This window comes from Xenia sp. Carnegie-2017, unplaced genomic scaffold (genome assembly GCF_021976095.1).
Source record: "Xenia sp. Carnegie-2017 unplaced genomic scaffold, XeniaSp_v1 HiC_scaffold_23, whole genome shotgun sequence".
Taxonomy (NCBI): domain Eukaryota; kingdom Metazoa; phylum Cnidaria; class Anthozoa; order Malacalcyonacea; family Xeniidae; genus Xenia; species Xenia sp. Carnegie-2017.
In genome coordinates this window covers 8,969,190-9,110,758 of record NW_025813486.1, presented here as the reverse complement: position 1 = coordinate 9,110,758, position 141,569 = coordinate 8,969,190, and the positions used below count along the sequence as shown (strand labels likewise).

General features: G+C 34.6%; 5 protein-coding genes and 1 long non-coding RNA gene across 9 annotated transcripts; 5 read left to right on the top strand and 1 right to left on the bottom strand.

Annotated features, from left to right (window-relative positions):
- The first annotated feature begins 999 nt into the window (after nt 1-999).
- On the top strand, nt 1,000-4,641 carry LOC124448548 (WD repeat-containing protein 90-like). 2 transcript variants are annotated; one of them, XM_046999525.1, is made up of 6 exons: nt 1,000-1,348; nt 2,345-2,475; nt 3,475-3,648; nt 3,771-3,893; nt 3,968-4,052; nt 4,480-4,641. In XM_046999525.1, the coding sequence occupies exons 1-6, from the start codon at nt 1,195-1,197 to the stop codon at nt 4,626-4,628; spliced, it is 816 nt and encodes a 271-aa protein (XP_046855481.1). In that variant the 5' UTR covers nt 1,000-1,194; the 3' UTR covers nt 4,629-4,641. The 2 variants fall into 2 exon arrangements, with proteins under 2 accessions (XP_046855481.1, XP_046855482.1); XM_046999526.1 differs by lacking the exon at nt 3,968-4,052 and having other exon boundaries at nt 4,480-4,570.
- Nucleotides 4,642-20,251: 15,610 nt separating this feature from the next.
- LOC124449783 lies at nt 20,252-107,037 on the top strand. 3 transcript variants are annotated; one of them, XM_047000687.1, is made up of 28 exons: nt 20,252-20,366; nt 40,940-41,027; nt 45,005-45,702; nt 45,775-46,357; nt 48,432-48,473; nt 49,389-49,490; nt 53,342-53,415; nt 55,956-56,004; nt 62,883-63,559; nt 64,074-64,662; nt 65,867-65,902; nt 68,733-68,834; nt 70,595-70,872; nt 78,898-78,955; nt 81,669-81,946; nt 84,599-84,656; nt 87,590-87,691; nt 94,342-95,039; nt 95,118-95,724; nt 96,719-96,760; nt 98,031-98,308; nt 99,307-99,364; nt 99,957-100,874; nt 101,669-101,788; nt 103,272-103,391; nt 103,686-104,582; nt 104,975-105,252; nt 106,253-107,037. In XM_047000687.1, exons 2-28 carry the CDS (start codon nt 40,952-40,954, stop codon nt 106,547-106,549), a joined length of 8,115 nt encoding a protein of 2,704 aa, XP_046856643.1. In that variant the 5' UTR covers nt 20,252-20,366; nt 40,940-40,951; the 3' UTR covers nt 106,550-107,037. The 3 variants fall into 3 exon arrangements, with proteins under 3 accessions (XP_046856643.1, XP_046856642.1, XP_046856644.1); XM_047000686.1 differs by having other exon boundaries at nt 103,239-103,391; XM_047000688.1 differs by lacking the exon at nt 103,272-103,391.
- LOC124449052 lies at nt 28,190-29,374 on the top strand. The gene is made up of 3 exons (XM_046999994.1): nt 28,190-28,476; nt 28,643-28,897; nt 28,981-29,374. The coding sequence occupies exons 1-3, from the start codon at nt 28,190-28,192 to the stop codon at nt 29,108-29,110; spliced, it is 672 nt and encodes a 223-aa protein (XP_046855950.1). The 3' UTR covers nt 29,111-29,374.
- On the bottom strand, nt 36,347-37,704 carry LOC124449051 (protein ALP1-like). The gene is given in 2 exon segments (XM_046999993.1): nt 36,347-37,059; nt 37,061-37,704. Coding segments are annotated over 2 exon segments (1,308 nt in total). The 3' UTR covers nt 36,347-36,395.
- Nucleotides 107,038-119,746: 12,709 nt separating the features above from the next.
- Nucleotides 119,747-120,597, top strand: LOC124449784. The gene is made up of 2 exons (XR_006949595.1): nt 119,747-119,828; nt 120,255-120,597. It is a non-coding gene; the product is annotated as an uncharacterized LOC124449784 (long non-coding RNA).
- Nucleotides 120,598-131,482: 10,885 nt separating this feature from the next.
- On the top strand, nt 131,483-133,943 carry LOC124449050. Its single transcript, XM_046999992.1, has 4 exons — nt 131,483-131,490; nt 132,739-132,764; nt 132,887-133,009; nt 133,601-133,943. The coding sequence occupies exons 1-4, from the start codon at nt 131,483-131,485 to the stop codon at nt 133,753-133,755; spliced, it is 312 nt and encodes a 103-aa protein (XP_046855948.1). The 3' UTR covers nt 133,756-133,943.
- Nucleotides 133,944-141,569: the final 7,626 nt, after the last annotated feature.

The following is a 141,569-nucleotide window of genomic DNA, read 5'->3' as shown; positions in this document are numbered from 1 at the left end:
CAACTCTACTAGTTAGTGCATTTGAGTTATATAGGTTGAATATATTATCATTGTTATTATTAATGTTATTGGTAAGTTAGAAACAATATTACGGCTTAAAAGATGCAAACTAAAATGGACGTCTTGAAATGCAACTATCCATAAACGCTTAGCTAAATCATGATATTTTGCTATGATCTCAAGGCTTTGAAATAATATAATTTACAGAGTTGTGTTCACCACCAAACTATCATTTTGAGCGTCTCTTTGAACCTGCTCAGGCTCTTCATATGTCACAGATAAAGGCATCTCTCTAAACCTCCTCAGTCTCTTCATATGTCACAGATAAAGAGACCTCTCTGAACCTCCTCAGGCTCTTCATGCGTCACAAATAAAGAGATCTCTTTAAACCTGCTCAGGTTCTTCATACGTCACAAATAAAGAGATCTTTTTTTAACCTGCTCAGGCTCTATATGTCATATAGAGAGACCTCTCTGAACCTCCTCAGGTTCTTCATACGTCACAAATAAAGAGATCTCTTTGAACCTGCACAGGCTCTTTATACGTCACAGATAAAGAGATCTCTCTAAACCTGCTCACGTTTTTCATATGTCACAGATAAAGAGATCTCTTTGAACCTACTCAGGATCTTCATATGTCCCAATAATAACATCTCTTTGAACCTCCTCAAGCTCTTCATATGTCACAGATAAAGATATCTCTTTGAACCTGCTCAGGCTCTTTATACATCACAGATAAAGAGATCTCTTTAAACCAACTCAGGATCTTCATATGTCACAGATAAAGAGATTTCTTTGAACCTGCTCAGGTTCTTCATGTGTCACAGATAAAGATATCTCTTAGAACCTCCTCAAGCTCTTCATATGTCACATATAAAGAGATCTCTTTGAACCAGCTCAGGCTCTTCATATGTCACAAATAAAGATTTCTCTTCGAACCTGCTCAGGCTCTTCATATGTCACAGATAAAGAGATCGTTTGCGTGCTTGTATATGTTATAAATAAAAGCTTTCACTTACACGGGACCAAAACGTAACTCATCTCTAAAAATTTCGTCGATGTTGACTATCAGTTGTTTAAAAATTCTTTTCCTCCATAGCGCTGTAATTGTGTTTCATTCTGTCCAACACCTCCACGTGAACCAACACATAATGTCTTACAAGATGGTGAAGTGATAGCCACAGTACATCCTAACATGGAACCAGTGGAGAAACCATTAAGACCATCACATTGCGTGGCTGGTTTTGATGATGGAACCGTAAGACTCTTTGATCTTGGAAGAGTTGAAATGATTATGAAAATACATCCTCATTCTGGGGGCGTTACTGTTATCAATTTTTCTGCCTGTGGTAAGAACCAGTCGCTGCTTGATACACGCAGAATCTACCTATAGTATGTAGTAATTCATGTGGTATCTACCTATAATATGCAGTGGTATATGTTGTATCTACTTATAGTATACAGTGATATATGTGGTATCTATCTATAGTATACAGTGATTTATGTGGTATCTATCTGTAGTATACAGTGATATGTGGTATCTATCTGTAGTATTCAGTGATATATGTGGTATCTATCTATAGTATACAGTGATATATGTGGTATCTATCTGTAGTATTCAGTGATATATGTGGTATCTATATGTAATATACAGTGATATATGTGATATCTATCTATAGTATACAGTGATATATTTTGTATCTACCTATAGTATACAGTGCTATATGTTGTATCTACCTATAGTATACAGTGCTATATGTGGTATCTACCTATATATGTGATATCTACCTATAGTATACAATGGTATATGTGGTATCCACCTGTATATGTGATATCTATCTATAGTATACAGTGATATAAGTGGTATAGTATACAGTGGTATATGTGGTATCCACCTATAATATACAGTGATATTTCTAGTATCTAACTATAGTATACTGTGATGTATGCGATATCTACCTGTAGAGCACAGTGTTATAAGTGGTTTAGTATACAGTGGTATGTGTGGTATCTACCTTATGGTTGGTTCTTCATCTTCCCCCTGTTGTCCTCTTGTTAAGGATAACTTTGGAGCTTATGAATAACTTGGGATTTTAAGTATAAAATGTTATGGCTGAGGATGACTTGGTGTGGTTAAGAATATTGGAATGTTTGAGGATAAGATGGGTTTGTGGATGTTGACTTGTGTTGTTTTTATAACTTGGGTTTGTTAAGTATAACTTAGGATGGTAGATTATTTGATTATTTGGTTATGAAAATCATCGAGTCTAATTGTAGTTCAACTCTAGTGGTCAAGCTGAACATTGACAATTTTGACGTACCTTAGAAATGAATTTGTTGTATAGGTCGTGTTTTTATGAGTGGTAGTACAGATGGTGTGGTAGCCATAAGTAGTCCTGCTACTGGCCTCACTGTCCGTTTGATTCAAGATCATAAGGGAGCACCAATCACTGATATGGACATTGCTTCACATAAGGTACAATGAAAAATACTCTGCAACAAATAGAACAGAGTAAGAAATAAAAGATTTTCACTGTGTTTGTACGGGCTTATGCAAACGGAAGAGTCCTTTGGGAGAACTTGAGAGCAGATCAGTTCACCTGTTTGAGAGTTCTCATGAGCCTCTCCAAGGTTTGCATAAGCCTGTGCCAACACAAAAACATCTTTTATTTCTTATCTTAAATAGCAATAATGCGAAAGTTTCAGAGAATTGTTTTTATTTTTCCTTTAACATGTATTCATGATTGATATGCAAATTCTCTTTGATTGATTAATTAATTGAGCTCAGATCAGTTCACACAAACTAATGCAAACTCAGCTATGGACCAATCAGTGCAAACGTTTATTTATGTTGTTTTATGAATAAAAAGTCTTAACCTACTTCAAAATATTTTTTAAGCACTTTCGCAATATTTACCAAACTTAACATCTTACTGGTTATTGATGGTGATTATTATATGGCAAGTGTCACTTCCGGCTAAATGATGCGCTTTGATTAGCTCAGAAACATTTTTGCGTGTCCATTATTTTCCCGTAATCGACCGCGGTCCAAAACGCGTAATTTTACTGTCAAATGTAAACAAACTTCTTAAAGCAAACAGCAAAACGCGAAATAAACGAAACAAAAAACCATTTACGAATGTAATGAGAAGGAAAAACACTTGGAAAACTATCTAAACGAAACAATTATGAAACGAGTTTACTTTTTATGGACGAAAACTAGAAAAGTGAAAATCAACCCGTAAAAGCGCAAGGACGAGAAGGCAATCTTCGTTTCAGGTCAAATAATGCCATCTAATAATCTATTTAAGAACCTCGCTTTCTCGGTCTTTACTGAGAAATATCAGACCTCTGTCTTTTTGTACAACCTCGCCCTACGGGATCGGTCTGTACAAAAAAACTTCGGTCCATTATTTCTCTGTAAAGACCTCGCGCTGGTCATTAAGGGCTTTTAATAATCAAAACCTTGTTTTAGAACGATCATCCATCATTCAATTCTCCCAGATTGTGGCTTATTGCGAGCGCTGATCGTAGGGTTAGCGTATGGAAGGCAGATTGGTCGAAGGATTTCTGCGAGCTTGTTGATTGGTTAACTTTTCCCGCTCCAAATATAACACCTGAAGGAATTGCTTTGAAAAAAGACGATGCGGTGAGAACTTGTAGTTTGTTTCTTGTTTTGATTGTAGTTGCTCAAGATAATGAAAGATAAATAAATTATTATGGAAAACTGTTTTAATAAGTTTGAAATAAGCATGTTTTCTCCCTTTGAAGTCTGCGTATTTGCATCTACCGCCAAGTTTGGCAAGATTCTCGCCAACAGAGCCCGATGTTATTGTGTACAGTGGTTATGGTCTGAGAAAACTGATACAATTCTACAGCTTGTCCCAGAGAAAGGTCAGTATTTGTAAGAGGTCTGTGCTTGGAGCAGACAAAATGTCCATCATTGATGGAAATGTGTTCATTGTCAGGTTTTTCGAACTATTTTGTTGACACAATGGGCTTCTTGCTTGGAAATATCGCCTAAGGGTCATTTAATTGCTGTTGGAACCAAAGGTATAAATTAAGAAGTTTTTTACAACGTTCTGCAAAACAACACTGAATGATTTGAAAATCCTTTCTATATCTTGAAAGATAATAGTTTGAAATCGTTAAAGTTTTTTATCTACTCCAACTTATGTCAATTTTTCTCATCTAGTTTTCTTCCATTAGTAAAACTGGATTATCGATGGTTTTCTGAGAAGAAAATTAAGATCACAATTTAGGGTTACGTATCCCACATAGTTTAAGTCTAAAAACGTCCCAAATCGACGTAGCTACGTCGGAAATATGAATCAAAAAGCACTAGGTGAAATTCTCATTAAAAGTTTTTATTTCTTTTCAGCGCTTCTTTTATTTCCTCGAGAATTAATGACACCCAATGCTTTAGTTTACAATCACTTAATTAGGTATTTTTGCTGTCTGTAATTTTCTTTTGTTTTAGATCGACTAGTGAAAGTAATTGATTATGATAAAGGTAGCTTTCAAGATTTCGATATGCATTGTGACTCTATTAGCCATGTGACATTTTCTCCGACCGGAGATAAACTGTTTTCCGTTGGTTTTCGGATGTTGCTTTGTGGAAGGTGTTGATATAGAGACGTCCTTATTACACAATCTTGGCAAAACAATATAAAGTCGAAGGCTGGTGCGCTATAGTGTATGACCCGTCAATTTAAAAACTCGACATTTTATCGGCTTATTGAGAGCAATAGAGAGATATGCGTAAAATATAAAATGTATAATACATTCTTATTTATGAAAGGAAAGTAAAACCAGCAAAATTTTGTTTTGTTTGTTAAAGAGCAAAAGATTCTTGTTGCAAGAAAGAAGCATGGAATTCATGGCTTGAGAGAGACAGCAATATAATAGATGATTTTTGCCAATATAAAAAAGCTTCCATATAAACAATGTTTTTTAAATGAAAGAGAACTATTTCAGTGCAGCCCTTGAAAAATACTTTAATTGCTGGAGGGGTGGGAGGCTAGTGCTAATCTGACTTAGCCCAAGTTGATAACAAGATTTATGATCGAGAACATGGACGCAGAATTGTGATAAGGAAATGAATTTGGTCCTTACTTGGCATATAATGGTAATACCCATCATTACCCAATACGCGAATATAAAACGACGACATTTTTCCATGTTTTTTAACACGTCTTCATTAAGGCTCCGTTTACAATATACCGGATTGCTATCGTAGGATGTTGAATATTCTTTATATTAAAAGGCAGTAAAATTGTTCAGCGTCAGAAACACGATCAAATAGACTAAATCTATCCGCTTAATAAGCTTTTACTCCGAACAGTTACCCCTTCTAAAGCAAATGAAGACGTCGTGATGAGCAAATCCGGTATAGTGCGAACGCAGCCAAAACGTTATTTTTTAAGGAGTGATAAATTTAAATACTCCGGTATACGAACAATGAATTCCTATTAACCTCGTCTACGCTGTTTTAACCTCAGAAGAACTTTTATAACGGTTCTCCTGAACGCCATACTTTCTGTAAATATCAACCCTTTACAAAATTTCCTAGAGGCAGAAAACTGGAGCAGCCGGAGAAAAATGCAAGCAAAGCTCACAAACTCATCTCACATTCGCAAGCTAATTTTATTTTGACCAGGGAACGAACTCGCAAAACAGCTGTAGAATGCATTGAGTTTGACCTTAGTGCCACTGTAGGTGCTCACTCCGATGAAGATTGAGATAGATTCAGTTTAATGTTTTGTCAATCTTTACTGCTGACAAGGTCATTGAATTGTTTAATTAGGCGTAGAAAGTGTGTAATTCAGATAATATATTAATTGATAAGAATGAATGCACGCAACGCACAGAACATGAATGGACCAGAAATTGACTAGAAGCACAAATATCAATGCAGTTAGATATAGTTATAAGACCGTCAACGAGCAGATATAAGCTAAGATCAAGACTTAACTACGGATTTTACAAGAATTATCAAAGTTTGCCAATATCAAATTTTTATACCCTTAAGTGCTAATGACATCGGCCTATACGGAACGTCCATTGTCCCCAATAATCCGTTTCTACAGCAATGGACTTGGGTTTACATTAATGAAGTTTCACTTAACTTCGTTTTTGACCATGATATAGAGTGGTTTTTGTATAAAATATAATAAACTAAAATCTCACTGCATATTTCAACGATATATAAGGGAATACTAAAATTTATATCAGGAAGTATATGGGTATTTTCCATAATCACACTGGTAATTGAATTTTAAATATTAATGCTGACTTCTGGGATACATGTTAGTGGAAAGAATGGATTCAGACGTCAGACCTTTTCTGCCTCGTGGTCGTTAAATTCATTTAGTTTCATGTCGTCTTCATTGAAACGTGCTCTGACAATATTTATTCTGGTAAGTGTGAATTTTAGCTGTTTTCATCGTGTTAAAGGGAAGTATAGCAAAGCTAAAACAATCAATACAACACAACAGCCTATTTTATTTTCGAGATAACTTAAAATGACGCTTGTTCGTTGACAAATTTCTAGAGAATATTTTACCAATTGGATTTTAAACTATTCACCATTTCAAATGCTTTTATTTTAATGTGGAATGGGTGACTTGCGTAACGTTGAACGGGGGAATATTTTGCACTAAAAGTTTCCGCTTATTGACTTGTTTTATCTCCAAAACTCTGGAAAATTAGCTTCAGTTAAATAGTTGAGGGTAAAACGTCGAGCGCCAGGTATCTAAGAACGTAGCTTGATGATTTTCCGATTTTGAAGTAAACCATATCGCTGTCTATTCATGAATAAGAAAACAAAACGGAAAATTTGTCTTTTCACCATTCAATTCTCTATATTTGCCAGATATTTGCTTATTTTAAAACAAAATGGCGGACACCAGGAAATTTTACTTCCTGTGTCCAAACTCTTTCGCAAAATCATGCTTCCGAGAGGAGAATGGTAGCGATTTCGAAATAGAATCGATTTTTCTAGGTTTTGAAAAGAGTTGCGCGATGTCTTCCAATTCATCTGATGATGAATCTGAACGTTCGTCATCTCCCAGCTTTCCTGAATATGAGATATGTATGAGCGAGGTATAAATAATAAAATATTTCAAGTATTGATCTTCTGGTGAGCTTTTCACATTACGATTAAAACACGTCTTTCATTATTTAGAAACTAGACGGTATTCCACCATCGCATGTTGTCAACATTGAAACAAATATGGCGATACGTTGTTTGTGTTATTTACCATCAATGAAAAGTTTCTTGTACAGCTACAAGAGCGATACACTAGGACTTATAAGTGAAGATTTTAAATCTGATGTCAAGAAATTCTTGATATAAAATTTGAAAAGAACTCGAAAAAATATGTGTTGGTTTTACCCTGATACAAAATGGGCCGTCTCTGGGACGGTTCTTTAATAGCTGCAAGTGCAGAACTCTATCGTCGTCTTCGACATAATATTATCAATTTTGTTTTTATTGTTTTTGCCACCGGAGATAATGAGGTCGGCAAGTTACCTAAACCGGTATATTGCATAAACTGTTTTCATGCTCGCACTTCTCAACTTAAGTTCTTCCCAGACGGAAAGAGAATTGCCGTCACTATTTGTTTGGATCCTGATTTTCCCATGACTTGGATCGTTTTGGTGTCGTGTGTATAAACTACCAGACGGTTTGTGGAACGTAGAAGATCTATAAAGACGGACCCGACCAATGGATTGATCTTAAAGTTGAATTTAATGGAGTTGATTGCATTCAGTTAGGTTGTCCTATACTTAATACGGATCTTGAGTTGAATGAGCGTGACGAGCAAGTGATAAAAGAAAGACGTGAAAGTGGGAATGAAAGTGATAATGAAGATTATTTAGATTTGCGGGCGGAGTATCGTACTGATGGCTTTAGTTGTTTGGCTCTATCTCCTGATGCCAGCCGTCTTTTGGCAGGAAGCACTGATGGCGAACTGTTCTATTTTGATGCTGACAGTTTAAAACTACTACAACGCGTTCGTGTTTACGATTATTATTCAGCAGTTAAAAAATGCTGCTACAATCCTGCATTTGGTCATGAGGAACTTGCAATATGTGATCGTTACGGGCTGTTTTGTGTGTGGCGCGTTTTAAATCTTGACAATTCTGAAAATTTCCAACTAGCCCATCGAAAAGGTTGGCTGTTCACCCAAAACATCACAATTACTTCAATTTGCTAATGATATCAGTTATTCTCCTGACGGAAAACTTATTGCTGTTACCATAGCTTGTCCGATTGATTACATTGTTAAGACGTTCATTATTGGCTCGCGTTCTGGTGAAATTTGTTATACGTTGGATTGCGTGGATGAACCTGATCGACAGTGTCCGAAATCTGAGTGTCTGACCTTGTTCTTTGGTAATTTGTGTCAAGTTGCTTCAGTTACAAGTGTTCATCCTCGCGTTTTTTTCTGGAAGTTACCTGTTGTCTACGACTTACAAACATTGTGTTTACTCACAATCAAAGCGTTTATCTCTTATAATAATGTTGAAAACTCAACATACCTTTTGTTTAAAAAGAGTTAAAGTATATTTATTCTTACTGTACTTGAGAATGTCATTTAATAACTATCGTCCGTTGGGGTTCTATCACAGCAGTGATGTTAAAACTGGACTTCTATTGGTTATAACTCGTAAACATGTGCACTTGAATCTATGTTGGCTAATTCATAAGGTGTGAGTGAATTCAAAAACTTCTATTGACAATTGTTTGTAGATCTGAGTATTTTGTGGTAGAATCATTATAACTACCACGTGGTTGCTTTTGAAAACTGGACTTCTTTTGTAAAAATTATGAAAATTTGGATAGATAAATGAAATATTTATTCAAACACGTTTAATTACCTCATCAAATTACGTTAATTTCTACCAAGAGTATATGAAGTAGAAATTTTTAAAATGATATAAAATACATAAAAGTAATTTATAAAACACTCAAATACGTAAACATTTATTAACTAAATATTAAGCGCTTAATAACCGAATGCAGGTCTTTGCAGAGAAATATCGGACCGACGTCTTTTGTATCAGGTCTGGTATTTCTCAGTAAAGTCCGAGAAAGGGAGGTTATTAAAAGATTTATTATACGGCATTACTTAATTTGAAACGAAGCTTGCTTTTTTTCTCATCTTTGCTGTCTTTTTACTGGTCAGCTTTCATTTTTCCAGTTTTCGTCCATAAGAAATAAATCGTTTCAAATTGTATCCTCTGGATGGTTAAACTGTTTTCCATGGGTTTTTCCTTCGAATCACATTCGTAAATGGTTTTATATTTCGTTTAGTTTGCATTATGCTGTTTGCATTACGAAGTTTGTTTACACTTGACTGTAAAAATATGCGATTTAGACCGTGGTCGATTACAATTCGAATATAATGGACCGGCAAAAATGTTTCTAAGCTAATCAAATCGCACCATTTAGCCGGAAGTGACGCTTGGGACAAAATGATAAATATCTATTTATTAAAAGTTAAATATTTTTGATAAACAAAAGCACTAAAACACAAATGAAAGATACTCTTTTACGACTAGACATAGTGTATATAAGATTAATTCATTAACAGAAATGTAATATTCCTTTTCTAATGCTTAATTTTCTTTTTCAATCATTTTGAGCTGCAATTTTTATTTTAAAGGAAGAAAAGGGATATGCTCTCTCAAACGAATGGAAGATGCATAGCTATTGATTATAAACATAGCATGCAAGCGTGCCTGAATTTATCAATTAGGGGTCGCAATTTCAAATGATCTCAAAAATTGATAATTTAAAAACAACACACATCTCCTTTGCGTCTCGGTTTTGGCGATAAAACTACAAGTTTTGCCTTCCTAAAGACAAGTTTGTCAAACTCAAAGCTGTCAGCTCAAAGTAATAAATTTTGAATGACAAACATCCGTACTAATTATAACTTATTAAAACGTTGATTAAAATGCGCAGTTAACGAAGAAGTGAGAGGACAGTATCTTGCAAATGGTTGTAAAAGAAATCCTTTAACTGATAACAGGAAATATAAGAATATTTTCCCTGAATAGCAATGAATTATGAGATGGAATAGACTCTGATCACTTCCTCTGTTCTTCACCCTCGTGGTCGTTGATTAAACTTTAAATTCAGTTGCCTTTGAGCCATTGAGGTTGAATGTCGCCTTCATTGAAACGTGCTATGACAACATTTTTTCAGGTTAGTGTGAATTTTTGTTGTTCAGTTTATCATTCTAAAGAGAAATGGAGAAGCCTAAATAGTCACTAAATAACACCAGCTTATTTTATATTCGAGACACCTTAAAAAAGTCGTTTTGTTTGTCAGAAATTTCTAAAGAAGATATTCAATAGGATTTGTATTTGGCGCTTTAATGTGTATAATGAGTTATTTGCGTTGAATAGTGGAATGTTTTGCACAAAATTTTCCGCTTATTGACTTATTTCAACTTTACAAAGCTGGGAAAATATCTTCAGATGTAATGGTCGAGTGTCGAGGGTAAAAGTCAAGTATCAGGCATGAAAGTTCGTTGCTTAATTGTCCGTTTGTAATTTTCCCTTTTCTGGAGTAAACTAACTTGTCGTAATGTTACATTGTGAACGCTTATGAAATAGACACTGTGTACGTAGAGCAGGCGGTTAGGTATACTAATGTTTATATTCTGCGGTCAAGCGAAATTATGAGCCAGCTTCTACCATAGTCTATAGAAATATGTTTCAATGATGGTATTAACATTATTGGAAAAGCAGAATTATGCAATGTGTTCCAAAGAAAAACAGATTTCGCACAAATGATTATGTATGCATAAAATGAAATCTGCATGAGATGATTTAGCCTTCTCTAGCTATTTGTTCCGCCTGGTTAAAGTTACACATGCTTTTCTATCTTTATTTGCAAGTTATGAAAAATATGTTAACGTTTTTACGGCTGTTATAACTTATTTAATGTTGCTTTATCTTTACAGAGCAGTGACGGAATAAATTTGAGATATAAATCAGTGAATGATAATACTTTTAACTTGTTTTGCTTTAAAACTGTCGAAACCTTTAAACACTATAAAGTCCCAGAAGTGTAGAATTGTCTGGTTTATTAAGCTTTTGTGAATGCTAATTACTTTATTATGCATAATAATTACAGCAACTACATAATTAAAAAAAATGCAAATGTCGATTGTCATTTATTTGAGGTCATTCATTCATCAATTTTAGCTGTTTTTATCATGTTAAAGAGAAGTAGCAAAGCCAAAACAATCAATAAATAACAGTAGCTTATTTTATTTTCAGGATAACTTAAAAACACTGCTTGTTCGTTAGAAATTTCCATAGAATATTTTACCAATGGGATTTTAAGGTATTTGCCATTTCAAACGCTTTATTTTAATGTGTAATGACCAACTTGCGTATCGTTGAACGCAGGAATATTTTGCACTAAAAGTTTGCGCTTATTGACTTCTTTCACTCCACAACACCAGAAAATTAGCTTCAGTTTAATGGTTGAGATTAAAATGTCGAGCGTCAGGTATCTAAGAACGTTGCTTGCTGATTTCCCTAGTTTGAAGTAAACCATATTGCCGTCTTTTCATGAATAAGAAAACAAAACGAAAAATTTGTCTTTTCACCATTCAATTCTCTATATTTGCCAGATATTTGCTGGTTTCAAAACAAAAATTGTGGACACTAGGCAATTATACTTCCTCTGTCCCAACTCTTTCGTATGTTAGGCTATAGGAATATTTTATATAGATGGAATCTATAGAGTCGAGACACACATGAATGCATTACCACTAAAGATGTCATTTTACAAACAATGGAAATGATACAAACAAAATCATGCTTCCTAGACGAGAATGGAGGCAATTTAGAAATATAATCGATTTCTTTAGGTGAGAGAGTTGTGAGATGTCTTCCGATTCCTCTGATGACGAGTCTGATCGTCCCTCAACTCTCAGCTTTCCTGAATATGCGATATGTATGAGCGAGGTATAAACCATAAAATATTTAAAATATTGAACTTCTGGTGAGCTTTTCCCATTAAGACTAAAACATCTCTTTTTTTAATTAAAAATTAGACGGTATTTTGCCATCGCATGTCGTCAACATTGAAACAAATCTGGATATACGTTTTTTGTGTTATTTTTCAACCTTGAAAAGTTTCTTGTACAGTCGCAGGAGCGATGCACTAGGACTTATAAGTTACGATTTTAAATCTGATATGAAGAAATTCATGGATATAAATTTGAAAAGGAGTCGAACAATTATTTTTTGGCCTTTTACCATGCTACAAAATGGGCCGTCTCTAGGGACGGTTCGTTAATCGCTGTAAGTGCAGCACTCAATTACCGTCACAGACAAAATATTATCAATATTGTTTTGATTGTTTTTGCCATCCCAGATAATGAGGTCGGCAAGCTACCTAAACCGGCATATTGCATAAACTGTTTTAATACTCGCGCTTCTCAACTTAAGTTCTTCCCAGATGGAAAGAGAATTGCAGTCACTAACTGTATGGATCTTGAATTTCCCATGACTTGGATCGTTTTTGGTGTCGTGTTTATAAACTACCAGACGGTTTGTGCAACGTAGAAGAATCTTTAAAAGACGAACCCTACCAATGGATTGATCTTAAAGTTGAATTTAGTGGAGTGGATTGCCATCAATTGGGTTGTCATATACTTAATAATGATCTTGAGTTGAATGAGTGTGACGAGCAAGTGTTAAAAGAAAGACGTAAAAGTGGGAATGAAAGTGATGTAGAAGATTATTTACATTTGCGGGCGGAGTATTGTGCTGATGGCTTTAGTTGTTTGACTCTATCTCCTGATGCCAGCAGTCTTTTTGCAAGAAGCACTGATAATGAACTGTTCTATTTTGACGCTGACAGTTTAAAACTACTACAACGTGTTCGTGTTTACGATTATTATTCAGCAGTTAGAAATTGCTGCTACAATCCTGCATTTGGCCGTGGGGAATTTGCAATATGTGATCGTTACGGGCTGTTTTGTGTGTGGCGCGTTTTAAATCTTTCTGACAATTCTGAAAATTTCCAATTTGCCTATAGAAAAAGGTTAGCTGTTCACCCAAAACATAACAACTACTTTGATTTGCTTAATGATATCAGTTATTCTCCTGACGGAAAACTTTATTATTGGCTCGCGTTCTGGTTAAATTTGTTATACGTTGGATTGCGTGGATGAACCTGATCGAGAGTGTCCGAAATTTGAGTGTCTGACCTCGTTCTAATTTCCTAATAAAAACGACTGTTTTCCTTTTATTTTTAAGGTAAATTTACTCATATCACTGAAAGCAAACTTCAGTTTTTCTGCCCTCCATTGCAAAGCTTTTGCAAGAACATCACTTCCTTTCCAATTACAATGAACGTGAAAATCAGACTATTCTCTCCTATTTTTTGGATCAGAAAGTTTACAAAGTGAAACGAGGAAGTTGTCATCCTCTAATTTTGAAGTGATATGTCTTGGTAGCTTAGGGAAATCATCACATAGATCCACTGGGTAAGCACACATTGCTCTAATATTCCTATCATTTTCCTGTCTCTTCGCAGACATTTCAGTTGCAAGTTCCGCAAATGTACGTCGAAATAAAGTTGTTTCAATGTTGTCTGTATGGTGTTCAATGGCACGCGTTGTGCCTATCAGGCATCTTATTTTCGAGTCCATTAAATAGGCTTTCTCACATATTTCTCTAAATCGTAAAAACTCTTGGCATTTGTCAGCATATGTTTTTTTTGCTGTTTGTTATAACGTAAACAAAATCTCGTGAAAGAATAAAAGGTACACGTTCCCTTTTTAAACCAAACTTTACTTTGAAATTTTCCAGAAAATGTCCAAGATCAATATGAACAGGTTGGACAGTTCTCTTGACCATAATGTTATCGCTATGCCTATCACCAACGCCCAAGACATATGTTGCAACACAGTAACCAGCACAAGACATAGTAAATGACTCAACTGCAACGCGAAGCATATCAGGGGATTTATTATGCCTTTTCAACCAATCAAATAAGACTTCTTTCTTGAATGCACCTCGCACAACACCACCCTCTGATCTTTGAATATTTGCTAACGTTATTGCATCAGTTACAACATCAATAGCACCAATCGTATCGCCAGTTGGCAATACAGCATAAGGAGCCATCTCTAAATTCAATCCTTCTCTTTGCCATAGCGTATCCATAATCTTGAACATTTGCAAAGTAAGCATATCTTGGCGAAGATCATCTCCATTTTTAAAAATCAATGTTGTATCGGGGCCCATTTCGAACGTGAAGCTTATATTACGATACCTAAAGGGAGCAACAGATTACGGATTAAAGTTTTCGGCCAAAGGAAACCCTGACCTTTTAGGATTTTCAGATTGGGCTGGAGACATTAATACACGCAAATCAACATCAGGTTGCATTTTTCAAATTGGTAATAGCACAGTCAGCTGGTCAAGCCGAAAACAAAGAACGGTTGCAAAGAGCACAACTGAAGCAGAATATGTAGCAATAAGTTACACCACGCAGGAAGCAATTTGGGTTCAAAGATTACTTATGGACATTGGAATTGGAATGGATGGACCAATTACAATCTTTGAGGATAATCAAGTAGCGATTGAACTTGCAAAGAATGCTAAGTACCACAACCGTACTAAGCATATTGACATTTGTCATCATTTTGTCCGGGAACGAGTTCAGTCGAAAGAAGTCAATATTGTTCACTGCTCAACTGATGAAATGAAAGCCGATATTCTAACGAAAGGATTACCAAAATTTAACTTTGAGAAATTGAGATCTTTGATAGGAGTCACCACAACATGAACAGTATTTAGTTTAACGATTTATAACTTTTCATTATTTTGTTTCGGTTAAGAGTAATCAAGTGTGAGTTTTAACGAGTGATAACTTTCCCGCGTAAAGTTTACTAACAGGTCGTTGATTGGGTGATGATGTAATTTAATTATGTTAATTATTTAGAGGTGATATAAGCAAATTGGCATTGTTGATTTATAGATGTAGAAGCACATATATTTTATTTTTTTGTATATTGTTCATTAAACGTTTCAACATATATCGCTTTCGTTTTCTCGGTTGGTGAATGTTTAATAATTGGCTCCCGTTCTGGTGAAATTTGTTACACGTTGGATTGCGTGAATGAACCTGATCGACAGTGTCCGAAATTTGAGTGTCAGACCTCGTTCTTTAGTACTTTGTGTCAAGTTTCTTCAGTTACAAGTGTTCATCCTCGCGTTTTTTTCTGGAAGTTATCTGTTGTCTACGACTTACAAACATTGTGCTTACTTGTAGTCAAAGCGTTTATCTCTTATAATAATGTTGAAAAACTCAATATACCTATTTGTTTAGAACGAGAGTTGAAATATCTTTATTCTTAATATACTTCATAATGTCAAACAATCTTCTGTTAGACGTTTACATTAGTGATATTGAAAAACTGGAATTCTATTGGTAATATTTCGTAAACTTGTTCACTTACTGACACAATCAGAGAATAAAAATCACAGTTATACATTTAAATATTCTTTTATCATACAATGTTGGTTCAACTTTTATTGTGATTAGCTAAGAGCCTACAAATAATTCTTAATGAATTTCCACCTTCAAGCCCATGAAAATTATCTGTATTTGACGTCATTTTTAACGTGACAACTGACAAAACAAAACTTATTTTGGCGGAATCTTGCTTGATATTGTCTCTTGTTTTTTAAATTATTTTTTCTTGATTTACTAAGACTAACGAAGTAAAAACTTTTGGAAAGTTTTACAAATATCAGTCAAGACTTTTTTCATTGAAAATTTAAGGGAAAAAGACGAAAGCGTACTCAAACATGATTTGATGCTGAAGCACGTAAAAAATGCTTCAGTATTTATAGCATAAAAGCTTCTGCTTTTATAAATATATAACGAAACTTTTTCTGAATTCAGATTTTGCACGATTTCAAGAATCATGAGAAAAATTGTTAATAACGTGCTCAACTCATCAAATAATTGTTAATTATTAAGTGATAAGTATCAGTTTACGTAAAATGGTACACTTTCATTTGCTCAGAAAGATTTTGCAAGCCACTTCTCTCCAGTGATGGATTTTGCACTTCGTTAGCCACGGCAGTGGGAGTGTTGATAAATGAATGTTGAAAAAATTCGCAGAAAACAATTAATTTTAAATGAATAATACACGAAAGATTCATTAGATGAGTTTCCCCGGAAATTATAGCCCTGACAGCTACCGTTGGCATTTATTTCCTTATATAATTGTCAGTGTCACTCTTTTAAGTTTGAAAAGGAACAAAAATTATTGACTTCTTTAAAATGTCTTCATTATATAAATGTCAACGTTATCCTTTTTCAGGATTCATTTTGGGTGTTTTTACCAAGAACCAAAAACTAATGAAAAATCGCAATGATGCATTAGTTTGTCAAAATATTAGAGAATTCAAAAACTAAGCAATACACATACTTTAAGATAATATGCTACTTTTGCAATTACCTTAAGACAGCACGGGATTGAGTCATAAAAGTAATAAGCTAGTAAATGGGAAATGCTTTTATATTACGAAAAAGATTTTGTTATGAAGAAATTATTTAGTAGTTTTTGTTTCTTGTCGTCATCTTCTAATTCTTCTTCCTCTTCCCTCCTTTTTTTCTTCTTTTTCCTCCTCTTTTTCCTTCTCTCCTTCTTTATATTTTTCTTCTTCATATTCTTTCTCTTCTTGTTCCTCTTCTTCTTGCATTTATTTGCTCTCAAGTTCTTTCGAATGTCTCCTCGGCTTACATACATGGGCAAGCACAGTGCACAGTAAGCATCTATTATTTCTTAAATGACAAAATGACAATCCACGTTGCTTTTCCCAAGAAAATATATGCTTAAGTTTTCAACGCTCAAGAAATGCTTTTTCCAATGCCTTTTCAAACAATTATTTTTTTCAAATTTATGAATGTCTTCCACAATTCTTTTCATAGCATGCTCTTTGCTCGCATTTCGATAAATTCATGAATGCCTTCAGTCATTTTTAGCAGCAAAAATAAAAAAGCCTTAAATATATTCAAACACCAAGAACTCATTATACGAAATTATTTTTTAGCACTGGTATAATAAAGAAGGATATATGATGAAGACCTCTTCGTACGCCGAAAAAACTGGATATCTCATGTAGATGAACGATGGTTTTTCATCCAAAGATTTTCTGTATCAAGGAATCGTCGTTGAAATAGTCAGCAAGGATCTGTCCTGTTTACTGTCAAATATAGTCTGTTATATTTGACAGCTAAAGAGAAATGGGAATGGTGCTTCTTCTAACTTCTGCTTTGCTGTAGCCATGGATCTAACGTAGGAGTTGTATTGTCATTAAAATTATTGAATACAGGTCACACCGTATTTCCTCACCTATCGCCCCACAAGAAAGTTTGTTTCCAACACAACACGTTCAAAAGAAAATTTTCAGTCGCAGAAAACAGAAACTTCTTTGGAAGCCTGGAGGCTAAGTAAAAAAGTTTTTTCTTCTACATGATTTCTTACATAGTGCTTTAATATTTAGAAATACTTGGCTTGTTTTCACTTGTTTACTTGATCTACTAAAGGATTATTCTTATATGTTTTGACAGTAACACGCAGAATTAAATCGAAGAAGAAAACACCAACACAATACAAAAATCGTTTTATTGTTTGAGATCGTAAATAATTACCGGGCGGAGTCTTTCTCAAAAAATTGATGTAAGCATGAAGTTCGAGTGCATCGTAATAAATGATTTTAATACTAATTTTTGTGATTCAATAGATTGTTCTGCTTTTAAAAGATTTTGTATTTATGGTGTTTTACAAATACATGAAATATTCTCTGGGTGACTTGTTTCTCCATTATGGCTGCTTGCTTTTCGGAGTCAGTTTTTCCTTCTTTGGTATAATGGGGCTAATGTACATTATACATGTTATAATTTCTAGAAATAATTAATTTCAAATAATGTTAATGTGTTAAAACTTATATAAATGAATATTCTCCCATCCATCCAAGCGTTTAAAAATGAATATTATCCCAACTAATAAAACTTGCATAAATTATTGTTCTCCCAAGTATAAAACTCGTTTAAATTAATGTTCTCCCAACTATCAAAACTTGGATAAGTAAATATGCTCCCAGTTATCAAAACGTCCATAAATGAATGTTTTCCCAACTATCAAAACGTGCATAATTGAATATCCTCCCAATCACCGAAACTTGCTTGAATGAATATCCACTTTTAGTAGTTATAGCAAACTTTAGTTAAAAAATATGTACGTGGGGTGCACAGCTGGAAAGCATCTTTTATGTGTCTTCACCCTTAAAGTGATATCACCTGAATATAGTAACACTTGAAGAAATAAAAAAATTTTAGGATAAGAATTATTTCACCAAGAAGCACTTTAGAAATAGCTTGCACACAAAAATCACATGGAACACATAGGCCTAATATATGGCATATGTTAGTCAAAAAAAATTTCAGGAAATTGGTTTTACCTTCCAAATTATTAGTTAATATAAGCAATTTGTCTTTAAATGCTTTTTTTCATAATTCTTAACAATATGTGGCTTTGATGGTTTTAAAAAAATGGAATTTAAAAATGCAAAGCTCAAAATAATTCGCGATTTTGCTGCCAAGCAAGAAACCCGATGTAGTGTTCATCGCAGAAACATAGCTTACATGATACTTGTAATCTTGAGATATCTGAGTATAACATTGTTAATAAAAACAGAGCTTTTGGACTACATGGTGGTGGTGTATATGTCCATATGTAAAAAAATCTATTCAGTTTACAGCTCTAGACTTATTTAGTTTTACCACGTTTGAGTCTTTCTGGGTTAAAATAATACAAATCAAATAGTTATAAACGAAGTAGTTAATTCACTTACAGCAATGGACATTTTTATATTTTTGGTGTGAAGTCGTTTTGAGTTGTTCTTTTAATAGACTTAACTTTTGCCATCTTACGGATGAATTCTGATTACCAGAAACAGCTTCAAATATACCTAAATGATACAACCAAACATCGGACATGATCTTAACAAATCTTTATATTTTCTACAATAAGAATTCTATATCAGCTTTCTCTCATTTAATTTATCAGGATATAATGTAAAGTTTTCTTATCAAGGCGTGAGATATACCTTTCCCAACATTTAAGCCAATGAGCGCCTATTTCATCTTATTCAACTTAAACAAGAAAATGAAACAAAAGTTCCACAATCTAATGATGTGAATTTTCATGTATAAGACCAACTCTTAACTATGGAGCGGAGGTTTGTTTTAACAAACTCCCAAAATACCGAGGAAACGGTAACAAATTCAAACATGTTAATGAAAACAATAAAAATCATAAGGCCGTATCTTTGCTTTAAAGAACAATAAACTTTTAATGTTTTAAATTAAGTTACACAAAATAATTTGCCACGTATCAACTCAAAGGACGCGACCATTTGACTCTTAACTTTTCAGAACGTTAAGTGATTTGAAAGATCGAATATTCAAAAAGTTTTGAGCCATAAACTACTAAAAGTTTTGTGAGATTAAAAGATAAATAATTATCGTGTGTGCTAACGATCTGTAAATGATATCTTAAATAAAAATTGCTCGTAATCTTTAATTGATAAACTTTTAATAAATATTGGTAACACCCAAGTACTAAAAAATATACGTCATAGATACCCGTAGCACTTTGCAATGCTGTAATTGTACACCAATCAAACCAAGTTACAAACACAAACATATTAACTGCTTACAAAAAAAATCACTGCCATTTATCTAAAGTAAGGCGTGTTTATCATGATGTGCTTAATTGTAATTTACTTTATGTTTATAAAAAGTGGTTTTGCCTTTTAGCAACGTTATTATTTTGGAAATGTAGCTTTTTTTTAAATTTTTATCAATGAACCATTTATACTAAAGTTTTCGACAAGCACAATTTAAACGTTTATGACATATAATTGTGCAATGATATTGTGTTATTTAACCGGCAAGAGCACCACTAGTATAAAAATAAAAGTGAAATATCGAGCTGTAGTTTTTAACCAATCGCTCCCAAAGTACCTTATAAATGGTCTAATGTAATACAATTTACAATTCTAATTTCTATTGATGAATTCGATCCAAACTAAATTCAAGCATATAAAGCAAAACAATGAAAATCATCAGGCCGTATCTTTCCTTTACATAACAATAAACTTTTAATGTTTTAAATTCAGTTGCACAAAATAATTTGCCACGTATCAACTCAACGAACGAAGTCATTTGACGCTTAACTTATCTAAACGTTAAGAGATCTGAAAGATCGAATGTTCAAAGCTTCAACTGTCGACCAGTAAAAGGTTTGTAAGACGAAAGATAGAGAATTATAGTGTGTGTAAACGATGTATAAATGAGGTCTTAAATTAAAGTTGTTCGTCAAATATAATTAATACACTTTTATTAAATATTAGTCTCAACCTAGTACTATGAAATATATATCATAGATACCCGTAACAACTTGTGATCCAGTAGTTGTACACGAGTTAATACAAATACAAACAATTTGTTTACCAAAAAATCACTGTCATCTAAAGGAAAGCCTGTTTATCATGATGTGCTTGCTTGTTAAGGAATTCAAATTGCTTGCTAGCATGGAATTATATTTTTCTTTTTGGTCCGGACGGCATATTTATAAAATATTTATTTTCTAATTATACTTGTGATAGTATGAAATGACATTTATGAATCAGGAAGAAAATTTAGTTTGAAATTGCAAATGGACTCGTGCATGTAATTATTGAATACTTTAGGTATTTATATCGTTTTGGAAGTAGAAAAATTGATCAGGAAGTGTGCTATCTTTGTGATAAACTAGTTTGTAAGTCCACATTTTAAATGCGGCTAAAGACTTTGCTAACCTTTTTAACGTTACAATTGTCTTTCGTCAAGCTTTGGTTGCGAAGGTTCATGTATGCAAATTCATCGCATTATAGTTACAATAAATTTTAAAGCAGATATGAATATTGCAAATTATTAATTCTTTTTAACACTCCCACTTTATGGTCATATCTTAAATTAAACGAGAAAAAGTTGCGAAATCTGACATTGTAAATTTACATACCTTGAGTATGTAGCTGAGGCTTATCACCACGTACTTACTTCCAAAATATCTTAAAAACGGCATAATTTGATAAAATTTATAGTTATTTCTAGTGATCAATTTGTTCCAAACTATATTTAAACCTATGAACAAAAATAATAAAAATCATGAAATCATATCTTGGCTTTACATAACAATCTATTCTTAAGATATTTTAAATTCCGTGGCACACAATAATTTTCCACATATGGATTCGAAGGAAGAATATATGATGCTTAAGTTGCCAGAACTTTAAATCTTTCTAAAAGTTCAAATGTTCAATGCTACACACCGTTAACCAGTAAAAGGTTTGTAAGAAAAAAACAAAGAAATTTCATGCTTCATTACGACGAATAAATGTGACCCACGGAAGCTTGTGGGAAATTTGACAATTCTAAGAAATTTCAGTTAGTCCAATTCATCCAAAACATCACAACTACTTTTATGTGCAGATTTGCATACGTTATTCTCCAGACGGAAAACTTATTGCTGTTACCATAGCTTGTCCAATTGATTACATTGTTAAGATGTTCATTATTGGCTTGCGTTCTGGTGAAATTTGTTATATGTTGGATTGCGTGGATGAACGTACTCGAAAGTGTCCAAAAACCGAGTGTCTGACCTCATTCTTTGGTACTTTGTGTCAAGTTTCTTCAGTTACAAGTTTTCATCCCCGCATTTTTTTCTGGAAGTTACCTGTTGTGTACGATTTAAAAACATTGTGTTTACTTGTAATCAAAGTGTACTCAACATACCTTTTTGTTTAAAACAAGTGTTGAAGCATATTTATTCTTAATGCCCTTCAGAAAGTCCAACAATCTCCTGTTGGGCGTTCTATCACAACAGTGCTACTCAAAACTGCACTTCTTTTGATAACATTTCGTAAATTTGTTTACTTAATAACAAAATCAGAGGATGAAAATCTAAATTATACTATTAAATATTATATTTTCATACAATATTGGTTCAATTTCGATTGTGATTGGCTGAGAGTCTGCAGATTATGTCTTTCCGCTTACAAAACAATGAAAATTTTTTATAGTTGACGTAACTGTAAGCATAAAAAGTAGCGAGAGACTTGCCGAGCGGAAATCGAATACGTGTGATAAAAATTAATGCCCAACATAAAGTTCTGATTAGAGCCATAGAAATAGACCAAAGAAAAAACAAATTGTAAAATTTAAATTTATTGTGACGTTTCGTCTTTACTCAAGACATCTTCAGACAAAATAATAGATAGGACGTTAAGACAAGATATTATATTTACAAAAAGGTGTTAAATTACTACTAACGGAAGCGGTGTCGAATGGATACATGATAAGGAAGTTTGGAGGTGAGATGAAGAGAAATTAAAAGAGGTTAAGTGGAATGGAGGCACTTTTTGTGTTTATTGATTAGAAGGCTTTCATAAGTATAAGTATCGTTGGAAGAGGAAATTATTTTAAAGTCGTCTAAGTTGGGGTGTGTCCAGTTTCGTTAATGTGAGCAAGAATGCTTGATGATGCTGGGTGGGAAACTTGGTTGCCTGTAAGGGGGGATATTCCCAAGTGCTCCGAAAATCTGGTGTGTAGATGACGTGTGGTTTTACCCACTTACGAAGCGTTGCAGCTTCGACACTTGAATAAATAGACTACACCAGACCTCAGAGGTTTAAATTTTACAATTTGTTTTTTCTTTGGTCTATTTCTATGGCTCTAATCAGAACTTTATGTTGGGCTTTAATTTTTATCACGCATAAAAAGTACTTTGGCGGAATCTTCCTTAAGATTTGCAAGCGTTTTCCAAACAATTTTTGCTCGATTTAATGATTAAAATGGCACAACTTTTATAACTACAGCATACAAATATAAAAATGTTAACTACAATCAATGTTTAAAATATCCATGATAATTTTCAAATTACTACCTTGAAAAAGAAAAAGAAAGGAAAAAAAAGTCAGGTGTAAAGACAACTTTCCCAATAACCTAGGTCAATATTTAAAGTGTGTTTGCGAGTTGAGGAAGATCAACTTCCTCGTATCGCAGTAATTGCTGACCTAATCAGTGCGACAGACAGTTTACAACGCATCCACGCTAGCGTGATGCCATATTGCAGCTTTCACTTTTGTACCAGAAGATCAGCTAGCCGTTTATAAGCAATTGCCGTCTCTTTCCCCATACCACCTGATGTTGAAAAGACCAGTAGTGTAAAAGCAGCATATTCAATCTCTCTTACTCGATCATCATATTCCCTTTTCTTAGCCATCTCATGCTAAGAGTCATGCATCTAGAGTGCAGGTAGATTGGTGTTTTGGTAGCTCGACGCGTTTGGGTGAAATACCCTTACATCAAAAAATGCATCTTGCTGTCTAGACAAAAAAACCTTTAGCACGAATGTTTAGTGTCGCTTCTTCTTGTCTATTGGCTGTACGAGGTAATATCACTTCCCCAGACAGAGGTTGTAATTGTGGCTCTTTTTCAACTGTTGAGCAAACTTCTGCCATCCACTGCGCTGTTATATCTTGTGCTTCATTATGTCTCAATATTGGTAAACCACCAAGAGAGCATATCATCGCGTGATTGGTTGCAAAAGCCTTTCCACACATGCAGTGCTGAGGGGTATTTTTCAACTGCCATCCATAACGTAAACTTAATGCATCTCAAAATTCCCCTTTGTTCAAATTAAAGCCTTGATCTTGTAATGGAAGTACACTTAAACATGATGACGATCCTTTCTCGCTCAGTATATCTAGCTTCCTTTGCATTGTTGGCGTAAAACTATCTCTTATTTCCTGGATCATATCATCAACTTTCTTCTTCTTTTGCTCTCGAAAAATCATCTTGATTGACTGTAACTGAGGTTTATGAAGTATCTCTTTCTGTTGGACAATCATTTCTTTCAGGCATTGACTGATCTTTTTGGAAGCAAGATAATCATCATTTGCACTTTTAACTGGGTTGATAATATTTAGACCACCAAATCGTATAGGAAGTGAAAGGAGTGTTCGTTCATCTGGATTGCATTGGTTTCTTCTAGTAAGTAATGGTATAAATGTCTGCGAAATTGCATCTTCCAGAGGTTGAAATAACTTACTGATGCTCTCAACTGTTCGCATTATATAGTGCCACTTTCCCATTATACAATGATAAAACGCCGCAAACGCTGATTGGGGATAACGTTCTGCAATTATTGAAAGACTTTCAATTTTTTCCACAAATACCCCAAACTTTCTTGCCATTTACTCTTGGATGAACAAATTAGAGCCAATTGCTGATCCCAACAATCCATGGCCTTCAGTTGTTATATTAATTTCTGTTCCTCCAAAATGGTTTATCGCTTCTTCCAAGTGTTGTGACTTAACAACAAGATACGTTTTACTCCCTTTGAAAAATAAACCATCATTGGCCCAATGTCAGATATGTTTTGCCACCATCTTCTTAAAGACTTTATTTTCCCACCACATGTAGCATCATCAGCAAAACACACTTGCTTGACTGTTGGTTCTTCTGACCTAAGCCTACGAATCAAAGGTGTAACTGCCATTGCGAGCGGATCCCTTGTGTAATCCCTTCTGCTGACTGAATTTCTCCTCCTAAATGACACTTGATAGGTATTATTTAGTACAGTTGATATTGAGGGACAAATTATTTCAGTGTTATGCAGTGCTGCTTGCCGATTGATAGTGTTAAAAGCATTGGTAGCATCTACTAGTAGTACAGCTTGTGTTTCATCTGATGACATGATCTCATTCATTGCATGGATTGCCGCTTCACACCCTGCTTTATGACCTGCACATAATTGTAAAGGCCCTGCTGCTTTCTGGACATCTTTCCCAACCACTTTAAAAATCGCCTATGCTACAATCCGCCGTGGAACTTCACCAACACCTATCGGACGTATTCCAGGATTCTTATCCAGTGGTATTAACCGACATGCTACAAAAGCTGACAAACCATCGGGACTGACAGATGAAGTGCATAGACGATGGGCAACCCCTGCAAGTGCATTACACGTGTCAACTGATGCCTCTTTCAATGAGGAGCAAAGACCAGCTGCCCCGTGCATGTTGTTTGCGGCTACTTTTGTTGCTTCTCCTTTAATTTGGTCAAAAATTATAGGATCATAACAAATTTCATCAACTTCTGCCTGTTTTATAAATGTTCCCACATTTGGGCAGTACCTTGTGAATATTTTTCTAGCAAAATTTCTCTTGTCATTTTTCCAAATCTTTTCACCTTTCTCATTTTCTCCAACATGAATAAGTGAATCGATATTTAGCAAGCATCCTTTATTTGCATTGGATAGTAATCGGACCGCTTGTTATGTCTTTCCATGAAGCGGGCGATTGAATCCCCTCGCAAACTTTTCCGATTCCGTTTTAATATTGCATTTTGCAACAAGATTTTTCTGTATACATTTTCCTTCAGAAACCAATTTATTAATTTTACCTTTCTCCCAGAGGCTCAACCTGTGTTCAAAACATTGTATATGTTCCTTTGTTTTACTTTTTGCATGTGTTTTTTGTAACAATACGCACTGCACGACTGAACAGGCCTTCAAAGCAACTCTTTCACAAGCTGATTTATTTGCATAAGCAAATGTAGTAAAAACGCGCTCCAATGAAGACGACATTCAAATACAATAAACGACTTTAAAAACTACGGGGATGAAAAGGTCTGAGGTCCGTGTCTATTCTATCCACTAACATGTACCCCAGAAGTCAGCATTAATATTTGTCATAAAAAATGAATTTTGACAACATTTACTAGGGTAAGTTTACTTAAATGGTTTTTATTACGAAAAGAGCAAGGGAAAAGGTCAGGATCGTGACTAAAACACCACACGAGTATATACGAGTACATACGAGTGACATACGAGTACAACGAGTACATACGAGTGACATACGAGTACATACGAGTGACATACGAGTGACATACGACTATATACTGGTCAACAAATGAGAAACAACACAATTTCTTCTATACATTGATATTTGCGTTTACTTTTCCTTGTATTTGTGTGGACTTTGGGGCAAGCATTTGATGGATTTAAATGATGAAAAGGTATTTTACTTTCATACTACATTCATTTGTATGTTTCAGTTGAATTTGTTATAGATATTTAGTCGATGCGATTTGCCAGTATTTGAGCGCTTTTTGACACACTCTCACCTAGGAAATACATATTTATGAAAGCGATTATACGTTCATTTTGACTCTAAAGATGACTTCATTTAGCACGTTTTCAAGGCTTTATTTATACGTTGTATATTTAATCGCTTTCATAAATATGTATTTCCTAGGTGAGAGTGTGTCAAAAAGCGCTAAAATACTGGCAAATCACATCGACTAAATATCTATAACAAATTCAACTGAAACATACAAATGAATGTAGTATGAAAGTAAAATACCTTTTCAGCATTTAAATCCATCAAAAGGTTGCCCCAAAGTCCACACAAATAGAAGGAAAAGTAAATGCAAATATCAATGTATGGAAGAAATTGTGTTGTTTCTCGTATGTCACTCGTATGTACTCGTATGTCAGCCGTATGTACTCGTATGTCACTCGTATGTACTCGTATGTCACTCGTGTGTCACTCGTATGTACTCGTATGTCACTCTTATATACTCGTATGTCACTCGTATGTACTCGTATGTACTCGTGTGGTGTTTTAGTCACGATCAAAAGGTCAGAACTATTTTTGAAACATTTTATAACAACAGCGCAGTGTAGTGTTTAGTACAAATTGTTTGCAATGTAAGTCGCATTTTACTCATATTTATTTGCTTGTATTATAATTTATCTGGGTGTATAGACTAGAAAGTATAAATGTAATAAATGTTTGGCTTCGGCGACTCGCCTAAAATTTAAAGAATTCCGGAAGTGTTAGCTTCTTCCCAAATATTAAATATATTACCACGTACTTTGGGATCGTGACCATTGAGTTCTATAAGACCTGGAGGGGAAACGTCAACAAAATTACTATTAATTATCAGCGCGCGGCCGCGTGGTTAAAAACATGGCGGATTTTGGTTGTCAAAGTCAGCGGAAAGACGCGGGCTCATAAAATAAAATTTTTTTCGCCCACCCGAATTTGACAACCACAATTGCGATTATATAAAATATCAATGCCAAGCTCAAAAACTTTTAAAAATTTTATCTTTAAAACATGCTGGGAACTTGTTTGGTATACGGATGCTGAAGTAATGTCAGAAAAGGAAACAATTCATGACTACGGTAAGTAACGTAAGATTGTTTACTATTTAAAGTGTTCAGTGTTTTGTTTTAAGTCAATACTTGAAGTGTGATGGTATATATTTTGTGAATGTTTTTACTCCTAAGTTATAATTTAAGTAATGTTTATCCAGTCTTATTTGTTCTTTACTTAATCGCTTGCTAGACGAGGCAAAGCAACCAATTCTTATCGAGATATGCATATCTTAAAACTCCTTGTTTCAACTGAGTTTAACCTCAAGAAATGGAGGGTTTTTCATGATATTTTTCTGCAAATATGAAGCAAATATTATGAACAGAGCTGTATTGAAATCAAATGCAGTGCAGGATTAATTAATGAACTCTTTGGTACATGTCGTACAATAAAAAATACCTGTCTTAAACAGCTATCCTGGACAATTTGATAGATTATGGACAATCATGATGATGGTGTGTAAAGGTTTGCTTTAGGCTAAAAGTTTTATAAATGCCATCTGGTGTTTCTTTAAAGTGCACATGACATGTTTTCAAAAACACAATATTATGATAGTTTAGACTATTTTTAGAACATTTGAAATATATTTTATAATTGAAAAGTTTCATCTTCATGGACTTTGGATGCCTTAAAGTTGGTTATTTTTGATTGTTCGTGATGTCAAAAGGCCTAGGGCGAGAAAAACAAATAACGCCGGATCTGACGTCAAATCGGGAACACGCTTTTGAGTGCTTTTCTCGAACAAACACAAGACATAATACTATACTAAAGACACACCTATAAATTCGCAATTTTATTACACTCTGAGTAGGACCATAAGTTTTTAAATTTTATATTGCGCGCCTGAAAAATTCAAGATGTCTTCGAGCTCTTCGCTTTCAATTGAGAGTCTAAATGATTCAGATAATGATTCGATTTCAAAGTACATGATGGGAGCCGAAGAAAGTTTGGTTATCGTCGATCACCTAAGTGACTCTATTGATGCGTCTGAACATTTCATTGAATCACAATTGTTGCCATATCAAGATGAACCTGTTGCTGATGAAGAATGGGTTCAAAATTATCATGACGGATTACGTGAACGTCAATTTTTTTTGGAAACGCTGCTTGATAGATTCAACAATCGTGTGCCTTTGGAGCAGTGGTGAGTAGATTTATTTGTTAAAATATTTACAAGTTAGGGCCATAATTCACTTCACGCGAAGTCAATGAGCGTTATCTCAGTTGCGCAGCGTTCTTTGTTCACATTATCAATTCAAACTACAAGTTGTATTCCAACATGAACAAATGCATGCTCTTTGTATTTGTAGGTGCATTTGTGGTAATTGCAGGACTAATATGCTTCAAAATGAAAAAGAGATTCAGTGTTGCCAAGAACTTGACGAATGCATAGAGTCCTTAAACAGTGAAATGGTGCTGGGTGAAATGAAAGTTGTTCCTAAATGTATTACACTTCATCCAGCATTCAATTCAGTGTGTCTGGATATTTGGTCATTGCGAATGGCAGGCCCAAAATTCAGGAAAATAGATGGAAGAAAATATGCGAAACATGATGATGAGAACAGGTACACGTACATACCTATGTGCTTTCATCTTATGTTAAATTTAATTATTGTGAAACAAACATTTGTTTAATTTGTAAATATAGGTATTTAAGAAGTGTTGCCTATCGAGAGTTTACCCAGCTGGTGCATGGTTACTTAGGAAGGAAAAGGATACCACTGCCTGCTTGTGCCTATCATTCAATAAGGACTCGATTTCCTGGAAAAGATTTCTAAGGTTATGATGATGATGAACTTGAGGATGAATAAATTACTATTTGTATGCCAATATTCACCCTCATTTTGGATTCTTGTTCCGTGGACAGTCAAGGACATATTGATGGCCTTTCATTGCTTTCCCACATGCTCGACAGTGTGGACAAGTTCTTTCTTCACTGGTGATGTTATTTGACACTGTTGGTTGGACTAAAATGTTATATTTTTTGTGATTGACATGTAGACAATAAGTTTAAGTATTAAATAAAGAATGTCTTAGTCATACCATTGGTGGGTGGTACATTTGCAACTACCATTTTCTGGCGGTTGATCTTCTTTTTAATGGCCTTTGCTCTTGATTGTCTCTCAAACATTGTATGCATTGGTGCAGGAGACATATTTGACAACTCTTCAGATGCCTTTTCAAATTGCTTTTTGGTAGCCTTCATCATTGTGTGATAAAGTTCATCAATATAATCTACACACAGATGTTCAATTTTAGGAACAGAAATTGTGTTTTGAACATCTATGAGTGTCTGTTGTAACTGTGCTTGTGTACACAAGTTGTCATTGAAATCATATCTCACCAAAAATTTGATGAACTCTAACACTTCTTCCTGTAGCTTTACCATTTTTAAATTTAGGGTACGCCACTTTAACTTGTTTCTTATCTTTCACAATCACCTCATCTCTCCTCAAGTTATCGTTAAAATGCAAAACAGCCAAAATCTGTCTAGATAGGTAAAAATCAAAGTATAAATTATTTATTTTTTCATTTGGCCTTAATTTACTTGCGTACCTGCAATACATCCCTGCAAACGAGTATGAAATCATTTTTGGAGAAAAATGGTTTAACACTGAGTGGAAACTTTCCAGGCAGCTGGTCTGTGAAAGTGGTGACGCTTGGGAGATACCCCTTTTCAGATTGCTATTCAAAAGAGCAGCTTGTGTTTTCTCATACACAACTGACTCTAGAAAATTTAAATAAATGTATCTTGCATCATCACGTCTAAAGCATTTTAAGCACAAATTATGTTCACTATACAAATGTCTTACCTTTATTAAGCTACATCCTTTCCTCAATGTCATCACCATGAGCACAGGCATTGAAAATGGGATTGGGAAGATTTGAATGAACATTGGCCATGTGTTCCAAGAATGATGAAAACTTAGCCCATATGACCTGTCCATCACCATCTTCAGTTGACATTGCACTCCAATACAAATGATTCACACATGGCTTCACCCAAGGAAGAAGCTCCTGACAACCTTTCTCTTTCGCAATTTTTTTAAGAATTTTATTGACTTCTGATTTACAAATAAGAAAAAGAAAGTAAATGCTTTTAAAGCTAAGCCAATCACATAGAACACTAAACACCGTTATTACTTACTTTTTGCCAAGTGCCACAAGTCAAAGTAGTGGGTAATTTTAGGAAGCTTCTCCTTCATGTGTTTTGAAATAGATGTGTGACGATCCGAAACAAAAGTTGTCACATTCAAGCCATCTTTTAAAAGCCTCTCCAGTGCCTTTGTGAAAGCTAGATACTCCATTGCTGGGCTGTTACCAGCTTCATTTCTCTAAGAGTGGTAAAAGAATCCAACAATGTATTGGAAGGCCAGACACATATGCCAATGCTATCCCTTTTTAACGTGGGTGCTACAAGCAGCGGTTTCTCAGAATTACATACTCCCATCTCACCAGTATAACGACACACAAAGTCATCCTCTTTAAAATGCTTTGAGCAAACTTCGGAAGACGAAGAAGGTTCCCAATTTTTTCGTTTCCTTTTCACAAAATCAACCCAAGCTTTTCTACGTTTGTTAGCTTCGGGTCTTTTGTCATTCGCATATGGGATTCTATGGAGAGCAATCCCCTTCTTCAAATTTGACGTGTTTGAACATCTAAACACGACGCATCTGTGTGGCATTTTCACGAAAAAATTCTTTCGCAAACGTATTAAAAAAATATATTTTTTGTGGTGCTTTAAGACAAACGTTACCTAATGGCACAAGTGTGTTCCCGATGTGACGTCACACATGCAATTAGTTACATTGTTGTTACCAGTCTTTTTATACTCACGGTCAATAGGAAGAAATATTAAAAATCCGCAAATTCAAGGTGCTCAAAGTCCATGAAGATGAAATTTTTCAATTATAAAATATATTGAAAACCTTCTTAAAATAATCTAAACTATTATAATATCATATTTTTGAAAACATGTCATGGGCACTTTAAATGAATTGTTTGTTATAGTAAACAGGTCAGTACATCAAAACCAAGATAAAAACTACTTTATTAAATAATGTGCCAAATTATGCTCCTACCTTGAAATATTTGCTCAAGAAAAGCTTATGATGACATGCATGAAACATTAGATATAGTACTGCATCATCTGACAAAATCCATACGTTTTTCAATTCCAGGGGATTAAAAATTCACATAAGATGCATTGGTTGCAATGAAGTTGAATGTGGAAGATGCAAAAATTGATGGCAAAGAACTTTTTATGTCTTATGAAGAATTACAATATTATTTAAAATAATAAGAATAGCAATCTAGTAAAAGAAGCGACATCTGTCTTCAACATGAGACTTTTCCAATTATGTGTAGTTTCTTTGTACAAAATACTATTTTAGATTAACTTTATTTTTAAGTCATTCACTGATATTTTTATCAAAAGACGAAAACAAAAATTCAAAGGCATAATGTAAAATTCAAAAGTTTGTCAAGTTGTTTGAACCTAGAAAAAATTAGTATAGGTAACTGCAATTTGTAAGGACACAAGAGAAAAGTAGTGCAAGAAGGTTAGCATTTTTGAGAATTAATAAGTTCTTCTTGACATACATTACACAAGGCCATAATATTATAAATAATGACTGTACAATATCAATTATACAACATGCTAAATATTTTCACCTACATTATAATTATTTAAACAGATTTGCCTTCATGCAGCAATAAGGAAAGTGTTATGTCAGAGAAACCAATGCACTTTAATTTATGAGATCATATTTTCAATGGGAAATTAATGAAGTTCTGTTCAGTAGTTGATCCATGGTTGTCAATGACAATCCAGTTTCTAATATCTTGGCTCAAAACAGAACCAGTAACATTATTATAGAATTTCTGAATTTCGTTGTTTTGCTCTCCTAGTTCAAGATATTTTCTTCATAAGTTCTCAGTACATTTATCAGAATATCATAATACCTTACAAGACACCCAGAATCAATCCTACCAAAAAAAAGTCAAAAAAATTACATACCTACTTATAATATATTTCCAGTCGACTTAAGTCGTAGTGGTAAGCAAACTTTTCTAACTCCTTTTTGGACATTTTAACTAAGATTTACCCATCTATTCAAGAAAGACAGTTGCACCAAGCTGTTCACAAACAGTCAAAAAAACAAGCAATGCGCATGGGATTATGCATTAAAGCTTAACAACACATTGACAGTGTAAAGAATGCCGTTTGATATTTATTTCTAATATAGCTAAAGCATTACTTGGCAAATATACGTTATTTTACAGTAGATTTTCCTCATTTAAATGTGTGTGTCTATTTCACAAAAACCTGAAGCATTATTTTCATTATTTTCAAGCAGGAATAGAGATCCGGATTCAGGAGGGAGCGAATGTTAAAAAATTTTCTCAAAGTGGAAGTTTTGACCACCAATATCCGCCATTACCGCCATGTTTTTGACCACGGGGTCCAGGCCCTTTTTCCCCTCCAGGTCTTATAGAGCTCAATGATCGTGACTAAAACACCACACGAGTACATAGGAGTACATACGAGTACATACGAGTAACATACGAGTACATACGAGTGACATACAAGTACATACGAGTAACATACGAGTACATACGAGTGACATACGACTATTTTCTGGTCAACAAATGAGAAACAACACAATTTCTTCAATACATTGATATTTGCGTTTATTTTTCCTTGTATTTGTGTGGACTTTGGGGCAACCATTTGATGGATTTAAATGCTGAAAAGGTATTTTACTTTCATACTACATTCATTTGTATGTTTTAGTTGAATTTGTTATAGATATTTTGTCAATGCGATTTGACAGTATTTGAGCGCTTTTTGACACACTTTCACCTAGGAAATACATATTTATGAAAGCGATTATACATTCATTTTGACTCTGAAGATGACTACCGCTAAGGTTGTCGAAACGTTAGTCAACAACAATAAAAACAGTCCTTCTCAGGACTATATCAACCTGGACGATCTACATTTACAAACATGTAACGATACTCCCGGGTTCAAACCATTTACTTTATAGATAAGGATCCAAAATGCACGAATTTCACCGAATGGCTAAGTATAGTTAACTGTTTTTAAGTGTTTCAGATACTGATTTTGCAGTTAAAAGACTGAATTATATCAGCTAGAACTTTAAAAACATTAAAAGTAAGCTGAAACTGTACGCCTAATATGATATACATACGTAACACAGTGCAACTCTCGCGTATGTTACTCGTATGTACTTGTATGTTACTCGTATGTACTCGTATGTCACTCGTATGTACTCGTCTGCTACTCGTATGTACTCGTATGTACTCGTATGTACTCGTGTGGTGTTTTATTCACGATCCATACTTTGGTTATACCTAGTAATTGTACGACAAATTGCCCGACTAGATAGCTGAAAGGCTTAATATTCTCCAACATAATTTTAATCGCTTACTGTAGACGTTTATGCAAACAAATACAATCGCAATTTGCGCGGTCATATCGATGTAGTTCTGTGAGATGATTCATTGATCGAAATTTTACATGTCAAGGACTTTATGTTGTTTGACAAAACAAAGTGAATCATGATAAACTACATGCGGGGCCCATTTAATCTGTTTGCAAGCCAAATTGGGACATTTCTCCTATTTTAATGACCTCAATGCGAGCGTGCTTTGTAGTTAATTTCCAACACAATTTTTGTTTACTTTTTTAATATCGAAATCAGGGGCGGATCAAGGGGTAGGCAACTAAAGCACTTGCCAATAGTAAAATTCCTAAGTTGATCTCAATTAGATTTTATACTTATAAAGATACTAGAAAAAAAAGTTAATTGTTATTTGGTTTGCAGACCAGTCAGTAATCAATTTAGTAATAGCTCTGCTGTTGATAGGCAGAGAGAAGCGAACTTTTGCCTAACTTCACTAGACGATCTAGCTATTTGACAGGTATAGATTCATTTTGCCTGACCTAGACAAATTTTGCACAATTGACATCATCTGGAGGCTTATTATTCCATGAGTTTTATAAATTGTGTGTGTTCATTGGCCTACTTTTTGCTAACTTAAGCGGCAAGCCAAATGAATCAATCATGTTAGTCACTAAGAAGTGTTGTGTTTAGCATTTTAGGCCCGTTTTATACGTCGAATTTCAGTCGAATTTAATTCGTCGAATTTAATGCAGCCGATTATATGCGACGTAAATGCGACGTCTAAACTGATTGCATTCAACAGGTTGAATTAAATTCGACGCTGTCAAATTATGTGACAGTGTCCGTCGAATAATTCGACAAAATTCGACAGAAATGAGATAGCAGTTTAAACGTCGAAGTTCCATCGCGTCGAATTTAATGCATAAATTATTAAAATTACATTTCTATCCCACAATTCAATATTTTTCGCCTCGTGTGTCCCACGATATACGCATATTCAAGATGGCGAGCGAGCAACCTTGTTTTTCATGTGAGAATATAACAAAATACACATGTATTTCTTGCGCTACTTTCGTTTGCAATCGATCGACTTGCTCAGCTGCTGAAGTAGATGAAAGTGCACACGGTTGGGTAGAAGGTGTTAGGCCCGTTTTATACGTCGAATTTCAGTCGAATTTAATTCGTCGAATTTAATGCAGCCGATTATATGCGACGTAAATGCGACGTCTAAACTGATTGCATTCGACACGTTGAATTAAATTCGACGCTGTCAAATTATGCGACAGTGTCCGTCGAATAATTCGACAAAATTCGACAGAAATGAGATAGCAGTTTAAACGTCGAAGTTCCATCGCGTCGAATTTAATGCATAAATTATTAAAATTACATTTCTATCCCACAATTCAATATTTCTCGCCTCGTGTGTCCCACGATATACGCATATTCAAGATGGCGAGCGAGCAACCTTGTTTTTCATGTGAGAATATAACAAAATACACATGTATTTCTTGCGCTACTTTCGTTTGCAATCGATCGACTTGCTCAGCTGCTGAAATAGATGAAAGTGCACACGGTTGGGTTGAAGGTGTTAGTGTTGGGTACTGCAATGATTGTGTTTCAGATTTGTCAAGCGTTGCAGGTACTATTGACTTTGAAAATAATGTCGAAGAAGCAACAGCTAAACGAAAAGAAAAAAGCAAAGCGTCTGGTCGAAGATCAATATGGACCTCTGCACATATTGATGACATGGTTGATATAATTGTAAACAATGAGACTTACAAAAAGAAACTAATCTTTATGAACAATCGGCGTTCAACAAACACAGAAATTTATAACCACGTGCTAACTCTTATTAAAGAAAGGCATCCATCTTTTAAAAAAAACAGAAAATATGTTTGTCCCCATAAGAAATAGGAAAAAGAAAAGTGAGTCAGATGTGGAAATCAAAGTTCTGAAATTGCTGGAGTCAATGATAGAAAATGATCCCACAAAAGAACTCATAGATTTATGAAAGAAGATGCTGCAAAATCAAGGCAAAATGAGATGCAACTTATTAAAATTTTGTCAAATCAACATTCAAGAGAAGGTTATGCTCCTGTCATGCATCATCAAAATCATCAACAAGGGTATTTCCAAGCAGCACAACTCCCACAGCACTGGCAACAGCCTGCAGTTCTGATGGTCTCTCAAATTCCTCCACCACAACAACATTGGCAACAACCTGCAGTTCCCTTAGTTCTTCAGACACCACCAAGTGGCCAAAACTCCCACCATCAGGTCGGGCACAGTTCGTCGTTTGAACAAATAAAAAAACCTACACAAAACTTTAAATGTATTTTTCATTGTATAAAAATCTTTATTAAATTTATTGTGTTTTTTCTACATACTACCATACATGCAATAATATAGATTTGAACAATTCATTGCCTACAGTGCCTCAAACACTGCCAAGTTTTGCTTTTCAGAAAATGAAACACGCACAAAACTGTAAAATTCTAATTTTTTTGAAGTAGTTTTAGTAACATTCTTACCATATTTGTAAATTTTGTGTAAAACAATTTACAATAAATTTTACTTATATTAAAATAACCAAATTTTGATGTTCAATCTTAATCATTAATATGGTATACTAACAGACACCATGTCCTTCCCTTTCTTTCCACAATTTATCTTTCAAAACCCCTCTTATCTTTACAGCCTGGACAGAAGTGTCCTTTACTTTTTCACAACTCCGCATATTTAATAGCTTCCTCACAGCTTTCCGGTCTCGTCTCGCCATTGTTGTCGGATCAGCAGCCAAATCTGATTGTGTAGGTAATGGTTCGCCATTTTCAATGCATAAATTGTGCAGCACAATACATGCTAATGTGATTGGTTTCATTGTTTGCTCATTACACTCACACTTTCTATATAAAACTCTAAATCTTCCTTTTAGCTGGCCATAAGCACATTCTGTAACCATCCTTGCACGAGACAATCTATAGTTAAAATTACTTTGTTCTGGTGTAAGTAGTGCACATGTGTAAGGCTTCATGATCCATGTTGTGCAGGGAAATGCTGAATCAGCAACTATGAGTGGACCAACCTCAACCCCACCTATATATTTAGATATGGAAGGAATGGCATTGTTTGTTGATATGTCTTTCCATAACTGTGTTGCCTGCAAGATCATTGCATCATGAGTATTGCCGGGAAACCCAACACTTGCCCAAACAAATCGATATTTAGCATCAACAAGACCCATTAAGACAATAGAATAGAAGTTTTTAAAGTTATAATATTCCTTGGCAGCCTCCACCATCTGGGCATTTAATAGAAATATGGCATCCATCAACAGCTGCCCAACAGCAAGGAAATTGCCAAATCTCCTCCATCTCAATCATCTTCTCTCTCAATTGTTCTTCAGACGAGGGGAAATGTCGGGTAACAGCATCTTGCCACAAATTTAAAACAATTAGTTGGCATACCTCGATAACAATTCCTTGTATTGTCGCAACCCCCAGGCCCGACCTCTCAGACAGTGTGTAATAGTAATCACCTCTTGCCAATCTGTAAAGGCAAATGGCTAGTCTACAAGCTGGTGATACTGGCAGTTCGGTTCTTGTAGCTTTTCTCAAATTATTTGCAATTCCATTAAGAACGAAATTGAAAATGTTTCGTGACACGCAAAAGGGGCCTCTAAATCTCTTTTCGGAGTAACTGGACCATACAGAGTTCCACCAAAGACTCCATTGTGTTGTTCTTTCCAAGCGGCGACAAAAACGAACTCGCGAAATCGATGGTTTTTTAGCTGTAAGGGCGAGCAACAGTGAACATAACTGGGCAATACGTAATTTCCTATCTCTCAAATAATTTAATATTTGTAGCTGCTTTTGTCTTCTTTCCCTTCTTATTTTCAAAATTTGCCTCAACACGATAGCTCTTGTAACAGCCGCCATATTTAAAATATAAGTTAGGTCAGGCTACCCTAAATTTAACCCGATTTGCAGGCTTAGCAATTAAATTCGATGAACTAACTTCGACGTATAAACTGATGATAACGACGTATGCTGTTTCCGTCGAAGTTCCGTCGAAGTGTTTAAAAATTAAATTCGACGAATTAAATTCGACTGAAATTCGACGTATTAAACGGGCCTTAGGCAAGTAAGTAAATTGTGTATAAAATTTATATGTGACTGCTCAATCTGTATTTGCAAGATATCATTTAGTATGTTTAAACAATCTCTATAACAGCTGTTGTTGTATTATTTATGCCACCCATGCTGAAGTTTGACCAGTACAGTAATAAATAATTGTGGAAAACCACACTCCTTACGACAATAATAAGACTCCCACTGTGTAAATGTGAATATGTGTTATATTTATGAATAATTATGCTATTATTTGTATATTCAGTCATACATATTTGTCTATAGATAGGTCATATATTAGGTCAGGGGTCTCCAAACTTTACAGCCAGAGGGCCACATGAACTTTCATCCAGCATGTTGAGGGCCAAAGAATATAAAAAATTTCCACATTATCCTTTAGCTTTTAAAATTTCGCAGTGAGCTTGAAACGGAAGTAGGAAGTTGGGAGAAAAATTGACGTAAGCCACTCTTGCTAATTGGCTTGCGTCATAACGTAAACTTTCTGCACAAAATTTATTTTGTTTAATAAAATTTTTTTTTCTGAAGTGCCTCTGCGGGCCGGATTGAGAAGCCCAACGGGCCGCATCTGGCACGCGGGCCGTAGATTGGACACCCCTGTATTAGGTGATGCAATTGCAGGCTAGATCATAATTTGATCATGTGATGATAAACATCTTCAAGTCATGAGGTTCACATTCTACTGAAAGCAGTTAAGCAATAAGTCTGTAGTATTTAATTTCTCGATTATTACCATTCTATCAAAATATACCTAAACACTTGACTGACTTGAGTACTTTCCTTAAAACTGAAGGTGTAATCCTGTATGTAGTTTAGGCAACCATATTTAAGTTCCGAATATTTGATATATCACTTTACTGGCAGCGACTTTGTTTGTGCAATACTCTTTTTTAATTTTGTCCGTATGTTTAATGTTCTAACAAATTTAATCTGTAAAAAGGGGATGTTAAATGTATAGGGATGTTTGTAGATGTAAATTATGTTGTATGATTATAGTACTAATATTATATTTAACCATCTGATCAACATGTCATTTCGTTTCCACTGAATACTGCCAACTTCAACTGTGTTAGTGACTGATCTTAATTTTTCAAGTGCAACTCCCGAAATCTACGATGGTTTGTTTGTATTCTTTCTGAAACCTCGAACGAAAATCATATCGCCTATCTCGAACAGCCAAGTCTTTTTCTCTTTGGGTATCGATCTTTCCATCGCCGATTCGGCCAGAGAAGGTCTTCACTCGTTCAATCTTGTTCTCGCTCTTCTCCGATAAACAGCTCACTTGGTGTAACCCTTTTCTAACTTTGTGGTGTTGCATTGTATTGTACTTAGAGCAAAACCAGTTTATAATGAAGGATGATAAGAAGCTACAATTTAATATGATTACAGAGGGCAGTATCTACAATGTATAAATGAATTAAGTGCGAAAAGGATATATTATAAAAGGGTATTTGAAGAGGGCACTAAAAGGCGGTTTTAAAAGGCTGAAAAAGGATAGTCCATCAGGAAAAGGGCATTTTTTTCTTTAAATACATTTCTTCGGAAAAAGGAATGTAAACAGTTTATAATGGCCGTAAAGTCCATTGAATTAATTAGGTCAATATTGAGGCACTGATTTCAAAAATTGATGTTATATGGGCAAGTTTTCGGGCCTTCAGCCTCGTTTTCACGAAAATCGTGATTTTAGCACTATAACTATTTCCAATAAACTTACACTTTAACGTTGTAAGAAGCTTAAATTTATCAAGAAAAAGACAATTCAGTAAAGAAGGCGTATAAGAAAAATAAAAATGTTTTACTTTTCCCGATTCGCCTAAATTTTTAATGATTTTTGTTAAACGTCATATCCCAGCGTACGTCCTCAAAGAAATTTTTGGAAACGGATTTTACTGTTGTTCAACTAAAGAACAAATTATTAATAGCTAATGGTATACGTATTTTTAAAGATTTATGTAGTTTTTGGACACTAAATGAATTTAACAAACTGCACTTGCTTGTCAGTCATCTTCCTCGAAGTTGTCATATGCGCCATAGTCATGCATAGGTTTCTGACCCATTTATCTCTTCTACATTGTTTAGAAGTTTATGTATGAATCATTGGTATGTAAAACATTCAGCAAAAAACACATATTTAAATCTCAAACATGTTTCATTTAAATAATATAATATGCGTTATTATTTGAACTATGGTTGTGAAACTACTTTATTTTTTGGCCATTTACTTGACAGGCCGCATACATTTAAGCACTGCGTGCCTATTTTTTGTCTAACGACACCATGGTTAAAAATCATTTGTTGATTACATTATGATGAATATTTAGATGTTGATTACATTATGTAAATTATTTTATGCATTTATAGTAAAATCAAATGACGCCCTCTTTGACACTTAACAATGACATTGTATTTCTGAACTGGACTTACACCAATGGCACCTACTATATCTTTCGCTATAAAATAAAAAATAATTTAGACAATAGAAATGTTTTATCAAAACCTTAACTTTAATACGCTGAAATCATACGTACAAGATTTTATACACAGCTCACAAGCTAAACTTTTGATTAACTTCAGGTCAGCTTGCTTCTAATAGTTTCAGATATGTTTGGATAAATGAGAAAAATTATAACTCATTAATTTTTTTTGCTCTCTTCTTCGTCCAAAACGCACATTTACTATCGAAATTCATTGTACATTAGGGAAATCTCAGTAACTTTTATGCTTTTAATTGTTTTAGTTTAACTCATCCATAAATGTACTGACTTTATGTCCTTCAAAGTATTGCAGTTGAAACTGGGGATAAACAGTGACGAAAAAGACGTTAGAAACGGTGAAAAACCTGATTTTGAAGGTCGATGAGAGTGGTGCATGCTCATTTTTATATAACCAATCATTGAGTGTGATTCAGTGAAACAGCTTTTTACTATCATGCATAAGTCGCAAAAATTTTCACAAGTTGTTGACTCTGGACAAGTAATATATTAATATTTATTGTTGCTTTATTTACCATTTTTTGATTTGACAGATCTTGCATGAAATGGAAGCTTCCTCTTCAAGACTTTATGAAGAAACAAGTGAAGCCAGGATTAAGCGTCGCAAACCTGATATTAACGGCAAGTAAAACTCGTGCTTTTTTACTCAGAAATCATAACTAATTGAATGCAAACCTCGGGTAAAATGCAAACCTCAAATTTTAAACTGTTTTATCTACGAATTGTATGTTATGGAATAAATATGAAACTTTTGCTATAGCTTTTGAGTAGCAGCAAGTTTAAAAAACATTTAAAAAAACGATCATTTTTTTATAAGGAAACATGTTTCTACATTGACAAAATGCCATCTTCAGTACGAAATGATTTGTGTTACGAAATATACAGTATAGGAAGATACGATATGAATAAATTGTTTACTTTGAATGGGAATGTGATATAATTAAAAGGCGTTTTAATGGTTTTGTCTTGAAAGTCGGTAGCCTCCATTGCATCCAGCTCTATCATATATTCTTATATAACGTTGACTGTTTTTGCTTGAAAAATTTTGAGTACTCTTTTGCCAATTTTAGGATACGAATACCTTTTTAAATTTTGTTATAAATCGCAGTGGTTCTGTTAGTTAATTAGTTGCCAGCTTCTATAGTCAATCATAATCGACTTTGGAAAATGCGAATACTCAATAGTGTAAATGGAAAGGATCGTTAAACCGTTATGTGCTTTGTGTATTTCCAACAACGATTCTCGCCATACAAAATTATTGAAGAATAATGAAACTGGCAATAAAGTACATTTTTTAAAGGTTCGTGCGCAATAAAAGTGAAATTTTGCACCATATTCATGTTTATGTCTGATTGAATATTTGAATTCGCTACGCCATAGCAAATCCAATTCTTTTTACATATGTATGTGACCCCAAGATCATTAACTACAAGCAAATTGGTCAAAAAAAAGCAATTGAGTGGCTGCCACTATGGTATTCGCATGCGTAATAAGATATGCGTTGTACAAAAAAATCAATGGAGTGGCTCTACTGTATATTCACTACACTGTGGCTGTGACTATGTACGCAATGTTCACAGTTTCTAGGTACCACGTGACATGCAAAATATTACTCGTGTTTTCTAAGCAGAACTTCCTTGTAATTTGCAGCAAGATTGTCTTAAATGCTATTGACATTGCTCCATTGAAATAAGGAATGAATACTATTAACAGAATGCATGTAAGTATGTTGATAAAAAAGACACCAGAAGAGCACGTTTCAAGAATAAGAGCTAGACATAGAGTAGAGTATGGCCCTGTTTACATGAGACCGGAACGAAGTCAAACCGCGGTACCAGCTCGTTTCGGTCATAATATTATTTACAGTAGATGTTTACATGGTACTGCTGCGAAAATAACTCAGAGCAGTCTGAATTCGCAGGCTGAACTGATCCGACTGTGTTCAAAACGGTATGAATTGAAACCAGCATCAATACAATCTCAAATAAATATTTCTACCGATCTGAAATAGCATCAACGAATGCGCGCAAAAGCAAATTACAAAGGGAAAATGACTAGCAAGCGTAAAATTAAACTGGAAAGGAGGCATTACGCGAATGAGGATTTTTCGTGATTTCGTGCCGGTCCATGTAAACATGCAAAAAATTCTGATTTTCATTCCGGTTTGACTTCGTTCTGGTCTCATGTAAACAGGGCCTACGTAGATATCGTGAAGGCACTTATCAGTTATCTACATAGTAAGAAGCGTGGCGAAAAACCAAACAATAGGAGGTGTATGAATACACTGAAGGAAGACAAGGGGAAACTCTACTTGTTTATCATCATGAATGACGAAGTCTTAGCTTTAGTAGGAAAGTGCTCACTTTTAGCAATTATCTTACAAACTCTATCTATTCATACGGTTTGGGTTACTGTAAATTAACCGTAGGCCAAACGTTTTCATGAAACTGACCGCGGTATAGAGGGCTAAAACTAGAACTTTTAGTGGTGTGGGGGAGGGGGTCTTTAATAACGCTGTTGCTGAAATATTGCTTACAGAACTCAATGGCGGTATTTTTTTTCAGATATTGTAGCACAGGCCGCTGTATAATAGGCCGAAACTAGAACTTTTCGTGGGTGGGGGAAGAGATGTTTAATAACGCTGCTGCTGAAATATCGGATACAGAGCTCAAATGCTGTGTCATGCTTGCTCAGATGTTGTAGCACGGACCACTACATAGAGGGACGAAACTATAACTTTTAGTTGGGGGGAGGTGTGTTTTCATATCTTAAGTTATGGTCGACTGATTTCTTGTAAAGCCAACGTAGTCTACATTAAATATAATTCAAATAGACAAATAGATCAATAGATAGATAATTATCTATAATATACAGATAGATAGATATAAAATTGATCTGAAAATTTTATATGAAAACATGAAAATGCTTTGCTTAATTGCTCTCTTTAACTCTATTTATAAGAGAGTTGCAAAGGAGCGTTGTATTGTACAACAAAATTTTTCAAATTATTTAAAGGTGAATGTGGTAGCCAAAGATAATTAAAATGTTCTGCATCGTCCATAAAAGGCATTCAAATACAAAGATGTTACAACATTTGGAACCAAAAACTCGATCATTTGCTAGCATCGTTCGCGTTGCTTATCTTATCAATTCATTATACTTTAACATTACAACATCATGATTTCTTTTACATGTTTCTAAAACAGACAAGAATTTTATCAAAAGGACTAAAAGATATCATAAGAATTTAAATCGCTTACTTCTCTCGTGGAGTTAAAAATTTATTGAATTACATGACAGACAAATTGTTCCTTTTGAATAAATCATCATATGCTTAATAAATAATTGAAAACTGCAAATAACCATTTTCAATTCGGGAAAGGAGAACAATACTAGCAATCGTTTTAAAGATCGCAAATGCCATGGTGAATGGTAAAAGTAATTCACAGTGGTATTTGCGATTTTCAAAACGATTTTCAGATTTGTCACCACGACAAAATCTATTTTAGTTCTAAAAATGTTGCATGAGAATGAGAAAAAGCATGAGGTAGAGTTTGAGTTTGCAGAAATATAGATAACGAGGTTTCACTTTACAATGAATAAGAGAAACAGTACGTGTCAAATAATTTAGAGTTAAAGCATAAAATGCCTATAAAACGAAAATTTAGCAACCTGTGTTATACTTTTATTAACAGATATTTTAATATGATAATGAACTTTCTGTACTAGTTTATGCAGATCACTTTTCATTCTCGAGATATTGAAGTTTTTATTATGTCCGATTTATCTGATATCACATTGGATAATGAGAACTTGATGTATTAGGTGAATTTGCTGATAAAGTTTTTAACATGGCGGAGTTTCCTTCTTTGTGATATGTTAATGATATAAAATACTGCGTACTACAATACTAATACAACCTAAAGTTGTCAGGAAAATGAAGGCTATTTGAAACATTGCAGCGACTCATTTTGTATGCAATATTTTGTCACAAGTTAGATAAATTGTTAATTGTAAGGACTTCAGTATTTTTGGAAAGAAAAATTTATGCAGAAAAGGTTTTAGAAAGCACCCTGTCATTTCAAAAGTTCTGGTCAATACAGATATAATTTAACTAGCATAATTTTTGTTTCATTGGCACTTTAAAATGTCCAAACAATATTTAAGAGAATAATTGTAGAGATCGAACTTCAATGTTACTCTTTAGCAATAAACATAAGATAGTCTGTCTAAAAGACAAGTGTCGAGAATAGAAAGAAAAATTAAATGAAGCTATTTTGTGATCTTTTGGTATAAACAAATTTTTTTAGACTAAAAATTTGCTCTCCATATTGTAATTTAGTATTTTCGAAAAACGCAAGGTTACTCCTTAACAAAAATTCATGAAATTACTTCAGAGAGAAGTTTTTATGATTAATTGTTTGGTATAAGCTAACCTCGAATGTTACCAATTAAAAAATTTATGATATATCTAATAATTGTTACTACGTTTTTTAAAAGTGTACGGTATCATTATCTTTTCCTAATTGGGGAAGTTTAAGCTATTTTGACATATTTATTTTGTTTGTTTGACCCTTGAATGTACTATTTTTATCTAGAAAAGTGGAAATACATTGATGAATCAACAAAACATAGAGAATTGCTTTTAAAATTGATTGAATATGGACGCAATCCCAGTGTTGAGGTTAAAGTGGTTGGAAATGTGCGTGTAATATTCTCAGAAGAGTTTTGCATTGGCAAAGGAAGAGGTGGAACCCGTGTTTTTCTTGGACTGGGTAAGGATGGTTACGGTAAAGCAGTGAAACGAATACATCGACATGAATTTATCCAGCTTGCACATCACGAAAAGAAAATTTTAAATGAATTCAATGTAAAAAAGTCGAAATATGTTGTGAATTATTTCTACTTAGAAGAAGATAAAGGAACGGATTATGATTATTTGATCTTAGACTTATGTGAAGAAACACTGGTGACGTTTGTGAAAGATTCTACTTTGCATGATCTTCAAAAAGCTCTTCCTGATATTCTTAGACAAATTTTAAAAGGATTAGCTGATCTTCATAGCGGCCCAAATCCTATTCTACATCGGGATTTGAATCCTTCCAATGTTCTGCGAGACTCAAAAAGCAACTTTCTGATAGCTGATTTTGGCATAAGTCGAAAAATGAAGAATGACTCTACATCATATAAAAGCACTACTTCCAAGGGAACCGTGCATTGGATAGCTCCTGAATCATATTGCGATGATGATGATTCAGTAAATAAAGCGTGTTACGAAAGAAGGTCTGATGTATATGTAAGTGTAAGAATGTCAACAATTGTAAGTTGTTGAAATTGCATTTTCATGTAACGCTTTTTAATATTTTAGAATGCAGGGATGGTAGCTTATTACATTGCAACCAAAGGAAAACATCCTTTTGGAAGTAAACGGCTTAGACTGGACAATATGTTGAATGGAAACCCAGTTGGCTTCGATCAAATCAAGGATGAAACATTAAAAGACCTTCTGTCGTGGATGTTAAAACGACAACCAGAAGAAAGACCATATTCTAACGAAGCATTAAAACACCCATTTTTCATGTCAGATGATGAGAAGTTTGAAATGTTACGTAAAGTTGGGAATCTTCAGCAGATTAAGACAAATGATTCCCAGTCAAGTGTCGTTCAACAATTGAATAGCAAATCCGAACATTGGAAAAGTAAAATGGATTGTGATGTTTATGATTATTTGGTGAATGGAAAGCCCTATAAATCTTCATGGACAGAATGCTTAAGACTCATTCGAAGTATTGACCAACATTGGAACAATCGACCACGACCACAACCAGAACTGTTTTATAAGATTGGTGATTACAGGGCGTATTTTCTCCGAAAATTTCCTAATCTCCCTGTTTGGGTACATGCTGCTGTAAGGTCAAATAAAGAATTAAAAAACAAACCAGAACTTATGGGTAAGCATACTAGCTTGAATTTTCTCATTTTTTTAATACACCTCAATTATGTGATCGTTGTACAATAGCAATTTGATTACATAATATTTTTACGTGATATTGACATCATTTCTTTGCTTATCAGTCTTTATTTACTTAAATTCAAAGAGAAAAAATATTATAAGAAAAAATACCCTTACTGCCATAATTATACATTGTAAAAATTTTTAAGAAAAAGTGAGATTAAAATGGCTAAAGCTTGGTCATACTCTCTAGAAAGATTGAGTGTTGAGATTTAATTACAAATTTCAAACGGAATATTCAATTTTTCTTAATAAAAATTTCTTGCCATAAAAAAACTGAAGAGTAATTTCAACTGGAAAGATAACTTATATAAACGCTTTATAATTAGATTAAGGCAATGAATTGGCCTAAGGAGACCTGCACGTATCCTATTTGCATGTCTTTTCACTTTTTCAAGACGAAAATATGTTCGTACTCCCTTGATTTAACCCTTATCGTTGCAGTGAATCTGTAACATTCACCAAACAAAATGGCCAGCAATTTTTCTAAATGTTAACTACCTAAAGGGTTGATATGAGGAATTAAATGAACAACAAAACGTAGCAGTATTTTATGTTTTTTGTTGATACATCTTTCGCCCTTTTTGAACAAAAAAGAACTGAAGCGACCTGCATAGTTACCATCTCTGATGTGTATATTATACTAGATAACGCATTCATATATAAAATATAGTAAGATAATTGAAGCAGGAAGTTGGCTCATCTCATTATGACCTTCGGGGTATCGGTCTCACTTTACTATACTTTTGTATTACAAAACCACAGGTTTTGCGTTTTATTCGTTCTACAAACTTTTGATTTGTGCAAAATTTTGTGAAAGGGACAGAACAACCGGCAAAGATATTAAATCCTCAAAAGTTTGTCTTCTTCGCTTTATAATGGCAGAAAATTGAGATGGTACAAGGTCGACCTGCATTGTTTTGAAACAAACTGGAGATTATATGATGCTGCTGCTTCTTAAAAAATGTAGAAATGTTACAGAATCCTTCTACTGCTACCAAAATTTCATCTGCAATAACGTATATGGAAGATTGCTACAAATTTACTTATTTAACAGCACTTTGTTATTTACATCGCTAATATCATAATAATTTCAAATTACGTCTTTATTATTTCAGTGAAGAAACAAAATAAATTGACATAGAAAAATAATCAGAACGATATTTTGATAAACAATAGTAAGTTGAAAACGATATCATCAAACTCTACTAGATGTACATCATCAAAATATGCGAATTAAATCTCCTCTGTTGTTATTAAGCAAAGCAAAGTTTTTAACCAGTTCCTATGTGAACAACTTTAAGATCGATGAATATGTTGAAGATATGAATGTCTTTGTTCTTACTTTGTTGTAAATTTGTAGTTTAAGTATTCATCTTCTAAAAATACCTCGTACGGCTGAAATTATACTCGTCACCTTCAACTTTCAAATTTCAATACAACTTGCCATCTTATTTTTCAGTCGTTACAAAGGCAAAAAACAGAGCTTCAGGGTCAAAACTCTCTACCGGTTTCCCTCTGCATGTCTTAAAAATTTTGCCTTAATGAGAAGTTTGCAAAAGGAATAAAAATGCAAAGTCTGTGTTTTTTTAATACAAAAGTATAGTAAAGTAGGACCGATACCACCCCCACCCCCCATGAAGCCAGTAGCAAATGATCGAACTTCCTTCTTCAATTCTTGCAAGAGATGCGTTATCCAGTCTAATATACATATCAATGGCTACCATGTACTGTCCTCAGAGATGGCGGTCAGTTATCGTTGCAGTTGATATTATAATTCAGGATACTATGCAGGAACCAGAATAATATTATTATTACTTATGCATATAACGAAAACACAAGCTCGTTTTGATGATTTATTGGATTAATTTTGAACGTGTCTTTAAGATGTTAGTAACGTTGTAAACGTTGACATAAACGTACGTATAATATTCACTTCATGAAATTTGTTAAGAATATTGTTATTTGAGTCGACTTGTCATGCAAACACGAACTTTGTACTTTTTCCATAGCTATTTTTTCTGGAGAAGAGAAGAAGAAACGATGTTTTCAAGGTAAGTATATGGTAATACAAAATTTCAATTTAAAGATCACATCTTATGCATGATATACGTTTTTAAGTTCTTTGAAATCTATTGTTCATCGACGTGTTACAACATTCTCATGCAATTATCTCCCCAATATGAGCCCCCTCCAAATTATAAATAGTTCGACGGCCCTGGATATATAGGCAATAGTGATTGTACCAGTCGAAAAAATGACTTATTTCAATGCTGATGCATGATGTAAACATATTGTTTACATTTTGCTATTTTTCATCAGGTGCATGGTATTTTATCAGTAGTCACATTTGCATCATAAAAATAGATAGTAAAGAGTCTCTTGAAGGCAAGAGTCAAGAGTGGAAAAATATTTTTCGCATTGGGAAAATTTGAGTTACTTTTGTATGATTTATTGTTTTGGCTTTCCTCACTTTTGACTATAAGTATGATATTTAGTGTCATGTATGAAATAAGAAACATACTCCGGAGAAAAGGTCCGTTTTGACCTCAATATTTGAGAAAACAAACAAGAAAGTTATTTCATTCTGTAATGTTTTGAATTCATTGCAAATTCATCATCAAACGATAATTATTTACCAGCTAACTGTGGCTCTCTGTATATCTGTTTATTTCCATCATTTCGAATTAAGTGTGAGTGTGGAAGTGTGGATTTTTTTGGGAAAATCAAGTTGATTGTATTACTGGCTTTCAGGCCATTGTTAAGTTTTGGTTTGTAGGATTTAATAAAGAGTACATCCATTAGTAGAAAGCAGTTTTTCTTAAAGTTTTTGTTCTAGTAAATAAAGTATTTTGTAGTTTCCAAATATGAGATCAAGTGTGCTGAAAATGTAGAGATTTAAACGTTTTTCATGCACAATGGAAAACAAATAACAAAATTGGTGTTACATGTTTTTTACTCCATTATAGATGATCATAGATACACCAAACTTACACCAGAGGAAGCGTCTTCTAGTTTTTATGAAAGAACAAGTAAAACCAGGGAAGAGCGTCGCAGCCCTAATATTGACGGCAAGTAAAACTCATGCCTTGTTTCTCAAAAATTATAAGTAGTTGAATGTAAACCTCGGGCAAACTGTTCAACATAAGCAAAATGACGAGTGTTTAAGTGGTATGACAATTATAAGCAGTTGCAATAACCAATTAGTTTTTTGTAAAAGCCTTCGTAACCCATTTTTAACTGTTTTCCTTGTTGCATCCAGAAAGACGTATTTTTAGTTGTTTTTTGAAGCGCTTTACTCTATTTTTTACACCCAAACAAAAGATGATACTTTTGTCCGAGTTATTTGATGCAAAAGGTTTGTGAATCTTCTAAATCGGGGATATAACGACTACGAAAATTTTCTAGACAAAGCAAACATTGAAATTAAGTTGTTGTTTTCAGTTCTTTATCTTTCACCATAGCTTTGGATTTTTTTTCTCTGCGCCAATACATCTTTCAGGTTACAAATGTTATATAAAGTTAGTTTTAGATGTAGAAATCTACATTTATCTGAGTTGAGAGTAAGTCCCTTCTCTCTTTGTTTTTCAATAACTTTATTCAATCTTTTATCACGCACTTTAACTAATTGACCAAGTACAATATTATCATCCATAATATTTTGACACTCCCTCACATCACTGTAGAACTGTTTGTTAATATGTTGATACACATCTGGCGTTTATGTTATTCCAAACATAAGTCGTTTATAATGAAATATGATGTTATCCCCTCCATTCTTCAACAAATATTATTTATTTAAGGGAAACCCCAATTTTAAACATAACTTACCAATGGAGTTTGCTCTTCTGCTCTTTAAATATTATCTCCTTCGAACATCTCGGCCAATTTTTTTTTATTAATTTTTTCCTCGAAATAATCATAGTTCTTTTTATATTCCAAGCTACAGATTTCATGTCAAGGTCCATGTGGATCTTCAGCTGAAAATCTTTTAATGTTCCGTGTTAAACTATAAATTCCAGCTCAATCTCTGCATTGCCATAATCGACTTTTGTCTGAAATTTCCATATAGAGCTTAAAATTGGGTTTAAGCCGTGAGATTGCCCAGTATGCATATATGTTTCCCCTTAATTTTTTCGTGTGTATTTGACCCCACTCTTCTTAAGAGCCTCCCAGGTTTTCTATCTATGCTATTACAAATAGATTCACAGTCAATCGTAATGTTTTTAACCTGAACGTCAACACCTCAATGTTGAGATTTTTATACTTAATTCCATTTTCAATTTTTTTATGTACAATAAAAACGTATTCCTTTTCATGGTCTAAGTTATTATAACTCCTTTATTTACATTTCTTGGCTTTTTAACTTTCATTTGACTTTTAATTTTGGCTTCTGGTTAGAAATTTATCTTTGACCTACATACAGCTGCGGAAGGACCAACGTTCACACATTTCTTGCGTACTTTTACCACCATGCAAGCACATTGGAAACATTTCAATTTTGTAGGACAACTAATCAGACTATCAAATTTCTGATTTTGGATTTTTCGAATATGATTAACTTTTTCGTTTTTATGCCTTTCAATGGTTTTAGCTTTCAAGCCGACGGTTTCCATGGCTTGAGCGATCTTTTGTACATCTTTTAGTTTCGAATCGTGACTTTTTATGGTCCTTCCTTTTTAATACTGACGACGGACATGTATCTTTTACTTGGTCTTCAATCTGTTTGGATAATTGATAACCAAAGCTACAGTTTTTAGGTAGTTTTCTCAGTTTTATTACAAATTGGTCGATAGTTTCCCGTTTTCTTGTTTCATTGGGCAAAAACATGTCTTTTAAAAGGGATATTAACCATCGAAGATAAAATATTCGTCAAGCAATTTAACGCAACTTCGTACTCATCCATTTATCTATCAGTCATGTCATCAGATATGGGAAGTAGCATTTCAAAGATCTCCTGAACGTCTATCTATGCACAATACAGTTGTAGAGATTTCCTTGGCTTTTTATCTTTAATTTTCCTTTATCTTCAGGTTTCGAGAAAAAATTAAAAACTTGTTCGCTGTCTTTTCAACCTCAGAGATACACACGTAATATCGATTGACAATCGGAAAATTGTAGGCCGCTAATATCCATACTTATCGATGTAGTTCCATTTAAAAAACAAAATCTCAACAAAATGGGAATGTTATGCTCTCAATGTCTAATTCAGTCGCCAATTATTGTGTCTAAGATTTGCGATACGATACATGCATAAGAATTGACGCAATTTTTATGTTACTTATATTGCCAGCTATAAAACATTTACAGAACCAGCAAAATCCATGTGATATTGATCGTAATCTTTAAATTTATAATTTAGCATCTAGTATCTTTTTGTTAATGCATGCGAAGTGATATTTTTGAATTCTTCAAATCTGATTGGCGGCAGAAGCAGACAGTTTCTTATCTTAAATATTATTACCGTGATCTAAAAGTGATATTTTTTCACAATGATTTGCTTACGAAAGGAAATTTAAATTTTTAAAAATGATTTAAAGCCTTGTGACTTCTTCAAGAAGAAAGCAAAATGTATTTAGTCTCAACATGAAGCTAAGTCAGCTATTTCGGCCTCGGGTTGCTTTTGAGACCTAGTAAAAATGTTTTTCCTTGCGAATCTCCCAGCCAATATAAAAGATATATTAATTACAATAGACAAATCTAAAATCCTATTTATGTTACTTTATTTTTTTGCATGAAAAGAGGCTTGTTTGGCTTTCACAACTTTTCAGCCAATAAGACTGTAGCACTTATAGTGCAGTCATACATTATTACAGTGGAACTACTGCATTTTTACAGAACAATTACAGCTTTTTTATGCTTAAAAGGCAACTGACTTTCAAGTTTGATGATCTGTTTACAATATGGGTCGCTTAGCTTTTTCTATGTTTATAATTTTTGGTAAGGGATGATTTGGGTTTAACAATGTTTCACTGCGCCAAAGATAGAGCAGTAAAATTTGATTTACACTAAATTCACTAATCTTTGATTAAGATCATTTACTACAAGCTACTTTTATCACTTACGGAACTACTGTTATTTTTACCTATTTAAAAAGATATTTGTATCATAAAATCGCCAAAAAAGCACATCATTATTCGAAAATTTTCTAGTCAAAACAGTCAACGTCATTTAAAAATGTATGATAGAGTTGTGACGATGTATGTAATATTAGTTTACAGTTTGTAGCGACGACTTCACATGCAAAAATTTTACACGTGCTTCGCATTGGCGAAGTGGGGGATTTTTATCGTTTTCAAATCATTTCTACGTTATAAACATCAATTGACAAAAGTTAACATATCAAAGCAAAACATTCCTGTTAGTTTAATGGTTGAGTTGTCCTGCATTGACATTAAGTTGGTAAATACTTGCAGATAACATTGTAATTTACAGCAAGAGTGTAGGAGACATTTAACTCTCTAGAATTACTGAAGAATGAATTTTTGCCGAAAGAAGACAGAATGAATGTATGTATGAGAATGAAACAGATACAAGAGTAACTGTGAAGTTACAAGAATTAAAGCTAGATGGACTTAGAATAATACAGTATGGAATAGGGAAGAGGATAGTGTCAGTATGTAAAAAGCCTAGAGTAATACCAAAGAATATTAAGTATATAGATGCACCGAAAGAGGAACCTCTTTGTTCATCATCATAGGTGACTTAGTAATTAATGGGAAAGTTCTCAATTCTATAGCATTTTTCTTATAAACAATAACAGTTCACACGGTTTCCATTGGCTATTGTAAATTAACTGTAGGGCAAAAGTTTCCCGACAGTGGGTTATTGCACCTCCCATAATCTCCTTCCGACGCCAAACTTTTGTTCTGATGTTGCGTAATAAAGTTGGTGTCACATGGGTTTTTTTACTCCATTTTAGATGATCTTAGAATCACCAATTACGATATCCCGTCAACTGGTGAAGATGATTTAGATTTGATGCCATTGCATACGGTGTGTATTGTTTTAACACTCAAGCTGACTGACTTTGGATATTTTCTGTGAGAATCTGTCAGAATACTTAACTGTATCTGACATTTAAGTTTGCAAAAAGCCACTAAACTTTAGTACTGAGGGCTGAGGACCATACTCCTAACGTTATTTTTTAGCAAGCAAGTTTTGTAACATACTTATACGAGTTTGTAAATGTAGATCGTCCAGTTTAGTATTGTCCTGAGAAGGACTGTTTTTGTTGTTGTTGACTGATGTTTCGACAACCTTTAGCGGTAGTCATTTCAGAGTCAAATGAGGAATAAACGTCAGGTTAGCCGTATTTGTTATCTGGTTCTTACGTCATTGTATTGTGTGTACAGGAAATGTGTGCGTGTCAATTGTGTATTGTCATTGTGAATTAGTATGAAATGTGATGTTTTTAGTTGTGATGATTTTATTGGTAATGTGTTGGTGTCAATTGTGTATTGCCATTGTGAATTAGTGTGAAGTGAAATGTTTTTAGTTGTGATGTGGGATTTAGGTGTGATGTTTTTAGTTGTTTATTGTCATTGTGAATTAGTGTGAAGTGTAATTTTTTTTGTTGATCGTTTGTTTGTATTGTGAATAAGTCGTTTTTAAGGTGCCGGTAATTGCTGTGATCTGTTCAGGCAAGTTTGTTCCAAGCTGGTATACAAACTTTCTAATGTAAGCCGTTGTCTATAGTCACTACTGTAAGTAATGCATTTTGCCGAGTCCCAGTCAATGTTGTGCTTTGTGATTCGGTGACGTTCGGCAATGTGATTAGTTTTGTCTTGTTTCTTATTAGCTCGTTTGTGTTCAGCAAGTCTTATGTTTAAGTTCCTGCCAGTTTCTCCGATATAGGAGGCGTGGCAGTCGGAGCAATTTCTTTTGTAAACTGCACATTGTCCTTTGTTGGGTTGTTATTTGGCCTTTATGTTCCTTAGTACTTGTCGTAACCCAGTGATTGGTTTATGTGCGACACGTATGTTGTATGGTCGTAAGATACGCAAAATAGTTTCATATGTAAGGTATCGATGCTGTTGTGACTGAGTTATTCGTTTCGTTGGGTTCGTTGGGTTTGTAAGTATTGCGTTTGTTGAAGTCAGAGTTTTAGTTGTTTCTGTCAAAAACACGTTTGAGATAGTTGTTTTCGTTGTGTTGAGCGTCCGGTGAATCACATATGATTTCTGCATGTCTTGTTAATGTTCTGATTGTGGTGGCTTTGTGTGATGTAGGGTTGTAAGATGATTGGTCTAGTAGTCGGTCAGTGTGTGTTGGTTTTGCGATAAACTGTTATTCGTAATTTTTGATTGTCCTGTTTTACCAAACAGTCGAGAAAAGTAAAAGATCCGTTTTCTTCGACATCTTTGGTAAATTGTATGTGGCTGTTCTGATTGTTGATTTGAGTGTGAAAATCATCAATCTCGTCTACATGTAGTGCTGTGATTGTGTCATCTACGTAGCGAAAGCAAAAAGGTAGTGCATGTTTTTAAGTCGTGAGCGCCCGTTCCTCTATAGATTGCATTACAATTTCAGCAACTAAAACAGAAACGGGTGAGCCCATTGCTGTTCCATATAATTGTTTGTAATGTGCACCTTTGTACTGGAAGTAAGTCGAGGTGAGGCAGAGCTCCAGTAGCTCCATGTCTTCTGTCGGTAATGGCAGTACGTCCGTAGTGTTTGTAATGAGGGTTTTTTGTACATGTAAGTGCCAGATTAAGTGGAATACTGGTGAACAGTGATTTCACATCATTAGACACTAGTATATAGTTGTCCGGTATTTGTATAGTGCTCAGTTTTTTAATGAAATTTTCAGTGGATTGTAGCTTGTATTTTATTTTACACATTTCCTGTACGCACAATTGTACACATTTCCTGTATAGACAATACAATGACGTAAGAATCAGATAACAAATACGGCTAACCTGACTTTTACTCCTCATTTGAAGGTGAGTACCGTTAAGGTTGTCGAAACGTCAGTCAACAACAACAAAAACAGTCCTTTTCAGGACTTTACCAACCTGAACGATCTACATTTAAAAACATGTAACCATACTCCCGGGTTCAAACCATTTACTTCATTAGACTTATACGAGATTGGAAAAGACACTAAAAATGAAAGACTAATTAACTTTTTAAAATTATAAAAACAATAAGAACAATCAAAATTAAAATCAAATTTAGACATGCACAACTTGATAAACACTTAAATAGCATAGATGTTAAAGCCACAGATAAAAATATATGCGAAAGCCGTAGTTTCTTTCTTTATTTATTTCGATGTTAGTTAATGGCCCATTACACTTTGTGTGAATACTTGTATCAGATTTTTGAGTTTGCAAAAGCAACCGAAAATTATCAAGAGAAGCATGAACGGGATTCTAAACTCATCAAAAATGAAGAACAGTTCCTAACAGTAAAAGGCAAATGTATATAAATGTAACATCACAGCAAGTTTATGTTCTTAATTACTTGTACGTGTGATGATAATATGAATATTATTTTATCAATAATAAAAATTTATTTCTATACATTTTTAGTTAGGTCGTAATAGTCCACCTTCTCAAAGCTCAGAGTCATCTGTATCAGGTAAGAAATCAAGAAATATCGATGCACGTCAATTATATAACTGCCATCGTCACTTATTTGTATTAATGTCAGCTTCATTACAATTAGTACATGATTTACAGTTTTTATTCAAGTAAATTTATAGTAATATTGCTGAGCAACAAAATCTGTGTTTGTGCTGCATGCTGTAATATCAAAGACTCACGATTCAAAATGGTATTTATATATGCAACAATTAAACTATATCTATTTACATGCTACACCCTCTCGCTTTCCTTACTATATACTTCATAATTTTGGCTTAGACGTAGCGTTGTAGTTCTTTTAGAACATGACTTCATCAAAGTATCTTGTTCTTTGTTTGTTTGTTTTTCATTCTCGTATAGTTTTATAAACGCTGAATTTCTTCTTTATGATGCTTCCTTTTCTGATTAAACTGTAACTTCGTTGTTAAAAGAGAGATTTGTTGATCCAAGTGAAGTTGCTAATGCACACATACACGAAATATTTGTTGATAATTGAGTGATTCATTATAATCAGCAATCAGGAATACATAGAATAGAAATGTAATTAATACAAAAAAATAGTTCATGGCTTCCCGTATAACATAACATGTGCTAATATAATACTATAATAATACTTCATATAATAATATTATGGTGTAACATTACATAATCAATAATACTTCATATTGCTAACACTCTCACTTAATGTGCACTATAAATGTTCCTTAAGAATTACGAATTCTTAAACTAAAATTTCTTTGACACCTAACATGTCTCGAAAGTTTTGGAATGTTTGCTTTGGTAAACTTTTCGTCATAACAACCGCTAACATCTGATCTTTACTACAGTATTGAACAATAATGGAATTATCGTTGACCTTTTCTCAAAGTGATACGCAACGTCAATATGTTTAGTGCGATTGTGAAATCGTGGATTCCTCGAAAGTTTAATTGCCCCTTGGTTATCTTCGTTCAGTATAGACGGTTGATCTTCATTTATTCCAATATCCGCTAGTAAACGTCGTAACCATATTATTTCTTGTGATGCATAACTTAGTGCAACATACTCAGCTTCAGTCGAAGATCTTGCAACACAAGATTGTCGCTTGCTGCTCCAGCTGACGGCTGATTCATTTATCTGGAACACGTATACTGATGTAGATCTTCTTGTATTTACATCACTTGCCCAATCAGCATCTGAATATCCAACCACTTCGCATGTTGAATCTTTGCTTTGAAAAACAAGACCATAATTAATTGTGCCTTTTAGGTATCTCAACTCTCTTTTTGCTCCCTGCCAATGCTCCTTTCCTTGCTTTGACATAAATTTTGAAAGAATACCTACAGCAGATGTCAAGTCAGGTCGAGTTGCCGTTGTCACGTATGTCAAACATCCTATAAGTTTTTGATATTCATGAATATTTATTGCGGTCTCTTCTTCGGGCAGATTCTGAAAATGTTTTCCATGCTCTAACGGTGTCAAAACAGGTTTGCAATATTTTATGTTGAATCGTTTCAAGATACCTTCCAATTATTTTAATTGACTAATTGTCAATTTTCCACTTTTTCTGTCTCGTTTGATCAGGATACCAAGGACATGTTTGACTTCATTTAAATCTTCAACTTTGAACTTTGATGCAATAGCGTTCTTCAACACCTTCAGCATTTTCGTAGAATTTTCGTAGAATATCATCAACATGAATAGATAGTATCACGAAACTCACATTTCCATCTTGCTGTTTAATAGATTTCACGTACAGACATGGATCACAGCTCATTTGATTGTATCCTTTTGACTTCAGATATGAGTCGATGGCGTTGTTCCAACATCTGGCTGACTGTTTTAAACCATAGATGCTTTTTTTCAATTTGCAGACATAGTCAGGATGCTCCTTATTAATATAACCCTCAGGTTGTCGCATAAAAATTTCTTCATCCAAATTTCCTTGTAAAAACGCTGTTTTAACGTCCATTTGGTGAACTTCCCAGTCTTTTGCATTCGCTAAAGTGAGCAACAATCAAACAGTTGTATTTCGTATGACGGGTGAAAATACTTTATGATAGTTGACACCTTCAGTTTTTGAATAGCTTTGTGCAACTAGGCGAGCTTTATATCTCTGTATTTCCCCATTTTCGTCTCTCTTCACCTTTTGTCTTTCATATTACATTCCTTTTACGGGAAAACATTAGCCCAACAAATTGACCTGCTCTCCAATGTGTAACTTCATAGCTCAGTTGGTTAGAGCACTGCACCGGCACCGCAGAGGTCATGGGTTCGAATCCCGTTGAGTCACCTGAATTATTTAGGTTCATGAGACAACTGCTTTAATTGTCCAGCAAAGTGCGAAGATCAAATCTTCATTCAATTTCAAAACACCGCACTGCATATAACAATCTTTCATAATACTTCATATTGCTAACAGTATTAGCCCTGCCAACTAATACTGGTGTTTTAAAACATAAGATAAATAACTTTTGTATTACTATACTTGGGCATGTTCAAGCGCTTTTGAGATATTTGGGAATTTGGGAGATGTTGCAGGAAACGTGAGAATAACTCTAGCAAGTTGGAAGAGATTTGAGCTGATTTAACAAGAGTATCACCGGATTGGGAAAAGTAAAAAGCTGACCTTTACAGATCTATTTGAAGCTTTGCGAGTCTGGATATAACAAAATCCACTATCACAAACTGACATAGATGGAAATAGAGAAAGTGTATTGAAAGAAAAGAAAGGAAACTGCTATTAGCTAAAGTCCGAACACGACAATGTGTGTACTGTGACAGCGAAGACCTCTAATCTTTAGAATCTGACAAAGTCTTGAGTATCAGTGAGCGTGAAAAGATGTTAATGACAAAACGACGCAGTTTTAATTTCACAGGGGAAAACCATAGAGCAAGTAATTGCAAGAGTCATTCACTGCTATATATCTGTAAAAGGAAGCACCATACTTCTATATGTGATCAGCAGGACAAGAATCAAAAACTGGTGTGTTATCCTAATTTGAAGAATGTTCTTTATCCACATGTGGTAGTAACAGTCAAAACAATAAATGTCATGCTCTTTTAGACACTAGATCTGGTAGTTCCTTTGCATGAAGGAAGTCGGTAAGTACAATCAAAGAAGAACCAATAAGGCAGGAATATAAATCTATCAAGATAATGTTTCAAGCAGCAAGTGGAAATGCACGATTATGATGAAACGCAGCTTTTGCCTGGTCACCTCATTCTTGGGGCGAGTTCAATATCCAGAATCAAGACACCGTAGTTGGAGATGATGAGACGCCAGTTGCCTAGAGGACGATGTCGACAACAGACTGGCCAAGGCAAGCAGCGCTTTTGGCAGACTGTATAACAGAGTGTGGAACAACAATTCTTTGAAGAAGGGCACCAAGATCAGCGTGTACAGAGCCGTCGTACTCAACACCCTCTTGTACGGCTCTGAGTCGTGGGTAATCTACCGTCACCACCTACGCCTCCTTGAGCGTTTCCATCAGCGCTGTCTCCGCACCTTCCTCAACATTCACTGGAGTGACTACATCACCAATGTTGACGTCTTCACACAGGCGGAGATCACCAGTATCGAGGCCATGCTACTGAAGTCGCAGCTACGTTGGGCAGGGCACGTTTCCAGAATGTATGTTCAGCGCCTGCCGAAAATTGCCTTGTATGGCGAACTTTCCACTGGCCACCTTGACAGAGGGGCACCGAAGAAACGCTACAAAGACTCTCTGAAGAAGACCCTCGGAGCCTGCCATATCGACCACCGCCAGTGGTCTATTCTTGCTGCTGACCGTGATGCCTGGCGTCGTACTGTCCACCAGGCTGTCTCTTCCTTTTAGGACTCTCGTACAGAGAACTTGAGGGAGAAACACCGCAGTAGGAAGAGCCGGGAAGCTTCAGCAGCCGTACCTGACGTGACCTTTGACTGTAGCCGCTGCGGCCGAACCTGTTTGTCTCGCATCGGACTTGTCAGCCACGAGCGTGCCTGTAGTCGACGTGGACAGCGTGCCTGTAGTCGACGTGGACAGTCCCTTCATTAAATCTTCGTTCGCGAAGCCAAGCCAAGAGATAGAGAGGACGATGTTGGGATGGACGAGAGACAAACCCTACCTACTTAATTACAAAAACCCTCATGAATATTACAAGCAACGTTATAGTTTGGATGTGTTAGGCTTAGACGACAGTGCAGAAAGGGATCATAGAAGTGTGTATCAAGAGTTTAAAGAACAGTTGACGATGCGGAAAAAATGGTTAGTATAAAAATTCACCTCCGTGGAGGGCTAATCACCCAGAATTGCCAAGGAACTATCAGGTTACCAAGCGGAGGTTAAGTCCTTGACAAAACCGATTGGAGAAACAGCCTGGAATGATGGAAAGTTATCGCAATATCGTAGTAAATAAACTTGAAGAAGTAGTGGTTAAAATTGCGCCTAAGAAACTACAAATAATTTGTGAATATTATCTTCTGCAAAAACCCCTCTTACGTGAGGAATCCGAGTCTATAAAAGTAAGGTTTGTTTATGATGCTTGAGAAAAACTCGATGAATGGTCACCTTCATTGAATGATTGCCTTGACGTACTCGAATGAGACCGATTCTTTTAGGCGATACCAAACATACATTCTTACAAATAGTTATCAGAGAGATTGATCGAGACGTAATGAGAATCTTATGGATAAATGATCGTCAACAAAAAGAGATGGTCGTACATCGTATGACTCGAGCGATGTTCGGACGTGGTCCGAGCCCATTTTTACTTGGAGCAACTTTAAATGTTCACATAGAGAAATTTATACAATAGTATCTAAAGTGTGTCGAAGAATTATCTGACGGACTTACGTGGATGATATAAATATTGGTGGTGATTCAGTAGAAGAGACTATCGGGAAATCAAACAGCAATCAAAAGAGATTCTCAGCAAGGGACAATTTTTTCAGCACAAATGCATTCCAGTGTAGTAGAACTTGAACGCGATAAAGTAGAGGATGGGGATTCTACCTATGCTAAAGATACTTTAGGAACTAAATGTTCAGAAACTGAACTTCTCGGACTGGTATGGAACAAGAATGAAGATTCTTTGTCTATATCACTACCAAAACAAAAAGTTCAAATGACCAAGCGAAGGGCTCTTCAAAGGAATGCAAAACTGTACGACCCGTTAGGTGTTACAGCTCTGTACCTTCTCATAGCGAAAGTAATCTTTCGAGATATCTGTGATCAGAAAATCGCATGGGATGCAAGTTGCCGAAAGCTATCAGGAAGCTTTAGGAAAAATGCTCGAGGAGTTTTCCAAGTGAGTTAAATTTTCCAAGAAGCATTCCTCGGAAAAGAGTAGGGACTACAGCAATTTACATTCATTGGTTTTCCGATGCGAGTATCTTGGGATGTTGTGCAGCGGTGTATGTAGTGACAAAACAATGTGAAGTGGTTTCGCAAGGGCTGTTGGGATCAAGGGCAAGATTAGCAAAACGCAATTAAATATTCCAAGATTGGAACTTTAAAATTGTCATATGGTTTCCAACCTGGTTGACAAAACAAAGAAAGTCCTCAGTTATCTCCTTGTCGAAGCTGTTTACGCGTAAACTGATTCAACCGTCTGTCTACAATGGATCAACGGTGGAGGCAATTACAAGCATTTTGTTTCAAATCGTATGAAAAAAATAATGAAAAACAAATTGAGTGGAAGTAAGTATCAACCTACGAAAATCAAAAGTAATGAAGATAACCATTCCAAAAGAGCTCGATTTCATTGATCATATGTTGGAAAATTATGACCTGTCCAAAACTGTACAAGTTCTAGCATGGTGTAAGAGATTCATTGACAACTTAGTAAGTAATAAGAAAGAAGTAGTGCGTTATTGACAGAAGATACTTGGGCAATAATGAAGTTACTGATCAAACAAGTTCAAGCTGAAAACGAGGCGATGATGAATTTCAAAGACAAATCTGTCAAACCTAATCTTAAAAAACATCAAGACGTAATATACATGTGTAAGGGAAGAATCCAAGTGGAATATCCGGTGTATCTTTCAGCAAAGCATTTATTATCTAAGAGCGTTGTAAGACGAGCTAATATACTAACCTTAATATGGCTAGTCGGACTTGTCATGATGAAATATGAGATGAAGTACTAAAGAAACCTTATGATTTATCAATTACGTTTACGTGAACAAGAAAAGACTGAAAACATTAAAGAAAAGTATATTTTAATTAATATACATTTAAAATAGGGGGAGTGTGTCGTGAATGCTAGCACATTCCAGTAAAAACTATAAGATCAGGGAACTTATTATGTTAAGTTTGATTGAGAGATGATGTCAAATGGAGGGTGGGTTGTTTCTGTAAAAAATTGTGATGTGAATAATGTAATTTTAGAGAGATCAAAAATAAAACCTAAGCAGTTAACTCCAATTCGGGCTTCCTCGAACTATCTGTGGGAATTGAACGACATTCACCTCAAAATATTTTTTGCATTCGGTGAATTTGAGCTACTTCTGGGGCACGGGCGAAACTAGAAAGTTAAGGGGGTGGGGTATCCTTATATTCAGCTCTTTCCTGCTGATTTCTTTTGAAATTACAATCGCTAACAAAACAAATCAGTCAAGCAGTTATGAAAATATTAATATACACCACACCCCAACCCCACTTAATGCTCTATATTCTCTGTAGCACCTGTTTTGGTATCCGACATCAGATGTTTAGTTTTCACGTTTGTAGTTGATTATTTTATATATTTTATGTTATTAAACATTAAACCTGGGCTAGCCCTGTGGTGAGTGTGGCAAACACGGGTGATGAGCTGGACGGGATTCGGTGTGGGATTTCTAACCCCGGTGTTAATTATATTTGTTTCACAAATTCATTCCATAATGCAGTACTTTTATGTCAATTTAAGAACTACAGTTACAAGAGTGGAAATTTATTGGTGAATCAGCAAAGCATAGAAAAATGTTTTTAAAATTGTGTGAATATGGGGCCAGTGCCTTTAGAAAGGTTAAACATGTGGGCGATGTACGTGTAATTTTCTCTGACGAGTTTTGCATCGGCAGAGGAAACGATGGAACACGTGTATTTCTTGGACTGACAAAGGATGGTTACGGCAAAGCTGTGAAACGAATACATCGAGATAACTTCATCCATATAACTCGCCGAGAAAAGGAAATTTTGATTGAACTTAACTCAAAGGAATCGAAATATTTTGTGAACTATTCTAACTTAGAGGAAGACAATGACACGGAATATGTCTATTTATTATTAGACTTATGCGAGGAATCATTGGAGAGTTTTGTGAAGTCTTCTACTTTGTCTGATCTTCAAAAAGCTCTTCCCGAAATTCTTAGACCAGTTTTGCAAGGATTAGCTTATCTTCATAGTGGCCCGCAACCTATTCTTCATTGCCATTTAAAGCCTTCCAATGTTCTCCGAGACTCACAAGGCAAATTTCTCATAGCTGATTTTGGTATAAAAGCCAAGGCTATTGTGGAAACTCAGTTTTGGATTGCTCCTGAATCATATTGTAAAGAAGAAGATTCGTTTGATAAAGCTCGTTACGAAGCAAAGTCGGATGTAATGGTTAGTGGGAATTTACTGCATATATTGAACTCTTATTTAGGCTTTTTCGATTGGTAAATTAACTTCGGAATAAGTAGCCACAGATCACACAAGTGAGCAAAAAGTAACTTTCGGCAAAAGTACCAAAATTGAAAAAAGACTAGATGATTTAATCTCGGACATTAGATTGTTGCTGTTACATTTTTATTTGGAAAACTGAAATTGTCTTTACTAAGTTGTGCAACGGCCTGTTATTAATTTTACTGAAGTTGTCGTCTCTTGAAAGCTATAATTTAAGATGCAGAAATTTATTTTTGTTTAATTGAACTCCGATTATGTTTATATATTGTAGGTTTAATTTCTAAACTTTATAAATAATTTTATGGCATGAATTTAAAAATTTGATTTATTATATCACTTGCGTTATATAAGTCTAGCACCATCTAAGAGGACTACAAATTAATTTAGTTACTTATTTTCTATTATGTGTTTATCCTCTTTAAATAAAGGTTTGACCTTAGGCTAACTATTTTAGAATGCAGGAATGGTGGCTTATTATGTTGCAACAAAAGGGAAACATCCTTTTGGAAGTAAACCCCACAGACTGATCAACATATTGAATGGGAAACCTGTTGGCTTGGACGAAATCAAAGATGAAACATTAAAAGACCTTCTGTCGTGGATGTTAAAACTACAACCAGAAGAAAGACCATCTGCCAACGAAGCCTTGAAGCATCCATTTCTTATGTCGGATGACGAGAAATTTCACTTTTTATGTAAAGTTGGTGACTTACAGTCGATTAAAACAAATGATCCCCAATCTAGTATCGTCCAACAATTGAATATTGAATCTTCAAACTGGAAAAGTCAAATGGATAACGATGTTTATGAATATTTGGTAAATGGAACAAAGTATGGATCTTCATGGACAGAATGCTTAAGTCTCATTCGAAATATTGGCCAGCATTGGGACGATCGACAACGACCTCTATCACAACCAGAAATTATTTATAAGATTGGAGATCACAAGGCGTATTTTCTTAAAACATTCCCCAGTCTCCCTGCTCGGGTACATGCAGCTCTCAGGTCAAATGATGAATTGAAAGACAATCCAGAATTTAAGGGTAAGCATACTAACTTGAATTTTCACATTTTTCATTACACTTCAATTATGTGATCGTTGTTACAATAGCAATTTGATTACATAATATTTTTACGCGAGATTGACATTATGTCTTTGCTCATCAGTCTTTATTTGCTTAAATTCGAATAGAAATGATATTACATGTTTGTAAATGTAAATCGTCAAGGTTGGTATAGTCTGAAAACTGTTTTCGTTGTTGCTTACTGATGTTTCGACAACCTTACCGGTAGTCATCTTCAGAGTCAAGAGAACAACAACAACAACATAATCAGTCCTTCTCAGGGCTATACCAACCTGGAAGATCTAAATTTACAAACATGCAACGATACTCCCGGGATCAAACCATTTATTTTATTAGAAAAAATATTATGAGAAAAAATATTCATTACTACCATAAATATATTTTGTAAAATGTTTTAATAAAAAGTGAAAATAAAATGTCTAAAGCGTAGTCATTCGCTCTAGAAAGAATGAGTTTTGAGATTTAATTATAAATTTCAAACGGAATATTCTATTTTTCTTAACAAAAAATTTCTTGCCATAGAAAAACTGAAGAGTCATTTCAGCTGGAAATATAACTCATATAAACGCTCTATTATTAGATTAAGGCACTGAAAAGGCCTGAGTAGACCTGCACTTACCCTATTCGCACGTCTTGACTTTTTCAGTTTGAAAATATTTTCGTACTCCCTTGATTTAACCCGTTTTGTTGCAGTGAAGCAGATCTGTAACATTCACCAAACAAAATAGCCAGCAATTTTTCAAAAAGCTCGCTACATAAAGGATTAATTTGAGGAATTAAATAGACAACAAAAAGCAGCAGTATTTTATGTTTTGTTTGATACATCTCTTGCCATTTTTGAACAAAAAAGAACTGAAGCGACCTGCATAGCTACCGTATACTGTCCTCAATTAAGGCTGTCAGTTATCGTTGCAGTTGAAAATATAATTCAGGATACTATGCAGGAACCAAAATAATTTTATTATTACGTATGCATACAACGTAAACACAAAGTCGTTTTAATGATTTATTGGATTAATTTTGAACGTGTCTTTAAGATGTTAGTAACATTATAAACGTTGACATAAGCGTACGTATAATATTCACATTATGAAATTTGTTAAGAATATTGTTATTTAAGTCGACTTGTCATGCAAACACGAACTTTGTACTTTTTCCATAGCTATTTTTCCTGGAGAAGAGAAACGATGTCTTCAAGGTAAGTATATCGTAATACAAAATTTTGATTTAGGGGTCACATCTTATGCATGATATACTTTTTTAAGTACTTTGAAATATATTGTTTATTGACGTATTACAACATTCTCATGAAATTATCTCCCCAATATGAGCCTTCTCCAAATTATAAATAGTACAACGGTCCTTGATATATAGGCTATGGTGATTGTACCAGTCAAAAAATGACTTATTTCAAAGCTGATGCATGATGTAGACATATTGTTTACATTTTTTTTTCATCAGGTACATGGTATTTTATCAGTAGTCACATTTGCATCATAAAAATAGATAGTAAAGAGTTTCTAGAAAGCAAGAGTCGAGAGTGAAAAATATTTTTTGCATTGGGAAAATTTAAGTTACTTTTGTATGATTTATAGTTTTGGTTTCCCTTACTTTTGACTTTATGTATAATATTCAGTGTCATGTATGAAATAAGAAAGATACTTCAGAGAAAAGGTCCATTTTGACATCAATATTTAAGATAACAAACAAGACAGTTATTTCACTCTGTAATGTTTTGAATTCATTACAAATTAATCATCAAATGATAATTATTTACAAGCTAACTGTGGCTCTCTGTATATCTGCTTATTTCCATCATTTCGAAGGAAATGTGAAAGCGGAAGTGTAGATTTTTTGGGAAGATTAAGCTGATTGTATTACTGGCTTTCAGCCATTGTTAAGTTCTGGTTTGTAGGATTTAATATAGAGTACATCCATTAGTAGAAGTCACTTTTTGTTTAAGTTTTTGTTCTGAAAATGTTGAGATTTAAACGTTTTTCATGCACAATGAGAAAAATCAAGACTGAAATTACCATTTATTTACGCAAAACATGATTTACATCACAAGGATGAAACGTTTATGGTCCGAGATATCGGTGAAACTCCGAAATTGACAGATGGGATCTTCAGTTTTTAAATTGATCATCTTCTTTCTTTCTAATTGTTGGGTAATTTTCCACAGCCAAGATGCTTTTACGGTTCGATCATCATTGATACTTTTGTCCGAGTTATTTGTTGCAAAAGATTTGTGAATCTCCTAAATCGGGGATATAAAGACTACGAAAATTTTCTAGACCAAGCAAAATTCAAAATTAAGTTTTTGTTTTTAGTTCTTTATCTTGCGCCATAGCTTTGGCCTTCTCTTCTCTGCGCCAATTATCTTTCAGGTTACAAATGTTATATAAAGTTAGTTTTAGATGTAGAAATCTACATTTATCTGAGTTGAGAGTAAGTCCCTTCTCTCTTTGTTTTTCAATAACTTAATTCAATCTTTTATCATGCACTTTAACTAATTGACCAAGAACAATATTATCATGTTTGTAAATGTAGATCGTTTAGGTTGGTATAGTTCTAAGAAGGACTGTTTTTGTTGTTGTTAACTGACGTTTCGACAACCTTAGCAGTAGTCATCTTCAGAGTCAAATGAGGAGTAAACGTCAGGTTAGCCGTATTTGTTATCTGGTTCTTACGTCATTGTATTGTGTGCACAGGAAATGTGTGGGTGTCAAATGTGTATTGCCATTGTGAATTAGTGTGAAGTGAAATGTTTTTAGTTGTGATGTGGGATTTAGGTGTGATGTTTTTAGTTGTTTATTGTCATTGTGAATTAGTGTGAAGTGCAATTTTTTTTGTTGATCGTTTGTTTGCATTGTGAATAAGTCGTTTGTAAGGTGCCGGTAATTGCTGTGATATGTTCAGGGAAGTTTGTTCCAAGCTGGTATACAAACTTTCTAATGTAAGCCGTTGTCTATAGTCACTACTGTAAGTAATGCATTTTGCCGAGTCCCAGTCAATGTTGTGCTTTGTGATTCGGTGACGTTCGGCAATGTGATTAGTTTTGTCTTGTTTCTTATTAGCTCGTTTGTTTTCAGTAAGTCTTATGTTTAAGTTCCTGCCAGTTTTCCCGATATAGGAGGCGTGGCAGTCGGAGCAGTTTATTTTGTAAACTGCACCTTGTCGTTCGTTGGGTTGCTCTTTTTTCTTTATGTTCGTTAGTACTTGTCGAAAAGTTGTTATTAGTTTATGTTTGACACGTATGTTGTATGGTCGTAAGATACGCGAGATAGTCTCAGACGTACCTTTGATGTAAGGTATCGTTGCTGTTGTCACTGAGTTGTTCGTTTCGTTGGGTTCGTTGCGCTTGTAAGTAATGCATTTAATAAAGTCAGAGTTATAGTTGTTTTTGTCAAAAACACGTTTGAGATAGTTGTTTTCGTTGTGTAGAGCGTCCGGTTACTCATATATCATTTGTGCACGTCTTGTTAATGTTCTGATTGTGGTGGCTTTGTGGCGACAACCTTAGCGGTAGTCATCTTCAGAGTCAAAAGAACAGCAACAACAACAAAAACAGTCCTTATCAGGACTGTACCAACCTGGACGATCTACATTTACAAACATGTAACGATACTCCCGGGCTCAAACCGTTTACTTTATTAGAAAAAAATATTACGAGAAAAAATATTCCTTACTACCATAAATATATATTTTAAAATTTTTTAATAAAAAGTGAAAATGAAATGTCTAAAGCGTAGTCATTCTCTCTAGAAAGAATTAGTGTTGAGATTTAATTATAAATTTCGAAATGAATGACGAAGTCTTAGCTTTGGTTAGGGAAGTACTCATTTTTATCAATTTTTTACAACCACTATCTATTCATACGGGTCGTGTTAGTGTAAATTAACCATAGGACAAACGTTTCCATGCAACGGTGGGTAATTGCACATTTTTTTTCGCATTCGGACACCAAACTTTTGTTCTCATGTGGTGTAACAAAATTGGTGTTACATGTTTTTGTTACTCCATTTTAGATGATCATAGATACACCAAACTTACACCAGAGGAAGCGTCTTCTAGTTTTTATGAAGGAACAAGTGAAGCCAGGGAAGAGCGTCGCAACCCTAATATTGACGGCAAGTAAAACTCATGCCTTGTTACTCACAAATCATAAGTAATTGAATGCAAACCTCGGGTAAACTGTTCATCATAAGCAAAATGACGAGTGTTTTTTGGTATGACAAATATGAGCAGTTGCAATAACCAATTAGTTTTTGGTAAAATCCTTCGTAACCCAATTTTAACTGTTTTCCTCGTTGCATCCAGAAACACGTATTTTTGTTTGTTTTTTTGAAATGCTTTACTCTATTTTTTGCACCCAAACAAAAGATGATACTTTTGTCCGAGTTATTTGTTGCAAAAGGTTTGTTAATCTTCTAAATCGGGGATATAACGACTACGAAAATTTTCTAGACAAAGCAAACATTGAAATTAAGTTGTTGTTTTCAGTTCTTTATCTTGCGCCATAGCTTTGTATTTTTCTTCTCTGCGCCAATACATCTTTCAGGTTACAAATGTTATATAAAGTTAGTTTTAGATGTAGAAATCTACATTTATCAGAGTTGAGAGTAAGTCCCTTCTCTCTTTGTTTTTCAATAACTTCATTCAATCTTTTATCATGCACTTTAACTAATTGACCAAGAAAAATATTATCATGTTTGTAAATGTAGGTTCGTCCAGGTTGGTATAGTCCTGAGAAGGACTGTTTTTGTTGTTGCTGAGTGACGTTTCGACAACCTTAGCGATAGTCATCTTCAGAGTCAAATAAGTCAGGTTAGCCGTATTTGTTATCTGGTTCTTACGTCATTGTATTGTGTGTACAGGAAATGTGTGGGTGTCAATTGTGTATTGTCATTGTGAATTAGTATGAAGTGTAATTTTTTTAGTTGATCGTTTGTTTGTATTGTGACTAAGTCGTTTGTAAGGTGCCGGTAATTTCTGTGATCTGTTCAGGGAAGTTCGTTCCAAGTTGGTATACAAATTTTCTAATGTAAGCCGTTGTCTATAGTCACTACTGTAAGTAATGCATTTTGCCGAGTCCCAGTCAATGTTGTGCTTTGTGATTCGGTGACGTTCGGCAATGTGATTAAATTTGTCTTGTTTCTTATTAGCTCGTTTGTGTTCAGTAAGTCTTATGTTTAAGTTCCTGCCAGTTTTCCCGATATAGGAGGCGTGGCAGTCGGAGCAGTTTATTTTGTAAACTGCACCTTGTCGTTCGTTGGGTTGTTCTTTGTCCTTTATGTTCGTTAGTACTTGTCGAAAAGTTGTTATTAGTTTATGTGCGACACGTATGTTGTATGTTTGTAAGATACGCCAGATAGTGTCAGACGTATCTTTGATGTAAGTTATCGTTGCTGTTGACACCGAAGGCATTACACGAAGGAGGATTTTTCGTGATTTCGTGCCTGTCCCATGTAAACATGCAACAAAATTTTATTTTCATTCCGGTTTGACTTCGTTCCGACCTCTTGTAAACAGGGCCTACGTAGATAGGGTGAAGGCAATTATCAGTTATGTACATAGTAAGAAGCGTAGAGAAAAACCAAAGAATAGGAGGTGTGTGAATAAACTCGAGGAAGACAAGGGGAACCTCTACTTGTTTATCATCATGAATGACGAAGTTTTAGGTTTAGTTAGGAAAGTGCTCATTTTTAGCAATTTTCTTACAAACACTGTCTATTCATACGGTTTGGGTTATTGTAAATTGACCATAGGGCAAACGTTTCCATACAACGGTGGGTGATTGCATCTCTTCTTTTCCCATTCTGACGCAAAATTTTTGTTCTCATGTGGTGTAAAAAAATTGGTGTTACATGTTTTTGTTACTCCATTTTAGATGATCATAGATACACCAAACTTACACCAGAGGAAATCGAAAAAATTAGTCAGAAAGTTGCAACTAGATGGAGACGACTGGGTTTACTTCTACGAATACCTTCAGTCCAAATTGATGAAATTATTTTTAACCGCGAAAAATATCCAGATTTTTCCGCAAGGTGTAAAAAGATTTTGGAGATCTTCAATGAGGAAACGAACTTTGATCGACATATATTGAATAATTGCGTTGAAAAAATATGTCTTGATTTGGATAAAGTTTTGTCTCGACGAAGACAGGTAACCATTAGGTATTTATTTACATACTTTGTTTTTAAGTATACACCCTATGAATAATTCTAATATGTTCTCAAGGATGAGTGTCATGAGTGTTAGCGAAGAACTTCATCTAAATTACAAGAGTTAATAACAATACTGATTAACTTAAAGTTTACACATAAAACACGATGCAATAGACACCTAACATACTCAACATATTTTAGAAGTTTTGAGACGATTGACGATAAACCCTTTTTAATCATTATACAGAAATGATGTTTTCAAAGAGTCCAAGCTAATTTGAAAATTACGGGATAGTATGATCTAACAAGATTTTTTGAAAATAAAGAAATATTACTGATTTTGTATATACATATCCCTTACGAGAATCTCTAGACTTCATCAGCTTTGTTTTAATGTCTGTTTATCGTGATCCCGGTCTTCCAGTATCTTAATTTAGTTTGCGCTTGTCGTCAACGTTCTTAGTTAATTACAGGAGCATTTCGCATGTTTAAAATACGTTAACTATCAACATTAATTTTTTTACTTGTCAAGACTTTTTAGATTTGTATTAGACTGTATGGGAAGGCAAGCGCGTTGTAATTAGTAATTTTAGTAGCCTGTGAAATGTGAAAATGGTTTAAAATTAGGTTTTCTAAAGGAGTATTGCTAAGATCAGCAATATGAATGCTGTTAGGTTGTAAGAATTTCATGGTCGCCGACCTAAGTGAGAAATTGAGCAAATTCACTTTAAAATAAATACTGGCTTAAAGTAAAAGTGGTTGCGACCATTATCAAACGCTTGTTTCGACCAAACAAAATCGTTTAAACAACAGTGGCGTTGCCAGCCCGCAAATTTGGTCTTGCTATGTTAATTTTTCTGTGTTCACTTACTGTAAAAACAATAGATTTCTGAAGAAATGAATAATGTTAATATTCTAAAATTTACGTAGAGGGACTAAAACATGCAGGCTAGCTACGCTACTGATAAACAAGTATAAAGTTTTATAATAACTAATTACATTTTGGTAATAGCTTCCTATAATTCAATTTTAATTGGTTGTTTTCGTTGCATCCAGAAAAACTTAGTTTTGGTTGTTTTAGTAAGTCTTTTTTATACTGCACTTGAGGTGATACGTGTGTCATGTTTTTTTAGCTAATTGAAAGACATATCCTTATAGTCCGGCAGATACCACTATTTTAATTAGTTTCGTTTTTAGCATGTTAATTTTCAAATGATGTATGTTTTATCTTCATATTTTCGAATTGTATTCTTTTTCTTTTTCTTTTTAAATAGTTATCAGATTTAGTTACTTTTGGAGGACCCCTCTGTAAACCACTTTTTAGTGATGTTGCCATCCTCAATAAAGATTAGCTATTATTATTATAGTGGTTCAAAAATGATACAAAGCTCAACATATCATGGGGCAATTTGATTTTATGCTATAATTGTAGAACATCCATCTTTTTAGTCCTTTTCCAGTTGTTGGCCAGGGTGTATTTTCTTGTCAAAACCATAAAAGGATGTTGTCAACCAGCTTCGAATACTCTTAAGTTTTCGCCATTTTGTTTTGAAAATTTTGCGGGAGGAATTGAGCCAACAGTCTTTTGGGTAGCGGTGAGTGGTATACTTCAAATACGATAATTGAGAGAAAAACAATAAAACTGCCAAGCATTTTGTCTGAAATGTCAAAAAAGCTAAAAAAATTATCATCTTTTTGAAGTCAATGTGAATACTTCACCTCCGAAAAAGCCAAAGACGGCTGAAATAAGTAATTGTATCTTAAACTGTACCGAAAAAAGTGCTGAACCAATAACAAAGTTTAGCGAAACATCCATAAAGTCAGTGTACAACGCGGCGAAAATTCGTAGTGACCAAAAAGTTATTTCGATCATCGACTCCTTTCGAGATGATTTGCCTTCAGCAGCAAAAGGATACCACAGAATAATTTTGATGTTATGCATGCTGCACAACAAATGAAATTATTTGAAGTACCGCCAAATTACATATGCGATGGTCGAAATATCGCGGGCTTATTTCTTCTCCGTCTCAATTTTCATCATAACACAAAAGTCATCGAGTTAGCGCAAAAAAACGTGTTGGCTTGATTTCACAAGAAAAATTACCAAGGCCAACATCTGGATTTGTGTTCTATATCCGTACTCGGACAATTTTAAAGCAAAATGGAATTGCCCCGCGATATGGTGAGTTTTTTTGCCGCCATCTGCCGGACTATTATAGTGAAAGGTCGTTAAACGATAGTACATGCCTGTGTTTGTAGTATTGCCGTAGTAGTCAGATCATCATCTTTTAAAATGTCGACAGTAATCAAATTTTAGATGGGGATAAAACATGAAAAATTTGTTGAGAACATTTAAAATGAGAGAAGGGGTGATTAGGAAAAGTATGTTATCAACGTATCTCAGTTAAATATAATCGCGTTGTCTTGAATAAGATCTGAGTCAACCATACACTCAAATTCAGTGAGAATTACGTTCGCTAAAACAGGAGTTAGACAAGAGCCCAAGAAGACATGATTGTTGATATATACCGTCTAGCTTTTAATGTACTAGAGCTATTCTTACCGTAAATTAGGAAAATGTCCTTTAGATTTGTAATGTTTAGAATTTAGCTTCCTCCTTTATTGTCTATCTATTGTGCTCTCGAATATCTGTCCGTAAACAACATTTCTCATTTCTATATATATCTATATATGTCATTGTCACTTTTAAAGGGCGTGTCTACAACACTACATCCCTCCTCAACTTAACGGATAACAAAGTCAGGGTTTATTGAGTTCCCATATTGTTCTGTTATTTTTCTTTGTCGAGTTGATCTCCTTGGAGCTGGCTCTCTTGGTTCTGGTTCTATGATGTGTTCTGGTTTTTCACATTCTGGTACGCATTGGTTGTGTCTGTACGGCTGTTCGTGGATGTTGTATTCATCTTCATCAGTTGCTTCTCTCGACTTGTCTCTTATCTTTTTAAAGAACGATGTGCTTCTGGTTATTTGATGGTTATGGTTCTCAGCGACTACTTTAGCTCCTGTACGATAAATCACTGTGTATGGTGTTTGCTCAAATTTTGTTGTGAATTTATCTTTCTTCCTTTGTTTTAAGAGGACTTGGTCTCCCACCCTGATATCTGATTCTTTAGTTCTTCTTTTTTTGTTTGCCAATTCTCTTCCTTTCGATTTCGCTTCAAAATCATTCGCCTGCGCCTCTTTATGTCTATTTAGCACTTTGTCCTTGGGGTTTAGCATTGGTAGGATACCTCTCAATGGTCGGTTAAATAGTAGTTGAGCTGGTGGGACATTGGTTGAACAATGAGGCGCAGTGCGATAGCTGAGTAAGAATCTCGAAAGTTCTTGTGTCCAATTGCGATGTTCCGCACGGGCTGTTTTGATCGCTTTAGCTAAAGGCGTCATGAATGCTTCGGCCTCTGAGTTTCCTTGCGGCCACTCCGGGATTGATGTCTCGTGCTTCACCCCAAGTTTATTTAGATATTTGAAGAATTCCTTACTGTTGAACGGTGGACCGTTGTCAGATTTGAACTTTAATGGGATTCCATGCCGTGCAAAAATAGCATCTATTTTAGGGATCAGTGCTTTGGCGGAGGTACTTGAGATTATTTCGGCTTCTGGGTATCGCGAATACTTATCGATCAGCACGATGATATTTTGTCCAGTAGGGAGCGGACCATAGAAATCAGCATGGAGGGTTTGCCAAGGGCCCTCTGGCATTTCTGGACTTGCTGATGGTTCTTGTGGGCTGGTTGATCCATATATTTGACATGGTAGACAGGCTTCAATTTCATCCTTGACGGCCTTGTCCATATTAGGGAACCAGGCGTATTGGCGTAACAAAGCTTTAGTTTTGGCTATTCCTTGGTGGCCTTCGTGGGCCAGCTTCACAACGCTTGTTTTTAGGGTTGTTGGAATGATAATCCGCGTTCCACGTAGGAGTATGCCATTCGTGTTGTCCACAGATATTTCATCTTTGATGCTAAGAAATGGTTTCACTGACTGATTGCTCCAATCACCCGACTCGACCGCTGTTCTTACCGCCTGAAGACTTATGTCTTTGGTCGTATGTTCTTTGATGACTTCAATTGATATGGCATTTTGAGCTGCATTTGTCGTGACAAACGTGATGTATTCTATGGCGATGTTGCGTTTGGGAGTCTGTAATTGTGGGTGTCTGGATAAGAAGTCTGCAGGGTTCGTGTCACCTGGTCTGTAAATGACTTGAAAATCGTATTGTTGAAGTCTCAATAACCATCGCTCAATCCTGGCGGGAGGTCTGGACCGAGGATTATTATAGATAAGTTGTAATGGTTTGTGATCAGTGATCAGAGTAAACGATGCCCCAAATAGGTAGATGTGAAAGTGTTCGATACCCCACACAATAGCAAGGGCCTCCTTTTCAGTTTGCGAATATCGTTGTTCTACTGACGAAAGAGCCCGACTAGCATAGCAGATCACGTTATCGGCGTTTGTTTTAGGATCTCTTTGTGTTAATATGGCTGATAAGCCAACTGGGCTTGCATCCACTAATACCGACGTTTCTTTTGATGTATCGAAATGACTCATAACTGGACTGTTGGTTAGTGCATTTTTTAACTTGTCATAAGCTGCTTGGTGTTCCCACGTCCATGCAAAGCGCGCACACTTACGTGTTAGTTTTCGAAGGGGTTCTGTAATGGTAGCATAATTTTGGATAAACTTAGAGCTGTAATTTGCCATCCCCAGTAAGCTTCTCACTTCGCTGACCGTTGTGGGTATTGTAGTTTTAACGAAGGCTTCTACCTTTTTTGGGTCCGGGCAGACCCCATGCTCTGAGAATAATAACCCAAAAAACTCAAGGTTCTTCTTCAGGAACTTGCACTTTTGGTAATTAAGTGTGAGATTGTGATCTTGTAATCGGGTAAGAACTTCATCCAGTGCACGGTCATGGTCTGCTCTATTACTTCCAAATACGATTATGTCGTCAGCAATGTTCTTGACCCCTTTAATTCCTAGCAATGTTTCCTGCAGATTATGTTGAAATAATTCAGCTGCGGCATTAGTTCCATAGTTTAATCGCTTATAACGATAGAGACCGCAATGAGTTGAGAATGTTGTGATGCTGCGGGATGCTGGACATAGCTCTAGTTGGTGGTATGCTTGAGCAAGATCAAGCTTTGAAAATATACTCCATTGAGTTCCATGGATACAGCTTCCACAGTTGGTATTGGATGTCTGGTTCGTTTGATAGCCGTATTTGCTATCCGCATATCAACACACAATCGAATGTTACCATCACGCTTGGGAACAATCACCACCGGAGAGACCCAGTCAGTGGGCATGCCTTCAGGTATTTTCTCTATGATGTCATCGTTCTCTAATCTGTGTATTTCACTTTCCACTTTCAGGCGTAGGTGGAACGGTGTTCGTCGCTGTGGTTGTGCAACCGGGAGCACGGAGTCATCAATTGCTAGTCTAATTTGTTTATTTTTTTTATTTCCCAAGTCCGTCAAAGACAGGTGCATGTTTGTCCAAAATGTGATGGAGCTTTGTATCCTTTGTTGTAAATGTTGGGTTTTCTGGCGATGTGTTAATTTTGTTCAAGTTTATGCTTACAAGTCCAAGTTCTTGCGCTGTTTCCGAGCTGAGTAAACAGCCGCCATCGTCTGATGTCACATATATAGTAGCAACTGTGAACTTGTGTTTTGACTCCGCAAGAACACGAAACTTCCCTTCCATCTTGACTGGCGTTTTTGAGTTAAACGGGTATGCTTTCACGGATGTGGGTTCAAGCTCTCCGGAAAGTCTTCTTGTCGATTATATTTATGCTTGAACCAGTGTCAATTGTCATTCTGACATATAGTCCGTTGAGCGATATTGACGTTTCAGGACGTTTAGGCTTGTTGTTGATACAAACCGCATAACAGTATTCCGAATTATTGTCGCTACTGCTATCTTTCTCCTCATCAGCCTTTACCGGTCGTATGTCTTGGCGTGATTTAGCGGGTGTTTTGATTTTCTGCGAGTTTCGGCTGCGACATTGGCTTGCAAAATGATTTAACTTCCCGCATTTGGCGCATGTTTTGTTCTTCGCTGGGCACGGTTTGTCTAAATGGGGGTAGTTACCTCCACAGTAAAAGCATATCTTCTGTGGTTTATCGGCTTGGGAGTTTTTATTCGTAGGTTTTTTTAGTGTATGTAAAACGTGGCTGTCCAAGTGCTCTTTGATGTCCGCCGCTTGTACTTTACTTGTTTCTTCACGCCTTGCTTCAAGCAACAGATCTTTTAAGGTATATTTAGGATCTCTTAATGCTTGTTTTCGTACACGACTGGATCGTCCGCCAATAACAATTTAAACCATTATCTCAAAATCTACATCAGCAAATTCACAGTTCTCAGATAATGAGCGCAGTCTTGTATGAAATTGGTCGATTGTTTCGGACTCTACTTGCTTTGCTTGTCGAAATTTGTAAACTTCATATAACCGATTTTTCTGTGGTTCAAAATACTCCGTAAGAAGTATTTCCGCTTTAGCAAAATCATCATCTTCTCCCGGGTCTGGAAATTGTCGAAATATCTCTCGAATTCGGGGTCCTGCTTGATAAAGAAGTAAAGCCCGTTGCCGAGTTCTATTTGTTATATTACTGGCTGTTAAAAATGTTTTAAAATCTGCCAACCACGTGCGCCATCTATTTGCAATGTTTCCTCCGATTTCTTCATCCGGATTGAAATGTGGCATGGGAGATAAAAATGTTGCCATGTTTGCGTTGATATTTTATTCCTCGTCGCCAATGTAATGTTTACAATTTAGCTTCCTCCTTTATTGTCTATCTATTGTGCTCTCGAATATCTGTCCGTAAACAACATTTCTCATTCCTATATATATCTATATATGTCATTGTCACTTTTAAAGGGCGTGTCTACAACACTAGAAGATTTAGCAATTTTGCCTAATGAATGTAGAGTTACCAGGCTGCTGCTTATTGTATATATACAGTTATAGCAGAACGATACATACAAAAACTTAGCTGTCAAATTTGCAATTTATCGAAAAAACTCTGGCATTCTCAACCAGTTCGGGAACTAGGTGAAATTTCTAAAATTAATAGTTTTTAATTTAATAAACTCGAGAGTCTGGTAAATCCTTTACAAACGTCCAGAATGATAGAACTTTTTTTATAAGAAACAAATCATAAATTTTTGACTTAAGGAAAGCGATCTATCATTAATTACGTTTGAAGTTTGCCCTCTCCTCCCCTTTGTAAAAAACATATCAAAGTTCTGGCTACGCCCCTACATGTAGTTACGTGTCATCAACTGTAGATTATAAGAAAGATCTCTAATAAAAGAACAGTAGGGTGCATTGTCAAGATATAGACTTGAAAACCGTAAAATTTCCTTAGTTTTCTCTAATTTTTTTTGTCAGTTTGATATAAGAAAGAAAAAACAGATTAATGCATTCCAAAACAAAATCACTGATGCTATTCATTCGATAATATATGAAATCAATATATGAACTCAGTTTTGTAGTGTTATAGCTAGGCTAAAAATCGCGTACATGGTATGTAGTTTTGAAACTCCAGCGGAATTTCGGACCTTTACCATTACAATTTGTCTAAGTACTTGTACTAGATTTTTGAGTTTGCGAAAAGCAATTGAAAAGTAAGTACTAAGTGCTGACAAGCAAATTCCTTACGTCTTGTGTTACGCAAAAATGAAAGAAAGGTCCTAACAGTGAAAGGAAAATTAACTTTTTAAAACCAATTAAAAGAAGTACCATCAGAAAGTCTAACTCGGACATGCACAATTTTTCTAGCACCAACACTTAAATAGCAATGACGGAAAAGGCACTGATAAAAATATGTACGACAGCCGTAGATTATTTCTTTATTTTGAGATGATTTAATGGCAAGGCGTAAAAAAAGATGAATCTTTATAAATGTAGCGACACACGAAGCTTATGATTTTAATTACTTGTGCTTGTTGTGATAATATCAATTTGTTTTATCGATAGTAGAATGTACATTTCAATGATGTTTTAGTTTGATCGTGAAAGTGCACCTTTTTCAAGATTAAATTCATCTGAGTCTTTATATAAAGGTAAGAAATCAACAAATATTATTGCATGTCAATAACACTATGATCTTTTCTAAGTCTTTCATTATTTGTATCAATGTTTGTTTCAAGAATGCTTTATGCAGTGCGGTATTTGAAATTAAATGAAGATATGATCTTCGCATTGGACAATTTAAGCAATCGTCTCAGGACCTGAAAAAATCAGGTGACTCAACGGGATCCCGTTGAGTCAACAAAGTTGAGTCACCTGATTTTTTCATGTCCTGAGACGATTGCTTAAATTGTCCAACAAAGTGCGAAGATCATATCTTCATTTAACTTCATTTAATGTTTGTTTCATTACAATAATTGCATGATCTACAGTTTTGATTCAAATATTTTATCAGTAGTCACATTTTCATCATAAAAATACATAGTAAAGAGTCAAGAGTAGAAAATCTTTTCTGCATTGGGAAAATATTGAGTTACTTTTATATGATTTCTTGTTTTTGTTTTCCTCACTTTTGACTCTATATATAATATTTAGTGTCATGTATGAAATAAGAAACATATTCCGGAGAAAAGGTCCATTTCGACCTCAATATTTGAGAAAACAAACGAGACAGTTATTTCATTTTTTTATGTTTTGAATTCATTACAATTTCATCATCAGACGATAGTTATTTAACAGCTAACTGTGGCTCTCTGTATATCTGTTTATTTCCATCATTTCGAAAGAAGTGTGAGTGCGGAAGTGTGAATTTTTTGGTAAGATTAATGTATAACTGGCTTTCAGGCCATTGTTAAGTTCTGGTTTGTAGGATTTAATAAAGAGTGCATCCATTTGTAGAAGTCGGTTTTTCTTTAACTTTTTTTTCTAGTAAATAAAGTATTTTGTAGTTGCCAAATATGAGATCAAGTGTGTTGAAAATGTAGAGATTTAAACGTTTTTCAAGCACAATGGAAAAAATTAAAACTGAAATTACCATTTATTTACGCAAAACATGATTTGCATCATAAGGATGAGACGTTTATGGTCCGAGATATCGGTGAAACTCCGAAATTGACAAATGGGATCTTCAGTTTTTAAATTGATCATCTTTTTTCTTTCTAATTGTTGGGTAATTTTCCACAGCCAAGATGCTGTTACGGTTCGATCATCATTGATACTTTTGTCCGAGTTATTTGTTGCAAAAGATTTGTGAATTTTCTAAATCGGGTTACATAAAGACTACGAAAATTTTCTAGACCAAGCAAAATTCAAAATTAAGTTTTTGTTTTTAGTTCTTTATCTTTCGCCATAGCTTTAGCCTTCTCTTCTCTGCGCCAATACATCTTTCAGGTTACAAATGTTATATAAAGTTAGTTTTAGATGTAGAAATCTACATTTATCTGAGTTGAGAGTAAGTCCCTTCTCTCTTTGTTTTTCAATAACTTAATCCAATCTTTTATCATGCACTTTAACTAATTGACCAAGAACAATATTATCATGTTTGTAAATGTAGATCGTTTAGGTTGGTATAGTTCTAAGAAGGACTGTTTTTGTTGTTGTTAACTGACGTTTCGACAACCTTAGCAGTAGTCATCTTCAGAGTCAAATGAGGAGTAAACGTCAGGTTAGCCGTATTTGTTATCTGGTTCTTACGTCATTGTATTGTGTGCACAGGAAATGTGTGGGTGTCAAATGTGTATTGCCATTGTGAATTAGTGTGAAGTGAAATGTTTTTAGTTGTGATGTGGGATTTAGGTGTGATGTTTTTAGTTGTTTATTGTCATTGTGAATTAGTGTGAAGTGTAATTTTTTTTGTTGATCGTTTGTTTGTATTGTGAATAAGTCGTTTTTAAGGTGCCGGTAATTGCTGTGATCTGTTCAGGGAAGTTTGTTCCAAGCTGGTATACAAACTTTCTAATGTAAGCCGTTGTCTATAGTCACTACTGTAAGTAATGCATTTTGCCGAGTCCCAGTCAATGTTGTGCTTTGTGATTCGGTGACGTTCGGCAATGTGATTAGTTTTGTCTTGTTTCTTATTAGCTCTTTTGTGTTCAGCAAGTCTTATGTTTAAGTTCCTGCCAGTTTCTCCGATATAGGAGGCGTGGCAGTCGGAGCAGTTTATTTTGTAAACTGCACCTTGTCATTTCGTTGGGTTGTTCTTTGTCCTTTATGTTCGTTAGTACTTGTCGTAACGTTGTGATTGGTTTATGTGCGACACGTATGTTGTATGTTTGTAAGATACGCCAGATAGTGTCAGACGTACCTTTGATGTAAGTTATCGTTGCTGTTGACACCGAAGGCATTACACGAAGGAGGATTTTTCGTGATTTCGTGCCTGTCCCATGTAAACATGCAACAAAATTTTATTTTCATTCCGGTTTGACTTCGTTCTGACCTCTTGTAAACAGGGCCTACGTAGATAGGGTGAAGGCAATTATCAGTTATGTACATAGTAAGAAGCGTAGAGAAAAACCAAACAATAGGAGGTGTGTGAATAAACTCGAGAAAGACAAGGGGAACCTCTACTTGTTTTTCATCATGAATGACGAAGTTTTAGGTTTAGTTAGGAAAGTGCTCATTTTTAGCAATTTTCTTACAAACACTGTCTATTCATACGGTTTGGGTTATTGTAAATTGAACATAGGCCAAACGTTTCCTTGCAACAGTGGGTAATTGCACCTCTTCTTTTCCCAGTCTTACGCAAAATTTTTGTTCTCATGTTCCGTAACATAATTGGTGTTACATGTTTTTGTTACTCCATTTTAGATGATCATAGATACACCAAACTTACACCAAAGGAAATCGATAAAATTAGTCAGAAAGTTGCAACTAGATGGAGACGACTGGGTTTTCTTCTAGGAATACCTTCAGTCCAAATTGATGAAATTATTTTTAACCGCGAAAAATATCCAGATTTTTCCGCAAGGTGTAAAAAGATTTTGGAGATCTTCAATGAGGAAACGAACTTTGATCGACATATATTGAATTATTATGTTGAAAAAATATGTCTTGATTTGGATAAAGTTTTGTCTCGACGAAGACAGGTAACCATTAGGTATTTATTTACATACTTTGTTTTTAAGTATACACCCTGTGAATAATTCTAATATGTTCTCAAGGATGAGTGTCATGAGTGTTAGCGAAGAACTTCATCTAAATTACAAGAGTTAATAACAATACTGATTAACTTAAAGTTTACACATAAAACACGATGCAATAGACACCTAACATACTCAACATATTTTAGAAGTTTTGAGACGATTGACGATAAACCCCTTTTTTTAATCATTATACAGAAATGATGTTTTCAAAGAGTCCAAGCTAATTTGAAAATTACGGGATAGTATGATCTAACAAGATTTTTTGAAAATAAAGAAATATTACTGATTTTGTATATACATATCCCTTACGAGAATCTCTAGACTTCATCAGCTTTGTTTTAATGTCTGTTTATCGTGATCCCGGTCTTCCAGTATCTTAATTTAGTTTGCGCTTGTCGTCAACGTTCTTAGTTAATTACAGGAGCATTTCGCATGTTTAAAATACGTTAACTATCAACATTAATTTTTTTACTTGTCAAGACTTTTTAGATTTGTATTAGACTGTATGGGAAGGCAAGCGCGTTGTAATTAGTAATTTTAGTAGCCTGTGAAATGTGAAAATGGTTTAAAATTAGGTTTTCTAAAGAGTATTGCCAAGATCAGGAATATGAATGCTGTTAGATTGTAAGAATTTCATGGTCGCGGACCTAAGTGAGAAATTGAGCAAGTTCACTTTAAAATAAATACTGGCTTAAAGTAAAAGTGGTTGCGACCATTATCAAACGCTTGTTTCAACCAAACAAAAATCGTATAAACAACAGTGGCGTTGCCAGCCCGCAAATTTGGTTCTGCTATGTTAATTTTTCGGTGTTCCCTTGCTGTAAAAACAATAGATTTCTGAAGAAATGAATAATGTTAATGTTCTAAAATTTACATAGCGGGACTAAAACATGCAGGCTAGCTACACTACTGATAAACAAGTATAAAGTTTTGTAATAACCAATTACATTTTGGTAATAGCTTTCTATAGTTCAATTTTAATTGGTTGTTTTCGTTGCATCCAGAAAAACTTAGTTTTGGTTGTTTTAGTCAGTCTTTTTTATATAGCACTTGAGTTGATATGTGTGTCATGTTTTTGTAGCCAATTGAAAGACATATGCTTATAGTGAAAGGTTCAAAGATCGTGAAACGATAGTATATGCCAGTGTTTGTAGTATTGCCATAGTAGTCAGATCATCATCTTTTAAAGTGTCGACAGTAATCAAATTTTAGATGGGGATAAAACATGAAAAATTTGTTGAGAACATTTAAAATGAGAGAAGGTGTGATTAGGAAAAATATGTTATCAACGAATCTCAGTTAAAATATAATCGCGTTGTCTTGAATAAGATCTGAGTCAACCATACACTCAAATTCAATAAGAATTACGTTCGCTAAAACAGGAGTTAGACAAGAGCCCAAGAAGACATGATTTTTGATATATACCGCATAGCATTTAATGTACTAGAGCTATTCTTACCGTAAATTAAGTAAATGTCTTTTAGATTTAGCAATTTTGCCTAATGAATGTAGAGTTACCAGGCTGCTGCTTATTGTATATATACAGTTATAGCAGAAGGATACGTACAAAAACTTAGGTTGCAAATTCGCAATTTATTGAAAAAACTCTGGCATTCTCAACCAGTTCAGAAACTAGGTGAAATTTCTAAAATTAATAGTTTTTAATTTAATAAACTCGAGAGACTGGTAAATCCTTTACAAACGTCCAGAATGATAGAACCTTTTTTATAACAGACGACAGATCATAAATTTTTGACTTAAGGAAAGCGATCTATCATTTATTACGTTTGAGGTTTGCTCTCTCCCCCCCTTTTTAAAAAACATATTAAAGTTCTGGCTATGCCCCTACATGTAGTTACGTTTCATCAACTGTAGATTATAAGAAAGATCTCTAATAAAAGAACAGTAGGGTGCATTGTCAAGATATAGACTTGAAAACCGTAAAATTTCCTTAGTTTTCTCTCATTTTTTTTGTAAGTTTGATATAAGAAAGAAAAAAACAGATTAATGCATTCCAAAAGTAAATCACTGTTGCTACCAATTCGATAATATATAAAATCATTAAATGAACTCAGTTTTGTAGTGTTATAGCTAGGTTAAAAATCGCGTACATGGTATGTAGTTTTGAAACTCCAGCGGAATTTCGGACCTTTACCATTACAATTTGTCTGAATACTTGTACCAGATTTTTGAGTTTGCGAAAAGCAATTGAAAAGTAAGTACTAAGTGCTGACAAGCATATTCCTTACGTCTTGTGTTACGCAAAAATGAAAGAAAGGTCCTAACAGTGAAAGGAAAATTAACTTTTTAAAACCAATTAAAAGAAGTACCATCAGAAAGTCTAACTCGGACATGCACAATTTTTCTAGCACCAACACTTAAATAGCAATGACAGAAAAGGCACTGATAAAAATATGTACGACAGCCGTTGATTATTTCTTTATTTTGAGATGATTTAATGGCAAGGCGTAAAAAAAGATGAATCTTTATAAATGTAGCGACACACGAAGCTTATGATTTTAATTACTTGTGCTTGTTGTGATAATATCAATTTGTTTTATCGATAGTAGAATGTACATTTCAATGATGTTTTAGTTTGATCGTGAAAGTGCACCTTTTTCAAGATTAAATTCATCTGAGTCTTTATATAAAGGTAAGAAATCAACAAATATTATTGCATGTCAATAACACTATGATCTTTTCTAAGTCTTTCATTATTTGTATCAATGTTTGTTTCAAGAATGCTTTATGCAGTGCGGTATTTGAAATTAAATGAAGATATGATCTTCGCACTTTGTTGGACAATTTAAGCAATCGTCTCAGGACCTGAAAAAATCAGGTGACTCAACGGGATCCCGTTGAGTCAACAAAGTTGAGTCACCTGATTTTTCATGTCCTGAGACGATTATAAATCAACAAAGTGCGAAGATCATATCTTCATTTAACTTCATTTAATGTTTGTTTCATTACAATAATTGCATGATCTACAGTTTTGATTCAAATATTTTATCAGTAGTCACATTTTCATCATAAAAATACATAGTAAAGAGTCAAGAGTAGAAAATCTTTTCTGCATTGGGAAAATATTGAGTTACTTTTATATGATTTCTTGTTTTTGTTTTCCTCACTTTTGACTCTATATATAATATTTAGTGTCATGTATGAAATAAGAAACATATTCCGGAGAAAAGGTCCATTTCGACCTCAATATTTAAGAAAACAAACGAGACAGTTATTTCATTTTTTTATGTTTTGAATTCATTACAATTTCATCATCAGACGATAGTTATTTAACAGCTAACTGTGGCTCTCTGTATATCTGTTTATTTCCATCATTTCGAAAGAAGTGTGAGTGCGGAAGTGTGAATTTTTTGGTAAGATTAATGTATAACTGGCTTTCAGGCCATTGTTAAGTTCTGGTTTGTAGGATTTAATAAAGAGTGCATCCATTTGTAGAAGTCGGTTTTTCTTTAACTTTTTCTAGTAAATAAAGTATTTTGTAGTTGCCAAATATGAGATCAAGTGTGTTGAAAATGTAGAGATTTAAACGTTTTTCAAGCACAATGGAAAAAATTAAAACTGAAATTACCATTTATTTACGCAAAACATGATTTGCATCATAAGGATGAGACGTTTATGGTCCGAGATATCGGTGAAACTCCGAAATTGACAAATGCGATCTTCAGTTTTTAAATTGATCATCTTCTTTCTTTCTAATTGTTGGGTAATTTTCCACAGCTAAGGTGCTGTTACTGTTTGATCATCATTGATACTTTTGTCCGAGTTATTTGTTGCAAAAGATTTGTGAATTTTCTAAATCGGGTTACATAAAGAATACGAAAATTTTCTAGACCAAGCAAAATTCAAAATTAAGTTTTTGTTTTTAGTTCTTTATCTTGCGCCATAGCTTTGGCCTTCTCTTCTCTGCGCCAATACATCTTTCAGGTTACAAATGTTATATAAAGTTAGTTTTAGATGTAGAAATCTACATTTATCTGAGTTAAGAGTAAGTCCCTTCTCTCTTTGTTTTTCAATAACTTAATTCAATCTTTTATCATGCACTTTAACTAATTGACCAAGAACAATATTATCATGTTTGTAAATGTAGATCGTTTAGGTTGGTATAGTTCTGAGAAGGACTGTTTTTGTTGTTGTTAACTGACGTTTCGACAACTTTAGCAGTAGTCATCTTCAGAGTCAAATGAGGAGTAAACGTCAGGTTAGCCGTATTTGTTACCTGGTTCTTACCTCATTGTATTGTGTGCACAGGAAATGTGTGGGTGTCAAATGTGTATTGTCATTGTGAATTAATGTGAAGTGAAATGTTTTTTGTTGTGATGTGGGATTTAGGTGTGATGTTTTTAGTTGTCTATTGTCATTGTGAATTAGTGTGAAGTGTAATGTTTTTAGTTGATCGTTTGTTTGTATTGTGAATAAGTCGTTTGTAAGGTGCCGGTAATTGCTGTGATCTGTTCAGGGAAGTTTGTTCCAAGTTGGTTTACAAACTTTCTAATGTAAGCCGTTGTCTATAGTCACTACTGTAAGTAATGCATTTTGCCGAGTCCCAGTCAATGTTGTGCTTTGTGATTCGGTGACGTTCGGCAATGTGATTAGTTTTGTCTTGTTTCTTATTAGCTCGTTTGTGTTCAGCAAGTCTTATGTTTAAGTTCCTGCCAGTTTCTCCGATATAGGAGGCGTGGCAGTCGGAGCAGTTTATTTTGTAAACTGCACCTTGTCATTTCGTTGGGTTGTTCTTTTTCCTTTATGTTCGTTAGTATTTGTCGTAACGTTGTGATTGGTTTATGTGCGACACGTATGTTGTTTGGTCGTAAGATACGCGAGATAGTCTCAGACCTACATTTGATGTAAAATATCGTTGCTGTTGTCACTGAGTTTTTCGTTTCGTTGGGTTCGTTGCGCTTGTAAGTGTTGCATTTATTAAAGTCATGGTTATAGTTGTTTTTGTCAAAAACACGTTTGAGATAGTTGTTTTCGTTGTGTAGAGCGTCCGGTTACTCATATATCATTTGTGCACGTCTTGTTAATGTTCTGATTGTGGTGGCTTTGTGTCGACAACCTTAGCGGTAGTCATCTTCAGAGTCAAAAGAACTGCAACAACAACAAAAACAGTCCTTATCAGGACTATACCAACCTGGACGATCTACATTTACAAACATGTAACGATACTCCCGGGTTCAAACCATTTACTTTATTAGAAAAAAATATTACGAGAAAAAATATTCCTTACTACCATAAATATATATTTTAAAATTTTTTAATAAAAAGTGAAAATAAAATGTCTAAAGCGTAGTCATTCTCTCTAGAAAGAATTGTGTTGAGATTTAGTTATAAATTTCGAAATGAATGACGAAGTCTTAGCTTTAGTTAGGGAAGTACTCATTTTTATCAATTTTTTACAACCACTATCTATTCATACGGTTTGTGTTAGTGTAAATTAACCATAGGGACAAACGTTTCCATACAACGGTGGGTAATTGCACCTTTTTTTCCTATTCTGACACCAAGCTTTTGTTCTCATGTGGTGTAACAAAATTGGTGTTACATGTTTTTGTTACTCTATTTTAGATGATCATAGATACACCAAACTTACACCAGAGGAAGCGTCTTCTAGTTTTTATGAAGGAACAAGTGAAGCCAGGAGTAAGCGTCGCAAACCTAATATTGACGGCAAGTAAAACTCATGCCTTTTTACTCAAAAATCATAAGTAATTGAATGCAAACCTTGGGTAAACTGTTCAACATAAGCAAAATGACGAGTGTTTAAGTGGTATGACAAGTATAAACAGTTATAATAACCAATTAGTTTTTGGTAAAATTCTTCGTAACCCAATTTTAACTGTTTTCCTCGTTGCATCCAGAAAGACGTATTTTTAGTTGTTTTTTGAAGCGCTTTACTCTATTTTTTACACCCAAACAAAAGATGATACTTTTGTCCGAGTTATTTGATGCAAAAGGTTTGTGAATCTTCTAAATCGGGGATATAACGACTACAAAATTTTCTAGACAAAGCAAACATTGAAATTAAGTTGTTTTTTTTCAGTTCTTTATCTTGCGCCATAGCTTTGGATTTTTTTTCTCTGCGCCAATACATCTTTCAGGTTACAAATGTTATATGAAGTTAGTTTTAGATGTAGAAATCTACATTTATCTGAGATGAGAGTAAGTCCCTTCTCTCTTTGTTTTTCAATAACTTCATTCAAACTTTTATCATGCACTTTAACTAATTGACCAAGAACAATATTATCATGTTTGTAAATGTAGATCGTTTAGGTTGGTATAGTCCTGAGAAGGACTGTTTTTGTTGTTGTTGTGTGACGTTTCGCCAACCTTAGCGGTAGTCATCTTCAGAGTCAAATTAGTCAGGTTAGCCGTATTTGTTATCTGGTTCGTAGGTCATTGTATTTTGTGTACAGGAAATGTGTGGGTGTCAAATGTGTATTGTCATTGTGAATTAATGTGAAGTGAAATGTTTTTAGTTGTGATGTGGGATTTAAGTGTGATGTTTTAGTTGTCTATTGTCATTGTAAATTAGTCTGAAGTGTAATTTTTTCAGTTGATCGTTTGTTTGTATTGTGAATAAGTCGTTTGTAAGGTGCCGATAATTGCTGTGATCTGTTCAGGGAAGTTTGTTCCAAGTTGGTATACAAACTTTCTAATGTAAGCCGTTGTCTATAGTCACTACTGTAAGTATTGCATTTTGCTGAGTCCCATGTAAACATGCAACAAAATTAGATTTTCTTTCCGGTTTTACCTCGTTCCGGTCTCATATAAACAGGTTCTACGTAGATAGGGTGAAGGCAATTATCAGTTATGTACATAGTAAGAAACGTAGAGAAAAACTAAACAATAGGAGGTGTAGGAATAACCACGAGGAAGACAAGGAGAACCTTCACTTGTTTATCATCATGAATTCTTAGCTTTAGTTGGAAAGTGCTCATTTTTAGCAATTTTCTTACAAATACTGTCTATTCATACGGATTGGGTTAGTGCAAATTAACCATAGACCAAACGTTTTTATTTAACGGACGGCGGTATAGAGGGCCGAAACTAGAAATTGTAGTGGAGATGGGAGGGGGTGTTTAGTAACGCTGCTGCTGAAATATCGCTTACAGAACCCAATGACGGTATCATATTTTCATAATGTAGCACGGACCGCTGTAATAGAGGGCCGAAACTATAAATTTTAGTGGGGTGGAGAGGGGGAGTTTAGTAACGCTGCTGCTGAAATGTCGCTTAAAGAACTCAATGGCTGTAATATGTTTTCTCAGATATTGTAGCACTGACTACTGTACAAAAGGCCGAAGCTAGAACTTTTAGTGGATGGGGGAGGGAGTGCTTAATAACGCTGCTGCTGAAATATCGTTTAGAGAACTTAATGGCTTTATCATGTTTTCTTAGATATTGTAGCACGGACCACTGCATGGAGGCCTGAAACTATAACTTTTAGTGGGGGGAGGTGTGTTTTCATATCTACAGTTGTGGTGACTGATTTCTTGTAAAGCAAACGTAGTCTACATTAAACTTAATTCAAATAGACTAATAGATAAATAAATAGACAATCAGATAGATAGATATAAAATTGATCTGAAAATTTTATGTGAAAGCGTGGAAATGCTTTGCTCAATTGCTCTCTTTAACTCTTTTTATAAGAGAGCTCCAAAGGAGCGTTGTATTGTACGAGAAAATTTGTCAAATTATTTAAAGGTGATGGTGGTAGTTAAAGATAATTAAAATGTTCGGCATCGTCTATAAAATGCATCCAAATACAAAGATGTTACAACATTTGAAACCAGAAATTCGATCATTTGCTGGCATCGTTCGCGTTGCTTATCTTGTCAATTTATTATATTTTAACGCTACAACATCATGATTTCTTTTACAGGTTTCTAAGGTCCCGTCCACACGAATCCAAATTTATTTGAAATCACGTAGTTAACTACGCGAATCGGCCTTTCGTCCACACGAAACCAGAGAAACCGCCTTCTGAAATTGGATACTTTTAAAATCTTTCTTCAAAGTGGATTTTTGTAGATTCAGCAGTTTCTTTGAATTCGTGTGGACACTTGAACTGTATACATATGCAACCACAAATCAACATGGCAAAAAAGAATATTGCACTTTCTACTTTGTTTTCGGTAATGTCTGCTCTTTTTGCATACATTGAAATGAATATCGCAATAGTATCTGTAGTAGCTACTCATTTGAGAAGGAAATTTTGACTCATTCAAGCTATTGAGTCAATTAGTTCCAATCAAACAATAGTTAAGTGATTGTAATTACAACGTCGCTTTCGCCGCCGACCAAGACGATTCTAGGTTCGTCTTGGCTGAAGCAGTTTTTGGTGAGACAACATACAATTGGGTATAGCCATAAAAGATGAGTGGAAAGAGAACTTCCGAATGTCAAGGCAGTCTCTTTATAAATTGGCTGAAGAATTAACGCCATATATTGAAAGCATAGCTACAAATATGAGAACCCCAATTGGTGTTGTCAAGCAAGTTGCTTGTATCCTTTACTATCTTAGCGATGAAGGACGCCTACGCAAAACTGCCATTGCATTTGGAATTGCTCGTCAAACTGTGTCAAATATTGTCGTAAAGGTTTGTCATGCGATATCGGTTCATTGAGGACCAAAGTATATCAGGATGCCTGTGACATAAAAAGAAGTGGAAGAGTTAGTAAGAAACTTTTATCACTCTCATAACTTTCCCCAATGCTTAGGAGCAGTTGATGGCACACACATGGAGATCAAACAGTCAAAAGTCAACTCAACTGACTACATCAACAGGAAATCAAGATATTGAACGTGCAAGCTGTTTGTGACCACAAGTATTGTTGCATGGACCTAGTCATAAAGTGGCCTAGAAGTGTACATGATGCACGGGTATTTGCAAATTCTCATGTGAATTCTGCTTTGTGAAGTGGAAAAATACCTCGTTCAAAAATACTGCTGCCAGAAAGTACTGAGCAAGGTGCAGTACCATTTCTACTCCTTAGAGGTCCAGCTTATTCTTTGTTACCGTATCTAATGAAAGAATAAAGCAATGGTGGATCTACTCAATCAGAACAATACTTTGGTTTTAATGTTGTGCAAACCCGAATGGTTATTGAATGTGTGTTTGGTCGGCTTAAAGCCTGGTTTGGGGCACTAAGGCGTTCAATGGACATTAATTTGGAAGAATTGCCATATGTAATATATGCATGTTTCATGTTGAACAACTTTTGCGAGCTGAACAATGAGTGAGTCAATGAGGAGCATGTCATGTCTTCCATCAACTATGATAAGAACTTCCGACCCCTACAGCAAACTAATAATTACATTACAGACTCAAATTAAATGGAAGGGAAACGGATAAGAAAAGCTCTCACAACATTCTTTGATCCTTAACATTCAAATATTAAAGCACAAGATAATGAAATACTCTTTTTTACAGTGTGTACGCATGGAAATGTAAATTCACACAAGAGTTATAAAGTAGTTTTGTTCAAATATAATACTCATATATTTTAAAGAAAAATCTGATGAGGAACAATGTAGTTGAACTTTCTAGATTTTAAGGCAACAACTAAATGAAAGCAGACGAAATGTTTTTACTTAAATGGTTAATGAGAGTCAATGAAACAAACTTTAATATAAATTCTTTCAACACACATCAACAGGTCTTTAGGTGTTCATTTTTATATGTTCTACCAGAACATTAAATTAAGAGGAAAACATATCTGAAGATGAACTGCCATCCAAGTACGGTTCTTGTGTACACGAGACACCTGTTTTTCCTATCTGGCTTTGTAAAGCAGCATTATATTGTGATACTTGAAAAGCAGGATTTATAAAACCATTTGAATTGTTCAATGCTGGTGGCATGTAATGTGACATTTGTGAATGCTGATTAGGCTGGCTCATTATGTGTCTCAACATTGAAAATTTATCTGCAATAGATCCTGTTAATTACTGCATGTTGACTTGAAGCTTCTCCATGTGTGTAGCATGAATCTTATTCATGCTTTCAATATTCTCTATCAAATTTGTCTTAATTTGAATTTCATCTTGAGCACTATGTAGCAGTTGTGACTCGGCTGACAGCTTCCGTTTGCGTTTTTCTTGTATATAGCCTTTAAGTTTAGAATCCAAAAGACTTCTTCTTTTATCTATTATACTGGCAGCAGGCTGAGCTACAGAATCTTCAGGAGAGCTAACATTATATCTCGTGCCTCACTGGGCTCAATAGAATAATCATGTATTTCTCTTGTGAAATCCACACTTTCCATTCCACTTATTATTGTCTTCGTAGCAGGTGAACCACCCCATATATGTTCGCACAGCTCAAAAAATAGTATAAAAACCCTGCCATGGCCGCTTTTCTTACCGGAGTCTATCGCCTCTCTGTATTTTGAACGGATATTCTTCATCTTTATCGTTACAATAGCCTTTGTTGTTTCTACTGTTTTGTGAGGAAAATCTTTGCCATTCTCTTCAGCTTTATCTTTACTAGGATATTGCTCTTGGAATAAATTTAATATGTCAGACTATTGTGATTGCACTAATTGCCAGTCGACGTTTTCGCCTGCTTTAGAGTTTTGTAATCGTTAATAACATTTAATAATAGTTCTGTTTCATCGTCACTCCATAGGAACTCTTTTCGTTTTGATTTTCCCCCTTTTCTACCAAAATTCAACATGAGAGCACAATATTTGTAATCTTGAACTCGCTTTTTTTATGTTTATAATAGACAGAATTCGATGTCTCAATTAAATTCGTGTGGACGAAAATACTTTAGTGCGGTTTTACAGTTAAGTATGAAGTTTCAAATGTATCCAGATTCGTGTGGACGTGGCCTAAAACAGACAAGATTTTTATCAAAAGGACTGAAAGATATGATAAGAATTTAAATCGCTTTCTTCTTTCGTGGTTGTAAAAATTTATTGAATTGCATGATTCTTTTTCTCCCTATGCAAAAATTTCCTCAAAAAGGAAATTTTCTTGATAAGAAAAACCCTGACACAATAAACACATGACAAACAAATTGTTTCTTTCAAATAAATCATCATATGCTTAATAAAATAATTGAAAACTGCAAATAACCATTTTCAACTCGGCAAAGGAAAACAATACTAGCAATCGTTTTGAAGATCGCAAATACCATGGTGAATGGTAAAAGTAATTTACAGTGGTATTTGCGATCTTCAAAACGATTTTCAGATTTGTCACCACGACAAAGTCTCTATTGTTAATACTAACAATGTTGCACGAGAATGAGAAAAAGCATGAGGTAGAGTTTGAGTTTGCAGAAATGTAGATAACGAGGTTCACTTTACAATGAATAAGAGAAACAGTACGTGTAAGATAATTTAGAGTTTAAGCATAAAATGCCTATGAAACGAAAATTTAGCAACCTGTGCTATACTTTTATTGAACAGACATTTTAATATGATAATGGACTTTCTGTACTAGTTTATTCATATCACTTTTCATTCTCGAGATATTGAAGTTTTTATTATGTCCGATTTATCTGATATCACACTGGATTATAAGAACTTGATGTATTAGGTGAATTTGCTGATACATTTTTTAACATGGCGGAGTTTCCTACTTTGTGATGTGTTAATGATATAAAATACTGCGTACTATTATCAACCTAAAGTTGTCAGGAAAATGAAGGCTATTTGAAACATTGCAGCGACTCATTTTGCATGCAATATGTTGTCACAAGTTAGATAAATTGGTAATTGCAAGGACTTCTGTATTTTTATAATAAAAAAAGTTTATCAGAAAAGGTTTTACAAGGCACCCTGTCATTTTAAAAGTTCTGGTCAATACAGATATAATTTAACTAGCATATTTTTTGTTTCATTGGCACTTTAAGATGTCCAAACAAGGTTTGAGAGATTAATTGTAAAGATCGAACTGTAATGTTAATGTTTGGCAACAAACATAAGATAGACTGTCTAAAAGACGAGTGTCGAGAATAGAAAGAAAAATTAAATGAAGCTATTTTGTTATGTTTTAATGTAAAAAAAATTTTTAGACTAAAAAATATTTGCTCTCAAATTTTTAATTTAGTATTTTCGAAAAACGCAAGGTTACTCCTTAACAAAAATTCATGAAATTACTGCAGAGAGAAGTTTTTGTTACTAATTGTTTTGTATAAGCTAGCCTCGAGTGTTACCAGTTAAAAAGTTTATGATATGTCTAACAAGTGTTAATACGTTTTTTAAAATTGTGCGGTATCGATATCGTTTCCTAATTGGGGAAGTTTAAGTTATTTTGACGTATTTATTTTGTTTGTTTAACCCTTGAATGTAATATTTTTATCTAGAAGAGTGGAAATACATTGATGAATCAACGAAACATCGAGAATTGCTTTTAAAATTGATTGAATATGGATGCAATCCCAGTGTTGAGGTTAAAGTGGTTGGCAATGTGCGTGTAATATTCTCAGAAGAATTTTGCATTGGCGAAGGAAGTGATGCAACCCGTGTTTTTCTTGGACTGGATAAGGATGGTTACGGTAAAGCAGTGAAACGAATACATCGAGATGGCTGCATCCAGCTTGCACATCACGAAAAAAAAATTTTGAATGAGTTCAATGCAAAGAAGTCAAAATATGTTGTGAATTATTTCTACTTAGAAGAAGATATAGGAACGGATTATGTTTATTTGATCTTAGACTTATGTGAAGAATCATTGGAGAGATTTGTCAAGTGTTCTACTTTGCATGATCTTCAAAAAGCTCTTCCTGATATTCTTAGACAAATTTTAAAAGGATTAGCTGATCTTCATAGCGGCCCAAATCCTATTCTTCATCGGGACTTAAGGCCTACCAATGTTCTCCGAGACACACGAGGCAACTTTCTGATAGCTGACTTTGGCATTAGTCGAATATTGGATAACGATTCCTCGACACATTCAAGTAGACCTAACAAGGGAAATGAGTATTGGATTGCTCCTGAATCATATTGTGAAGATAAAGATACAGTCGATAAAGGACGGTACAAGAAAGCGTCTGATGTAATGGTAAGTGTAGGAATATAACCATTAGCAAGTCATGCATATATACAGTCAATTTGTGACTTTACATTGTTAATTTTTTAGAATGCAGGAATGGTGGCATATTATGTTGCAACAAAAGGGAAGCATCCTTTTGGAAATAAACGGTTTCGACTGGACAACATGCTGAATGGAAACCCTGTTGGCTTGTACGAAATCGAGGATGAAACACTAAAGGACATTCTGTCGTGGATGCTAAAACTACCACCAGAAGAAAGACCATCTGCCAACGAAGCTTTAAAACACCCATTTCTCATGTCAGATGATGAGAAGTTTGAAATGTTACGTAAAGTTGGGAATCTTCAGCAGATTAAGACAAATGATCCCCTGTGTAGAGTCGTTCAACAATTGAATAGTGAATCCTCAGATTGGAAAAGTCAAATGGATAGGGATGTTTATGATTATTTTAGAACGGACGTGGTGACTGGAAAGATTTTTAAATATGGCTCTTCATGGACAGAATGTTTAAGACTTATTCGAAATATTAACCAACATTGGAACGATCGACCACGGCCAAGACCTCAACCAGAACCATTTTATAAGATTGGTGATTACAGGGCGTATTTTCTCCGAATATTTCCTAATCTCCCTGTTCGGGTACATGCTGCTGTAAGGTCAAATGAAGAATTGAAAAACAAACCAGAACTTATGGGTAAGCATACTGGCTTGAATTTTCTCATTTTTTTAATTACACTTCAATTATGTGATCGTTGTACAATAGCAATTTGATTACATCATATTTTTACGGGATATTGACATCATTTCTTTGCTTATCAGTCTTTATTTAATTAAATTCGAAGAGAAAATATTATGAGAAAAAATCCATTACTACCATAAATATATATTGTAAAATTTTCAATGAAAAGTGAGAGTAAAATGTCTAAAGCGTAGTCATACTCTCTAGAGGAATGAGTGTTGAGATTTAATTACAAATTACAAACGGTATATTCTATTTTTCTTAAGAAAAATTTTTACCATAGAAAAACGGAAAAGTAATTTCAACTGGAGAGATAACTTATACAAACGCTCTATAATTAGATAAAGGTACTGAAAAGGCCCGAGGAGACCTGCACTTTCCACGGCAAATTCGCACATTCATATCCTATTCGCACATTCATACCCTATTCGCACGTCTTTTGACTTTTTCAATTTGCAAATATATTCGTACTCCCTTGATTTAACCCTTTTTGTTGCAGTGAAGGAGATTTGTAACATTCACCCCACAAAATGGCCAGCATTTTTTGAAAAGTTTGCTACCTAAAGGGTTAATATGAGGAATTATATAGTCAACAAAAAGCAGCAGTATTTTATGTTTTTGGTTGATGCATCTATTGCCATTTTTGGACGAAAAAGTACTGAAGCGACCTGCATACATATACTGTCCTCAAATAATGCAGTTGATATTAAAATTTTAGGATACTATACACGAACCAAAATAATTTTATTATTACGTATGCATACAACGTAAACACAAAGACGTTTTGATGATTTATTTTTTATTAATTTTGAACGTGTCTTTAAGATGTTAGTAACATTATAAACGTTGACATAAACGTACGTATAATATTCACATTATGAAATTTGTTAAGAATATTGTTATTTGAGTCGACTTTCATGCAAACACGAACTTTTTACTTTTTCCATAGCTATTTTTTCTGGAGAAGAGAAGAAGAAACGATGTTTTCAAGGTAAATATATGGTAATACGAAATTTTGATTTAAGGTTCACATCTTATGCATGATATACATTTTTAAGTTCTTTGAAATATATTGTTTATCGACGTATTACATCATTCTCATGCAATTATTTCCCCATTATGAGCCCCCTCAATATTATAAATAGTACGACAGCCCTGGATATATAAGCTGGGATGATTGTACCAGTCGAAAAAATGACTTCTTTCGATGCTAATGTATGATGTAGACATATTGTTTACATTTCTTTATTTTTCATCAAGTACATGGTATTTTCTCAGTAGTCACATTTGCATCATAAAAATACATAGTAAAAAGTCAAGGGTGGATAAATCTTTTCTGCATTGAGAAAAATTTGAGTTACTTTTATATGATTTATTGTTTTGGATTCCCTAACTTTTGACTATATTTATAGTATTTAGTGTCATGTATAAAATATGAAACATACTCCGGAGAAAAGGTCCATTTTGACCTCAATATTTGAGAAAACAAACGAGGCAGTTATTTCATTCTGTAATGTTTTGAGTTCATTACAAATTCATCGATAAATACTTACAAGCTAACTGTGGCTCCCTGTATATCTGTTTATTTCCATCATTTTGAAGGAAGTGTGAGTGCGGAAGTTTGAATTTTTTTGGGAAGATTAAGTTGATTGTATCAGTGGCTTTCAGGCCATTGTTAAGTTCTGGTTTGTAGGATTTAATAAAGAGTGCATCCATTAGTAGAAGTCGGTTTTTACTTAAGTTTTTGTTCTAGTAAATAAAGTATTTTGTAGTTGCCAAATATGAGATCAAGTGTGCTGAAAATGTAGAGATTTAAACGTTTTTCATGCGCAATGTAAAAAATCAATTCTGAAATTACAATTTATTTGCGCAAAACATGATTTGCATCATAAGGATAAGACGTTTATGGTCCGAGAAACTCTGCAATGGACAATTGGATCTTCAGTTTTCACATTGATCATCTTCTTTTTTTCTAATTGTTGGGTAATTTTCTACAGCCAAGATGTTACGGTTTGATCATCATTGATGACGAGACTTCGTCTTTCGTGAGAAAGAGCTTATTTCTACCAATAAAAACATTGGCAAAGTTGTATGGTCTGTGTTATCGTAAATTATTTATATAGGGTAAGAGCTTCCAAGTAGCTGTACCACTCCCTGCATCCTCATCCGGTGTTATGTGTATTGACTTTACGTTCACGTTTTTCTGATGATGATGTTTAATAATTCGGTGTTTCTTTACATGTTTTCTTTACTACATTTAGCTGATCTTAGATACACTAAACTAACAACAGAGGAAATCGAGAAAATTGGTCAGAAAGTTGGAACTGATTGGAATATACTGGGTGGTCTTCTTGAAATACCTTTTGACATACGTGATGAAATTACTGTTTACGACACAATTTATCCAAACCACTCCGCAAAATCTGAAGCAATTTTAGTCATTTTTAATGAAAGAAAGAAATTTGATCGATATGTATTGAAGAAATGCCTCGAAGAAATAAAGCTTGATTTGGATGAAATTTTGTCTCCCACCAATCTGGTATATTTAATTAATAATATTTACTTACTCACATCTTGTTTTTAGACCAGTTACCGTTCTTTTCTGGAAAATCTGTCTTGAGTCTACTGTACTTCTAACAGTAAACTTTTAGAAAGATTTTCCAGAAAACAACGGTAGTTTAGTGAGTATGAACTCGAGAACCGTCAAACCTGCATGACTTTTTGATGAACAAATTTATAAAAACTTTCCATTGTATTTTTCTTGATTTGTGATGGTCAACTATAAAATAATAAACTACTTAAACTAAAAATGTTACCAAATTCGCAATTTAAAAAATTACACGCAAATTCAGATGTGGTAATATAATATAAGTTGAAAGTTTAGTAGTCTGCATTCTTAAGTATCTATTATGATATCTATTATGTGGCTATCATCGTTTTTACTCTATGATTGGATGCATTATGATCATATGATTTTCATTTGGAGCAGATATGAAAATCACTATGCATACTTGTACAATGCTTTTGAATTTGATTGTTAATTTCATTGAAATCTTCCGCCAACATAACGTAAAGCAACTGCATGAAATGTGTTGAGTAGCGAGGAGCATATACTTCCAACAAATTATATACCTCGTAAAAATAGAAACAAGCTCAAACTGGATAAAAAAGGACATCAAAAAAAGATAAAGCTCTAACACAGCAGTCAAAGCAATCAACGTTCTTCAAACAGTTAAAAAATACGCTCCTAAAATCCGATTGAGACGCGTACGAACTTGATAAATACTTATAAACAGCATTGGAAAAGACCCAGATAATGTGTACACGGAAAACGTAGTTTCTTTATTTTAAGGCAATTTAAACTGTTTGACATTAAAAATGTCGACACATCACTAGAAGTTCACGACATGTTAGTATAATAGTAATAAATTTATTTAGTAATAGTTAGATATTAATAAAGTTAGTATTAATTATAAATCTATTTCATTTATCTGGTGAATTGTGAATGTAGCTACATTTCAATGATCGATGTTTTAGTTTGATGGTGAAAGTCAAGCTTTTGAAAGAATAAAGTCATTTTCATCTTTGAATAAAGGTATGAAATTAACAATTATTGTTGCTTATAACGTTATGTCCTTTAACCTCACGTATTGTAAAAGTCAGTGTTTGACATGCATAAAACATTAGAGAAAGCACACTGTTTTATTCATAAAAAAAGCGAAATTACTTATAATTATAAATGTGGTTTTCATTTCTATAGTGGTAAAATATCATGTGGGTTTAAAAAAATTTTTAAAATCTAGAAACAGTTAAGGTACATAAGAGTTTGAGTGGCACGATTAGCGCATTAATTTACAGCGGCCATATTCATGTATGCATGCTTTGTTGTGTTTATATCCTATGAAATAACTTGTTTTCTGCAAATGATGGGATTCATACATGAATATTTGCTGACACTCCCACCCGCATTTATCGCAGCTAAGAAGCAACAATTTTATTGTATTGAGATATGTGTGTTTATGTGTGACCCGGCCATGTCGTAAATTTTAACTTCATTAAACTAAAGAAGCAAGTGAGTCAAAGCGCATTCATTAAATTTAAGCCTACTGCCTAAAGGTGAGCATATTCTGGAAACAGTGAAATGGAATCGCAGGAGTTGAAGAATGTAAGTGTGATAAATTTTTTAGATACAAAGGCAACGTCCAGTAAAGTGGAAAAACTGGTCACTTCTGGTGGTGGCAATTTAATGATGGAGGACGTTATCTTTGATATTGGTCCTGGCTGTTTAGAAGACAGTACAATGATAAAGTTGGTCAAGGTTAACAATCCAAGCTACATCAAAAGTTTGCTGGACTTGGAACTTCTTAAAAGTAGCATATGTCATCTGCAGTGTCTTCCGAACGGCCTACATTTCTCGAAGCCTGCTCCATTGCAAATTAACATTAATGGAGATAGAGCTATTTCGAGAGAAGATAATGGTTCTTTGAAGATTGTTGCTATTTATGGATCGTACTCGAATGACAAGCAAAAGACCACGTGGAAATTTTTGGAAGACATTGATGTAAACGAAAAGAGGATTTTGATAAATATAAACACATTTTCTTCATACATCTTCGTTACAGCTATACCTTCTTACATTCCTCGTATTTTATGTCATCTTAACGAATTTTTTTACGCTTATGCATATGTATTCCATCGAAGATCGTCAAAAACGGGAACATTAGATATTAAAGTTGTCTTTGTCAGCTCTTTCGTTCGTGAGAAGTTTGTGGGATTTCCAATGTTGAAATTGGCCACTGATTGTGAAGACTTCCATGAAAATAATGATAATAATGAAGACATGAAGGACATCAACACTGATCGATATTATGAAATACAGCTAAAATTTACTGGAAAGGAGCATTATTCATACACGTTTAAAATAGACATTTCAAAGCTTGACAACGATGGTTTTGTTGTTGATCACTTTAGTACAATTCAAGTGAATTTTCCTGCTAAAGGATATTTGGAGGTGACTGAACTTGACTCACAAAGAGAAAACAAAGTTTTGAAGTGGAAACTGAATGTGGAAGAAAAGAACTCATCTGAATCCATTATCAATAACGGTATGAAAACTTGTCTTGTATAATTTTTGTCTTCTCCATGCACTTAATAAACCCCTGCATGCACATATAGTTTTCATATGGCCGTGTACAACATGTAATCTGCCATTTCTGAATTTATCATTTTTGTTTGCAATCAAATTTACAAATAGCTTTATTATAAAGTCAAATTACGTTGCCATTAAGAGACGGCTATAGTGGCGAGAGTGTCTCGTCCATATGCAGTTTCTAAGAGATTTGATTTGTCTCCAATCTCTGTGGGTTTGGTAGCACAACAAGTCGAGGGAATTCAAAAATTGGAACGATAACTCCACTACAAAAGCCATATAATTGATTGAAGCCGATTTCGCAGCTATAGTGTGTAATTTTGTTAATATAAAACACACTTGTGTTATGTTCATGGAAAAGTTTTCACAAGTCATATGTTGAGTGAATTTTTGTCTTGAACAATGAGAAAAACAATGTTTTGCAACATTTTTTTCTTCGTCTTTGCCTTTTGCTTTCATAAAGAATGGCGGCGAAGTTATCCTTCCAAAAATAGAGCTCCCGATGGTGTAAGTTTAAATCTTGTGTGATCACATGTTTTTTATGTTCGTATAACCGTGTCAGAATTTATGTACTGATTTTCTGAAGACGGGTTTGGAATCTACATGGATAGAAGAATTCAAATTTTAAATAAAAATTAAAAAACTTGACTTGTATTTGTTCAATATCGAACACTGCTGGATGCTTTTTCATTAGGAATACAACCTAAATTTTTTAATTACAATTACACGCTCAAGTGTCAATCATTTTAGATAAGGATGATGATGACAAAAAAAACAGTAAAAGAAAGGGAAATGAAACGTCAGATTTCTCAGAACAAGAAGCGTCTGCCATTGATGTTTCACATATGGATGTGGATAAAGCAAGAGAAGGTGAGAACAAATTTTTTTTCTTACGATTTTAAGTGTTTACTAAACTGTAAATGCCAATGAACATATATAACTAATCAATGGCAGGTAAAATGTTACAGCTTTCGCCGATTTCTGAAACCTTAAAACGTAATGTTACAAACATTAAAAACAACACAATATTTTACTAGACAGTTCACGTGACTTGTTACAAGACAGACTTATAGACTACCATGTTCTTTGATTATCAACTTCATAAAAATCGTTTCTAATGATAATTCATAATATTGCCAAGGAGTTTTCGTGAGTTGACTAAGGCTCATATTGTTGCATCGTAGGTAGTTTGGTAATGCATTCCTAATTCTCGTTCATCTCCTTAAATTAACTTTTGAAATGTGCATATTTTACAACGAGTTGTAACACGACACGATCGCGTTTTTTTCTGACGGAAAAGGTAAAGATTCATATTTTCAGCTCTGCCCTACTGATTTCTTTTAAAAATATACAATCGCTTTCAAAATAAACCAGTCGAAAAGAACTGAATATCTGACTATTCATCCCTATGTAGCTTGGTAGTTTTTCCCATAGACACTGGGCATTTTATGTGAGCTTGTCATCGTGCGCTGAACATGTGTTGACAGATCAAAAAGTCAGTTTTAATCGATATGTTTCTGAAGTAAGTCCTGCTGATTGCATTTCAGATGACCATGGTTTTGCCTGAAGTGTGTTTAAGATCATAGCCGTATATTTAGTTTTTATAATAGTATATTTAGTTTTTTGAGTTGGTCATAAACGAATGCTTCGCAGATTTCTGAGAACAGGTAACAACGACATACTTTAGCACTTTTATTTTCTGCAAAGTTTTATATAAGCTGGATAATTTCCTCCTTGCATGAATTAACTGCAAAACTTGCATTTGGATATTTGCATTTGCCTTCTGCAGAGCTCAAATGGCTCGACTTTCTACAAATGGATGTTTCGTCCAATTTTGTTGTTACATAACGATTTATTTCGATTTGATTGACTTTTTGCAAAAGTGGAAATTTTTCATAGTTTCTACGTTTTTTTGTCTACACTTTTATTTTATCCCCTTTTGCGTATCTGATTTTGCAACGGTAAAGAAAAAGTTGAATTGCTTAAGTTCTAATTTTTTGTTCTACCTACTTAAATTTTTAATATTTACCATTTATTCTTTGCCAGCAGAGACATTGAACAATAAATAGCTAAAACGAAGGACAGTTTTAACACGGACATTGTGTAATAAATTAATAATAGCTACAAACAAACTGAAAACATCAAAACTGCAGTTGTATTTCAATTCTGAAATATTTTTAACTTATAAAATTAGCTGTTTTTTTAGGATTTGAATTGAAATACACAATTTAGTGTGACAAAATATTTTGCTTTTTTTTCAGCGTTATTGATTTGCAAAATGTTCGATATCTTGAACCTAGTCAATCTTTTAAAATTTCAGCAATATTTCACAGTCCAGTTTTAAAAATTGTAGGTAATAATAATCATCATAAAGATGAAAGGAAAACAGAGGGAAACGAAACATCAGATTTCTCAAAGGAAAACAAGTCTGCTTTTGATGTTTCAGAAATGGATGTGGACAAGCTAAAGCAAGGTGAGCCAAAATTCTTTGAGTGTTGTAGAGTGTTGTTGACTCTGTTTGGTTCGCGTTGACTTGTTTCACTTTGTGAGAACAGGTCGCATGCTGTTATACAGTTTTGGAACTGCATTGTAGAGTAACTAGAGTAATTAAACTTCTACAAGAAATATAGTTTCCTAAATAATTCATATGGTTCATTACTCGTAACACAGTGGTATTCATGTTTGTTAGAATTTAATATTTCAAATTGCCTATTTTATATTATTTGTGATTGTTTTACAGAATTAGTATATATTTTCTGATTTTTAGGTGATCTAAGTAGCTTTCGTAAAGTGGAGAAATTAATAACTGCAGATGGTGGTGTTGTCGAATTGGATGACATTGAGCTGACTGTTGATGCAAATTGTGTAGCTCAACCAACGATGATAAAGTTAATTAAAGAGAATAATGGTATTTCTTTCTGGAATATACCGCTGCATTTGAATAGAGAGAATTCCCTGAAAGTTCTTTGTTCTCTGAAATGTCTTCCAAAGGGCATAATATTTCACAGTCCTGTTATTTTAAGCGTACGTGGTCATGAGACCGCATTGGTTGTGGAGAACACTTACGTTTTTTGTGGCTCGTACATGGACAACGTAGAGTCCATTACTTGGAACATAACAAGTGATGTCAACATTGATGTCGTAAGAAACTTGATTAGCATAAGTATTCCAGAAAGTGCTCTCTACATTTGCGTTGCTGGAAAGTCTTTGGACGAACATCGAGTCCTCAGTCATTTGAATCATTCTTTCAATTGTCGTGTTTTTGTATTTCATCGAAGGTTGCCGCAGTTAAAAAACAAAGTATTTGACTTATCTGTCGTATTCATCAGTGAATACACAATAAGCATTAGACAGATTAATGATCATTTGCAAGAAGGCTACACTAAAGGAGTGGAAGGAAATTTCATGTTTGTTAAGACAGATCGAAAACATCATTTAAATTTGGATATTCCTGGAACTAAGTTTCCAACATTTACATTTGAATTTAACGAGGAAGCTCTTGACAACGAAGGTCACGTAATTCATCATTTTATGGGAAGAAAAATACCATACCCTGCTAATGGATGGATGAAAATAACTCAAGTTGATACACTACACAGTGGTAATGAAAAAGTACTTTGGACTCTTAAGATTAATGAAGACCAGCAAATAGGGAATTTAAAAGGTAAAAAAGAGATCATTTTTGTTGGTCTTAGCACAATGTAACATAATGTTCAACATTCTTTTCTGGTAGGAAACTAATAAAGTTATGAGAAAAGTGAAATACTTGATTTTTGAGTGAAATAGTTGAGAAGACAGTAATATAATATGAAATGAACCTCATTTTTCTCCTAAGCTGATTATTAAATGTACATATAAAATATACCAACAGCTTACATTGACATTAGTGTTGACGAGAAAGAAAATTTCTTGAACTTTAGCAGAGTTTTGTTTATTAACAAAACAATACTAATCTGAAGAATTTTGCTATTGCCATAATTTTATTTACAACACTACGTTTATATTTGTGTTTAGAATGTTAGTGTTGTATGTATGTTGTTTGTTGATTCGTTTCAGTTGATCTTCGTTACACTAAACTAACAACAGAGGAAATCGAAAAAATTATTCAGAAAGCTGCAACTGATTGGAATACACTGGGTGGTCTTCTTGAAATACCTTTTGAGAAACGTGATGAAATTAATGTTAACCACAAAAGTTTTCCAAATCCCTCCGCAAAGGCTAAAAAGATTTTGGAGATCTTTAATGAACGAACAGATTTCGATCGACTTTTATTGAAGAAATATCTTGGAGAAATAAATCTTGATTTGGATGAAATTTTGACTCCCACAAATCAGGTATTTATTCAACATTTTGGCACACATTGTCACCATTTTTTTGCAGAGCAGTTCAACACTATGGCATTTGTTGTCAAAAATCATATAATGCAACACGATTAACTTAGCCTTTACAGCTAGGAATAGACGATGTTATTGAATGTTATGGGTGCATGTTTGCTTTTTATAATCAAATATATATATATATATAATTTGAACGTTGGAAGCAGTTACATGAGGTAAAATTTAAATTGCGGTGAAATGACGCGGTATTTCAGCCTTCACTGTAGTTTTATAGTTTACGTACTTCTAACAGTTGATTCGTATTATTCGTCAGTTCGTATTATTCGTCATGTGATTGTACGAAATGAAATTTTACTGCAAAATTAAATAAATTCATAAAAACCATCGTACACAACATGAACTCGTGCGAGCAATTTGATTTGCGACAGAAATTTGACTAAATTGAAACTAAAGATGGGGGACTTGAAGCTTTGTTAAAGTCGTATAAAAGAATGCATGTAAAAATCGCATGGATGATTTTATTATCCAATACAGCATTTTTTCTGTTGAACAATAATTTTTCACGCAAAGAACTACAAAGTATCTTACGTTAATTGTCATTTCTGTATTTGCCTTGTCGGGATTGTTGTGGTATAGTATTTTACATACTCAAAGTTTTGTACCTCATACCCACATGCAAGTTTTTTATCGATATACAATTCGAACTTGTTTTTTCCACAACTCGTCAATTTAATTCAGTAAAGTATGAACTAAGTCAGAGTAAAATAGGTGGTGTGCAACCATTTCCCCGTGATTGAGAGAACAATGGAATGTTCACCATGGTGCATGACATTACATTCTAAATAAGGGAAAACCTTTGTTAAAATCATCTAACATAACAGCTATGACGTAACTTGCACACCAACGATTTATCATTTTTCGCGTTAAGGCGCGCTAGATGAACGAAATTTATCTTCAGTGACAAATTTGCAATCCTTTTCATTTAAACTTTTCATAGACAAGCAGTAATGAAGATGTTTTAACTACTCGTGAAATATGTCAACTGAGTCGTCATATAGCAAGTTTCTGGGATGAATTGGCTTCCATGATGAATATGGAAAGTTACGAAATTAATAATGTGCAAACAGATACGAATTATGAAAATCAACAAATAAAGGCAGAGAAAATTTTGTCAATCTTGTCCAAAAAGTGGAAAACTGAATTTCGGAGCAAACTAGTGGAGACCTTAGAAAGCATGAACAAATTTTATTTGGCTGATTCGATTTTGAATTACGAGTGGAAACAGCTGCAATGAGGAGGAAGATTTTTCTTTTAAGTGTACAAATTCAAAACTTTTCTGAGAACATTGTGAGACTAAGTTCATATCAAATTAGCACCGTGTATTGGGCAATGCGTATGTATGGACATTTCTATATAATCATATCAACACCATTAAAACATTTTAGTTATAGCATCAACATATTTATTAGTTTTAAGATTTGTCGCTAAATTTCTTCATGTCATGTCTGTGGTATACTCAGGCCACGTTTACACTATAACAGATTACTATCGTAGCAGGTTAGATTTTCTTTGTATTAAAAGGCAGAAGGCAATGAAATTGTCCAACGTCAGAAATACAATCAAATAAACTAAATCTATCAACTTTATAAGCTGTTATTCTAATTTTACTGAAAGTTTGCATTGTAGGAGTAAAATATTTTGCTAGGTTTGCTATTAGCTATACTTTATATATATTTCTTAGTATTGAACTAGTACTTTGCTAAATAAAGTCATAAAGGTTAACGGATTTTAACATGAACATATCACACAGTGGAATTGGAGGCTATGAGCGTATGGGTCTGCAGACACCCACAGAATGTGCAAGTACTTGCTTGAACACTTATGTTATGAAGTCTAGGTTTTTACAGGTTTAACCAAATTTTCAACTTAATAAATGGACCTTTCACACTGACATGATGCAGTTTAAGAAAATACCACTGCTAAAATCCGTAATTTAACAGCTTCTTTAAACTACAATTATATTTTGCAGCCAGCCAAAACTTCTTTGAATGTGAAGTTGGAAGGTTCAATCAAAAATTGGGATGAAGTTGTCTCAGAGTAATCTCGAAGAGTGTAAATCTAATACTGACAATGGGAGTTAATTTCCTGCCTTTCATAGTAGCTAATCGCATGTAGAGTGTGCCATTTACAATTTGCAATCAGTTTCCAGCAAGATCGGTCATAGAAGGCTGAGTTCTGACAACCAGCCATAAAATTGCTAAAAGGGGGGTGTTTCCAGCTTCTTTCCATATTCTACCATGTTCAGCCTCACAAATAACCTATTTTCCAGAGGTTTCATGTTGGTATCATATTTTGTGTAATCTTTCAACAAGCTTCATTATGTGAGTTAGGTGCTGATTAATGTATTGTTTTCCGTTGAAAAGTTTTTATTTGATCTCTAAATATAAGCTCTTTAAATCTTGCAAATTTACACGTAACTAGTTTATAAAACAGGAAGTTATAAGTTTTTTTAGTCATTTTATAAGCCATTATTAAAATATCTGCACATGACAGTGAAAGTTATAATAGGGTTTCATCATTTGGCAATGTCGATATGCAGTAACACTTTCATGAACAAGCTATCAAATTGCATGAACTCAGACTTAGATATTCCACTGGAAATTAGGTATTTTGTACAATTTCTGGGTTAAATACGTTGGTAAAATGCCTCACCAAGTTCATCCACAAAGACAATAGGCTGCTTTAACACCCCAACCCCACCCACACAGTAGAGTTGGGTGGTGTAAAATGGGGCGATTTTCAGTTAATTGGCACAACGATAATACAGAGGATTGAAAAAAAAAACAAGAAAGAAAAGGTATCAAAGAGCTAGAAATCATGAAGTTTTTCTAAATTGTTTATTATCGTTCGAGTCGTTCGTAGTCAAATACTACCAAAACAACCTTACCATTCTTAACATTCCACTTTACCACAACCATCAATTTTGAACACCACCCCATTAAGAACTACTTTCAGATATAACATACATAGTAGGTACTTTAGATACACATTGAATAGTCAACAAATAATCTTGAATCGCTCACTAGCGCTTTCTCCATGAGGAAATCAGCCTATCTGACTCCCATCTACAATAAAGATTCATGGGAACCAGTAGAAAAAATAGACCCATTTTTTCATTGCTCCGTCTTTTCATGATTTCATGATGGTATATCCCACCTCATTAGCTCTTCCAAAGATTGTTTTCTTCACAATTGCTCCTGTGAGACCAGCTTTTATCTCATCTTAATATTTCTCAGAAATCATGTACCTCTTCATTTCAAAGTCCTAGGACTCCGTTCACTATGCGATGCTTAATTAAAAAGTGCTTGGTATGGCTAAACTGTACCTATTTCATATTGGTTTGCGGATTATTTAATTGCGACCGAGTTATAGTGGATGTTAAGACTTACGAAGTCTCCCGTGTCCACTGGAGCGCCAACAGGAAGAATTCTCGGACTTTCCTCTTTATCCTTTTACTTATTTCTTGGCCTACTTAGAAACTGAAACCACTTGTATGTCTAGGACCTCTCCCCCTCATCACCTTTTTCAGTGAATGTCTATCTCTTCAAAAGTCTTAGCGAAGTTTAGACATCAGAAGTAATCAGGACATCTTTGGCACCTTTTTTCGTCATGATTAGCGTGACGTCGTTTTTTTGCTGTAATATTCATATTCACAGAGGCTGTTCAAAAGTTTGTCTACATGGACTCAAGAGTAAGCAGATGTACAAATCGTGAGAGAGTTATTTCCATTTCAAACGTTGAACTTTTTACGAGCCGAGTGCATTTAAAACAAAAAATAATTAGGAATTTCATCTCATTTATTTTTGTCTTGAATGCATTCGGTGCATGCAAAGTTTGACGTTTGAAACTGTCTTAAAGTTCAATTTTAAATCTCTTAAATGACTTATTATATCGTTCCATAAATAAGAGATAGTTTCCTTTACAGTCAGTTGTAGTATATTTAAACTTTTTATGTAATAAACCATTAAACGGCACAAAAGTCAAAATTGCACTTTGTTTTAATCCTTCCATGAGCTTCGTTTCAAGTTTATAACTTCTAAACTTTGAAGGATTTCAAAGGTTTGCATTTTTTTGATGCATATGTAGCTACAAACATGATTATATATTGAGTTTATTGAGTTCAATGTCTAGGACCACCGCTTGGCAAAGTTGACAACTGATTGACGTTCTCGTCATCAATCTAATTATGTCAGCCAATTTTTGACTTGCAATCATTCCATGCAGATTTCCAAACAATATCGTTTGCCCACGTTCGTTGGTGCTTACAATAACATTGATAAAATAAATTCTTGATTTGCAGCCACTCTCTTGAGATTTACCAAACAATGTTTCTCGCACATGTCGGCTGGGGCCAATAACACTGATGAAATATTCGTTTGTATCAGACCACCAACATGGCTGAATTGCAGGTCAAGAATATGGCTACCAAATCAAGATTTTGAGCTGTTGTTTACTCAAGTAATTAAGTGTGCTCTTTTAATGATTTGTGATCACGAATTACGGTAAGTCAACCACACACCATTAAATATATTTTGACGATGATAAGCAAAACATTTGTGTCACAGTATAGGGAATATACAGAATAGCCACTCCATTGAATTTTTTCCTACCACGCATATATTTCTAAGTATGTAATTACCATAGTGGCAGCCAATCAATTGCTTTTTTTGACCAATAGTAATGATGTAATCTAATTAAATATAGAGCAGCCAGTTGCACACGAAGTGGACCTAACTGTATATTCCTATACTGTGTTTGTCTTTACTTTACATGTGTGAGTTACTTCTTTCAAGCTAATTTTAAATGCACCAAACTAACACTTAAATAAGGAACATCAAAAAAAACAGTCAGAAATTTTTTACAATGATTTTAGCTCATTGGAATGTATTGGATAGTCCTCTTGAAATACCGCTTTACTTCCTGATAAAATGTTGTTAAACCTAAAAGTTGTATAAATCCCTCTTCAGGGGCTAAAGGAATTTTGGAGATATTTAATGAACGCATGAAATTAGGTCGATATTTATTGAAAACATCCACGAGAGAAATATATCTTGATTTGGATTATTTCCAAAAAAAAAAAAATTGTTTAGCATTTATGAATATATTTATTCTTCAGTTCATTAAGGTTTCTGATTTTTTATCTATTCCAACTTATGTCAATTTTTCTCATCTAGTTTTCTTCCATTAGTAAAACTGGATTATCGATGGTTTTCTGAGAAGAAAATTTAGATCACAATTTAGTGTTACGTATCCCACATAGTTTAAGTCTAAAAAAACGTCCCAAATCGACGTAGCTACGTCGGAAATATGAATCAAAAAAGCTTTAGGCGAAATTCTAATTAAAAAGTTTTTTATTTCTTTTCAGTGCTTCTTTTATTTCCTCGAGAATTAATGACACCAAATGCTTTAGTTTACAATCACTTAATTAGGTATTTTTGCTGTCTGTAATTTTCTTTTTGTTTTAGATCGACTAGTGAAAGTAATTGATTATGATAAAGGTAGCTTTCAAGATTTCGATATGCATTGTGACTCTATTAGCCATGTGACATTTTCTCCGACCGGAGATAAACTGTTTTCCGTTGGTTTTTCGGATGTTGCTTTGTGGAAGGTGTTGATATAGAGAGACGTCCTTATTACACAATCTTGGCAAAACAATATAAAGTCGAAGGCTGGTGCGCTATAGTCTATGACCCGTCAATTTAAAAACTCGACATTTTATCAGCTTATTGAGAGCAATAGGGAGATATGCGTAAAATATAAAATGTATAATACATTCTTATTTATGAAAGGAAAGTAAAACCAGCAAAATTTTGTTTTGTTTGTTAAAGAGCAAAAGATTCTTGTTGTAAGAAAGAAGCATGGAATTCATGGCTTGAGAGAGACAGCAATATAATGGATGATTTTTGCCAATAGAAAAAAGCTTGCGTAGAAACAATGTTTTTTAAATGAAAGAGAACTATTTTAGTGCAGCCCTTGAAAAAATACTTTAATTGCTGGCGTCAGGGGGTGGGAGGCTAGTGCTAATCTGACTTAGCCCAAGTTGATAACAAGATTTATGATCGAGAACATGGACGCAGAATTGTGATAAGGAAATGAATTTGGTCCATACTTGGCACATAATGGTAATACCCATCATTACGCAATACGCGAATATAAAACGACGACATTTTTCCATGCTTTTTTTTGACACGTCTTCATTAATGCTCCGTTTACAATATACCGGATTGCTATCGCAGCAGGTTGAATAATCTTTATATTAAAAGGCAGTAAAATTGTTCAGCGTCTGAAACACGATCAAATAGACTAAATCTATCCGCTTAATAAGCTTTTACTCCGAACAGTTACCCCTTTTAAAGCAAATGAAGACGTTGTGATGAGCAAATCCGGTATAGTGCGAACGCAGCGAAAACGTTATTTTTTAAGGAGTAATAAATTTAAATACTCCGGTATACGAACAATGAATTCATATTAACCTCGTCTACGCTGTTTTAACCTCAGAAGAACCTTTTATAACGGTTCTCCCTGAACGCCATACTTTCTGTAAATATCAACCCTTTTACAAAATTTCCCAGAGGAAGAAAACTGGAGCAGCCGGAGTAAAAATGCAAGCAAAAGCTCACTAACTCATCTCACATTCGCAAGCTAATTTTATTTTGACCAGGGAACGATCTCGCAAAACAGCTGTAGAATGCATTGAGTTTACCTTAGTGCCACTGTAGGTGCTCACTCCGATGAAGTTGAGATAGATTCAGTTTATTGTTTTGTCAATCTTTACTGCTGACAAGGTCATTGAATTGTTTAATTAGGCGTAGAAAGGGAATGGGGTGGGGTGTGTAATTCAGATAATATATTAATTGATAAGAATGAATGCACGCAACGCACAGAACATGAATGGACCAGAAATTGACTAGAAGCACAAATATCAATGCTGTTAGATATAGTTATAAGACCGTCAACGATCAGATATAAGCTAAGATCAAGACTTAACTACAGATTTTACAAGAATTATCAAAGTTTGCCAATATCAAATTTTTTATATCCTTAAGTGCTAATGACATCGGCCTATACGGAACGTCTATTGTCCCCAATAATCCGTTTCTACAGCAATGGACTTGGGTTTACATTAATGAAGTTTCACTTAACTTCGTTTTTGACCGTGATATAGAGTGGTTTTTCTATAAAATATAATAAACTAAAATCTTACTGCATATTTCAAGGATATATATGGGAATACTAAAACTTATATCACGAAGTATATGGGTATTTTCCATAATCACACTGGTAATTGAATTTTAAATATTAATGCTGACTTCTGGGATACATGTTAGTGGAAAGAATAGATTCAGACGTCAGACCTTTTCTACCTCGTGGTCGTTAAATTCATTTAGTTTCATGTCGTCTTCATTGAAACGTGCTCTGACAATATTTATTCTGGTAAGTGTGAAGTTTAGCTGTTTTCATCGTGTTAAAGGGAAGTATAGCAAAGCTAAAACAATCAATACAACACAACAGCCTATTTTTTTTCGAGATAACTTAAAAATGACGCTTGTTCGTTGACAAATTTCTAGAGAATATTTTACCAATTGGATTTTAAACTATTCACCATTTCAAATGCTTTTATTTTAATGTGGAATGGGTGACTTGCGTAACGTTGAACGGGGGAATATTTTGCACTAAAAGTTTCCGCTTATTGACTTGTTTTATCTCCAAAACTCTGGAAAATTAGCTTCAGTTAAATAGTTGAGGGTAAAACGTCGAGCGCCAGGTATCTAAGAACGTGGCTTGATGATTTTCCGATTTTGAAGTAAACCATATCGCTGTCTATTCATGAATAAGAAAACAAAACGGAAAATTTGTCTTTTCACCATTCAATTCTCTATATTTGCCAGATATTTGCTTATTTTTAAAACAAAAATGGCGGACACAAGGCAATTTTACTTCCTGTGTCCAAACTCTTTCGCAAAATCATGCTTTCGAGAGGAGAATGGTAGCGATTTTGAAATAGAATCGATTTTTTTAGGTTTTGAAAAAGAGTTGCGCGATGTCTTCCAATTCATCTGATGATGAATCTGAACGTTCGTCATCTCCCAGCTTTCCTGAATATGAGATATGTATGAGCGAGGTATAAATAATAAAATATTTCAAGTATTGATCTTCTGGTGAGCTTTTCACATTACGATTAAAACATTCCTTTTTTTATTTAGAAACTAGACGGTATTCCACCATCGCATGTTGTCAACATTGAAACAAATATGGCGATACGTTGTTTGTGTTATTTACCATCAATGAAAAGTTTCTTGTACAGCTACAAGAGCGATACACTAGGACTTATAAGTGAAGATTTCAAATCTGATGTCAAGAATTTCATTGATATAAAATTTGAAAAGAGCTCGAAAAAAAAGTGTTAGGTTTTAACCCTGATACAAAATGGGCCGTCTCTTGGGACGGTTCTTTAATAGCTGCAAGTGCAGCACTCAATCATCGTCACAGATGCAATATTATCAATTTTGTTTTGATTATTTTTGCCATCCCAGATAATGAGGTTGGCAAGTTACCTAAACCGTTATATTGCATAAACTGTGTTGATGCTCGCATTTCTCAACTTATATTCTTCCCAGATGGAAGGAGAATTGCAGTAACTATTTGTTTGGATCCTGAATTTCCCCATTACTTGTACCGCTTTTGGTGTCGTGTGTATAAACTACCGGACGGTTTGTGGAACGTAGAAGATTCTTTAAAAGACGGACTCGACCAATTGATTGATCTTAATGTTGAATATAGTGGAGTTGATTGCATTCAGTTAGGTTGTCCTATACTTAATACGCATCTTGAGTTTAATGAGCGTGACGAGCAAGTGTTAAAAGAAAGACGTGAAAGTGGGAATGAAAGTGATGTTGAAGATTTTTTACATTTGCGGGCGGAGTATCGTGCTGATGGCTTTAGTTGTTTGGCTCTATCTCCTGATGTCAGCCGTCTTTTGGCAGGAAGCACTGATGGTGAACTGTTCTATTTTGACGCTGACAGTTTAAAACTACTACAACGTGTTCGTGTTTACGATTATTATTCAGCAGTTAGAAATTGCTGCTACAATCCTGCATTTGGCCGTGGGGAATTTGCAATATGTGATCGTTACGGGCTATTTTGTGTGTGGCGCGTTTTATATCTTTCTGACAATTCTGAAAATTTGCAATTTGCCTATCGAAAAAGGTTAGCTGTTCACCCAAAACATCACAATTACTTTGATTTGCTTAATGATATCTGTTACTCTCCTGACGGAAAACTTATTGCTGTTACCATAGCTTGTCCGATTGATTACATTGTTAAGACGTTCATTATTGGCTCGAGTTCTGGTCAAATTTGTTATACGTTGGATTGCGTTGATGATCCTGATCGACAGTGTCCGAAATCTAAGTGTCTGACCTCGTTCTTTGGTAATTTGTGTCAAGTTGCTTCAGTTACAAGTGTTCATCCTCGCGTTTTCTTCTGGAAGTTACCTGTTGTCTACGATTTAAAAACATTGTGTTTACTCACAATCAAAGCGCTTATCTCTTATAATAATGTTGAAAAACTCAACATACCTTTTTGTTTGAAAAAAGAGTTGAAGTATATTTATTCTTACTGTACTTGAGAATGTCATTTAATAACTATCGCCCGTTGGGCGTTCTATCACAACAGTGATGCTTAAAACCTGGACTTCTATTGGTTATAACTTGTAAACATGTGCATTTGAATCTATGTTGGCTAATTCATAACACGTGAGTGTATTCGAAAACTGGACTTCTTTTGTTAAAATTATGCAAATTTGGATAGATAAATGAAAAATTTATTCAAAGACGTTTAGCTACCTCATCAAATTACGTTAATTTCCAACTGGGGCATATGAAGTAGAAATTTTCAAAATGATAAAGTACACAAAAGTAATTTATAAAACACTTAAATACGTAAACACTTAATAACTAAATTATTAAGCGCTTAATATCCGAATGCGAGTTCTTTACAGAGAAATATCGGACAGAGGTCTTTTGTATCAGGTCTGATATTTCTCAGTAAAGTCCGAGAAAGTGAGGTTATTAAAAGCTTTATTATATGGCATTATTTAACTTGAAACGAAGCTTGCTTTTTTCTCGTCTTTGTTGTAGTTTTACCGGTTGGCTTTCAATTTTCATGTTTTTTGCCCATAAAAAATAAATCGTTTCGAATTGTATCGTCTGGATATTTAGTTAAACAGTTTTTTAAGTGTTTTTTCTTCGAGTCACATTCGTAAATAGTTTTTTATTTGCGTTTGGTTTGCGTTTTGCTGTTTTCATTACAAAGTTTCTTCACATTCGAGTGTAAAATTCTGCGTTTTGGACCGAGGTCTATTACAGGAGTATAATGGATCTCCAAAAATGTTTCTAAGCTTATCAAATCGTACCATTTAGCCGGAAGTCACGCTTGCCATGAAGTGACAAATATTTATATATTAAAATTAAATAATTTTGATAAACAAAAGCACTAAAATACAAATGAAAGATACTCTTTTATGACTAGACATAGTGTATATAAGTTTAATTCATTAACAGAAATGTAATATTCCTTTACTAATGTTTAATTTTCTTTATCAATCATTTTGAGCTGCAATTCTTGTTTTAAAGGAAGAAAAGGGATTTGCTCTCTCTAACATTAGTTCGAAAGGAATGCTTCATTATAAGACTTTTAGAACGTGAGTCTAGTAGACAAAGATAACTTTCAATATTCCGTAGATTTTAGGTAATTTTAATATGAACATAATAGCCCAACATAAGACTTTAAAAAGCCATCACAATAATAAAATAGAGAAGGATTTATTAATAACGTTTCGTCTTTAACTTAAATAAGACATCTTCAGATTATTTGAGTTAATTTATATACACGAGGTTTTAAATACAAGCATATATTAAAGGGTGTTAAATTACATGAGGGGAGTAGGAAGTTTAGATGACGGAATTAAGTGAGAATGGCGGTGTATTAAAGAAGGTGAAGGGGGATCGAGTTGCCTTGGGTGTTAAGAGAGGGTTTAAGTTTGGATATAAGAAGGCTTTCATGAATCATAAGGTCGTAATTGTCGGAGGAGGAAGAGAGAATTGAGAAATCATTAAAATCGGCAGAGTGAGATGTATTTCTTATATGAGAAAGAACTGCAGAAGGAGGTGGACATAAGAAAGGCTTCCCTGTTAAGGGAGAGATTCCCAAGTGTTCTGATATTCTGGTGTGTAAGTGACGCGTGGTTTGGCCCACATACAATGCAGAGCAGCATCGACACTTAAATGAGTATACAACACCTGATCTCAGGAGCTTGGGAACCCTATCTTTAAAAGGAAAGAATGAGGAGAGACGCCTGAAAGAAAGAAAAACAAAGCGAACGTTGATATGAGGAAAGGCAGCATTGCAGAGTCGAGTGATTTGAGTGCGAATCTGAAGACAGTGTAGGCCAGTGAAAGGGAGACAGAAGTCCATGATTTTCTTAATAGCAGTGTGAATAAGATCTTTGGGTTCAAATGTAATGTTGAGGAAGCGGTGAACATGATTGTTAAATATGTATGAAGGAAGTTGTTTAAGGTGAACAATTTTCTAACAACTTCTAGTTCGGTATGAAAGTGTTCATAGCTGGACAGAGGTTGAAAATTGTGTGAAGTAAAGAGGAGATCAAGGGCGTTTGTATTGAATGGGAATGAAACTATGGAAATTGGTGAAGAGACCAGTGAAAGTGGGTTTACGATACACGGAGGTGGAAAACTTGCCGTTTGAGCGTGTTATTTTACGTCAAGAAAGGGAGCGTGTTGTCTTTTCCAGGTCAGATGTAAAGGAGATGTTAAGATGTTGGTGGTTGAGATAGGTAAGGAAAAGAGGTATGTGATCCAATGATCGGAAGAGTAGAAAGCAATCATCAACGTAACGTTGGTAAAAGGGTTTGAAGGTGGAGGAACAGTTGTGAAGCCATGAATTCTCATTGAAGGCCATAAATATGTTCGCAAATACTGGGCCTAGGGGGCTGCCCATAGCCACACCATCAATCTGTTGATAAACTTGGCCGTTAAAGAAGAAATGACTGTTTTTGACGGAGAGGGAGAGAAGTTGAGTGAATTATGAACGGTCAAGGCCTTGAAAGGACGTGTTATTGGAGAAGATGTGATTAGTTATTATGGCGATTGTTTCATCAACTGGGATGTTGATGAACAATGATTTAACATAAAAGCTCACCATCACAACGTTATTGGCGTTAATGTCACTTTGTAAAAGATCTTGGACAAAAGAGAAAGAGTCCTTGATAACATGGGAGCTGGCGGAGATTGGTGTAAGGAAAGGAATAAAGAATTTGGCTAGCTTGTAGGAGTAGTGGTCAATACTAGATAAGACTGGTCTTAGAGGAATGGAGGATTTATGAATTTTAGGGAGTCCATATAGTATGCCGATACGTGTACCAGTGGGATAAAGTTCGTTGTATGTTTTTTCATTTATGCATTTTTCTGCCTTTAGTTTTCTCAGCAACGTCTTTACTTGATTCTCGTGTTTCAGTGTAATTTTGATGGCATCATCATTTAGAAGTTCGAATTTCGATGTGTCCGCTAGAATTTCCATCACTTATTGGGGTAGTCGTTTTATTCAGAATAACAACTCCGTTGCCTTTATCCGGTTTCAGGATGACTATGTTGTTTCATTTCTCAGATCATTTAACGCGTTTAGTACATTCTCCGTGTATAAGGCATTCGGTCGAATGAAAATCATCGAGTCGAATTGTAGTTCAACTCTAATGGTCAAACTGAGCATTGACAATTTGGACGTACCTTAGAAATGAATTTGTTGTATATGTCGTGTTTTTATGAGTGATAGTACAGATGGTGTGGTAGCCATAAGTAGTCCTGCTACTGGCCTCACTGTCCGTTTAATCCAAGATCATAAGGGAGCACCAATCACTGATATGGACATTGCTTCACATAAGGTACAATGAAAAACACTCTGCAAAAATAGAACTGAGTAAGAAATAAAAGATTTTCACTGTGTTTGTAGGGCTTATGCAAACGGAAGAGTTCTTTGGGAGAACTTGAGAGCAGATTAGTGCACCTGTTTTAGAGTTGTCATGAGCCTCCAAGGTTTGCATAAGCCTGTGCCAACACAAAAAATCTTTTATTTCTTATCTAAAATAATGCGAAAGTTTCAGAGAATTGTTTTATTTTTGCTTTAACATGTATTCATGATTGATATGCAAATTCTCTTTGATTGATTAATTAATTGAGCTCAGACCAGTCCACACAAACTAATGCAAACTCAGCTATGGACCAATCAGTGAAAACGTTTATTTATGTTGTTTTATGAATAAAAAATCTTAACCTATTTCAAAATGTTTTTGAAGCACTTTCGCAATATTTACCAAACTTAACATCTTACTGGTTATTGATGATGAATATTATATGGCAAGCGTCACTTCCGGCTAAATGATGCGCTTTGATTGGCTCAGAAACATTTTTGCCGGTCCATTATTTTCCCGTAATCGACCGCGGTCCAAAACGCGTAATTTTACTGTCAAATGTAAACAAACTTCTTAAAGCAAACAGCAAAACGCGAAATAAACGAAACAAAACCATTTACGAATGTAATTCGAAGGAAAACACTTGAAAACTATCTAAACGATACAATTATGAAACGAGTTTACTTTTATGGACGAAAACTAGAAAAGTGAAAATCAACTCGTAAAACCGCAAGGACGAGAAGGCAAGCTTCGTTTCAGGTCAAATAATGCCATCTAATAATCTATTTAATAACCTCGCTTTCTCGGTCTTTACTGAGAAATATCAGACCTCTGTCTTTTGTACAACCTCGCCCTACGGGATCGGTCTGTACAAAAACTTCGGTCCATTGTTTCTCTGTAAAGACCTCGCGCTCAGTCATTAAGAGCTTTTAATAATCAAACCTTGTTTTTTAGAACGATCATCCATCATTCAATTCCCCAGATTGTGGCTTATTGCGAGCGCTGATCGTAGGGTTAGCGTATGGAAGGCCGATTGGTCGAAGGATTTCTGAGCTTGTTGATTGGTTAACTTTTCCCGCTCCAAATATAACACCTGAAGGAATTGCTTTGAAAAAAGACGATGCGGTGAGAAATTGTAGTTTGTTTCTTGTCTTGATTGTAGTTGCTCAAGATAATGAAAGATAAATAAATTATTATGGAAAACTGTTTTAATAAGTTTGAAATAAGCATGTTTTCTCCCTTTGAAGTCTGCGTATTTGCATCTACCGCCAAGTTTGGCAAGATTCTCGCCAACAGAGCCCGATGTTATTGTGTACAGTGGTTATGGTCTGAGAAAACTGATACAATTCTACAGCTTGTCCCAGAGAAAGGTCAGTATTTGTAAGAGGTCTGTGCTTGGAGCAGACAAAATGTCCATCATTGATGGAAATGTGTTCATTGTCAGGTTTTCGAACTATTTTGTTGACACAATGGGCTTCTTGCTTGGAAATATCGCCTAAGGGTCATTTAATTGCTGTTGGAACCAAAGGTATAAATTAAGAATTTTTTACAACGTTCTGCAAAACAACACTGAATGATTTGAAAATCCTTTCTATATCTTGAAAGATAATAGTTTGAAATCGTTAAAGTTTTTTATCTACTCCAACTTATGTCAATTTTTCTCATCTAGTTTTCTTCCATTAGTAAAACTGGATTATCGATGGTTTTCTGAGAAGAAAATTAAGATCACAATTTAGGGTTACGTATCCCACATAGTTTAAGTCTAAAAACGTCCCAAATCGACGTAGCTACGTCGGAAATATGAATCAAAAAGCACTAGGTGAAATTCTCATTAAAAGTTTTTATTTCTTTTCAGTGCTTCTTTTATTTCCTCGAGAATTAATGACACCCAATGCTTTAGTTTACAATCACTTAATTAGGTATTTTGCTGTCTGTAATTTTCTTTTTGTTTTAGATCGACTAGTGAAAGTAATTGATTATGATAAAGGTAGCTTTCAAGATTTCGATATGCATTGTGACTCTATTAGCCATGTGACATTTTCTCCGACCGGAGATAAACTGTTTTCCGTTGGTTTTTCGGATGTTGCTTTGTGGAAGGTGTTGATATAGAGAGACGTCCTTATTACACAATCTTGGCAAAACAATATAAAGTCGAAGGCTGGTGCGCTATAGTCTATGACCCGTCAATTTAAAAACTCGACATTTTATCGCCTTATTGAGAGCAATAGAGAGATATGCGTAAAATATAAAATGTATAATACATTCTTATTTATGAAAGGAAAGTAAAACCAGCAAAATTTTGTTTTGTTTGTTAAAGAGCAAAAGATTCTTGTTGCAAGAAAGAAGCATGGAATTCATGACTTAAGAGAGACAGCAATATAATAGATGATTTTTGCCAATATAAAAAAGCTTCCATGCAAACAATGTTTTTTAAATGAAAGAGAACTATTTCAGTGCAGCCCTTGAAAAATACTTTAATTGCTGGAGGGAGGGGGTGGGAGGCTAGTGCTAATCTGACTTAGCCCAAGTTGATAACAAGATTTATGATCGAGAACATGGACGCAGAATTGTGATAAGGAAATGAATTTGGTCCTTACTTGGCACATAATGGTAATACCCATCATTACGCAATACGCGAATATAAAACGACGACATTTTTCCATGCTTTTTTTTGACACGTCTTCTTTAAGGCCCCGTTTACAATATACCGGATTGCTATCGCAGCAGGTTGAATATTCTTTATATTAAAAGGCAGTAAAATTGTTCAGCGTCAGAAACACGATCAAATAGACTAAATCTATCCGCTTAATAAGCTTTTACTCCGAACAGTTATCCCTTTTAAAGCAAATGAAGATGTCGTGATGAGCAAATCCGGTATAGTGTAAACGCAGCCAAAACGTTATTTTTTAAGGAGTAATAAATTTAAATACTCTGGTATACGAACAATGAATTCATATTAACCTCGTCTACGCTGTTTTAACCTCAGAAGAACCTTTTATAACGGTTCTCCCTGAACGCCATACTTTCTGTAAATATCAACCCTTTTACAAAATTTCCCAGAGGAAGAAAACTGGAGCAGCCGGAGAAAAAATGCAAGCAAAAGCTCACAAACTCATCTCACATTCGCAAGCTAATTTTATTTTGACCAGGGAACGAACTCGCAAAACAGCTGTAGAATGCATTGAGTTTGACCTTAGTGCCACTGTAGGTGCTCACTCCGATGAAGTTGAGATAGATTCAGTTTATTGTTTTGTCAATCTTTACTGCTGACAAGGTCATTGAATTGTTTAATTAGGCGTAGAAAGTGAATGGGGTGGGTGTGTAATTCAGATAATATATTAATTGATAAGAATGAATGCACGCAACGCACAGAACATGAATGGACCAGAAATTGACTAGAAGCACAAATATCAATGCTGTTAGATATAGTTATAAGACCGTCAACGAGCAGATATAAGCTAAGATCAAGACTTAACTACGGATTTTACAAGAATTATCAAAGTTTGCCAATATCAAATTTTTATACCCTTAAGTGCTAATGACATCGGCCTATACGGAACGTCCATTGTCCCCAATAATCCGTTTCTACAGCAATGGACTTGGGTTTACATTAATGAAGTTTCACTTAACTTCGTTTTGACCGTGATATAGAGTGGTTTTGTATAAAATATAATAAACTAAAATCTTACTGCATATTTCAAGGATATATAAGGGAATACTAAAACTTATATCATGAAGTATATGGGTATTTTCCATAATCACACTGGTAATTGAATTTTAAATATTAATGCTGACTTCTGGGATACATGTTAGTGGAAAGAATAGATTCAGACGTCAGACCTTTTCTACCTCGTGGTCGTTAAATTCATTTAGTTTCATGTCGTCTTCATTGAAACGTGCTCTGACAATATTTATTCTGGTAAGTGTGAATTTTAGCTGTTTTCATCGTGTTAAAGGGAAGTATAGCAAAGCTAAAACAATCAATACAACACAACAGCCTATTTTATTTTCGAGATAACTTAAAAATGACGCTTGTTCGTTGACAAATTTCTAGAGAATATTTTACCAATTGGATTTTAAAGTATTCACCATTTCAAATGCTTTTATTTTAATGTGGAATGGGTGACTTGCGTAACGTTGAACGGGGGAATATTTTGCACTAAAAGTTTCCGCTTATTGACTTGTTTTATCTCCAAAACTCTGGAAAATTAGCTTCAGTTAAATAGTTGAGGGTAAAACGTCGAGCGCCAGGTATCTAAGAACGTGGCTTGATGATTTTCCGATTTTGAAGTAAACCATATCGCTGTCTATTCATGAATAAGAAAACAAAACGGAAAATTTGTCTTTTCACCATTCAATTCTCTATATTTGCCAGATATTTGCTTATTTTAAAACAAAATGGCGGACACAAGGCAATTTTACTTCCTGTGTCCAAACTCTTTCGCAAAATCATGCTTCGAGAGGAGAATGGTAGCGATTTTGAAATAGAATCGATTTTTTAGGTTTTGAAAAGAGTTGCGCGATGTCTTCCAATTCATCTGATGATGAATCTGAACGTTCGTCATCTCCCAGCTTTCCTGAATATGAGATATGTATGAGCGAGGTATAAATAATAAAATATTTCAAGTATTGATCTTCTGGTGAGCTTTTCACATTACGATTAAAACATTCCTTTTTTTATTTAGAAACTAGACGGTATTCCACCATCGCATGTTGTCAACATTGAAACAAATATGGCGATACGTTGTTTGTGTTATTTACCATCAATGAAAAGTTTCTTGTACAGCTACAAGAGCGATACACTAGGACTTATAAGTGAAGATTTCAAATCTGATGTCAAGAAATTCATTGATATAAAATTTGAAAAGAGCTCGAAAAAAGTGTTAGGTTTTAACCCTGATACAAAATGGGCCGTCTCTTGGGACGGTTCTTTAATAGCTGCAAGTGCACTCAATCATCGTCACAGATATAATATTATCAATTTTGTTTTGATTATTTTTGCCATCCCAGATAATGAGGTCGGCAAGTTACCTAAACCGTTATATTGCATAAACTGTGTTGATGCTCGCATTTCTCAACTTATATTCTTCCCAGATGGAAGGAGAATTGCAGTAACTATTTGTTTGGATCCTGAATTTCCCATTACTTGTACCGCTTTTGGTGTCGTGTGTATAAACTACCGGACGGTTTGTGGAACGTAGAAGATTCTATAAAGACGGACTCGACCAATTGATTGATCTTAATGTTGAATATAGTGGAGTTGATTGCATTCAGTTAGGTTGTCCTATACTTAATACGCATCTTGAGTTTAATGAGCGTGACGAGCAAATGTTAAAAGAAAGACGTGAAAGTGGGAATGAAAGTGATGTTGAAGATTTTTTACATTTGCGGGCGGAGTATCGTGCTGATGGCTTTAGTTGTTTGGCTCTATCTCCTGATGCCAGCCGTCTTTTGGCAGGAAGCACTGATGGTGAACTGTTCTATTTTGACGCTGACAGTTTAAAACTACTACAACGTGTTCGTGTTTACGATTATTATTCAGCAGTTAGAAATTGCTGCTACAATCCTGCATTTGGCCGTGGGGAATTTGCAATATGTGATCGTTACGGGCTATTTTGTGTGTGGCGCGTTTTATATCTTTCTGACAATTCTGAAAATTTGCAATTTGCCTATCGAAAAAGGTTAGCTGTTCACCCAAAACATCACAATTACTTTGGTTTGCTTAATGATATCAATTATTCTCCTGACGGAAAACTTATTGCTGTTACCATAGCTTGTCCGATTGATTACATTGTTAAGACGTTCATTATTAGCTCGCGTTCTGGTCAAATTTGTTATACGTTGGATTGCGTTGATGATCCTGATCGACAGTGTCCGAAATCTAAGTGTCTGACCTCGTTCTTTGGTAATTTGTGTCAAGTTGCTTCAGTTACAAGTGTTCATCCTTGCGTTTTCTTCTGGAAGTTACCTGTTGTCTACGATTTACAGACATTGTGTTTACTCACAATCAAAGCACTTATCTCTTATAATAATGTTGAAAAACTCAACATACCTTTTTGCTTGAAAAAAGAGTTGAAGTATATTTATTCTTACTGTACTTGAGAATGTCATTTAATAACTATCGCCCGTTGGGCGTTCTATCACAACAGTGATGCTTAAAACCTGGACTTCTATTGGTTATAACTTGTAAACATGTGCACTTGAATCTATGTTGGATAATTCATAATACGTGAGTGTATTCGAAAACTGGACTTCTTTTGTTAAAATTATGCAAATTTGGATAGATAAATGAAATATTTATTCAAAGACGTTTAGCTACCTCATCAAATTACGTTAATTTCCACCAAGGGCGTATGAAGTAGAAATTTTCAAAATGATAAAGTACACAAAAGTAATTTATAAAACACTTAAATACGTAAACACTTAATAACTAAATTATTAAGCGCTTAATATCCGAATGCGAGGTCTTTTGTATCAGGTCTGATATTTCTCAGTAAAGTCCAAGAAAGTGAGGTTATTAAAAGCTTTATTATATGGCATTATTTAACTTGAAACTAAGCTTGCATTTTTTCTCGTCTCTGCTGTATTTTTACCGGTTGGCTTTCAATTTTCATGTTTTGTCCATAAAAATAAATCGTTTCAAATTGTATCGTCTGGATATTTAGTTAAACAGTTTTTAAGTGTTTTTCTTCGAGTCACATTCGTAAATAGGTTTTTTATTTGCGTTTGGTTTGCATTTTGCTGTTTTCATTACAAAGTTTGTTCACATTTGAGTGTAAAATTCTGCGTTTTGGACCGTGGTCTATTACAGGAATATAATGGATCTCCAAAAATGTTTCTAAGCTTATCAAATCGTACCATTTAGCCGGAAGTCACGCTTGCCATGAAGTGACAAATATTTATATATTAAAATTAAATATTTTGATAAACAAAAGCACTAAAATACAAATGAAAGATACTCTTTTATGACTAGACATAGTGTATATAAGTTTAAATCATTAATAGAAATGTAATATTCCTTTACTAATGTTTAATTTTCTTTATCAATCATTTTGAGCTGCAATTCTTGTTTTAAAGGAAGAAAAGGGATTTGCTCTCTCTAACATTAGTTCAAAAGGAATGCTTCATTATAAGACTTTTAGAACGTGAGTCTAGTAGACAAAGATAACTTTCAATATTCCGTAGATTTTAGATAATTTTCAATATGAACATAATAGCCCAACATAAGACTTTTAAAAAAGCCATCACAATAATAAAATAGAGAAGGATTTATTAATAACGTTTCGTCTTTAACTTAAATAAGACATCTTCAGATTATTTGAGTTAATTTATATACACGAGGTTTTAAATACAAGCATATATTACAGGGTGTTAAATTACATGTGAGGGGAGTAGGAAGTTTAGATGACGGAATTAAGTGAGAATGGCGGTGTATTAAAGAAGGTGAAGGGGGATCGAGTTGCCTTGGGTGTTAAGAGAGGGTTTAAGTTTGGATATAAGAAGGCTTTCATGAATCATAAGGTCGTAATTGTCGGAGGAGGAAGAGAGAATTGAGAAATCATTAAAATCGGCAGAGTGAGATGTATTTCTTATATGAGAAAGAACTGCAGAAGGTGGTGGACATAAGGAAGGCTTCCCTGTTAAGGGAGAGATTCCCAAGTGTTCTGATATTCTGGTGTGTAAGTGACGCGTGGTTTGGCCCACATACGATGCAGAGCAGCATCGACACTTAAATGAGTATACAACACCAGATCTCAGGAGCTTGGGAACCCTATCTTTAAAAGGAAAGAAAGAGGAGAGACGCCTGAAAGAACGAAAAACAAAGCGAACGTTGATATGAGGAAAGGCAGCATTGCAGAGTCGAGTGATTTGAGTGCGAATCTGAAGACAGTGTAGGCCAGTGAAAGGGAGACAGAAGTACATGATTTTCTTAATAGCAGTGTGAATAAGATCTTTGGGTTCAAATGTAATGTTGAGGAAGCGGTGAACATGATTGTTAAATATGTATGAAGGGAAGTTGTTTAAGGTGAACAATTTTCTAACAACTTCTAGTTCGGTATGAAAGTGTTCATAGCTGGACAGAGGTTGAAAATTGTGTGAAGTAAAGAGGAGATCAAGGAGCGTTTGTATTGAATGGGAATGAAACTATGGAAATTGGTGAAGAGACCAGTGAAAGTGGGTTTACGATACACGGAGGTGGAAAGCTTGCCGTTTGAGCGAGTTATTTTACGTCAAGAAAGGGGCGTGTTGTCTTTTTCCAGTTCAGATGTAAAGGAGATGTTAGGATGTTGGTGGTTGAGATAGGTAAGGAAAAGAGGTATGTGATCCAATGATCGGAAGAGTAGAAAGCAATCGTCAACGTAACGTTGGTAAAGAAGGTGTTTAAAGGTGGAGGGACAATGGTGAAGCCATGAATTCTCATTGAAGGCCATAAATATGTTCGCAAATACTGGGCCTAGGGGGCTGCCCATAGCCACACCATCAATCTGTTGATAAACTTGGCCGTTAAAGAAGAAATGACAGTTTTGACGGAGAGGAGAGAAGTTGAGTGAATTATGAACGGTCAAGGCCTTGAAAGGACGTGTTATTGGAGAAGATGTGATTAGTTATTATGGCGATTGTTTCATCAACTGGGATGTTGATGAACAATGATTTAACATAAAAGCTCACCATCACAACGTTATTGGCGTTAATGTCACTTTGTAAAAGATCTTGGACAAAAGAGAAAGAGTCCTTGATAACATGGGAGCTGGCAGAGATAGGTGTAAGGAAAGGAATAAAGAATTTGGCTAGCTTGTAGGAGTAGTGGTCAATACTAGATAAGATTGGTCTTAGAGGGATGGAGGATTTATGAATTTTAGGGAGTCCATATAGTATGCCGATACGTGTACCAGTGGGATAAATTTCGTTGTATGTTTTTTCATTTATGCATTTTTCTGCCTTTAGTTTTCTCAGCAACGTCTTTACTTGATTCTCGCGTTTCAGTGTAATTTTGATGGCATCATCATTTAGAAGTTCGAATTTCGATGTGTCCGCTAGAATTTCCATCATCTTTTATTCAGAATAACAACTCCGTTACCTTTATAAGGCTTTTTTTAAAAGTCTTATGTTGGGCTATTATGTTCATATTGAAAATTCGCTTTCCGCCTGGCAAATCTCTGGCCACGATTTTAAATAAACGCTACAAAAACGGAGCACTCTAAGCGTTCAGGAAATTCCAGCGTCTTGAACTCAAGCTTGGAAAAGCCAAACTCGACCTAGAGTTCCTTACTATGTGTAAGAAGCGCTCAATAATACCAAGATTCCTATGGTTTAAGGTTGCTAATTGCAGATTGCGATCCTCTAGCGCCTATCGACAATGTCAACACAAATTGTTACAAGAAGAAATAAACACAAAGCACGCTCAGATACGAGTACTGTCATCACAAGCTACGACCGCACATTCAAGACTGGCATCTTTGGTTTCAAACCTTGACTTCATTCACCTAAAACATGTTTCTGATCGTGAGAACTCAAAAAAACTAAGCCATCAACAACGCACCCAAGACCGCAAGATATTTCGCCTTAGCACTGGACAGATTAACACAAACCCAATCAACCCTGACGACGTAGTTTTCAATTTCTCAAATCGTTTCATCACCCAAAAAGAAAAAGAAATCCTTTCGAAGGGCCTCAACTTTGCTTTTCCACCTGGCAAACTAAACTCGTGCACTTCCCTCACACCATTTGAGAAGTTTTACAATCGCTTTCAACAAGAACCCGTCCACACACCCTCTTGCTTTTTTCCTGACTCAATTAAAGCTAAACTAAAGGACATAGCTTACTCGGGTTTTCGCAGTTACAGCCGACCGAATGCCTTATACAAGGAGAATGAACTAAACGGGTTAAATGATCTGAGAAATGACAACAACATAGTCATCCTGAAACCGGATAAAGGCAACGGAGTTGTTATTCTGAATAAAAACGACTACCCCAATAAGATGATGGAAATTCTAGTGGACACATCGAAATTCGAACTTCTAAAAGATGATGCCATCAAAATTACACTGAAACACGAGAATCAAGTAAACCAGCTATGAACACTTTCATACCGAACTAGAAGTTGTTAGAAAATTGTTCACCTTAAACAACTTCCCTTCATACATATTTGACAATCATGTTCACCGCTTCCTCAACAATACATTTGAACCCAAAGATCTTATTCACACTGCTATTAAGAAAATCATGTACTTCTGTCTCCCTTTCACTGGCCTACACTGTCTTCAGATTCGCACTCAAATCACTCGACTCTGCAATGCTGCCTTTCCTCATATCAACGTTCGCTTTGTTTTTGTTCTTTCAGGCGTCTCTCCTCTTTCCTTTTTAAAGATAGGGTTCCCAAGCTCCTGAGATCTGGTGTTGTATACTCATTTAAGTGTCGATGCTGCTCTGCATCGTATGTGGGCAAACCAGACGTCACTTACTCACCAGAATATCAGAACACTTGGAATCTCTCTTAACAGGGAAGCCTTCCTTATATCCACCACCATCTGCAGTTCTTTCTCATATAAGAAATACATCTCACTCTGCCGATTTTAATGATTTCTCAATTCTGTCTTCCTCCTCCAACAATTATGACCATGTGATTCATGAAAGCCTTCTTATATCCAAACTTAAACCCTCTCTTAACACCCAAGGCAACTCAATCCCCCTTCACCTTCTTTAATATACCGCCATTCTCACTTAATTCCGTCATCTAAAATTCTTACTCCCCTCACATGTAATTTAACACTCCGTAATACATGCTTGCATTTAAAACCTCGTGTATATAAATTAACTCAAATAATCTGAAGATGTCTTAATTTAAAGACGAAACGTTATTAATAAATCCTTCTCTATTTTATTATTGTGATGGCTTTTTTAAAAGTCTTGTGATGGCTTTTTGAAAAATCTCTTTTAAAAAGTATTGTGATGGCTTTTTTAAAAATCTCTGGCCACGATTTTAAATAAAAGCTACAAAAACGGAGCACTCGAAGCGTTCAGGAAATTCCAGCGTCTTGAACTCAAATCCTTCTCTATTAATAAATTCTTCTCTATTTTATTATTGTGATGGCTTTTTTAAAAGTCTTATGTTGGGCTATTATGTTCATATTGAAAATTCGCTTTCCGCCTGCCAAATCTCTGGCCACGATTTGAAAAAGATCTATTTGAACCTGCACAGGCTCTTTATACGTCACAGATAAAGAGATCTCTTTAAACCTGCTCACGTTTTTCATATGTCACAGATAAAGAGATCTCTTTGAACTTACTCACGATCTTCATATGTCCCACTTATACGATCTCTTTGAACCTGCTCAGGCTCTTCATATGTCACAGATAAAGATATCTCTTCGAACCTACTCAGGTTCTTCATATGTCACAGATAGAGAGACCTCTCTGAACCTCCTCAGGTTCTTCATACGTCATTGATAAAGAGATCTCTTTGAACCTACTCAGGATCTTCATATGTCCCAATAATAAGATCTCTTTGAACCTGCTCAGGCTCTTCATATGTCACAAATAAAGAGATCTCTTTGAACCTGCTCAAGCTCTTTATACATCACAGATAAAGAGATCTCTTTGAACCTGCTCAGGTTCTTCATATGTCACAGATAAAGATATCTCTTTGAACCTGATCAGGCTCTTTATATGTCACAAATAAAGATATCTCTTTGAACTTGCTCAGGCTCTTCATATGTCACAAATAACGAGATCTCTTTGAACCTGCTCAAGCTCTTTATACATCACAGATAAAGAGATCTCTCTAAACCAACTCAGGCTCCTCATATGTCACAGATAAAGTTATCTCTTTGAACCTCCTCAGGCTCTTTATACATCACAGATAAAGAGATCTCTTTGAACCCGCTCAGGATCTTCATAAGTCACAGATAAAGAGATTTTTTTGAACCTCCTCAGGTTCTTGATGTGTAACATATAAAGATATCTCTTTGAACCTCGTCAAGCTCTTCATATGTCACAGATAGAGAGATCTCTTTGAACCCGCTCAGGATCTTCATATGTCACATATAAAGAGATCTCTTTGAACCCGCTCAGGCTCTTCATATGTCAAAATTAAGATTTCTCTTTGAAACTGCTCAGGCTCTTCATATGTCACAGATAAAGAGATCTTTTGCGCGCTTGTATATGTTATAAATAAAAGCTTTCACTTACACGGGACCAAAACGTAACTCATCTCTAAAAATTTCGTCGATGTTGACTATCAGTTGTTTAAAAATTCTTTTCCTCCATAGCGCTGTAATTGTGTTTCATTCTGTCCAAAACCTCCACGTGAACCAACACATAATATCTTACAAGATGGTGAAGTGATAGCCACAGTACATTCTCACATGGATCCAGTGGAGAAACAATTAAGACCATCACATTGCGTGGCTGGATTTGATGATGGAACCGTAAGACTCTTTGATCTTGGAAGAGTTGAAATGATTATGAAAATACATCCTCATTCTGGGGGCGTTACTGTTATCAATTTTTCTTCCTGTGGTAAGGACCAGTCGCTGCTTGATACATGCAGAATCTACCTATAGTATGTAGTGGTATATGTTGTATCTACCTATAGTATACATTTATATATGTTGTATCTATCTATAGTATACAGTGATATATATTGTATCTACCTATAGTGTACAGTGATATACTTTGTATCTACCTATAGTATACACTGCTATATGTTGTATCTACATATAGTATACAATGGTGTATGTGGTATCCACCTGTATATGTGATATCTATCAATAGAATACAGTGATATAAGTGGTATAGTATACAGTGGTATGTGTGGTATCTACCTTATAGTTTGTTCTTCATCTACCCCCTGTTGTCCTCTTGTTAAGGATAACTTTGGAGCTTATGAATAACTTGTAATTTTTAAGTATAAAATATTATGGCTGAGGATGACTTGGTGTTGTTAAGAATATTGGAATGCTTGAGGATAAGCTGGGATTGTGGATGTTGACTTGTGTTGTTTTTATAACTTGGGTTTGTTAAGTATAACTTAGGATGGTAGATTATTTGATTATTTGGTTATGAAAATCATCGAGTCCAATTATAGTTCAACTCTAGTGGTCAAATTGAACGTTGACAATTTTGACGTACCTTAGAAATGAATTTGTTGTATAGGTCGTGTTTTTATGAGTGTTAGTACAGATGGTGTGGTAGGCATAAGTAGTCCTGCTACTGGCCTCACTGTCCGTTTGATCCAAGATCATAAGGGAGGACCAATCACTGATATGGACATTGCTTCACATAAGGTACAATGAAAAACACTCTGCAAAAAATAGAAATGAGTAAGAAATAAAAGATTTTCACTGTGTTTGTACGGGCTTATGCAAACGGAAGAGTTCTTTGGGAGAACTTGAGAGCAGATTAGTGCACCTGTTTTTAGAGTTGTCATGAGCCTCTCCAAGGTTTGCATAAGCCTGTGCCAACACAAAAACATCTTTTATTTCTTATCTAAAATAGCAATAATGCGAAAGTTTCAGAGAAATGTTTTTATTTTTGCTTTAACATGTATTCATGATTGATATGCAAATTCTCTTTGATTGATTAATTAATTGAGCTCAGACCAGTCCACACAAACTAATGCAAACTCAGCTATGGACCAATCAGTGAAAACGTTTATTTATGTTGTTTTATGAATAAAAAATCTTAACCTATTTCAAAATGTTTTTGAAGCACTTTCGCAATATTTACCAAACTTAACATCTTACTGGTTATTGATGATGAATACTATATGGCAAGCGTCACTTCCGGCTAAATGAGGCGCTTTGATTGGCTCAGAAATATTTTTGCCGGTCCATTATTTTCCCGTAATCGACCACGGTCCAAAACGCGTAATTTTACTGTCAAATGTAAACAAACTTCTTAAAGCAAACAGCAAAACTCGAAATAAACGAAACAAAAAAACATTTACGAATGTAATTCGAAGGAAAAACACTTGGAAAACTATCTAGACGATACAATTATGAAACGAGTTTACTTTTTATGGACGAAAACTAGAAAAGTGAAAATCAACCCGTAAAAGCGCAAGGACGAGAAAGCAAGCTTCGTTTCAGGTCAAATAATGCCATCTAATAATCTATTTAATAACCTCGCTTTCTCGGTCTTTACTGAGAAATATCAGACCTCTGTCTTTTTTGTACAACCTCGCCCTACGGGATCGGTCTGTACAAAAAAACTTCTGTCCATTGTTTCTCTGTAAAGACGTCGCGCTTGGTCATTAAGGGCTTTTTAATAATCAAAACCTTGTTTTTAGAACGATCATCTATCATTCAATTCTCCCAGATTGTGGCTTATTGCGAGTGCTGATCGTAGGGTTAGCGTATGGAAGGCGGATTGGTCGAAGGATTTCTGCGAGCTTGTTGATTGGTTAACTTTTCCCGCTCCAAATATAACACTTGAAGGAATTGCTTTGAAAAAAGACGATGCGGTGAGAAATTGTAGTTTGTTTCTTGTCTTGATTGTAGTTGCTCAAGATAATGAAAGATGAATAAATTATTATGGAAAACTGTTTTAATAAGTTTGAAATAAGCATGTTTTCTCCCTTTGAAGTCTGCGTATTTGCATCTACCGCCAAGTTTGGCAAGATTCTCGCCAACAGAGCCCGATGTTATTGTGTACAGTGGTTATGGTCTGAGAAAACTGATACAATTCTACAGCTTGTCCCAGAGAAAGGTCAGTATTTGTAAGAGGTCTGTGCTTGGAGCAGACAAAATATCCATCATTGATGGAAATGTGTTCATTGTCAGGTTTTCGAACTATTTTGTTGACACAATGGGCTTCTTGCTTGGAAATATCGCCTAAGGGTCATTTAATTGCTGTTGGAACCAAAGGTATAAATTAAGAAGTTTTTACAACGTTCTGCAAAACAACACTGAATGATTTGAAAATCCTTTCTATATCTTGAAAGATAATAGTTTGAAATCGTTAAAGTTTCTTTATCTACTCCAACTTATGTCAATTTTTCTCATCTAGTTTTCTTCCATTAGTAAAACTGGATTATCGATGGTTTTCTGAGAATAAAATTAAGATCACAATTTAGGGTTACGTATCCCACATGGTTTAAGTCTAAAAAAACGTCCCAAATCGACGTAGCTACGTCGGAAATACGAATCAAAAAAGCACTAGGTGAAATTCTCATTAAAAAGTTTTTTTTTTCTTTTCAGCGCTTCTTTTATTTCCTCGAGAATTAATAACACCCAATGCTTTAGTTTACAATCACTTAATTAGGTATTTTTGCTGTCTGTAATTTTCTTTTTGTTTTAGATCGACTAGTGAAAGTAATTGATTATGATAAAGGTAGCTTTCAAGATTTCGATATGCATTGTGACTCTATTAGCCATGTGACATTTTCTCCGACCGGAGATAAACTGTTTTCCGTTGGTTTTTCGGATGTTGCTTTGTGGAAGGTGTTGATATAGAGAGACGTCCTTATTACACAATCTTGGCAAAACAATATAAAGTCGAAGGCTGGTGCGCTATAGTCTATGACCCGTCAATTTAAAAACTCGACATTTTATCGGCTTATTGAGAGCAATAGAGAGATATGCGTAAAATATAAAATGTATAATACATTCTTATTTATGAAAGGAAAGTAAAACCAGCAAAATTTTGTTTTGTTTGTTAAAGAGCAAAAGATTCTTGTTGCAAGAAAGTAGCATGGAATTCATGGCTTGAGAGAGACAGCAATATAATAGATGATTTTGCCAATATAAAAAGCTTCCATACAAACAATGTTTTTAAATGAAAGAGAACTATTTCAGTGCAGCCCTTGAAAAATACTTTAATTGCTGGCGGAGGGTGGGAGGCTAGTGCTAATCTGACTTAGCCCAAGTTGATAACAAGATTTATGATCGAGAACATGGACGCAGAATTGTGATAAGGAAATGAATTTGGTCCTTAGTTGGCATATAATGATAATACACATCATTACGCAATACGCGAATATAAAACGACGACATTTTTCCATGCTTTTTTTTAACACGTCTTCATTAAGGCTCCGTTTACAATATACCGGATTGCTATCGCAGGAGGTTGAATATTCTTTATATTAAAAGGCAGTAAAATTGTTCAGCGTCAGAAACACGATCAAATAGACTAAATCTATCCGCTTAATAAGCTTTTACTCCGAACAGTTATCCCTTTTAAAGCAAATGAAGATGTCGTGATGAGCAAATCCGGTATAGTGTAAACGCAGCCAAAACGTTATTTTTTAAGGAATAATAAATTTAAATACTTCGGTATACGAATAATGAATTCATATTAACCTCGTCTACGCTGTTTTAACCTCAGAAGAACCTTTTATAACGGTTCTCCTGAACGCCATACTTTCTGTAAATATCAACCTTTTACAAAATTTCCAGAGGCAGAAAACTGGAGCAGCCGGAGAAAAATGCAAGCAAAGCTCACAAACTCATCTCACATTCGCAAGCTAATTTTATTTTGACCAGGAACGAACTCGCAAAACAGCTGTAGAATGCATTGAGTTTGACCTTAGTGCCACTGTAGGTGCTCACTCCGATGAAGTTGAGATAGATTCAGTTTATTGTTTTGTCAATCTTTACTGCTGACAAGGTCATTGAATTGTTTAATTAGGCGTAGAAAGTGAATGGGGTGTGTGTAATTCAGATAATATATTAATTGATAAGAATGAATGCACGCAACGCACAGAACATGAATGGACCAGAAATTGACTAGAAGCACAAATATCAATGCTGTTAGATATAGTTATAAGACCGTCAACGAGCAGATATAAGCTAAGATCAAGACTTAACTACGGATTTTACAAGAATTATCAAAGTTTGCCAATATCAAATTTTTATACCCTTAAGTGCTAATGACATCGGCCTATACGGAACGTCCATTGTCCCCAATAATCCGTTTCTACAGCAATGGACTTGGGTTTACATTAATGAAGTTTCACTTAACTTCGTTTTGACCGTGATATAGAGTGGTTTTGTATAAAATATAATAAACTAAAATCTTACTGCATATTTCAAGGATATATAAGGGAATACTAAAACTTATATCAAGAAGTATATGGGTATTTTCCATAATCACACTGGTAATTGAATTTTAAATATTAATGCTGACTTCTGGGATACATGTTAGTGGAAAGAATAGATTCAGACGTCAGACCTTTTCTACCTCGTGGTCGTTAAATTCATTTAGTTTCATGTCGTCTTCATTGAAACGTGCTCTGACAATATTTATTCTGGTAAGTGTGAATTTTAGCTGTTTTCATCGTGTTAAAGGGAAGTATAGCAAAGCTAAAACAATCAATACAACACAACAGCCTATTTTATTTTCGAGATAACTTAAAATGACGCTTGTTCGTTGACAAATTTCTAGAGAATATTTTACCAATTGGATTTTAAACTATTCACCATTTCAAATGCTTTTATTTTAATGTGGAATGGGTGACTTGCGTAACGTTGAACGGGGGAATATTTTGCACTAAAAGTTTCCGCTTATTGACTTGTTTTATCTCCAAAACTCTGGAAAATTAGCTTCAGTTAAATAGTTGAGGGTAAAACGTCGAGCGCCAGGTATCTAAGAACGTAGCTTGATGATTTTCCGATTTTAAAGTAAACCATATCGCTGTCTATTCATGAATAAGAAAACAAAACGGAAAATTTGTCTTTTCACCATTCAATTCTCTATATTTGCCAGATATTTGCTTATTTTTAAAACAAAATGGCGGACACCAGGCAATTTTACTTCCTGTGTCCAAACTCTTTCGCAAAATCATTCTTCCGTGAGGAGAATGGTAGCGATTTTGAAATAGAATCGATTTTTTTAGGTTTTGAAAAAGAGTTGCGCGATGTCTTCCAATTCATCTCATGATGAATCTGAACGTTCGTCATCTCCCAGCTTTCCTGAATATGAGATATGTATGAGCGAGGTATAAATAATTAAATATTTCAAGTATTGATCTTCTGGTGAGCTTTTCACATTACGATTAAAACATTCTTTTTTATTTAGAAACTAGACGGTATTCCACCATCGCATGTTGTCAACATTGAAACAAATATGGCGATACGTTGTTTGTGTTATTTTCATCAATGAAAAGTTTCTTGTACAGCTACAAGAGCGATACACTAGGACTTATAAGTGAAGATTTCAAATCTGATGTCAAGAAATTCATGGATATAAAATTTGAAAAGAGCTCGAAAAAAAGTGTTAGTTTTTGATACAAAATGGGCCGTCTCTTGGGACGGTTCTTTAATAGCTGCAAGTGCAGCACTCAATCATCGTCACAGATATAATATTATCAATTTTGTTTTGATTGTTTTGCCATCCCAGATAATGAGGTCGGCAAGTTACCTAAACCGTTATATTGCATAAACTGTGTTGATGCTCGCTTCTCAACTTATATTCTTCCCAGATGGAAGGAGAATTGCAGTAACTATTTGTTTGGATCCTGATTTCCCCATTACTTGTACCGTTTTGGTGTCGTGTGTATAAACTACCGGACGGTTTGTGGAACGTAGAAGATTCTATAAAGACGGACCCGACCAATGGATTGATCTTAATGTTGAATATAGTGGAGTTGATTGCATTCAGTTAGGTTGTCCTATACTTAATACGGATCTTGAGTTTAATGAGCGTGACGAGCAAGTGTTAAAAGAAAGACGTGAAAGTGGGAATGAAAGTGATGTTGAAGATTTTTACATTTGCGGGCGGAGTATCGTGCTGATGGCTTTAGTTGTTTGGCTCTATCTCCTGATGCCAGCCGTCTTTTGGCAGGAAGCACTGATGGTGAACTGTTCTATTTTGACGCTGACAGTTTAAAACTACTACAACGTGTTCGTGTTTACGATTATTATTCAGCAGTTAAAAATGCTGCTACAATCCTGCATTTGGCCGTGAATTTGCAATATGTGATCGTTACGGGCTGTTTTGTGTGTGGCGCGTTTTAAATCTTTCTGACAATTCTGAAAATTTCCAATTTGCCTATCGAAAAGGTTAGCTGTTCACCCAAAACATCACAATTACTTTGATTTGCTTAATGATATCAGTTATTCTCCTGACGGAAAACTTATTGCTGTTACCATAGCTTGTCCGATTGATTACATTGTTAAGACGTTCATTATTGGCTCGCGTTCTGGTCAAATTTGTTATACGTTGGATTGCGTTGATGATCCTGATCGACAGTGTCCGAAATCTGAGTGTCTGACCTCGTTCTTTGGTAATTTGTGTCAAGTTGCTTCAGTTACAAGTGTTCATCCTCGCGTTTTTTTCTGGAAGTTACCTGTTGTCTACGATTTACAGACATTGTGTTTACTCACAATCAAAGCACTTATCTCTTATAATAATGTTGAAAACTCAACATACCTTTTGTTTAAAAAGAGTTGAAGTATATTTATTCTTACTGTACTTGAGAATGTCATTTAATAACTATCGTCCGTTGGGCGTTCTATCACAGCAGTGATGCTTAAAACCTGGACTTCTATTGGTTATAACTCGTAAACATGTGCATTTGAATCTATGTTGGCTAATTCATAACACGTGAGTGTATTCGAAAACTTCTATTGACTGTAGACTTGTTGTTAGTTAAAACTACCATGCAACTGGATTTGTAAAAATTATAAATTTGAATAGATAGAAATATTTATTCAAAGACGTTTAATTACCTCATCAAATTACGTTAATTTCCACCAGGGCATATGAAGTAGAAATTTTTAAAATGATATAAGCTACATAAAAGTAATTTATAAAACACTTAAATACGTAAACACTTAGTAACTAAATTATTAAGCCCTTAATAACCGAATGCGAGGTCTTTAATATCGGACCGACGTCTTTGTACAGACCGAGGTAGGACGAGGTTTGTACTCAGGTCTGATATTTCTCAGTAAAGTCCGAAAGTGAGGTTATTAAAAGATTTATTATATGGCATTATTTAACTTGAAACGAAGCTTGCTTTTTCTCGTCTTTGCTGTTTTACTGGTTGGCTTTCACTTTTCTAGTTTTGTCCATAAAAGATAAATCGTTTCAAATTGTATCGTCTGGATAGTTAAACTGTTTTCCAAGGTTTTTCCTTCGAATCACATTCGTAAATGGTTTTTATTTCGTTTGGTTTGCATTTTGCTGTTTGCATTACAAAGTTTGTTTACATTTGACTGTAAAATTATGCGTTTTGGACCGTGGTTGATTACAGGAAATAATGGATCGGTAGAAATGTTTCTAAGCTAATCAAATCGCACCATTTAGCCGGAAGTGACGCTTGCCACGAAATAATAAATATTTATTTATTAAAAATTAAATATTTTGATAAACAAAAGCACTAAAATACAAATGAAAGATACTCTTTATGACTAGACATAGTGTATATAAGTTTAATTCATTAACAGAAATGTAATATTCCTTTACTAATGTTTAATTTTCATTTTGAGCTGCAATTTTGTTTTAAAGGAAGAAAAGGGATTAACTCTCTCTAACATTAGTTCGAAAGGAATGCTTCATTATAAGACTTTTAGAACGTGAGTCTAGTAGACAAAGATAACTTGCAATATTCCGTAGATTTTAGATATAGTCTCATCAACGAGTTTCGTCACAAAACATCGATCACCAATCGTAAAACTTTTTGACAATACAAAATACAAAGTATTGATGTTTATAAATAATTGTAGTTGTAGATCGTCCGTGTATATGAAGATCAGAGAAGGACTGTTGGTGTTAACGTTGTTTGTCAAAACATGGCTCAAAACATTCACTTTATTACGATGTTATTAAGTTATAAAGAGTGTATCAGGAAAAACTTAAAAAAATTGCTTTAAAATTTCTAATAGTCAAAGCCTTATAAAAAACAAAACCAGAAAATTAATTTTCCTCTACAAATGTCTATGTATCCTATATTTCTCTTTCTATTTCTGACATCCGAACAGTCTTTCTTCTAACATTGAGTCTTGTAGACAAAAAAATGGAAATTTTTCCTTTTTACTCTGTGGCTGTAAATTTTATTTCAATGATTGCACAACTGCATGTTACAAGTCCAAGTTCTGTGAAACTTAAAGTTTTGACGTTATAATTCGTTGTCTGACGAAAAAGCTTATCGCGGTGTACATCAAACGAATGGAAGATGCATAGTTCTTGATTATAAACATAGCATGCACGCGTGCCTGAATGTATCAATTAAGGGTCGCAATTTGAAATGATCTCAACAATTTAATAATTTAAAAACAAGACACCTCTCTTTTGCGTCTCGCTTTCGGCGATAAAACTACAAGTATTGCCTTCCTAAAGACAAGTTTGTCAAACTCAAAGCTGTCAGCTCAAAGTAATAAATTTTGAATGACAAACATCCGTACTAATTATATATTTTTGATTAATTTTTCAAATGTTGATTAAAATGCGCAGTTGCGAAGTCGTGAGAGGACCGTATCTTGCAAATGGTTGTAAAAGAAATCCATTAACTGATAACAGGAAATATAAGAATATTTTTCCTGAAAAGCAAAGAATTATGGGATGGAATAGACTCAGATCACTTCCTCTGTTCTTCATCCTCGTGGTCGTCGATTAAACTTTAAATTCAGTTGCCTTTGAGCCATTGTGGTTGAATGTCGCCTTCATTGAAACGTGCTCTGACAACCTTTTTTCGGGTAAGTGTGAATTTTTTTGTTCAGTTTATCATTTTAAAGAGAAATGGAGAAGCCTAAATAATCACTAAATAACACCAGCTTATTTCATATTCGAGACACCTTAAAAAAATCGGTTTGCTCGTCAGAAATTTTTAGAGAATATGTTTCAATAGAATTTGTACTTGGCACTTTAATGTGTATAATGAGTTATTTGCGTTGAATAGTGGAATATTTTGCACAAAAGTTTCCGCTTCTCGACTTATTTCAACTTTACAACTCCGAGAAATTATCTTCAGATGTAATGGTCGAGTGTCGAGGGTAAAAGTCAAGTATCACGCATAAAAGATTGTTGCTTAATTGTCCGTTTGTAATTTTCCCTTTTCTGGAGTAAACTAACTTTTCGTAATGTTACATTGTGAACGCTTATGAAATATACACTGTGTACATAGAGCAGGCGGTTAGGTATACAGATGTTTATATTCTGCGGCCGAGCAAAATTATGAGCCAGCTTCTACCATAAACCATAGGAATATGTTTCATTGATGGTATTAACATTATTGGAAAAGCAGAATTATGCAGTGTGTTCCAAAGAAAAACAAATTTCGCACAAATGATTATGTGTGCATCAAATGAAATCTGCATGAAATGATTTAGCCTTCTTTAGCTATTGTTCCGCCTGGTTAAAGTTGCACGTGCTTGTCTATCTTTATTGGCAAGTTATGAAAAATATATTAAAGTTTTTACGGCTGTTATAATTTATTTAATGTTGACTTCTTTACAGAGCAGTGACGGAATAAATTTGAGATATAAATCAGTGAATGATAGTACTTTTAATTTGCTTTGCTTTAAAACTGTCGTCGAAACCTTTAAACACTATAAAGTCCCAGAAGTGTAGAATTGTCTGGTTTATTAAGCTTTTGTGAATGCTAATTACTATACTATGCCTAGTAATTGCAGCAACTACATAATTAAAAACAAATACAAATGTCAATTTTCATTTATTGGATTAAAAACCGTGAAATGAACAGATCTCGCTTGCAGTAAAACAGATTTCCATAATTAAAGCTCGCGCACTGATAAAGTCAGAACAGAGGATCCTGAACCAATTTTTTGCCAAAATAAGTGCATTGTAATTCACCGGATATGTTTAAAGAGCCTTCACTTGATTGCAGACTTTTTTATGTTCAAACAATGTTCAAATTGTAACTCATCACGCCTTAGTCAATAGAAGTCTTAAATGACAAAGGGAATTGCATGCAAAATATAGCACTAAAGTGTATTGTTTGGTAAGCAATTTCGCCTTTTAAAATCTGAAGAGATGGAAAAAGGCAGTATATAGAAGAAAAAAAATTAGTTGTGTATCCAAGAGTGGAGTTTAAGTTTAAGTAGCTGGTTTGTGTAAAAGTAGGATTTGCTATTTTCTCTAATGCTATTACATAAATCTAGATAAATAATATACGAACGTTATGTACTTCACTACATGATTACATAAAAGATGCGTTCACTATGATTTGCGGAATGGTCGTTTGGTCTGTTCCACGTAACTCTATTATTTTTTGCTGTTTATAAATGCAGGATGAACCAAAAATTTTGCGCCCAATTTGCCGTTTGTCGCCCCTATATAATCCTTCCCGGGAGGGGCCATGGCCCCC

Bases quoted from the DNA above. Each gene is read 5' to 3' on its own strand.
- LOC124449052 (XM_046999994.1), top strand. From the start codon at position 28,190: ATGTCTTCGAGCTCTTCGCTTTCAATTGAGAGTCTAAATGATTCAGAT. The intron at 28,477-28,642 runs GTGAGTAGATTT...TTGTATTTGTAG, and splicing joins CGTGTGCCTTTGGAGCAGTG to GTGCATTTGTGGTAATTGCA. The intron at 28,898-28,980 runs GTACACGTACAT...TTGTAAATATAG, and splicing joins AAACATGATGATGAGAACAG to GTATTTAAGAAGTGTTGCCT.
- LOC124448548 (XM_046999525.1), top strand. From the start codon at position 1,195: ATGGAACCAGTGGAGAAACCATTAAGACCATCACATTGCGTGGCTGGT. The intron at 1,349-2,344 runs GTAAGAACCAGT...TTTGTTGTATAG, and splicing joins TATCAATTTTTCTGCCTGTG to GTCGTGTTTTTATGAGTGGT. The intron at 2,476-3,474 runs GTACAATGAAAA...ACCTTGTTTTAG, and splicing joins TGGACATTGCTTCACATAAG to AACGATCATCCATCATTCAA.
- LOC124449783 (XM_047000686.1), top strand. From the start codon at position 40,952: ATGGAAGCTTCCTCTTCAAGACTTTATGAAGAAACAAGTGAAGCCAGG. The intron at 56,005-62,882 runs GTAAGAAATCAA...TGTCAATTTAAG, and splicing joins CTCAGAGTCATCTGTATCAG to AACTACAGTTACAAGAGTGG. The intron at 104,583-104,974 runs GTAAAAAAGAGA...GATTCGTTTCAG, and splicing joins GCAAATAGGGAATTTAAAAG to TTGATCTTCGTTACACTAAA.
- LOC124449050 (XM_046999992.1), top strand. The intron at 132,765-132,886 runs GTGAGAAATTGT...CTCCCTTTGAAG, and splicing joins CTTTGAAAAAAGACGATGCG to TCTGCGTATTTGCATCTACC. The intron at 133,010-133,600 runs GTCAGTATTTGT...TTTTTGTTTTAG, and splicing joins ACAGCTTGTCCCAGAGAAAG to ATCGACTAGTGAAAGTAATT.